Genomic DNA, 143,376 nt, shown 5'->3' on the forward strand with positions numbered 1-143,376 from the left:
TCATAGTGTATGATTATGTGCAATACATGCAATGTGACTGTTTTTGATTCAAGGTTCTCTATCCTCCTGCATTCATATCAGCTTACACAGACACACACACACACTCCTGAGTTCCACAATGACATGCAATCATATTGCTGAGATCCCTTTGGTGTCCATGTGCCTGTGTAAATCAACTCTGAATGTACCTGTCTGATCAGGTTTGGTCATTCTAGTTGATTATAGATCCCATATGGGCATTGGGATCCATATACTGTCTGGGGAAAATGACTTCAAACACCAAAATGTCCAGGTTTTGGGTACAACATGCATTGCCCACAAGGAGGCGCCATAGTGAAACCGAAGAGTGTGTGTGTGTGTGTGTGTGTGTGTGTGTGTGTGTGTGTATGTGTGTGTCTGTCAGGTTGTGGTTGTTTGCCCTCTCAGAGGTCACATAAACCATAAACTGTTTAGGTGGTTGCCACTGTGTGTCTGTCTGGGAACTGATGTGGCGTCATTACTCAAAAGATATATGCACATGCACACACCAATAGTGCGCACACACGCACACAACATGTCTCTCTCTCTTTCGTCAGCCCGGAGCTATCTGGGTGGGGGTCTCCCCTGTGGCCCTATAGGGCCACCTATACTATATGGTAGTGACAGTGAACCCAACAGGACTTCCCTGACCCAGATCCCTCAAGGGTCACACTCCTGTTCGCCTGTTCTCCCGAGCTTCCGCTCCATGTTAGGAGAAATCTGACTAAGCACTTCTTGGCAAACTCTATTCTCAAGTTCAAGTTTGTTTATTCGTTATATAAACATGATAGACACTGAGTATACCAAACATTAGGAACACCTTCCTAATAGTGATGTCCTTCGGGTGGTGGACCATTCTTGATACACACAGGAAACTGTTGAGCTTGAAAACCCCAGCAGCCATGCAGTTCTTGACACAAACCGGGCAGCCTGGCACCTACTACCATACCCCATTCAAAGGTACTTAAATATTTCGTCTTGCCCACTCACCCTCTAAATATGCCCCAGGAAAAAGATTGTGCACAATTCCCCAGCACATATCCGTCTTAATTTGTTGAGTGCCTTCCTACCTCTCTCTCTCTCTCTCTCTCTCTCTCTCTCTCTCTGTAATGCCTCTGTCCACATCTGGGTATATGGAGATGGGTATCCCAAGGAGACACTCATATAGAACAGTCCCACCTGTGTTGCAAAACTTTCCCAAAATTCCCTGCTTTTCCAGAAATCCTGGTTCCAGGTTTCCTGCTTATTCCCTCCTGATTCCAGGCATCCTCCAACTGGGATTTTGGGAAAACCAGGGAGTTCATTGGATGTTCCCAGAATTTTGCAACGCTAGTCCCACCTGCTGTTGCTCTATCCTGGGAAAACTCCACCAAGCCTGGTCTTCATTTCCCAGTTTCCCTCCTCTGAGACTGGGGAATCACAAGTCACTGAGGCTGGGCTGGGCTGGGAGTGGGACTTGGGCGTCAACTCAGTTCCCAGGGACAGAAAGTCACAGCTGTTAACTTTGACCCTGCTATAGGGCACTCCCTGAGTAAAAAGCTGACCGACTGACTGCTATACTGTTCTTTCATTCACATTGTGGATTTCTCCCAATTCAATGAATTATAGTGCTGTGGTGAAAGAGTCAAACCATTGTATACAGTATACATCACTCAGAAGGATAACAGTGTCTACCACTCTTGTATACACACCAAACACCCCAGAGTATGTGATAAGTGAGATGTGTAAGATGGGGGGGGGGGGGGATCATCTATCCTGGTTATCTCTCCTCATTCAAAACAAAACTACCTACGTATTTATCTGGTTGTCTATCACTCTGGTTTTAACAACAGAAATGTGTGATGATTCCACAGCTCCACTACAAGTTACTGCCCACTGGGCAAGAACTGGTTGAATCAATGTTGTTTCCACCTCATTTCAACCAAAAATGTCAATGTGATGACATTGAATCAATGTGGAAAACTGATCAACGTAAGGGAATTTCTTCTTTTTTTTCACCCAACTTTTAACCAAAATCCAATGTGATGGTGAATTTGTTTGTTGATTTCACATTGAACTCACATTAGTTGACAACTCAACCGAATGTAAGTAAAAACAATAGACGTTGAACTGACGTCTGTGCCCAGTAGTTATATTCCTCATCATCGGGTGTGAGAGCTGTTCTTTGAACTAATAACAGAGCTGTACCATTATCATGGATGGAGATGGAAGGTCATCTTTTCCTCTAGGTGTGAGTAGCATGGCCTATGAGTTGTACATGCACAGTGAATTGTGTATGTACACTGGCCCCTCAGAGTGCGGCCCCTGTCTGGTCTTACACCAGACATGATGAGGTTATCATTGCACCACTCCAAATATGAGCAGAATGTCTGAAAGGGATCCTCCTCCTTCATTCCTGCAGTCGTGTAAACGCACCATCACCATCACACGTCTAGACAGATAAGGTGTGTTTGTGTCTACTGGCAGAGGAGGGTTCTAATCTACTCACCCTTACCCACTGTAAAGACTCGCCGCTGTGATGGGTCAGAAGCACCAACTCACTCTAACTCACTCTAACTTGGGTGGTAAAAATGAGCTCTGAGAATACTGCATAGATTGGAAGTCGATGACGTGCTTTCCTTCCTTATGAAGTGTTTTGAGCAATTGAAAAAGCAAAATATCTGGTTCATTATCGTGATTCATTCATTATCTTGGAAAATAAATGGATGATGAGAATTTGTAGAGGCTGAAGGTAAACAATCAGACTTCAGTGCGAGGGAGGACTGGCATGTTGTCATATCTCTCCTGCACATGTCTCAATAATGAACTATCATGTTCATTCCTTCATCAAAAATCACTAAGTATCATACCCTATCACTTATAATTACACATCTGCTGTATTAATTAATCTTCACGCAAAGGGATTCAGAGTAAATGAGTAATTTCCAAGAGTGTGCAAAGCTGTCATCAAGGCAAAGGGTGGAATTTTTTGAAGAATCTGAAATACAAAATACATTTTGATTTGTTTAACACTTTTTTGGTTACTACATGATTCTATATGTGTCATTTCATAGTTTTGATGTCTTCACTATTATTTTACAATGTAGAAAATAGTTTTTTTTAATATAAAATAAAAACCTGTAATGAGTAGATGTGTCCAAACTTTTGACTGGTACTGTAAATGGGGAGAAAGTGTTCGTGAGAGAGAGGAGAGAGAGAGAGAGAGAGAGAGAGAGAGAGAGAGAGAGAGAGGGGGGGGGGGGCGGAGGAGGAGGAGGAGGGGGGTCTGGGGCAAGACATAACATTATGGGACACTGGAACGCTTTGATAAGCACTTTAGTGAAAGTAACCTAATTGAATTTCACGAATCACCTTTAGATTAGGCTATGTCCAAGCGCTGCAATATAGTATTTTACAAAAAGTCAGTCCTACTCTGACTGCTCTTCACGGGCAGCGATAGTCATCCAAGGGTCGCTCAATCTGTTCTCAATCGCGTCATTTCTACAGTGGTCGATAATACGCGCATCTCTTTACCTTGACTCAGGACTGTCAATGCCGACAGCCACTCAGATTCAGTGAATTTATTTTGTAAAAATTTGACTGCAAAAAATGAACACTTTTTCCTTCAAGATGCACATTCTCGTCGGCGTCTCGCAGATTTTGGCAACTCTTATGTTCCACTTGGCACCTACTCAGGTAAAGTAGTATGACTGTTTTATAGCCTGTCATTATCAAGGGACAACAGCGAACATGTGTTGTGTAAATGGTCAATACATTTTGTAATGTTGTGATGATATCATTCGGCTTTAGTTCTTGATAAACAATGGTTCAGCCTCCTTGAAAACCTCTGTACTCAGAAACAAATGATGATAGGCTATAAATCTTCCTATTAGTTTTAATATAGCAAGTAACACTTTATTAATTTTGTCCTTTATTGTATGCAATGTTCCAAACTGGACTCTCTGTGAAAGGTGAGTTCGTAACTGCTTCACATGTCTGTGTCTCCAATTTCTTCTCTGGCCCCAAAATGTGACTCCCATTTACGATTTTACGTGAAAAAGTAATGAGAGTCACATTTAGAGCAATTTTTTTCTAATACTGTAACTCACTTTTTGTCATCACGCCTCACTTTTACAGTGAGTTCAACATTAGGGAGATAATAAAATATAGTTAATCCTCTTCTAGCGGATATTGACCCCCTAATACTGAAGTGGCATCAAGATAAATAATGGATAACTATCAGGGTATTACAGTAGTTAGTCTACAAACGCATTAGCAACACATTCAACAGACACTGAGTGGCGACCGTCTGCAATTGGGCTGTTGAGGTTTTCTGGGAAATGTAGTTTATACCGACGTAATAGTTTATACAGGGATGCTTTGTGCTGTTTATCTTGACAGCGTGTTGCTAATTAGTCATGCGAGCAGATATTTACGGCAGCATAAGTCACAGAAACAGATATCCGTCTGCAGCTGCTGGCTAGACCACCTGGGACGGAGCAGAAAAGTCACAAAAAGATGGACGATATTTACTTTTCTAAACGCTGCAGTCTGAAAGTGAGAACAGCTAGGAACGTACACACATATTTGGTGCAATATCTTTGTGGCACCAAACGTACAGTCGCTATGGGCAGGGCGCACCAAATAATGCAGTAATGATGAGTTAATGTTGCAGCTGGGAATGTAAGACCGAATGAGTGTGTTGGGGATCGATAGTGAAAGCAAATCATGATATTGTCACTGGAGAGATAGAGACCCGTCGATCACACGGTGGAATGGGAGGGCGTCCTAAATAAGAGGGTAAAGATGTATAAAATGTGTTCTTTATTACATGTAAAGTGTAACTCTCATACACAATGGAAGCACTGTGGTGTTGCAGGCAGGGAGAGATGGAGGAACATGGGTTGGTTCTTAGGGACGTAACGGTAATAGTCTCATTACGCAGACGCTTCCTTTTCCTGTAGCAACGCCTGACCAGTATTGAGACTTGGGATGTAGCTCAACAATCAAAAGTGGCATCCTCTCCTCCTCTCCTTGTGGAACAGCAGGACTGGTGACACTTTCAGCTGACCAGTGTTTTCAGATCAGTACAGATAAACGAGAGGAGATGTGGACCCCACATTAATGCGATGCACTCGGCAGGGTGTGCAGTGTCATTGTCTGCGAAGTGTACTATGGTCCAAAATAGGGGAGAGTTGTCAAACTTTTAGTTTTTGTTTGGGGAGGGTTGTGTGTTTTTTTTATTGGGCACGGGAGGGTAGTGCGTTTTTCCCCTGGTTTACATTCTCTCTTTTGCAGGTTTTACTTTATCATTTCTTCCATCCTAGCCTAATTTCCTCATCTGCTTACATGCACCTCCCCTATATCATGGTGTTTTGGTACTTACCTTATGCCCACCGCTTTTCCGCCTCGAACTTTTACTATACCACAGGTCAATATAGTCTACCAGTCTAACTGTTTACCCTGGCCTCTATCCACCATTCATAGGGATTATAGTGGGAGGTGGAGGACAGGTGCGTCATTGCGCATGAAAGAACAGTGAAGACATGAGACATGCAGCTCAAAAAGGTACCCCATTGATATTGTTTAGGGACAATACAATTATCCTAGCAGCCTACAACCCCACAATGCAATGAATACTTGCATTATTGTTTTCAAGTGAGTACAAAATTCTACTCTAGGCTGCAGTGAAAATGTCATTTGAAACAAAAGCGCAATATCCCTGTGATTTAAATGTTTCATTCCATTTGGATCAGTGGGTGGGTCTACTCTCAACAGTTTATACGATCTAGAAAGGCACAATAGCTGGCCAGCCTGGCTGTGTTTTTTACTTCTGATACTGACATACGCTGTCTGTTGCAGATCATCATTCTCCCAAGTCGTCCTATAATAACGTGGCCACATATGGTTCTGACAGGCCCAGTTATTCAGGAAAGCTTAAAGCGCCCCTCTGCCTCCTCTCCAATCCGAGCAGCTATACCTCAAAAACATAATTCCAGCATCCTCAAAATGGCTTGACATCCAGTTTTAAAGCGAGTAAAGTCGTAGCATATAAAATGATCATGACAGCTGTGATGGAAACAGGAAGCTTCGGTACAGTTTTATGAATGCCAACAGATAATTTGATCGCTAGAGATGGTGGGATCTTTTTGCGTCGATAAAAGTTTTTATGCGAGAAATGGCGGTGGAGAACGCCTTTATGCGAACATATCGATATCACAACCATCATATTGAATTCAACTTGGAGTCACGCGTGATGACATGGTGAGTGTTCCTCCCACTTTGTAACCATGCATTTTATTAGGCTACAGATGAAGTAAATTATGATGAACTTCACAGGGTGGTGAAAGTGCACGGTGATGAGCTTCATGCTCCTTTCAATAAATATCGAGGGTCTTATTCTGGTGACATGATGATCAATGCTTGGATGCTATTTGACAAATAAAAATAATATCACACCTTTGACCATAATAATCTCATCATGTAGTAAACTATACCTGCACTGTATCTGCAAGCTGTTGGCTAGAGCACACGAGCCAATACCAGAGTGGGCACATTTGCTATACCTATGCAACATTTTTAGCGACAAAACCATCAGTAGGCCTTGAGTTAAAAATTAGATGGAAACCCATTTAACTTGTATTTTTTATTTGGTGCATGGAAATTTAACCTTAAAAGTCTTTTTTTTGTACACTACGTATTTACGCACAGACTTTTATCCGCAACAAGTCAATTTGATGGAAACACAACTCTGATGGGAAAGTGTGCATAATGTTTTTATGCAGATTTTAGAATATTTGCATGAAACTCTGTCGCCAATTGGATGGAAACCTAGCTATAGACACCCTAAAGCAGGGGTGTCAAACCTCCTTTTCCTGTGGGTCACATTTGGTCGAGGTCGGGAGGGCTGCACTGAAAATTGGTTATATTTCCTTGCAGTCAAAATGTGCAAAAAATTGTAATCTATCTAGTGTTTTTTCAATTTTAGATTCTCCCTGACTGTCTAGTGATTATTAGCGAGCTGGACAGTCAAGAATATCATTTCTACACAGTTTCGATTTGCTTTTAGTCCTTTTAAAGTATATTGAGTTCATCCCCCCCTCCCCAAAAAATTGTTTTTGTTTCAATTGTATTTTATTTTATAGCCTATTTTTAAAAAAATACTCAAATCACCCACCGGCTGGATTAGACCCCCCCCCCCCCCCCACGTGCCGTATGTTTGACACCCCTGCTCTAAAGACTCTGGCAAGCGCACTAGTCCAGTGTCACTTTGATTATACCTGCACATCATTGTTCACCAGCAGACCCAAACATCTAAAGAATAAGCTACAGACCAGCCAAAACAAGCTTGTAAGAATTGTAATACTCATCTGAATGTCGAGCATTTTTTGTCTGTGTCTCTGTAAAGTGTCTGTGTCTCTGTAATGTGTCTGTATCTCTGTAAAGTGTCTGTGTCTCTGTAATGTGTCTGTATCTACGTAATGTGTCTGTGTCTCTGTAATGTGTCTGTATCTACGTAATGTGTCTGTGTCTCTGTAATGTGTCTGTATCTACGTAATGTGTCTGTATCTCTGTAATGTGTCTGTGTCTCTGTAATGTGTCTGTATCTATGTAATGTGTCTGTATCTACGTAATGTGTCTGTATCTCCTGTAAAGTGTCTGTGTCTCTGTAATGTGTCTGTATCTACGTAATGTGTCTGTGTCTCTGTAATGTGTCTGTATCTACGTAATGTGTCTGTGTCTCTGTAATGTGTCTGTGTCTCTGTAATGTGTCTGTATCTACGTAATGTGTCTGTATCTACATAATGTGTCTGTATCTATGTAATGTGTCTGTGTCTCTGTAAAGTGTCTGTATCTACGTAATGTGTCTGTATCTACGTAATGTGTCTGTGTCTCTGTAAAGTGTCTGTATCTACGTAATGTGTCTGTGTCTCTGTAATGTGTCTGTATCTCTGTAATGTGTCTGTATCTACATAATGTGTCTGTGTCTCTGTAATGTGTCTGTATCTACATAATGTGTCTGTGTCTCTGTAATGTGTCTGTATCTACATAATGTGTCTGTGTCTCTGTAATGTGTCTGTATCTACGTAATGTGTATGTATCTCTGTAATGTGTCTGTATCTACATAATGTGTCTGTGTCTCTGTAATGTGTCTGTATCTCTGTAATGTGTCTGTATCTACGTAATGTGTCTGTATCTATGTAATGTGTCTGTATCTACGTAATGTGTCTGTGTCTCTGTAATGTGTCTGTATCTCTGTAATGTGTCTGTGTCTCTGTAATGTGTCTGTATCTACGTAATGTGTCTGTATCTCTGTAATGTGTCTGTATCTACGTAATGTGTCTGTATCTACGTAATGTGTCTGTATCTACGTAATGTGTCTGTGTCTCTGTAATGTGTCTGTATCTACGTAATGTGTCTGTGTCTCTGTAATGTGTCTGTATCTACATAATGTGTCTGTATCTACGTAATGTGTCTGTATCTACGTAATGTGTCTGTGTCTCTGTAATGTGTCTGTATCTGCGTAATGTGTCTGTGTCTCTGTAATGTGTCTGTATCTACATAATGTGTCTGTATCTATGGAATGTGTCTGTGTCTCTGTAATGTGTCTGTATCTACGTAATGTGTCTGTATCTCTGTAATGTGTCTGTATCTACATAATGTGTCTGTGTCTCTGTAATGTGTCTGTATCTACGTAATGTGTCTGTATCTACGTAATGTGTCTGTGTCTCTGTAAAGTGTCTGTATCTACGTAATGTGTCTGTGTCTATGTAATGTGTCTGTATCTACGTAATGTGTCTGTGTCTCTGTAAAGTGTCTGTATCTACGTAATGTGTCTGTGTCTCTGTAAAGTGTCTGTATCTACGTAATGTGTCTGTATCTACGTAATGTGTCTGTGTCTCTGTAAAGTGTCTGTATCTATGTAATGTGTCTGTGTCTCTGTAATGTGTCTGTATCTCTGTAATGTGTCTGTATCTACGTAATGTGTCTGTATCTATGTAATGTGTCTGTATCTATGTAATGTGTCTGTATCTATGTAATGTGTCTGTATCTACGTAATGTGTCTGTATCTACGTAATGTGTCTGTATCTCTGTAAAGTGTCTGTATCTACGTAATGTGTCTGTATCTACGTAATGTGTCTGTATCTACGTAATGTGTCTGTATCTATGTAATGTGTCTGTATCTCTGTAATGTGTCTGTATCTCTGTAATGTGTCTGTATCTACGTAATTGTATATGTATTTATGTAAAAAATAGGGACACCAATGGAAATAAGTCTCTGACCTTATTGAGCAATCTTGATGATTTTCCTAAATCGTTGTACTGTGTGTATATATACTGAACACAAATATAAATGAATCAATCAATCAAATTTACATCAGCTGATGTTACAAAGTGCTGTACAGAAACCCAGCCTAAAACCCCAAACAGCAAGCAATGCAGGTGTATAAGCACGGTGGCTAGGAAAAACTCCCTAGAAAGGCAGGAACCTAGGTAGAAACCTAGATAGGAACCAGGCTCTGAGGGGTGGCCAATCCTCTTCTGGCTGTGCCGGGTGGAGATTATAACAGAACATGGCCAAGATGTTCACATGTTCATAGATGACCAGCAGGGTCAAATAATAATAATCACAGTGATTGTCGGGGGTGCAACAGGTCAGCACCTCAGGAGTAAATGTCATAGCCGATCATTGAGAGTTTCTCTACCGGTCTGGGACAGGTAGCATGTCCGGTGAACCGGTCAGGTTTCCATAGCCGCAGGCAGAACAGTTGAAACTGGAGCAGCAGCATGGCCAGGTGGATTGGGGACAGCAAGGAGTCATCAGGCCAGGTAGTCCTGAGGCATGGTCCTAGGGCTCAGGTCCTCTGAGAGAGAGAGAAAGAAAGAAAGAGAGAAAAAGAGAGAGCGAATTAGAGAGAGCATACTTAAATTCACACAGGACACCGGATAAGACAGGAAAACACAGACACAGACAGATATAACAGACTGACCCTATCCCCCCGACACATAAACTACTGCAGCATAAATACTGGAGGCTGAGACAGGAGGGGTCGGGAGACACTGGTAATGCAACATGCAACAATTTCAAAGATTTTACAGTTCATAGAAGGAAATCAGTCAATTTAAATAAATTAATTAGGCCCTAATCTATGGATTTCACATGACTAGGCAGTGGTGCAGCCATGGGTGGGCAAAGGCCCACTCATTTGGGAGCCAGGTCCAGCCAATCAGAATGAGTTTTTCCCCACAAAAGGGATTTATTACAGACAGAAATACTCCTCAGCATCCCCCCTCCCCCTCCACAGATGATCCTGCAGGTGAAGAAGCTGGATGTGGAGGTCCTGGGCTGGCGTGGTTACACGTACTCTGCGGTTGTGCAGCCGGTTGGATGTACTGCCAAATTCTATAAAAACCTTGTTGGAGGCTGCTTATGGTAGAGAAATGAACATTACATTATCTGGAAACAGCTCTGTTGGAAATTCCTGCAGTCAGCATGCCAATTGCACACTTTCTCAAAACTTGAGACATCTGTGGCATTATGTTGTGTGACAAAACTGCACATTTTAGAGTGTCCTTTTACTGTCCCCAGCATAAGGTGCACCTGTGTAATGATCATGCTGTTTAATCAGCTTCTTGATGTGCCACACCTTTCAGGTGGAGGGATTATCTTGGCAAAGGAGAAATGCTCACTAACAGGGATGTAAACACATTTGTGCAAAACATTTGAGAGGAATAATATTTTTGTGCGTATGGAATATTTCTGGGATCTTTTTATTTCAGCTCTTGAAAAATGGGACCAACACTTTACATGTTGCGTTTATATTTTTGTTCAGTATCTGTATGACACATAAAATCAATAATTCAATCAATCCAAACTGTGCAGCAGCCATTTGATGAATGGGAAGAGACATCTGTTACTAAACCATGTAGGGAGGGATGTATTTTCTGTTTGTCGAGATTGACATAGTCTATTTATTATGGTGTTGAAAACGCAAAACATGATATTGAAGAGCCCAAAGTCAGTATGCTCTGTTTATTGGTTGTGTGGTGCATTGTTATCAAAAACCATTTGGTGGAAAATGTGTAGCATATATTTTATATAATTGTAAATATGGCATCGAAATGTTGAAAATCTGATTTCCCCCTAACTAATCATTGTCTGCATCTGGCTCTGATCGTATTGTCACGAAACAGGCAGGGAGAGTGAGCTCGTCCGTGGTGGTTGGCAAACCCTTAAACTTCTGGCCCGTAGCCCTACGTGGCATCTACTGTGCCACAAAAGCATGCTGAAGTGGCAAAGTCGAAATCCACGTTTATAAACACAGGGTCACTACAGTTATGGTTATTTGTGGTCGTAAATTTTTTTTGAGTTCATTCTAGGGTGCGCAATTCATTTTGAATTTAGATACGAACGGAGAAAGCTGAGAGCAGTGCTCCCTTTCTGTCAGACTTAGCGACCGTTCTCTCTGCATGGTGTTTTGGGAAACGCATGTTACATCACTCGTAAACCAGGCCCGGGACTTTCCACTCTTCTACCTAAATCACTACAAAACCTGACCGCCGCCTCCATCTCACTTCAGGGGGTTGTGTGTGATAAAATAACCAGCTGAAACCCGTAGAGAGAAACTAACTCTTTGTGTCAACAGGATACATGTAATGGAGGCCAGTTAAAAAGGAGCTAATGTTGAGATTTATTAGAGCCACTGAAACCAGCCCAGATGGGGCCACTGGATCCAGAGATACAAACTGACATTTATAAAATACAAATTATGAGAGAGAGAGAGAGAGAGAGAGATGAGAAAAGAGAGAGAGAAAGGACAGGAAGAAATAGAGTGAGGAGGAGGAGAGAGAGGGAAAGAGAGACCCCGTGAGGTCAAGGATGGCTAGCAGAATACTGTGAGAACTCAAACTGTGTCTCTCCCATTGTCTCTGTGAGCTGCCTGTTCACTGTCTGGACTTGTATTTGTGTTTGTTTGTGTTCATAGTTCCTGACCGGAGACATGTCTCTCACTGTGTCCAAACAAAGACTTACAGCAGAGACATCCTGGGAAGCCTATTTGTACTTGTGCGTTAGTGGTCAGTGGGAAGAGACTAATGGTCATGTATCGTTGGCTATGGTTGGTTATGCGGCGTCACTATGGCGACAGAGATGGATGGCTGCAGTTTTGCCACATCACTGCTTCTTGTTGCTGCTGAGTGACAACACTCAGGTTTTCAGCAGCACTGTAACACCGAGGAAAATGTGTCTCCTTATAGACAGACATTCTCATTGCATGGCCTAAGGTTTGTTGAAACCATGGCGTCCTTCCATCAACCCGGCTGACGCAACCAACGTGAGCTTGTGTCAGCAAGACTATCCTTTCCATGGCTTCAAGTTCACAAAACAGCTTGAGTATTAACACAATGTAACAGTTTATTAAAACAGCAGGGGTATCATTCTGCATTGGAACTTTGGGTTTATCCAAACCATGGCTTCACCGGAACTGTCAACTCTCATCGGAACTCAAAAAGCCCCAGAGTGGGTGGAATCAGTAAGTGAAAATAAGGAGAGAAAAACTTTGGTCCTGAGGAGAAAGATCGCTCTCTCTCTATTACTGGAGATGATCCTGCTATCCTACAGTATCCCACTGCACTGCTTTAGTCTGGATATAAGTCTATGGTCTGGACTCTGAGGCCCTGTAAGATTATTATGTCTTCCCCCTCTGCCTTGGTTGAGCTGAAAATAGGCTATAACAGAACATCTCGCTTGCTCACAGCTGTAGCATTCTCTCTCTACCACAAGAGTACACTCATCAGCTGCCCAATAAATATGTTCAGAGTCCAAGTTGTCTGTGACTGACTTGAGTGGGCGTCAACTGTCGCTATGTACTGGCTATGTTGTTCACAGTGACGTCTCACCTGTGATCATTTCCTTCTATCTGAAATATAACGTAGCATTTTGTCCCCCTTCTTTTTATTCCAGACTTCTCACTCCCCAGTGGAACCACACTCTAGAGGTAAGTGCCTCTCTTGTTCCTTAAATGAAGTAACTGTATTATTATTTTATAACATTGTTCGGTTACTGAGACGTTGAATACATTGGTCAGCTGTCAATCAACCTGGGTCTGAGTGATAGTTCATTGGTCAACTCTTGTTGCAGTGATGCTGTTCCAGCGGGGTTTTGGGGCGGAGTTTGTGTCGTTCGATGGAGCGATTGGTGGAGGTGGAGCAGGAGTACCCTGGAGGGGTGGAATACATGTTTTAGCCCTGCCTGCGTGCCCCTGTGGCGATGCGCTGGTTGCTGTGGAGACGAGAACCTGGAGTGCCACCCCACCCTCACACGTAACGTCACCATGCAGGTGGGGGTCACTTTGTGTCAGGAGGCCACAGATTGCCTTGGGCTACCCTCTTCCAACCTTAAAGAGATAAATATGTTCCGGTAAAACACCCAATGCCGGTCCACACCTTTGCGTGCATGCACAGAAAGAGCTATACATATCTTCTTCACCCACCTCAATGCATGTGTTTGTGTTTTCCTCTGTGTGTTTGTATGTGTAACAGTTGATGAGGATAACTCCGACTGAGAGGACAGGGCAGGGCAGTACGTGGAGCTGACGTTTGTGGAGCATCAGACCTGTGAGTGCAGGTAATAAAGCCTAATATCATCTGCCATGTAATGCTATCTAAGTCATTCAAAATATGAACAGCCCTTTCACCCAGGCACATTCTCTTAAAAACGGGGTTGTATTCACTGGGAACGAGACGGAAGCAATCAGGCCGAAACGGGAAGGGACTACCCTGACCGTATCGAATAAGAAATGCTTGGTTTCATTTTCCGTTGCCAAACGTTTTGCTATGGTGCGCGCTAATGAATATGAATGAACCTTGATGAGACTCATAACACCGGTCCTCTTGTTTTTAGGCACCGGAAGATGCATTTGAATGAGAGGTGAGGAAATAAATGATTACTTCTATGGTTACAGATCTGTATATTGGGTAGCACTTTATTTTACAGTACAGTAATAGTGAAATGGTAATCGCATAGTAACTACCTAAAAATTACGTGTTTGTTCCTGTGGATTTGTTAACTCAAGTACCACTCATTTCCCTCCTTTTCAGCAGTCCCAGAGTCAGGATCCATCCCAGGAGGAGGAAGCACAGGAAAAGATCCAAAGACTGTGGCAAGTAAGTGTCACTAGACTGCCCTCAGCTGGTGATGGGAAGTCTTACACACACACAGAGAAATACACACCAGAGAGAGACAGCGAGAAAGAAGAGAGAGAGAGAAACTTAATTGCCTACGCATAATACTGATAACTCACGCCGCGGTGGTGGGTTCGAGGGTGGGAGCTGAACTACGCAGCGACCCAGACCTCCCACTGTCGAAGACAACACACACTCCCATTCATATATGTATATATTTTTTGTAATGTACGTAATCTGTAATGTACGTCTTGTATTGTAAATGTTTTGTATGCATTGGCCATACATACTGCTTGAATTTCATGCCAATAAAGCAACCTTGAATTGAGAGAGTGAGACAGAGAAAGAGAGAAGGAAGAGAGAGAGAGAGAGAGAAAGAAAAGAGGAATAGAGAAGAGGAATAGAGAAGTGCTTTTAACAGTGTGAGCATAGCATCAGATGATGGAGCATTTACTCTGCCTGTTTCTTTGCAGGTGTCAGAACCCACACAGCTAGGTGGATACTTGGATCCCCGTCCTTCCAGTCCGCTGTCCAATCACCACTCAGCTGTGGAATGAAGACAGCATAGGGGGAAACCAGACACCTACTTGTTTACCCCCCAGATACAAAAATTCCTCAACTCATTGTCCATGAAAATACACTAACCCCAAACTGCAATTTATACCAGAGTAATAACAACTTTAGTTTTCTGATACTGGATACCCAATATCAGCCTTGAGAATACTTTTACGCGTTTACATGGATGATATTCCACTGTAATAGCAGATACAGTAGCTCCACCTCATGGACATAGAGGAGCTGGACAGAGGGATGGCAGGACAGGAGATAAGCAATTGCCAAGGGACAAGGGATTAAGCCACACTTTACAGGCAGTGTTCTTGAAAAGCAGTAGGCCAATAAATGGATTTAGCTTCAATCTGGTATGGAACAACAACGAAGAAGGCTAAAACAGATGCAGAATGGGTGTGGACTGAACTAGGGAGAGAACGGACACCTACACAGTATACCTCTCCCTATGATGATCATATTACAGTACAGAATGGTCTGAACTGAAGAGTGCATGATCAAAGGGAGGGATGAACATACTGTAGGTTATATCAAGACCTATAATGTTTATATCTCTAACTTCCATCAGACAGAAAAGAATAACAAATCCATATGGATTCCACTGTATTATATATGAAAATGAAATATATTAAAATGTAAATACGTTTATAGCGATCACTGTATCAGAAATGGCATCTGGGAATTACATTTTGAGTTGTTTATGTTAGAATTACATATTTGTCTTGGGAATGTGCTGTGTTCATTTACTGAGTGTCATGATGTGTCTGACTTGACTCTCTTGGAAAGGAGAATATATTTAGATTTTCCTCATGTGGGTTGTTTCGATTGTGTGTGTGTGTGTGTGTGTCCTGATGCCCCCCCTGAGAACTAGTATGTAATGTAACAGCACACTATGGTCTCACATCACGGATTCCCCATACAGGTGAAATGCCAGGTTTCCACTCGTTACCACAAACACAAAGTCAAAATTAGCTATATTGTGAAAATTCATGAAAACAAAAATGTGCTTTTTGGTCAGGGTTAGTCATAAGGTTAGGGTTAGGCATAAGGTTAGCAGTGCGGTTAGGTCCATGGTTACATTTCTAACAAATTGTAGAAATGGGCGGGGTTTGGGCCTTTGTAGCTGTGGTAACTAGTGACGGCCGAAATACCGGTACTGTGCAACCTAAGATGTTTATAACTAAACCAAGATAGACCACAGCCTGTCGTTTCCAACGGGAACAAATTTGTCATAGTGGACAGAAGAAGCAAGGATGTGGGCAGAGCCAATAACGAGCTAGCGAGATCATATTGGCTCGTTCTAGAATATATCTGCATATTTCCGTTAGGGAACGCCTCCTTTGTAAATTCTCCTTTGCACTCCTTTTAAACAACGCAATTTGTATAAACGTTGTTGTTTTTTTAAACAAAGGGTAAAGTCTACTAAACTTAGTCCACTCTGTTCATAGCAGATTTTAGTTTTGGAAACAGAAAACTGTATTGGGATCAAATGTTTCATCGATGAGAACATTTGCAGAAGGTCAGCCAAAATCCATCTCGTTCCTTCTTCTCCCACCGCCAGCCGGAAGGGCTTCCTCTCACTACCGTATTTGGAAAGGCCAAGCGGATGCTTCACATTTATACATCCGGTGAAATATATGTGTCATTGTTCTGTGGTACAACTCCCATAGTTTAATGTTGAACACAATGTCGTCAAATGGCATACGGGTGAAATATAGTAGTGGGTGGGCTAGACAGCACAAAAAAATACTTAGAATACGACGATACGCCCATATACTTCTAAATATGGATTGGTGAGGTACAAAGACTCTAGACTAGACTATCGTGTCCCATCCGGTTTCACTGCCGGGAGAACATTGTTGATCATTTGGAACATTAGCTACTCACTCACTCCCTGTGGTGTTGCTGCACCGTCTCGATCAAGAAAAATCACATCGGATTCTCCTGGAATTCCTCGCTGCATGTGCGCTAGCTGGCAGGAGTGTACCAGAAGTCTAGTCCCGCGTACATGTGTGCTTTACCTTGCCGACTAACGTTACACACTCACACCAGACCGACAGACTGTGGCGGAGACTGCGAGCGGACGACAGACCACAAGTTAGGGTTGGGCAAGGACACGAAGTTGGCTACATTTGTATTGTTTCAATGATGTCTATGCATTGTTCTGTATTGTAATCGTTGCTAGCTAATACGTCCAAAGGAAAGATGTGACTAGATACGTTGCATTCAGACATGCTAACGTAGTTGGTATAGCTAGCTAGTGGTCTGTAACAATCAAGTAGCCAACGTTAGTTAGCTAACTTCAAAAGCCAGAAATTGGAGTAGCTAGCTGTTATGCTAAAACTGCAGCTAGCTACTGAACTATAATCCTAGCAGGAGGGACACAGAAACGGCTAGATTCTAACAGAATAGAAAGAGTATTGCGCCCCTACAACACGGAAGGAGTTGCAATAGATATGTAATAACTAACCATATAATAATGCAGATTTTTTTGGGGGGTGCATCCCAGGTTTCCTATCCATTCTACTACACTGATGTGGGTGTAGTAGTCTGAGTGACTGACAAGACCATTGAAAAGAAACAGAGACGAGATGATTAGTACCAAGAGGAAAGCAGAAGGGCAATCTAGGACCATGGGCAAACTACGAACTGTGAAGTCTGGAAGCTCCAGAACAGACTCGGAGAGAGACTCTGGCTTCTCAGGTTAGTCCCTCACTGAGTCCCTTCGTTCTGATGTCTTTACTACCATCTTCATCATCTTTAGCTTCGAAAGGTGCTTTCTACTATACTTTCCTTTGTTGATTCCCAACTGTCTTCCCCCACATTATCATTGAAGTTGTCTCTATTTTTCTGGTCCCGAAAACACTGAATCGATCTTCTCCTCCTTCCCTCCACAGATGCCAGCACCATAGACCTGACAGATTCTGAGGACTCATCTCGCACTGTGTCCAAGAGAGAGGCTCAGCGCCCTGCATCGGGGTCTCACCCCTCACAGCTAGCTGTGGTGGGGGGGTCCTACTCCAACATGTCCCCCATTATCATGAAAAATGTCCTCCTAAAACAGGTATGTTAGAAATGTCCCTCTAAACCATCAGTGAAGTTGTAGCTATTCATGATTTCTTGGAGTGTCTGATTTTATTTGTATTACTTTGATGGTTCATTTAAAAATATATATATATATTTTCCAGGATGTAAGAACATTCTGTCTTTGCATTTTCCACCTTCTTTTATCCTAGTCATGGATTATTAATCTGTGTATTGGGACTGATTTCTATGTAGCCTTCTATAATACTTAAAGTATTGTTCATGGGCTAGTCTGTATTGTGATTGACTGTGTCCTCTGTCTTGAGCCTTGTGATACTCTCTTATACTATTGCTCATGAACTAATCTTTCTGTTTTGTGTCTGTGTCTCTCTCTCTCTCTCTCTCTCTCTCTCTCTCTCACTCTCTCTCTCTCTCTCTCTCTCTCTCTCTCTCTCTCCAGCCCAGGAACAACCCTCCCTCTCAGAAGCCATGGGGGTTCAGCCCAGCTGTGGAGATGGTCCAGCAGCCTCAGGTGGTCTTCGTCCAGCCTGTTGTCTCCCCTGTGGTCTCCCACTGCACCACACCCAACCCTAAGGAGGCCTCCTCCAAACGCCGGCGCCCCAAGAAGTATCTTCCCATCCTCAGGTCCTACCCGAAGATCGCCCCTCACCCTGGAGACAGTTCGAGTTCCTCTGGGAGAGAAAGCTCTTGTTATTTCCCCTCTTCTTCCCCCTCGGCCTCCAGCCACGGGGAACACCATCACAATCACAGAAACAAACATCAGAGGTACCAGTCTAGTAGTTCTAGCTGTGGTTCTTCTGGTTCCAGCACTCCCAGTCTCCCCTCTCAATCTAGCTCCCTGTCCCCCTCTCCCCAGCATAGGCTCACCCCCTCCCTCACAGACTCCAGTGCTTGCAGCAGCCCTGCAAGATCCTCTCTCGCCGTCAGTAGATCAGAGTTCTCCCCAGCCCCGTCCCCTGCCTTAACCGTAACCCCTTCAGACACCCTCACCTCTGAGGTCCCTGAGAAAACCAAGACCCTCTCCCTCCCACAACCCACCGTTGCCACAACCAACGACAACTGCTGCCACGATGACGGCAACCACGACGACAATGGCGATGACCATGACATAAAGCGCAAGCGTTTCTGCAACACGTACAACATCCTGTCCAAGTCTGGCCTGCTGGAGATCACCCTGAGTACCAAGGACCTGATTCGTCAGAACCGCAGGACCCAGGTAGACCTGGACCGGCTCAAGGAGCACACCAACCTCTTCCTGCAGGCCCTGCAGACCGGAGATACCAGCATCTGGAGCAAGCTGCAGACCAGCCTCCAGGAAGAGCAGGAAGAGAAAGGCAGTGGGCAGCAGAGCAGCTTAAAGGCTGATACAGATTAGATTTGAACTAAGTAAAAGCAGGGTTTCATCTGTTAGACTGGGTAGAGACTGAGTTGAGGTGGGGGAGGCTGAGGCAGCTAGACTGACAGTAATATGCCCACAATGATCACATAGACATATACTCTGACCTACATACTAGCAGTAGTCTCTCCTAGCAGTATATATATATATATATATATATATACTATAGCCTGCCTGCCTTACCCCAGGCCAGGTTGGATGGGAGGCTTCTGTACAATATGAAATCACTCTATTCCCCATAAACTGCACTACTGTGACTCTAGTGCACTACTTTGATTCTAGTGAAAGTCTACACACCCCTTGCACAGTCTTCACAGTTTGCTGCCTTAAAATTAAATCAATTTTCTTTCCCTACCGATCTACTCCACATTTTCATATTGAAAGTAGAGAAAGTAGACTGGGAGACCCATGGGGCGGCGCACAATTGGCTCAGCATCGTCCAGATTATGGGACGGTTTGGCTGGCAGGGGTATCCTTGTCCGATGGGGCACTAGCGACGCCGGACGCAGACACGGTAGCCGGGTGTACGGTGTTTCCTCCAACACATTGGTGTGGCTGGCTTCCGGGTTAAGTGGGCATTGTGTCAAGAAGCAGTGGTTGGGTTGTGTTTCGGAGGATGCACGGCTCTCAACCTTCGCCTCTCCCGACTCAGTACGGGAGTTGCAGCGATGAGACAAGACTGTAACTACCAATTGAATACCTCGAAATTGGGGAGAAAAAGAGATTAAAATTAAGAAGAAGAAAAAAAGAAAACCATTCTGGTGTTTCTTCGACATTAACTTTTGTTTATTGTCCCGTGGGAAAAATAAAACTTCCAAGCGTAGGTTATCAGAAAACTGCGGCGGGTTTCCCTTTAACTTTTTACCTGAGCTTTGCTCCTTAGTCCCTGTCCTTAGTCCCTTCCCTTTAACTTTTTACCTGAGCTTTGCTCCCTAGTCCCTGTCGGTGACAAGCATACCCATAACATGATGCTGCCAAAAAGTTTATTTATATATTTATTTGCTGTGTTGTCTTGCAGTATTGTTCAACGTCCTTGTTGCAAACAGAAAGGATGATTTGAAGTGTATTTATAACACAGGCTTCATTCTTTTCAATTTGTCATAAAGACAAGTAATGTGGAGTGAATGCAAATGTTGTTGATCTTCTGTATTTTCAAGTATTGTGGTGGCAGCATCATGTTATGAGTGTGCTTGTCATGCTGGGTATCTCTGAGATAAGCCATAGGGGGCTGTTTTACTGAAAGCTGTAAGTGTCCACCAACTGACACTTTAACCAGTTATAGTTATGACTTGAAATGGGGCATGCTGAGTAAAATAGGCCTATTTTGAGGAAAGCTTGCGTGGTATGGTTAGTGAGAGTGCTAGAATGGGTACCTGAACTGAACCCAACAAACAAACAAAATTCAAATGTATGGTCTAAATTTAAAATGAAGATCTTTAACGATATGTTTTACAATAAATAGCCAGTAGGTTTCCACTGTAAAATGTCTAAGAATGGAAAGCAGGCAACATAGAATACTTTTTTCCTTTGTGAATTCATGGACTTCTGGACAAGGAAAGACAGTGATTTACCTAAAGACTCCTTCAGGACTCCAGTGAGGATTCTGTTCATCAAATAATTTTTTTAAACAACAAAGACTGATGTAAGAAAATGTTCAAGGCCTTATCAAAAAGCTGAACTTTATTTAAAACCTTGTATTGTATTTGCATGGGAAGTTACTCCCAAGTAAGACTAAGTTGGCACAATTTATCATGAGGTTTAAGTTATTTTTAAACCTGCGATTGTGTTTTTGTAATAGACCAAGCATCATATCTTCCTGTCCTATGTTACTTTCATGGCCTTATTTAGACAATTGATTATGTGGTGTTCAATTACTTTATGTATTTTTTCAAATAAGGAGTTCTCCATTAGAAGACAGACTGTCAGATGTCCAGTAGCCCTTAGTGACATATCTTGTTATTTAGTCCTGCAAAGCATTGGAGTGCCTCGAAGTTGTTACAAATGCAAAGAAGGTGATATAATTTGTGTTTTACAGCCTAAAATGCAAATAACAGTAGATGTTATCTTCAGTGTAAGTAGTAATAGGCCTCAGGGAAGCCATTTTAAAACTTGAGCTTCCTGAATTTCTCATCTATAAGAACTGCATAACACCTGTATGTGCTTGTTACCACAGTTCAAATAGGTAAAAACTGTAAAAGTTTGTCTTATATTTAAATGTTGGCAGCTGTTTTTCTATCGTTGTTATCCTGCCTCCTCATCGCAAGGATATGAATGAAATGTAATTATATTTATATTTATATTATAAGCTCAATGTTTCAATAGCACAGCAGTAGTAGCTTGTGGTTGATAACAAAATTAGAAAATTGTATTTATTTATTTCACCTTTATTTAACCAGGTAGGCAAGTTGAGAACAAGTTCTCATTTACAATTGCGACCTGGCCAAGATAAAGCAAAGCAGTTCGACAACATACAAAAACACAGAGTTACACATGGAGTAAAACAACATACAATCAATGATGCAGTAGAAAAATAAATTAAAAAAAATAAAAAAATAAGACTATATACAATGTGAGCAAATGATGTGAGATAAGGGAGGTAAAGGCAAAAAAATGCCATGGTGGCAAAGTAAATAAAGTATAGCAAGAAAAACACTGGAATGGTAGATTTGTAGTTTGAAGAAAGTTCAGAGATAAAATATAAATAATATGGTGCAAAGGAGCAAAATAAATAAAATAAATAAATACAGTAGGGGAAGAGGTAGTAGTTTGGGCTAAATTATAGATGGGCTATGTACAGGTGCAGTGATCTGTGAGCTGCTCTGACAGCTGGTGCTTAAAGCTAGTGAGGGAGATAAGTGTTTCCAGTTTCAGAGATTTTTGTAGTTCGTTCCAGTCATTGGCAGCAGAGAACTGGAAGGAGAGACGACCAAAGGAGGAGTTGGCTTTAGGGGTGACCAGAGAGATATACCTGCTGGAGCGCGTGCTACAGGTGGGTGCTGCTATGGTGACCAGTGAGCGGAGATAAGGGGGGACTTTACCTAGCAGGGTCTTGTAGATGACCTGGAGCCAATGTGTTTGGCGACGATTATGAAGCGAAGGCCAGCCAACGAGAGCGTACAGGTCGCAGTGGTGGGTAGTATATGGGGCTTTGGTGACAAAACGGATGGCACTGTGATAGACTGCATCCAGCTTGTTGAGTAGGGTATTGGAAGCTATTTTGTAAATGACATCGCCGAAGTCGAGGATTGGTAGGATGGTCAGTTTTACGAGGGTATGTTTGGCAGCATGAGTGAAGGATGCTTTTTTGCGAAATAGGAAGCCAATTCGAGATTTCACTTTGGATTGGAGATGATTGATGTGAGTCTGGAAGGAGAGTTTACAGTCTAACCAGACACCTAGGTATTTGTAGTTGTCCACAAATTCTAAGTTAGAACCGTCCAGAGAAGTGATGCTGGACAGGCGGGCAGGTGCAGGCAGCGATCGGTTGAAGAGCATGCATTTAGTTTTACTTGTGTTTAGGAGCAGTTGGAGACCACGGAAGGAGAGTTGAATGGCATTGAAGCTCGTCTGGAGGGTTGTTAACACAGTGTCCAAAGAAGGGCCAGAAGTGTACAGAATGGTGTCGTCTGCGTAGAGGTGGATCAGAGATTCACCAGCAGCAAGAGCGACATCATTTATGTATACAGAGAAAAGAGTTGGCCCAAGAATTGAACCCTGTGGTACCCCCATAGAGACTGCCAGAGGTCCAGACAGAATAATGCTTAACAGATTCTGTACCAATGTTTTGTATTACTATTCTTTATTTAAATTATAACATTTGTAAAAGCTGCAGAAAAATAAATTGATCATGATGTTGACTTCCTAAAACACATTTTTTTTTGCAGCTATGCAAATCACGATCCTTAAATTGAATGATGGTTAGTAAAATGCAGTATCTGTGTTTGTGTTGTTTTTTGTTCATTTTTTTAGAAGATACATTGCTTGCTTAATAAACGTTATTTCCAAGAACATGGTCTCTGTCTGTGGTGATGAAGCACGATAATATCTAAGTCAATATAATTGAGCAGAGAAGATGGATGAGATCACACACACTAGGATGACTGACAATAGTAAAGGTGGTCACAGGTCAGGTGACTGAAAGGAATGGAGGCGACTGAGGCAGGAATTCCTTTAACCACAAAGTAGTATGTTCACTGGGCAGTTTGTCTGTGCTGTATTACAAAGGAAACAGAATAACATGTATCCAACCAAATTCATAATCACAAAAGTCAAATCATAAGAATCATTCTCATTAACATAATTAGGTCATTCTGCAATTCAGATCAATAGGAATCATGATTGAGCCATTTAGGATCATAACCATTTAATCATAATCATGAGAATGATAATGCAAATAAATCGAACCAGTTATCAATTATTCAATCAGTAATCTCAATCAGTTTGATATCAGGATTTATCAATTCAGCAAATAACAATTACGTTTCAAATTTCATCCTTCCAGGTTTGTCTTCATACGTACATGTCATTTCGTTACATTTTAACCACATGTCAATGGCATAATTGGCCTGTGATGATCTGTAGGGCCGTGATCATTGTCCATTGTCATTGTAAATAAGAATTTGTTCTTAACTGACTTGAAACGCAATAGGTTTGAAGCGTGCGCTCCGCGGCCATTTCCACCTGACCTAATTAAAACGCACTGGGCCAGCTGCGCAAGTGGCCATAAACTAAAGGGCGATTCCACCAACTCCATGGACCTTTTCTACACACTCTGTCAACACTACAAGCATGGTACAAGAGGGGAAAGTCCATATTTACATACGAAGGCTGTACTTCTTGCAAAAAGTAATTTACATGTATTTTAGAGCTGACCCAGACAGTAGAAAGGTTAAAAACTGTATTCTGCCTTTGTTGAGATAAAAGTAAAAATGGAGAGTAGTCGAGTGTAGCCTCTTCCTCTCTGTTTTTATACATTTAACTAATCAGGGTGGCATCGGAAAGACTGCCTTAGTTCCTACCCTGTCACACATACTGTATGATCAGTAAATGAATACACATCAAATTCATTGCTTTGACAAGACTGACATAGACTTCAGAGACGGAACTAAAATGTCCAATAAACATTAAACCTTTTATTATAAGCTACAGTTAACTTCTTCCTTGCAGTGGGCTGTACACCGATCGTAGATAAGATATGTATTGTCGACAGCCTTCCTTCGAAATTACGCTACATTATCCTACCTCTATCATCTTTACCTGCAGCTGAGTTGCTCGCCGGGCGCGGTGGCATGTGCCTGTAATCCAAGTCACTGGGAGGCTGAGGTTGGTGGATCAAGTGAGCTGAGGAGCTCTGGGCTGCAGCACGCTACGTCGAACGGGTGTCCACGCTAAGTTCGGTATCGACATGGTGATCCTGGGGGAGCCCGGGACCACCAGGTTGTCTAAGGAGGGGTGCACCGGCCCAGGTCGGAAACGAAGCAGGTCAAATCCCCGGTGCTGTCCAGTAGTGGGATAATACCTGTGAGTAGATGCTGCAGTGCAGCCTTGGCAAGACATCGTGACCTAACCTTTTTGATTCATTTAGTTGTATTTGTTAAAAAATAAGTAATTCGTGGTGGCAGCTGCTGCGATACAAATAATCGAGCATCCCACAAAAATAGTAAAAAAGAAAGCAGACGAACAAATTGAACAGGTACTTTTCTCCTGAACATTACATTTTGAATTATACTGACTCCTACTGGCGAAGGGAGTGATAGTACAGTATTTAGAACAGCTCGTCGAAAAGCAGGCTTTTTATTTTTATTTTATTTTTTATTTTTAATGTTTTTTATTCAAAATACAGATCAACAATTTACATTCTTACATCATACAAAACAGAATGCAGGTATTAACAAGAAAATACTAAAACAAACTAAAAATATAAAAAAAGAAACAATTCTAGTGCAATTGGTAATCACTCTGAAAAAATCTTATTGTAATGATTAAGGAAAATTGTATTCTTGTTATTATTCACTAGGGTAAATGTTTTAATAAAAATAGTTACAGTCAATAAAAAAATGTGTAATTTTGGTATAGAATTTTAAAATGTTTGTTTATGTATAAAGTATTTGGCAACAAGAATAAAAAAAAATTCACAATCATTTCAATGGTCTTGTTATCATTGCAATAGTAACATATTATATCTTTCATGTCAAAAACATGGGTAGTGTTCATAATGGTAAATAAGTATTTTGCAAGGTTTTCCCAAAATTCTGCACAAATTTGCATTAAATGACAAGTGAGACAGATTCTCATCTTCTTTTTGACAAAAAAACGCAGATATCATCAATAGCCACTAAATTTGAATATCATAGAATTACATGGATATATCTTATGTAAAATTTTAAAGTGCACTTTCTTAACTTTGTTTGGTATACAATATTTGTAAGGCCTTTACCAGGAATAAGCATGTTCTAGAAAAATGTTCCTCTTGGTGTAAGTTGGTTTTGTGAATGAAGAATTTGTCTTATATATTTATTACAACAAGATTTCTCAAGCCCACGCCTTCCAAACTGAGTTCTGGATAAACTTTGTGATCATTACCAAAGCTAAGATGAGTTTTCATTAGTGTAGTTAGACCACTGGGAATGGCTTTGACCACAGAAATAAACTCTCTGAAAGGTATTGGAAACTCTTTCAATGTTATAAATTGTTCATATGTGAGAATATTACTCTTGATGTCGAAAACATCAAGAACAAAGTCAATATTCCTCTCATGCCAGCTGGGGTAGAACAATGACTTATTCCTTACAGTTATGTCTGAATTATTCCACAAAAGAGCTTTATGTGGGGAAAAATTGTGCAGGAAACATATTTTCCAGGCCATTAAAGCTTGTTGGTGAATCCTAGCCATATATATAATTACATTTCAGTAAAAATTGAAGACCTCCCAACTTATTAAACACATTATTTGGAATGAAATACCATATTGAATCAATATTGATCAAACATCTTTTCAACCAGTTGATCTTGAAAGTGTTATTTATGTCAACAAAATCCAACACTTCCAGACCTCCTTCAGGTCTTTTATTAGAAAGGACTGACTTTTTAAGTTTGTGAGACTTATTTTTCCAGATGAAGTCAAGAAATGTCTTATTGATCTCTTTACAAGTAGCAGGATTTACACATAAAGATAATGAGGGGTACACAAAACAAGACAGTCCCTCTGCCTTGGACAGAAGTACTCTCCCAAGTATAGAAAGATCTCTTTGTAGCCAATTATTAAATCTATTTTTGGTTTTCTTAATTTTAGGAGAGAAATTCAAATGTTGTCTAAGTGTTTTTTTGACAGATGTATTCCTAAATATTTAACACAGTCCTTTACAGGAATATTTTCTATTTCTTTATCACCAGAGTCAAATAAACATAAGATTTCACATTTACAAACATTCCGTTTTAATCCTGATGCAATAGAAAATGCAGTTATAGTATTAAGGGCGACCTGGTCTTTGTCTCTTAAAAAAGAGTAGTATCATCAGCCAGTTGGGAAATTTTGTTAAAAATGTTTAAGCCATACAAATTTGCATTATTCAGAATATCTAGAGATAGAAGTTCCACAACCAAAATGAATAAAAATGGCAAAATTGGGCATCTTCTGTTGATACTGAATCTTTTGGAAGTATTAAGGTTTAGTAACACAGAACTATTTATATCTTTGTAAAACAAGCGAATTACTTTGATCAAATTTTCACAGAATCCAAAAAGTTTAAGTGACCTAAAGAGAAATTCATGTTCAATTGTGTCAAAGGCTTTACAGAAAGTCCAAAAATAAGACAACCGCATCTGAGTCAATTACATCTGAATAATCTAGAAGGTCCAAGACTAAACGAATGGTAGAGCTTATGTGACGGCCCTTCATAAATCCTGTTTGAGTCTCATTTATAATGGTATCTATTCCTTTCTTTAATATTTTGGCATAAACCAGAGCAATCAATTTGTAATCAATATTTAATAAAGTAATTGGTCTCCAATTGTCAATGAGAGAAGGGTCTTTATTGGGCTTCGGAATCAATGAAACAAGGCCCTGTTTCATAGTGGAGACCATTTCACCATTTTTAATGGAATCTTGAAACATTAAAAATCGGGTCTTCTAGTAACTCCCCAAACTGTCTATAGAATTCAACTGACAGGCCATCAGGGCCAGGAGATTTCCCTTTTTTCATTGAATTCAGAGCCTCTCTAATTTCTTCAATTGACACAGGTGAATCGCAAACTGAGTGGAAATCATCCTCAATTACAGGGACATAATAATAATTCTGAATGTTGCAAATGTAGCTTTCACAACCATCTTCCTGAAATTGAGAGCTGTAAAGGTTTTCATAAAAGGAATTGAGAAATTATGATATTGTAATGGGATCTTTGCATAAACATCGTTCATTTTGAGTGCAGTTATAGATTTTCTTATGTAGTTTCTCTTTTCAAGTGCAAAAAAGTAACTAGTGTTTCTTTCCCAGTCCATTTTGCTCTTGACCTTACAAAGGCACACTTTGCCAGATCCGTGTAAAGCTGTTCTAATTCTAGTTGTAAAGACTTCAATACACACTACTCTTCTTCAGATAGATTATCTTTCTTTAGAAAACTGTCGAGCTTGCTCATCATCTCTTTTTCTCTAAAGTTCTTTAAGTGCATCAGCTCTTTGGCCCGTTTAATGGCTACCACTCTGACTTTATATTTGAAAAATTCCCATCTACTTCCATGACCCAAGTCTTTTCTTGCAAAAATATCTTTAGCTAACGATTTGATGTTTTCAATGAGAGTAGTATCTTTAAGAAGTGTGTTGTTTAATTTCCAATATCCTCGAGTACCTTTGGATTTTTTAGTAGCTTGTAAACTCAGAGAAATCAAGTGATGATTAGAAAAGGAGCCAACTGATGATCTACATCTATAACAAATTGTAACAAAAAGGGGGAAATTAGGAATAAATCTATATTCTAGATTTACGTGACATAGTTTTTGTTGGTCCAGGTATAACCCTTTGCATCCGGATTAAAATAACGCCACGCATCCTCAACACAGAGATCCTTGCATAAAGTAGTGATAATATTGCTATTTTGAGGGCTTTGACTCGTTCTAGGAGGAAAACGATCAGCAGGTGCATCGGGTGTTTCATTAAAATCCCCTGAAATAATTTAAAAAGCCTCTGCTCGAAAAGCAGAAGAAAGAAAGAAAGAAAGGGAAGGGGAGGCGTGACGACTAGATTTTGGAGGTTTGGCAACGCGAGACTACAGCTGACCACACAGCAACCAGCAGATATCAACTGCCGTTTCCAAAACTGAAATGCGGAAGTACCAGTTTTGTCTCTCAAGAAGTGCCGTAGAATTGGGTTGGCTGGTACATTTATTTGATGTACAATTAAGAAAACAAGGTAAAACGTTTACATTAATCTTTAGTAATTCATGTTTTGTCTTAGTGTTTTGATTATAGTGTAGATGTGCGACGTAGATTGACTGTTGAGAAGCTTTGTTTTGGCATAAGAAGCTAGCAAGCTATTAACTGCAATGTTAACAAACTCACCGGCTAACGTTAAAATAGCCACAGTTTTCGATACACTTAATTTTTTTAAGCTGCAATGGGAATGGAAAAAATTCCGTACAGTGTGAAGAGAGCCAGAAACTGCTTAGCCAATAGAAATCCCAGATCACGGTTGTAGGCGATGATTGCTAGCTGCTCATGCGCAGTTTTACGTCATCGTGTCTAACGGTCGTCTCGTGCGGAATTTCCAAGTGCAGGCTGTTAAATCAAAGGCACTCCTTCGATATAGTGTTTTTTTTGACGAAAAGGAAAACTTGTCAGTTTGTCACTTTCAGGAAGGTGGAGTAATGATATGTTGAAATACTTAAAACATTATCTCGAATCTAGGTTGTTCCTTTAGATTTCGAGAAAATGACCAACTAAGGAATTTTTTTTTTTTTACTTCTCACGTTTCTCAACTCTCCAAACCTCGGCCTGGTCTGTTTGGTCTGTTTCGCAAGCGTTCCCGGAAGTCTCGCGATGTTGCGTCTCTGTGTTTAGAAACTCTGTGGATTTAGTGTTGACCAGTAAGTAACACAACGGTAATCTATCATAATTGGTAACATAGCTATATTCTGTTTGGAGAAACAGTAGCTGCTGTGCTGGTGGTGGTGGTAGCTTGCTATGCAGCCAACCAACATTATTGATGTTGCATTAGCTAAACATAGAGACTGTGCTAGTTAGCCGGCTAACTAGTTAGCTTTCAAAGATTATGCAAAGCTTGTTGTGATTCATAGTGAGTTTACGTACAAACAGCTCAGTTAACTAATAGACGTTGTATCCAGCACGCACCTTTGTTGAGATGTTGGTTGCTAGTTTCAACAAGTCATTCAACCAAAGAGGTTTATATAATCTATTTAGGTTTATGACGACTTCATGAATGGAAAGCATTGGAAACTGATGAAACCGAGATGATCATTCTCACCCCAACCCTAATAGGACATCTCACTTAAAAGCTCATTTTGGGGGTAAGTAATGGACAGTAAAGTACAATTAGTTTGTGTAAGGATGAAAATTCCTCCTCAGTTTAATGCATAGTTTGATTTATCCCAACAGATCTCTCAAGGCGTAATCCATGCTGTCAGATGAGCTTGACTCCAAACCTGAGGTAACAACACACTATTCACCTGCCAACGTGAATGCATGGCTGTATTTATTTGGAGTCTTCCATTTGCACTTATAGATCCACCCTTAGCTACAAAACAGTTTGATAGATTCTCTCTGCCTCACTTCCCCCTCTGCTTCTGCAGCTGCTGGTTCAGTTTGTCCAGAACGCATCCATACCTCTGGGGCAGGGTCTGGAGGACTCGGAGCCCAAACACGTCTGCCTTCCCCTGCTGGCTCCCACAGACAGCTCCCTGTGCACACAGCTGGGTCTGACAGGTCAGACAGATAGCATGAGACAGCTATCGAAGAGAATGACTGACTCATCATAGACAATCTACCATAAAAAGACCTTGTGTTTTTCGTATTATATACTCCCACTTGGACTAAATCTCTCTATGAACCTGCTCTATCATTGGTCCTCAGGCAACTAACCAGTCCACTAATGTAATCTGTTACTTTATTCCTCAGAGGGTGGTCTCAGCCATGTGTCAGCAAGGTCTCCGTCCCGTTCAGAGTTTGGGATTGCAGAGCGGAGCCCCATGGTGGTGCACCACCACCCCCGCAGCCCTCACATGCCCCCCAGCCCCCCTCCCGTCCTCCATGACCTGCAACGGTCAGAGAGCACCTCCTATGTCCTACTGAACCTCGCCAAAGGTATGGAGACGCAGGCCCCAGGCATAAAAAAAACCCCACTTCTATCACCATATTTCTATATAGACAGCCCCCTTTTCTTCCAGGGCATGCCTGCATGTGGTGCTGTAAGGTGAACATGAGATGTTGATACTCTTTGAAGAGGTAGGGTTTCAGACATTGTTGGGTATGGGCATGGACTCTGCTGTCTTAGCATCATGGGGAAGCTGGTTCCACCATTGGGGTGCCAAGACAGAAAAGAGCTTTGACTGTGCTAAGTGGGAGCTGACCTAAGTACTTGGACAAATTTCACTTATAGTGTATTAAAGTAGTCAAATGTAGTATTTGGTCCCATATTTCTAATGCAATTATTACATCAGGCTTGCGACTCTACACACTTGTTGGATGCATTTACATCTTATTTTGGTTGTGTTTCAGATTATGTTTTGTCCAATAGGAAGTGACTGGTGAATAATGTTTCGTGTCATTTTGGAGTCACTTTTATTATAGAAGATGTTTGTGAACACTTCTACATAAATGTGGATGTCACTATGATTGTGGGATAATCATGATGAATGATGTAGCCTAGAGGTTGAGTGTTGGGCCCGTAACCAAAAAGTCTCTGGTTTAAATCTGTAACAGATTTAAATCTGTAAATCTGTGACTTTCTCACTCATCATCATCTACTCACATAGAAAGAGAATTACTCCAGTCATCATTCATTTCCTATGTGAAATGTCAGAATAATATTAGAGAAGGATTTATTTCAGCTTTTCTTTCATCACATTCCCAGTGGGTCAGAAGTTTATATACACTCAATTTGTATTTGGTAGCATTGCCTTTAAATTGGGTCAAATGTTTTGGGTAGCCTTCCACAAGCTTCCCACAATAAGTTGGGTGAATTTTGGTCCATTCCTCCTGACAGAGTGGGTGTAACTGAGTCAGGTTTGTAGGCCTCCTTGCTCACACACGCTTTTTCAGTTCTGCCCACAAATTGTCTATAGGATTGAGGTCACGGCTTTGTGATGGCCACTCCAATACCTTGACTTTGTTGTCCTTAAGCCATTTTTCCACAACTTTGGAAGTATGCTTGGGGTCATTGTCCATTTGGAAGACCCATTTGCGACCAAGCTTTAACTTCCTGACTGATGTCTTGAGATGATGCTTCAATATATCCACATAATTTTCTATCCTCATGATGCCATCTATTTTGTGAAGTGTACCAGTCCCTCCTGCAGCAAAGCACCCCCATAACATGATGCTGCCACTCCCGTGCTTCACGGTTGGGATGGTGTTCTTCGGGTTACAAGCCTCCCCCTTTTTCCTCTAAACATAACGATGGTCATTATGGCCAAACAGTTCTATTTTTGTTTCATCAGACCAGAGGACATTTCTCCAAAACGTACGATGTTTGTCCCCATGTGCAGTTGCAAACCGTAGTCTGGCTTTTTTATGGCGGTTTTGGAGCAGTGGCTTCTTCCTTGCTGAGCGGCCTTTCAGGTTATGTCGATATAGGACTTGTTTTACTGTGGGTATAGATACTTTTGTACCTGTTTCCTCCAGCATCTTCACAAGGTCCTTTGCTGTTGTTCTGGGATTGATTTGCACTTTTCACACCAAAGTAAGTTAATCTCTAGGAGACCGAACGCGTCTCCTTCCTGAGCAGTATGACGGCTGCGTGGTCCCATGGTGTTTATACTTGCGTACTATTGTTGCCACAGATGAACGTGGTACCTTCAGGCGTTTGGAAATTGCTCCCTATGATGAACCAGACTTGTGGATGTCTACAATTGTATTTCTGAGGTCTTGGCTGATTTTCTTTTGATTTTCCCATGATGTCAAGCAAAGAGGCACTGAGTTTGAAGGTAAGCCTTGAAATACATCCACAGGTACACCTCCAATTGACTCAAATGATGTCAATTAGCCTATCAGAAGCTTCTTAAGCCATGATATCATTTTCTGGAATTTTCCAAGCTGTTTAAAGGCACAGTCAACTTAGTGTATGCAATCTTCTGACCCACTGGAATTGTGATACAGTGAATTATAAGTGAAATAATCTCTGTAAACAATTGTTGGAAAAATGACTTGTGTCATGCACAAAGTAGATGTCCTAACCGACTTGCCAAAACTATAGTTTGTTAACAAGAAATTTGTGGAGTGGTTGAGAAATCAAAATCAAATCAAATCAAATTTATTTATATAGCCCTTCGTACATCAGCTGATATTCTCAAAGTGCTGTACAGAAACCCAGCCTAAAACCCCAAACAGCAAGCAAAGCATGTGAAAGAAGCACGGTGGCTAGGAAAAACTCCCTAGGAAAAACTCCCTAGAAAGGCCAAAAACCTAGGAAGAAACCTAGAGAGGAACCAGGCTATGAGGGGTGGCCAGTCCTCCTCTGGCTGTGCAGGGTGGTTATTATAACAGAACATGGTCAAAATGTTAAAATGTTCATAAATGACCAGCATGGTCAAATAATAATAATCATAGTAGTTGTCGAGGGTGCAACAAGCACGTCCGGTGAACAGGTCAGGGTTCCATAGCCGCAGGCAGAACAGTTGAAACTGGAGCAGCAGCACGGCCAGGTGGACTGGGGACAGCAAGGAGTCATCATACCAGGTAGTCCTGAGGCATGGTCCTAGGGCTCAGGTCCTCCGAGAGAAAGACAGAAAGAGAGAATTAGAGAGAGCATATTTAAATACACACAGGACACCGGATAAGACAAGAGAAATACTCCAGATGTAACAGACTGACCCTAGCCCCCCGACACATAAACTACTGCAGCATAAATACTGGAGGCTGAGACAGGAGGGATCAGAAGACACTGTGGCCCCATCCGATGATACCCCCGGACAGGGCCAAACAGGCAGGATATAACCCCACCCACTTTGCCAAAGCACAGCCCCCACACCACTAGAGGGATGTCTCCAGCCACCAACTTACCGTCCTAAGACAAGGCCAAGTATAGCCCACAACGATCTCCGCCATGGCACAACCCAAGGGGGGGGCGCCAACCCAGACAGGAAGACCACGTCAGTGACTCAACCCACTCAAGTGACGCACCCCTCCCATGGACGGCATGGAAGAACATCAGTAGGCCAGTGACTCAGCCCCTGTAAAAGGGTTAGAGGCAGAGAATCCCAGTGGAAAGAGGGGAACCGGCAAGGCAGAGACAGCAAGGGCGGTTCGTTGCTCCAGCCTTTCCGTTCACCTTCACACTCCTGGGCCAGACTATACTTAATCATAGGACCTACTGAAGAGATAAGTCTTCAGTAAAGACTTAAAGGTTGAGACTGAGTCTGCGTCTCTCACATTGGTAGGCAGACCATTCCATAAGAATGGAGCTCTATAGGAGAAAGCCCTACCTCCAGCCGTTTGCTTAGAAATTCTAGGGACAATTAGGAGGCCTGCGTCTTGTGACCGTAGCGTACGTGTAGGTATGTACGGCAGGACCAAATCGGAAAGATGGGTAGGAGCAAGCCCATGTAATGCTTTGTAGGTTAGCAGTGAAACCTTGAAATCAGCCCTTGCCTTAACAGGAAGCCAGTGTAGGGAGGCTAGCACTGGAGTAATATGATCACATTTTTTGGTTCTAGTCAGGATTCTAGCAGCCGTATTTAGCACTAACTGAAGTTTATTTAGTGCTTTATCCGGGTAGCCGGAAAGTAGAGCATTGCAGTAGTCCAGCCTAGAAGTAACAAGAAATGAGTTTTAATGACTCCAACCTAAGTGTATGTAAACTTCCAACTTCAATTGTACATGTAAACAGGGTTGAAAAGTGACTGGAAGCTGGAATATATAAACACTTATGGCAATATATACATTTAAACAAGAGTAATAGTGACCAGTATCAGTATTTAGATAACCCAAAACTAACTGCAAATGCATCCAACGAGTTTGTAGAGTCACAAGCTTGATGTAGTCATTGTGTGCTAGGAGTATGGGACAAATGCTAAACTTTTGATTACATTACATGGCCAAAAGTATGTGGACATAGTCGAACATCGCATTCCAAAATCATGGGCACTAATATGGAGTTGGTCCCCCCCACTTTGCTTCCCTAACAGCCTCCATTCTTCTGGGAAGGCTTTCCACTAGATGTTGGAATGTTGCTGCAGGGACCTGCTTCCATTCAGCCACAAGAGCATTAGTGAGGTCGGGCACTGATGTTGGGCGATTAGGCCTGGCTCGCAGTCGAAGTTCCAATTCATCCCTAATGTGGTTGAGGTCAGGGCTCTGTGCAGGCCAGTCAAGTTCTTCCAAACCGAGGGCCATACAGCGCCTGACTGCATCAAATCTGAGAAGAGAAACTTGTTAGCTATGTTAAGTGAGGCAGCATTTGCCGCGCTCCCTGAGCTTGTCTACAAAAACCAACGAGTCCATTCAGATTTAACAGCCTACCTGATGGTTGCTCATTGTAGCCTACTGTCTGCTCATTTGTATTTAGCTAACTTTTAATTCCTTAATTTTAATTCCATTTTGCATTGCATCTCTCACTTTATTTACTGCACATGGGTCTTCTTTGACTGTAGTGGCGCTTTGATAGGCTGACAAAAACACCTGGCTACACACATGAAGGCTACCGGTATGTTTTTTATTTATTTATAGGGCACATGTCATAATAACTACATTCAAAGGTTTGTTTTATTAAATTAAGAATTTCAGATGTCATGGTATATCCTTGTATGTAACAATGTCACATGGATATTTTAATTTCATTTAGACAATGCCTTTCATTGTTAAAATAGGCCTATACTACAACAACAACAAAATGAATTCACACAAGTAATCGAATAGTAACGTCCGTTTGGGTATTAGAATAACCGTGGCCATCCCTAGTTTTGAAATGCTGTATTTAACTGTTATCTGTACTGTGGTGTGACAAAGCAGCTTTGAAATGTCATGCAAATGCACTGACAAGTGTTATCTCATCTCTGGATGCTCTCTTTGCCATGCTCTGTCTCTGTCTGGCAAATGATCACAATTATTCTCTTATGACCTTGTTTTGTTTACATTGTAGGACTGAGATAACGTGACAAGGACACTTCATCATGCCCTGACAAACTCTCTCTCCCCCTCCACCCTCCCTCTCCGCCCTCCATCCCTCCCCTCCCTCCCTCTTCTCCCAGGTCTAGCAGCCTCCTCTGAGCCCCTAATCTTCTCAGCAGATGGTGCAGAGGAGGAGGAAGAAGAGGTGATCTCGTCCGGGGACTGTGGCGTGGATGGCACTGCCCCCTGGTACCTGCGGGTACAGGAGCTGGCGCACGACAGCCTCATCGCAGCCACGCGGGCACAGCTGGCTAAAGATGCCAAGGCTAGCCAGGACGCCAGGGCTGGGAATGGCACCAACAGTAATGTCACTTCTTCTTTTGAAGGGTTTTTATGGTGGTGGGTTGACTTTAATGATGGTTTACTGTAGGGCTGTCCCTGACAACAACAAAAAATTATTGGTCGGCCAAGAGTTGTCCTGTTCTTTCGACCATTAGATTGGTTGAAATGTTTAAACTTGTTTTTCCATATATAGACACACCCTATCTGTTTGAATAAAACCAGCTACATATGTCTGATTCAATAATTAAGACACACAAATGGCCCAGGAAAGAGCCCGATGGTCACACTGTGTTAACAAAAATGACAGTGAGTGCCCATGTGACTGGCGCACGTTGTCTCGCTCTCCTCCCTGCTGCATCGAAAAGGCACCACAGCAAGTGTTTATTGCGCTGTCCCTGCTGAAGCTGCAACATCATTACAGCCATTTAGGTTCTTACTTGTTTCTGACTGTCAAGCATCTCCTATTCCCTCAACGCTTGCTCTCTTTACATGAAACATGTAAGAAGCGCATGCATGTAACTAATAGGGCCTGACCAATATCCTATCATAATCACATCAATATACTGGTTATAACAAACTCCGAACACGGTAATGTCGACAGCAAAATGGATACGGAAGATGTGAAAAGAAACTCAGCGGGCGAATGTTTACTGGTTGCTCAGGAGGGAAAGGATAGGTTAGATGTGTGGAATACATTTGACTTGGTTGCGGAAGCTACTGGAGATCCAGAATAAAGAGGGTATAGGAGGAAGCGTTGCCAGTGTGCCAAAAAGTTGCTGTAAGATTACAATTTAATTTTTTTCTGAGCATTTTTGGAACAGTGTAAACAACATTCAGTAAATAAATGGACCATAGAGTCTGTTCTAACGAAAAACAAGACATTTAAAGCCATTATTACAGCAGACGAAAAACAGTTACATGCCTTCGTGAATTGCAGTTTATTTATTGTTTAGGCTAATTATTCAAAGCTCCCTTTGTTATTTAACTTTAAAACTAAAATGCTTGATTGCATTTCAAAGCATGAATGTCTCATATGCTGTGTGATGGCATGAATTAATAAATGATTTGTTGATACAGTAGCCCATTAATTAAAATATACAGTAGGCCTAAGTAGGTTAGGGTATTAAGCCAAAATAGGAAGCTTTCTTAGGCCTATCAAATCACATTTATTTATATAGCCCTTCTTACATCAGCTGATATCTCAAAGTGCTGTACAGAAACCCAGCTTAAAACCCCAAACAGCAAGCAATGCAGGTGTAGAAGCACGGTGGCTAGGAAAAACTCCCTAGAAAGGCCAAAACCTAGAGAGGAACCAGGCTATGAGGGGTAGCCAGTCCTCTTCTGGCTGTGCCGGGTGGAGATTATAACAGAACATGGCCAAGATGTTCAAATGTTCATAAATGACCAGCAGGGTCAAATAATAATAATCACAGTAGTTGTCGAGGGTGCCACAGGTCAGCACCTCAGGAGTAAATGTCAGTTGGCTTTTCATAGCCGATCATTGAGAGTATCTCTACCGCTCCTGCTGTCTCTAGAGAGTTGAAAACAGCAGGTCTGGGACAGGTAGCACGTCCGGTGAACAGGTCAGGGTTCCATAGCTGCAGGCAGAACAGTTGGAACTGGAGCAGCAGCACGGCCAGGTGAACTGGGGACAGCAAGGAGTCATCAAGCCAGGTAGTCCTGAGGCATGGTCCTAGGGCTCAGGTCCTCCGAGAGAAAGAAAGAAAGGGAGAATAAGAGAGAGCATATTTAAATTCACACAGGACACTGGAAAAGACAAGATAAATACTCCAGATGTGACAGACTGACCCTAGCGCCCCGACACATAAACTACTGCAGCATAAATACTGAAGGCTGAGACAGGAGGGGTCAGGAGACACTGTGGCCCCATCCGATGAAATCCCCGGACAGGGCCAAAAGGTAGGATATAACCCCACCCACTTTGCCAAAGCACAGCCTCCACACCACTGGAGGGATATCTCCAACCACCAACATACCATCCCGGGACAAGGCCGAGTATAGCCCACAAAGATCTCCGCCACGGCACAATGACTCAACCCACTCAAGTGACGCACCCCTCCCATGGACGGCATGGAAGAACACCAGTAAGCCAGTGACTCAGCCCCCGTAATAGGGGTAGAGGCAGAGAATCCCAGTGGAAAGAGGGGAAACCGGCCAGGCAGAGACAGCAAGGGCGGTTCGTTGCTCCAGCCTTTCCGTTCACCTTCACACCCCTGGGCCAGACTACAGTTAATCATAGGACCTACTGAAGAGATGTGTCTTCAGTAAAGACTTAAAGGTTGAGACTGAGTCTGCGTCTCACATGGGTAGGCAGACTATTCCATAAAAATGGAGTTCTATAGGAGAAAGCCCTGCCTCCAGCTGTTTGCTTAGAAATTCTCGATAGTGGTTATACAAGGCTACGATACTAAGCCTATTAATGATAACGACGTTACTTATTATAATGATAATCATAATAATAATTGTAATAAGAAGGAGATCTAGAAAAAGGAAGGTATAGGAGCGAGATCTGCGTGTATATTGTGTATGACAAACAGGTGCTGTTAGATTACAATAATACTTTTCTGGTTGTTTGGAACAGTGTAAACAACACAAAGTAGTTTTTTTCTCCCCCAATTTCATGATATCCAATTGGTATTTTTTTACAGCCTTGTCCCATTGCTGCATCTCCCGTTGGACTCGGGAGAGGTGAAGGTCGAGAGCCATGCGTCCTCCGGGAACATGACCCCGCCAAGTCGAACTGCTTCTTGACACACTGCCCGCTTAACCCGGAAGCCAGCCGCACCAATGTGTCGGAGGAAACGCCATACAGCTGGCGAGCGAAGTCAGCTTGCATACGCCCGGCCGCCACATGGAGTCACTAGAGCGCGATGGGACAAGGACATCCCAGCCGGCCAAACCCTCCCCTAACCGGACGACGCTGGGCCAATTGTGCGCCGCATCTAATCATCCCCAGCTTACAATTGGCTCATCCATCCCCCTCCTCTCCCCTGAAACTATTCCACAGGTCGTTGCTGTAAATGAGAATGTGTTCTCAGTCAACTTACCTGGTAAAATAACTGTATTTTTTTTTTTTTTTAAATGGGTGTCACGGCCAGCTATGACACGGCCCAGGATCTAACCCTGATCTGTAGTGACTCCTCTAGCACTGCAATACAGTGCCTTAGACCGCTGCACCACTCGGGAGGCCCCATACCAGTCTGTTATAACGAAAAGAATGTGGCTTGGTGCTCAATAGGTTATTAAAAAATCACTCAGAGGCAACTGAAGCAAGATCCTTCTTATTTCTGAAGATATACAGTACCAATGAAAAGTTTGGACACACCTACTCATTCCAGGGTTTTTCTTTATTTTTACTATTTTCTGCATGGTAGAATAACAGTGAAGACATCAACACTATGAAATAACACATATGGAATCATGTAGTAACCAAAAAAGTGTTAAACAAATCAAAACATGTTTTATATTTGAGATTCTTCAAAGGAGCCACCCTTTGACTTAATAACAGCTTTGCACACTCTTGGCATTGTTTTAACCAGCTTCATGAGGTAGTCACCTGGAATGCATTTCAATTAAGAGGTGTGTCTTGTTAATTTGTGGAATGTCTTTCCTTCTTAATGCATTTGAGCCAATAGTTGTGCTGTGACAAGGTAGGGGTGGAATACAGAAGATAGTGCTATTTGGTAAAAGACGAAGTCCATATTATGGCAAGAACGGCTCAAATAAGCAAAGAGAAATGACATGTCAGTCAATCCGGAAAATTTCAAGAACTTTAAAAGTTTCTTCAAGTGCAGTCGCAAAAAACATCAAGCGCTATGATGAAACTGGCTCTCATGAGGACTGCCACAGGAAAGGAAGACCCAGAGTTACCTCTGCTGCAGAGGATACGTTCGTTAGAGTTACCAGCCTCAGAAATTGTAGCCCAAATAAATGCTTCACATAGTTCAATTAACAGACATCTCAACATCAACTGTTCAGAGGAAACTGCATGAATCAGGCACTTCATGGTCGAATTGCTGCAAATAAACCACTACTCAAGGACACTAATAATAAGATACTTGCTTGGGCCAAGAAACATAAGCAATGGATATTAGACCGGTTGAAATCTGTCCTTTGGTCCTAGTCCAAATGTAAGATATTTAGTTCCAACTGCCTTGTCTTTGTGAGACGCAGCGTAGGTGAACAAATGATCTCCGCATGTGTGGTTCCCACCGTGAAGCATGGAGGTGTGATGGTGTGGGGGTGCTTTGCTGGTAACACTGTCAGTGATTTATTTAGAATCCAAGGCACACTTAATCAGCATGGCTACCACAACATTCTGCAGCAATACGCCATCCCATCTGGTTGGCGCTTAGTGGTACTATCATTTGTTTTTCAACAGGACAATGACCCAACACACCTCCATGCTGTGTAATGGCTATTTGACCAAGAAGGAGAGTGATGGAGTGCTGCATCAGATAACTTGACCTCCACAGTCACCTGACTTCAACCCAATTGAGACTGTTTGGGATGAGTTGGACCGCAGAGTGGAGGAAAAGCAGCCAACAAGTGCTCAGCATATGTGGGAACTCTTTCAAAACTGTTGGAAAAGCATTCCAGGTGAAGTTGGTTGAGAGAATGCCAATAATGTGCAAAGCTGTCATCCAGGCAAAGGGTGGCTACCTTGAAGAATCTAAAATATAAAATGCAGTTGAAGTCGGAAGTTTACATACACCTTAGCCAAATACATTTAAACTCAGTTTTTCACAATTCCTGATATTTAATCCTAGTAAACATTCCCTGTCTTAGATCAGTTAGGATCACCACTTTATTTTAAGAATGTGAAATGGCAGAATAATAGTGTAGAGTGATTTATTTCAGCTTTTATTTCTTTCATCACATTCCCAGTGGGTCAGAAGTTTACATGCACTCAATTAGTATTTGGTAGCATTGCCTTTAAGTTGTTTAACTTGGATCAAATGTTTTGGGTAGCCTTCCACAAGCTTCCTACAATAAGTTGGGTGAATTTTGGCCCATTCCTCCTGACAGAGCTGGTGTAACTGTGTCAAGTTTGTAGGCCTCCTTGCTCACACACGCTTTTTCAGCTCTGCCCACAAATTTTCTATAGGATTGAGGTCAAGGCTTTGTGATGGCCACTCCAATCCCTTGACTTTGTTGTCCTTAAGCCATTTTGCCATAACTTTGGAAGTATGCTTGGGGTCAATGTCCATTGGGAAGACCCATTTGCGACCAAGCTTTAACTTCTTGACTGATGTCTTGAGATGTTGCTTCAATATATCCACATAATTTTCCATCCTCATGATGCCATTTATTTTCTGAAGTGCACCAGTCCCTCCTGCATCAAAGCACCCCCACAACATGATGCTGCCACCCCCGTGCTTCACGGTTGGGATGGTGTTCTTCGGCTTGCAAGCCTCCCCCTTTTTACTCCAAAGATAACGATGGTCATTATGGCCAAACAGTTCTATTTTTCTTTCATCGGACCAGAGGACATTTCTCCTAAAAGTACGATATTTTTCCCCATGTGCTGTTGCAAACTGTAGTCTGGCTTTTTTTTATGACGGTTTTGGAGCAGTGGCTTCTTCCTTGCTGAGCGGCCTTTCAGGTTATGTCGATAGGACTAATTTTACTGTGGCTATAGATACTTTTGCACCCGTTTCCTCCAGCATCTTCACAAGGTCCTTTGCTGTTGTTCTGGGATTGATTTGCACTTCTCACACCAAAGTGCATTCATCTCTAGGAGACAGAACGCTTCTCTTTCCTGAGCGGTATGACGGCTGTGTGGTCCCATGGTGTTTATACTTGCGTACTATTGTTTGTACAGATGAACATGGTAACTTCAGGCGTTTTGGAAATTACTCCCAAGGATGAACCAGACTTGTGGAGGTCTTGGCTGATTTCTTTTGATTTTCCCATGATGTCAAGCAAAGAGGCACTGAGTTTGAAGGTAGGCCTTGAAATACATCCACAGGTACACCTCCAATTGACTCAAATGATGTCAATTAGCCTATCAGAAGCTTCTAAAGCATTGACATCCTTTTCTGGAATTTTCCAAGCTGTTTAAAGGCACAGTCAATTTCGTGTATGTGATCTTCTGACCCACTGGAATTGTGATACAGTGAATTATAAGTGAAATAATCTGTCTGTAAACAATTGTTGGAAAAAAGGCTTGTGTCATGCACAAAGTAGATGTCCTATTCGACTTGCCTAAACTATAGTTTGTTAACAAGAAATTTGTGGAATGGTTGAAAAACAAGTTTTAATGACTCCAACCTAAGTGTATGTAAACTTCCGACTTCAACTATATATTTTGATTTGTTTAACGCTTTGTTTTAGTTACTACATGATTCCATATGTTATTTCATATTTTTGATGTCTTCACTATAGTTCTACAATGTAGAAAATTGGTACAAAATAAAGAATTCTCACGGGACTAGTATTACTAGAGAAAGTTGTTTACGTAATTATTACCCCAGAATGTTCGTTTTTCCGGAGGATGACTCAGACAGGATTATCTTTTTTCCAAACTGCCCCGTTATTATTTTTTTCCAATAAATTGACAGTTGTGATTAAGCCTGGAGGTTTTAACTTGGCGTGATGATAGTTCAACACCTCCAGGCGGTAATAGGACCACACTGATAACTCCAACTTGGTTCACAAGTTTCTAAACCATACCAAACCAGCTTTGATATAGTGTCTCCATAATTTTTGAATTGACAAAATGTGATCAAAATCATTAGGATATTTTAGCATTCTGCAGTAAACGTCCTAAATGCCCCCCGCCTTCAAATGTGAGCTAAACAGTGCACTTGCACTTGAGATGCGTTTTAAGGCTATGGATGTGAAAGTGAACTACAAACGTTTAGGTCAGTTACATTAAATATCCGCAATATTTGTTACTAATGCATTTGGCAATATTCAAAGCACAAAACATATGAACAACAGCATTCACTGTAAACATTGATACATGGAGGCCCTTCATATATAGGCTATGCGCAGCACTTTGTTAAATTTATCGAATCACTTATTGTTTTCTTCTCAAACCTTGTGCAACCCCTGTCGAACAGACATTTCTCTCAAAACACAGAGATGTCGATTCGCACCGGACTTGTATTATCGCCAAAAAACAGTAGGTTATTCTGGCTGGAGTTGTTACTCTCTTGCCATGTACAAATTACTGACATGGCAGATTCGTACAGGACTAAAATGACAGATGTGGTGTTTTGTGCTTGTACACGTAATTACATTCCCCTCCCCAGTAAAACTAATCCAGTCCCAATAGGGCTTAAAGGAAAGGGCCGTTTCTGCTGCTGCTGCCTCCGCCGCATTGTTCTCAATCCCAATATGCTGGTTAATTTTGCTGTTATGCACATAGCAACACGGGGAAAGGCACCAATTCTACAGTGCACTGAAGATTGTTTCAGAACCGCGGACAGCGACCATATCCAACGAGGGAGAAAGCGCAGTTGTTATAAAATGATATTACAGTGCACCATTATTTTTTCCTAATATAACCAACCATATACAATTTCAGTATCACATTTTAGAGTGATGGGCTGTGCCATCTCTGTGGCTTCCGCAATTGATTAGTCCACGAGACAGGTGTGAATCAGAGTTGTCTTGTGCACCATGAAAAAAATTAAATTGGGACTGCTCGACTAAAGAAACCTCGGTAGACCAACAGCCTGTTAACCAAACAATCGACCTGTTGACTAAATGGGGTCAGCCCTAGTTTACTGTCACCAACTGGCCACTGAAGAGCAAGTGTTATAGCTGATACTGATACTTTAGCTGATACTGGGTATTTGGTATGTATTAGGATCCCCATTAGCCGCTGCAAAAGCAGCAGCTACTCTTCCTATGCACTATAATGCACAGGAAGACATCAGTATATGGTATCACATCCCATTTCTGCTTTTGTTGTCTAGGTGACCACCTGCCCAGCTTCCTATCGGAGGGGGCGAAGAGAGAACAACCGGCGAGGCCCAATCGTACGCTATCGTCTAAACAGATGCTCCGCTGCTCCTTTGAGGGCTGCTACAGAACCTTCACCTGGCCTGCTCACCTCAAATACCACCTCAAAACACACAGGTATACACACACGCACACATCATATTCTCCATATTCTCAAATATCACCTCAAATGTTCATATACGTCTGTGTTCGTGTGTGTGTCAGGAACGACCGCACGTTCCGGTGTGGGGCAGAGGGCTGTGGGAAGAGTTTCTACGTGCTGCAGCGTCTGCAGGTCCACATGAGAACTCACAATGGCGACAAGCCCTTCATCTGCAAGGAGAAAAACTGTGGCAAGAAGTTCACCACCGCAGGAAACCTCAAGAACCACAAACGCACACACACAGGTGGGGACAGTCAGAAACACACACACACACACACACACACACACACACACACACACACACACACACACACACACACACACACACAGGTACACAGCGCTAGAGCTCAAGTGCACATACACAGGAAGGACATCTCTTTTAGTCTGCTCTGTATCCAGTAGTAGGGCATTGAAGTAAACTAAATGTGTATTATGTGTTTTCAGTGCTGTTTTCAGTGCTGTGGGAGGATATGTGATAAGTTTGTTTGTGTGGGAGAGAATGGTATAATGCTTGGTCTGAGAAAAAAAAGTGTAATCATTGTATTTGTATTTATTAGGGATCCCCATTAGCTGCTGCCTTGGCAGCAGCTACTCTTCCTGGGGCCCAGCAAAATTAAGGCAGTTTATACGATTTAAAAAACATTACAATACATTCACAGTTTTCACAACACACTCCACCACTACCACATATGTACAGTACTAAATTCATGTGTGTGTATAGTGCGTATGTTATCGTGTGTGTATGCATGTGTCTGCCTATATTTGTGTTGCTTCACAGTCCCCGCTGTTCCATAAGGTGTTTTTTCTGTTTTTTAAATCTAATTTTTCTGCTTGCGTCAGTTACTTGATGTGGAATAGAGTTCCATGTAGTCATGGCTCTATGTAGTACTGTGCGCCTCCCATAGTCTGTTCTGGACTTTGGGGACTATTTTTTTCCAGAAGTTTACTAAGGGTTGGTAACAGCCTGATTGGTCGGCTATTTGAGCCAGTAAAGGGGGCTTTACTATTATTGGGTAGTAGAAGGACTTTCGCTTCCCTCCAGGCCTGAGGTCACACACTATCTAGTTGGCTTAATTTGAAGATGTGTCAAATAGGAGTGGCAATATCGTCTGCTATTATCCTCAGTAATTTTCCATCCAGATTGTCAGACCCCGGTGGCTTGTCAATGTTGCTAGACAACATTTTTTTTCACCTCTTCCACACTGACTTTACGGAATTCAAAAGTACAATTCTTGTTTTTCATAATTTGGTCTGATATACTTGGATGTGTAGTGTCAGCATTTGTTGCTGGCATGTCATCCCTAAGTTTTCTAATCTTGCCAATGAAAAAAATAATTAAAGTAGTTGGAAATATCAGTTGGTTTTGTGATGAATGAGCCCTCTGTTTCAATGAAAGATGGAGCTGAGTTGGCTTTTTTTCCCCAAAAATGTATCTATTGTTCCCCAAAGCTTTTTATTATCGTTCTTTATATAATTGATCTTTGTTTCATAGTATATTTTATTTGTATTTTTGTTTAGTTACATGATTTCTTAATTTGCAGTACGTTTGCCAATCAGTTGGGCTGCCAGACTTATTTGCCAGACCGTTTGCCTCATCCCTCTCAACCAGGCAATTTTTCAATTCCTCATCAATCCAAGGGGATTTAACAGTTTTTAGTCATTTTCTTAATGGGTGCATGCTTATTAGTGATTGGAATAAGTAATTTCATGTGTCAAGTGCAGCTTCTGGTTGCTCCTCATTACACACCACAGACCAGCAAATATTCTTTACATCATCAACATATGAATCACTACAAAAGTTATTGTATGACCTCTTTATACACTATATTAGGCCCAGTCTTTGGAGCTTTGGTTTTCCTAGATATGGCTATTATATTGTGATCACTACATCCTATGGATTTGGATACTGCTTCAAAGCAAATATCTGCAGCGTTAGTAAAGATGTGATCAATACAAGTGGATGATTTCATTCCTGTGCTGTTTGTTACTACCCTGGTAGGTTGACTGATAACCTGAATCGGGTTGCAGGCACTGGTTACAGTTTGAAGCTTTTTCTTGAGTGGGCAGCTTGATGATAGCTAGTCAATATTTAAATCACCCAGAAAATATACTTCTCTGTTGATATCACATACATTATCAAGCATTTCACACACATTACCCAGATTCTGACTGTTAGCACTTGGTGGTCTATAGCAGCTTCCCACAAGAATGGGCTTTAGGTGAGGCAGATGAACCTGTAGCCATAATACTTAAACAGTATTTAACATTAGATCGTCTCTAAGCTTTACAGGAATGTGGTTCCTGTACTGCAAAACCGCCCCTTTTCGGTAAATGTTATAACCATGTATTGCTACCACTGAATCATCAAAGGTATTATCTAAGTGAGTTTCAGAGATAGTCAGAATATGAATGTCATCTGTAACAAGCAAGTTATTGACTTCATGGACCTTGCTTCTAAGGCTGCATGTGTTAATATGCGCTATTTTTTAGCACTTCTGAGTTGCTTGATTGTCTTTAATGCTTTACTGGGAAGCTTATCAGAAGTAGACTTACTCATGTTATTTACATTGGACCTGAGTGCAGGGTGAGCTGCACAAAGTGGTCTTCCTACTAGGGCACACTGCCTCAGTGCTAACAGTGTATGTTGTCTACAGGTGAGAAGCCTTAAAAGGGGGGGGGGGGGTGTGTGTGTGTGTGTGTGTGTGTGTGTGTGTGTGTGTGTGTGTGTGTGGGTGAGTGAAACGTGATCATTAATTGGTGTGTGTGTTGTCTGCAGGGGAGAAGCCCTTCTTGTGTGAAGCAGATGGTTGTGGTCGGTCCTTCGCTGAGTACTCCAGTCTACGCAAACATATGCTCGTACACTCAGGTGAGAACAACACGCCAGTTTCAGCTTTTCATTCTATATATAGTGAAATTACAACAGTTAGCTTCGTTTATCTATGTCAACTGAATATGTGGAAATCGAGTTCCTACTGTTTACGAACACACAACTTTAGCTTCAGTGTGTGTCACTGGTTGTCTCTCATGACACCCTAATTCCCTATATAGTGCACTCCTTTTGACCAGAGCCTTATGGCCTTATGTGCAAAGGTAGTGCACTGAATGGAGTTCCATTTAAGATGCAACCACTGACTGATGTGTTACTGTGTCTATCGTGTTCCAGGAGAAAAACCCCACCAGTGTGGGATCTGTGGGAAGACGTTCTCTCAGAGCGGTAGCAGGAACGTTCACATGAGGAAGAGACATGGAGAGGAGGCTCTGGGGAACGAGGGCAGAGAAACGGGTAACACACACGAACTAGGACAGTGGTCGCCAAGCCTGGTTACGAGCGTTCTTTCTTCCAGTTCCAACCCAGCACAAACACACCTAATTCAGCCGCAGCCTTGGAGTGTGTGTGTGTGTGCGCGCGTGTGGAACCAGCCCGTTGTTTTCCATCTGGAATGTTCGATATGACACACAAACATACCTGTAATGTACAGTATGTCCCCTGTGTATTATTGACAGGTGAGGCTTTGACACACAGCAGTTTACTGGAGGCTGACGGGTCGCCCGGCGACACCATGGTCACCATGACTACAGGGGTTGATCCAATTAACGTCCACCATGCCATGCTGCGAGCCCAAGGTAAACACACTCACACACCTTGTCATACAATCCGTCACAAATGCAAAACCCTAATACTCTTTAACAGTTAGCGACGCTGTTATATTCTTGTCCAAAACCAGGGGAACAGCCTATGACTATGTTAGTTATTTAATGCCTTCCCTCCTCTTCCTTTCCGCCTTCTTTCTAGGCTCGGCAGACTCGGTGGTTGTTCTCTCTCAACCCCATGACCTGGTCACCATGACAACGGCAAGCCACACATACCCAGAGGATGTGGTGGCCCTGTTGTAGTCGAGTCTGTTGGGCAAATCTCAGGCATTTGAGGCAAAGCTCTCTGTACATAGATGCATCCTTCACTTTTAGCCCTGTAGATATCTGTAATTAGCTACTAAGGGTTTTATTTTGAGAAAGACAGTATGAAATGTTCTAGAACTGTACAGACTTTTTCTGTAGTTTATAAATACAACGAATTATCAGGTGACTTTCCAAAGAAATAAGACAGATATACAAATCATGAGTTTTATTAAAAGAAAGTACATGTATAGCTACCTGGATTTGTCATTGTGAATCGTACTAAATCAATTGTGTAAGCTCACCTGAGAGCAGATAAGGTTAACATGCAGTGATATTCCTTTTGTAAAACAATATTAAGGCTGGTGCTTTTAGCTTAATTCACATAAATTAATCAAGTCAATAGCTGACATAAGACTATTTGAAAATGACATTAAATATGCTCCACAGCAATGTACTCCGTCCATTAATAGAAAGGAAACTTTGAAATCAGTTCCAAACTCACAAGCTGCTATTGGAACTAAGGCACAATAAGATTTGATGTACAGAGGGCTGCATGTAGAACAATTGAACACACTATTTTTGCAAAGCACACTCATACCAGTTTATTTTTTAATGAAAATAAAGATCACACCCAAGTGATATTAAACAGATGGTCAAAATATCCATCTTTATACAGTAACACAACTCAGTGGCGTTTCAGTCATCGACAGCCCCCAGTGCTTTAATAGAGATGTAAATAGCAGCTAGTAGCAGCTAGTCCCATGAAAACAACAGACCTACTGAAGTATAGTACCAACCATTTAGGTGTTGGGTAACAAAATAGTTGTAATGTTATCTCAGAAATGTCAAATCTTGATAGTCAAATAGTAAGTCAGATGCAAGGCATATTTTTAAGACATTACAAGGCAGGAACAAAGGCTGTTAAGTTTAAAACAACAAGAATTCCTTAGTCCATTTATTTTTGAGCACCATCTAATCCAGTGGTTTCCCCTCCTGCCCACCCAGATCTGTGGCTCCTTGTCTATCTGTAGATCTTTAGGTTCTGGAAGTGGTTGAACGTGGCACCTAAAGCCCAGCTCGTCTCCACGTTGTTGACTTTCTTAGTCAGCTAGGGAAGAGAGACAACACACAAAATCACTCAACATGCCTTTTTGTATTTATTTAAATAAAATAAAAAAAATTGAACTGATCCTGTCTTTTAAAAAGTGTTGTTTTGCTTTACTGACTTGTCAAAAAGGACTATTGTGCATTACGGCTTTACTGTCTCACCTGCAGTACAGTGTTCTCCTTGAAGCCAAAGCCGTCTTTGAGCAGACAGGTGATGTAGGTCATGTCCATACACAGGAAGGGGCTGATCAGATGGTACTTAGACATCTTGTTACACACTGGAATAAAAAACACATCAGTTTCCAGATCAGTGCAGTAAAGGAAAGAGGAGAGGAAGACACTTTCAACCAATGAGACTTCTCCAGCACACAGCGCAGTAAGTCTGATATGGGTATAATACATTGCCATGCACAGCATGTCTGAAGTGCACTGGGCAGAGAAGCAAGTCTCCCACTAAATAGTAATGATAAATCCATTGCTATGCATATCATGATTCAGGCTTATCTGGTTCTCACCCTCTTTAGCTCTCTTCTTGAAGTCCCTGACCTCCAGCATTCCTCCTTGGGTCCTGTCTGAAAGAGAGGAGCGATGGGTGTCGTTAACCTTTCCATCAGAAAGAAACACTTATCACACTATCATTCATAATGACAGCAGAGCTACACAGTACATCTCCATCATACTAACAATTGGGCCTGCAACCTTTCATCTCACTCACTGATGAGTCGAGAACCAAGGACACCACTGTAATAACTCCACATCTATAACGCACCACTGAGTCCAGTGTTTCCCCTACAGTTGAAGTTGGAAGTTTACATACACCTTAGCCAAATACATTTAAACTCAATTTTTCACAATTCCTGACATTTAATCCTAGTAAACATCCCCTGCCTTAGATCAGTTAGGATCACCACTTTATTTTAAGAATGAAATGGCAGAATAATAGTAGAGAAGGATTTATTTCGGCTTATATTTCTTTCATCACATTCCCAGTGGGTCAGAAGTTTACAACACTCAATTTGTATTTGGTAGCATTGCCTTTAAATTGGGTCAAATGTTTTGGGTAGCCTTCCACAAGCTTCCCACAATAAGTTGGGTGAATTTTGGCCCATTCCTCCTGACCGAGCGGGTGGAACTGCGTCAAGTTTGTAGGCCTCCTTGCTCACACGCTTTTTCAGCTCTGCCCACAAATTTTCTATAGGATTGAGGTCAGGGCTTTGTGATGGCCACTCCAATACCTTGACTTTGTTGTCCTTAAGCCATTTTGCCACAACTTTGGAAGTATGCTTGGGGTCATTGTCCATTGGGAAGACCCATTTGCGACCAAGCTTTAACTTCTTGACTGATGTCTTGAGATGTTGCTTCAATATATACACGTAATTTTCCATCCTCATGATGCCATCTATTTTGTGAAGCGCACCAGTCCCTCCTGCAGCAAAGCACCCCCACAACATGATGCTGCCACCCCCGTGCTTCACGGTTGGGATGGTGTTCTTCGGCTTGCAAGCCTCCCCCTTTTTACTCCAAAAGATAATGGTCATTTTGGCCAAACAGTTCTATTTCTCTTTCATCGGACCAGAGGACATTTCTCCAAAAAGTACAATCTTTGTTCCCATGTGCAGTTGCAAACTGTAGTCTGGCTTTTTTTATGACGGTTTTGGAGCAGTGGCTTCTTCCTTGCTGAGCGGCCTTTCAGGTTATGTTGATAGGACTAATTTTACTGTGGATATAGATACTTTTGTGCTTGTTTCCTCCAGCATCTTCACAAGGTCCTTTGCTGTTGTTCTGGGATTGATTTGCACTTTTCGCACCAAAGTACGTTCATCTCTAGGAGACAGAATGCGTCTCCTTCCTGAGCGGTATGACGGCTGCGTGGTCCCATGGTGTTTATACTTGCGTACTATTGTTTGTACAGATGAACGTGGTACCTTCAGACGTTTGGAAATTGCTCCCAAGGATGAACCAGACTTGTGGAGGTCTTGGCTGATTTCTTTTGATTTTCCCATGATGTCAAGCAAAGAGACACTGAGTTTGAAGGTAGGGAATACATCCACAGGTACACCTCCAATTGACTCAAATGATGTCAATTAGCCTATCAGAAGCTTCTAAAGCCATGACATCATTTTCTGGAATTTTCCAAGCTGTTTAAAGGCACAGTCAACTTAGTGTTTTGTAAACTTCTGACCCACTGGAATTGTGATACAGTGAATTATAAATGAAATAATCTGTCTGTAAACAATTGTTGGAAAAGTTACTTGTGTCATGCACAAAGTAGATGTCCTAACTGACTTGCCAAAACTATAGTTTGTTAACAAGAAATTTGTGGAGTGGTTGAAAAACGAGTTTTAATGACTCCAACCTAAGTGTATGTAAACTTCTGACTTCAACTGTAAATGTATTTAGCGGCAGCACGCTGTTGCAAAATGGTTGCCACCAATGCAAAAAATATATATTCGGGGATGGTAAAATATTTTAAGTGTAAACTTAAACTACTAAAACCAGAAAGTATGTAGAAAATATAATGCCGCAATATATTTTTAAATATGATCACTTTTCAAACTGAAATTTGTCTCTCAGCCTCATGACAAAACCTGTAGAATTGCAGGAAACGAGCTTTTAAAACTGTAAAATGTACTCTGCCCAATGGCAAAATGTGTAGAATTGCAGGAAATTTGCCCTAAAATCATGCATTGGCCCCACCCACTACCATGTACCCCCAACCCGCTAACTTTTCCACCGCTGCTGAAAGAAATCCTAGGGGAAACACTGGAGTCAATCACCTCAGCAATGAGTAATTTTTCCCTGTCGAGAGGGAGGAGGTGAATAAATCTAATTCTAGCAGTGAGTAATTATACTAACTGTGTGTGTGTGTGTGTGTCCTCTCTCACTGAAAAGTCCACTGCTCGCTTGAAGTATTGTGTGTAAGTCATAGTGTCTGCGTTTCCTCTCACCAATAAGGCCTGCATCCACGGCTCGGTCAAAGTAATAGGAGAAAGCGTAGAACACACTGGTGTCTTTCAACTCATAGGGCTGGTGAACTATTCCCTTTACCACCTTCAGCACTTCCTGGTAACACAGCTTGTATCCCACATAACCTGGGACAGAAACAGGATACTATTATGACCTTTCCAATCAATCAATGAAATGCATGTGTATAGCACTTTTCACACACATTTGTGACAAACTGCTCAACAGCAACCGAGACCTAATATCCCGATGAGCAAACTCAGGTAAACCCTACCACCCTGCATAGAGGACACGTTGAGAGGTACCTCAGCATGCTATGTTTTGTGTTACCATCCAAAGAACTGTTCCAAGGCTGATCTACTATGGCACATATTTCACTGTACTTCTAGCAGATATAGTGAGTTGGCTGACTCTCACCATCAGGTATCCCACTGACTATGTAGGTGAGTCCTCCAAAGCTCCACTCCTCTCTGAACTTCTTAGGCAGGCAGGAGCTTTTGAACACTCTCCACTCTAACCCTGGAGTGTAAAGTGAGAAAATAATGTATGGGGGTCTATGAATAACATGGCAAAGTAAACATTTGATACATGTTCTGAAACCTATATTGTCTAAATGGAGATAACATGCTGATGATGATATGTAAAATATGTAATCCCTGTACCTTCTGCCCCCAGTGCTCCTAGGGCTGCCAGTCTAGCTGCCATCAGTCCATTACCCAGGTAGCTGTCAATTAAATCAATCAATCTTACTTGGGTAGCAGTTTTACAAATACCTACCTTACGGATTTGTTACGAAGAAATATTACTGTTTATACTTGCTGCATCAGTGGATATAGATTGTATACCTGTGAGTGTAGAGTTCATATGTCGAGTTTAACATGTCAATTCTGGCAATGTAGTCATCAGGAGAACTTCCAATGGTTTTCTGCACAGGAAAAATAAATCAATAAATGTTATTACCATTCCAATAAAAACTGTATCAACACAATACAGAAACACAATATTGAAAATGAATCAACTTGTACAAATGGACACTAACCTTGGATTTAGGAAGAAAAGTGATTTGAGTCGATCCTCCCCCCAGATCCAGAATCCCCACTGTCTTCCTGGTCTCAGCATACAGGTGACCTAAAATAACATGCTTCACATTTCAACCAACTTTATTGACAAGTTCCCTCTGAAGACGGTGGGAGTCAGCTGTCTGATTTATGTGTATATACAAGTAACTGCCAAAATAAATGAAACACCAACATAAAGCATCTTAATAGTGCATTGGGCCCCCACAAGCCAGAACAGCTTCAATGCACCTTGTCATAGATTCTACAAGTGTCTGGAACTCTATTGGAGGGATGCGACACCATTCTTCCACAAGAAATTCCATCATTTAGTGTTTTGTTGGTGATGGAAAACGTCTCAGGCGCCGCTCCAGAATCTCCCATAAGTGTTCAATTGGGTTGAGAACTGGTGGCTGATAATGCCATGGCATATTGTTTACTCGTGCCCTGTGGATGGGGGCATTGTCATCCTATGGTGGCATAACCATGGTAGCAAAAATAATGGCCTGCCCAGAATTGTTATACATTACCCTAAGCATGATGGGATGATAATTGCTTAACTCAGGAACCACACCTGTGTGGAAGCACCTGTTTTCAAAATACGTACTTTGTATCCCTCTTTTACTGTGTTTCCATTATTTTGGCAGTTACCTGTTTATAGCTGACCCTACAACCTGATAATAGAATAGCCTAAACAAAATTGTTTGAAAAGTGACAATAATGCATTACAATATGTACTATGACAAAAAGTTACAAGCCTCACCTGTCAAAAAGTTCACAGTAACCCACGCCAAGATTCCTACAAGAACAAAAAACTATCATTCAAGTGAGGTAAAGACTGATCTGACAGTGCAGTTAACTCATCACTTGTTTGACATGCATAAGCATTAGTTTGACATTAGTTTGTGTAAGTGGGCTATCATTTGAGACAAAATGCTGACAAATCAATTACACCACACAAGGTTCGGTAAACCACTAAATCCATTCACCACATAATTACACCTTTTTGAGGTGTAACCAAGGCAGACTCTAACAACAACAACAACAACAACCCTCTTTTTCTACAGCGTCATCATAACGGATCGGGGTAAGAAAGTGTACAGCAAGCTGTCGAAGGAGAACAGTGACTGATGCCACCAAGAGGCGAGCACTGCTGAAGCCTGCCTCCGGACTGCTGATGAATAGGTCTGACTGGAGGTTTGACTACGGGTTATGGGTAGACGAGACTTTACCTTCATTTGTACCATTCATTATGCTGACGCTATCGTCTGGCACGAAGAAGGGAGATTCATCAAAAACATCCTGCACCTGTGGGGTGGAGTGGGAAGACGGAGAGATGACTGCAGAAAGGGTGAATGCAGTGTCAACACCTATGGCAGTGCCATACCTGATTTAATAGTGCTCCAGCCCTATCAGATCTAGGAGTGCCCTAGGTCCCACCCATACCTGTTCCAGCAGAGCCTGGGCTTTCTCTGAGGGCAGCAGCCTGAGTCCTGCTGTGGCTTTCAAGACCAGCGGGGTTCTCTTCCATTCCAGCCGGGGGACGGTTTTCTTAGCCACTTTCAGAAGCTGCCTCACTGTATACCCACCCTGGGGAGAGAATGTGGTATTGGAGAATGATGATTATGATGTGCATTTTAGGGACTCAAGCCATTTCAAGTGTTTTTGAAATATTTGAATACCACTTGCTGCATCGGGCAATTACAACCACTGCTGTCTCACCATTTCAGGCGTGTCTGCATATGCTGACAGACCAGGCTTGATGGAATGGAACATCTCATTATCCAACACTGGTAACTCCTCTGTCAGACAAAAGATACACATGAACGATCCGTCAACAGAAGAAAAAAAAACATACAATTGAGACGACAAAATCCACTTGGAGCAATAAGCATTTAATTTACAATTTGCAAACATGAACGATGTTTTATGAAGATGTGCATTTAGTGTTATGTTTATTGATGAGCATTTAATAATATACCAATTCAATTTTGCTTGAAGTAAATGGGAAATGTAATACCACAACATTGCGCAGAGTAACACATCAGGGAGCATCTTAACACCTCCTCTCTCCAGTAGAGTTTTAGCATAACTCACCAGGGTCTTTCTGTATGAAGGTATAGACGTGGATGCGTGTGCCAGTGCTGCCAGCGTCAAACATTACCCCATAGAAGATCCGGCTGGAGTTGGCTGGTCGGCTGAGGCTGGGGAGGAGGTTACCCAGGCTGGCGGAGAAGTCCAGGACAGAAGCCTTGGGCTGGGCATGGGTCAGCCCTGTCAGAACCCACACAACCAGAACCAGTGACAGGACCACCGCAGGTAGGAGAGAAGCCTGGGGAGACATCTCTGGGGAAGGAGTAGGAGATGAGTGTCCCTCTGATGGGTACAAGGCCAGGAGGATTAGGCTAAAACTGAGGGACTGAAGGGTATCTTAGTCAACTCAATAGGAGTGGACCACTGAGGCAGTCATGCAGAGGAACGTTTAGTTTAGCCAACAGCACGCTAGATAATTGACACTGCTCCTGAGTCGACCTAACTGGATAGAAGACACAAGGTCCCAACTAGAAGCAACAACCAACAGAAGAGCCCCAAAGCAATAGCATACAGTTATATGCACCTTGACCACACCCTAACTAGCCATTCACCAATCAGAAGGGAGCCTTCTGGAGGATGACGTTGACACTTCCACCAAGCAGGATTGTTAGACAAATGTACAGTACTCCCCTTACAACTGTTTCGCCCGAGTGGCGCAGCGGTCTAAGGCACTGCATCTCAGTGCTAGAGGCGTCACTACAGACCCTGGTTTGATTCCATGCTGTATCACAACCCGCCGTGATTGGGAGTCCCATAGGGCGGTGCACAATTTGCCCTGCGTCGTCAGGGTTAGGGTTTGGCCGGGGTAGGCCGCCATCGTAAATAAAAATGTGTTCTTAACTGACTTGCCTAGTTAAATAAAGGTTAAATAAATACAAATAAAATAAAAAGAACCAACTATCATATGTGTGACAAATCCTATAGACTATTGGGAGAAATTCAGATGCTCTCTCTCCTGTCCATGCAGTCCACCGGGTTTGAAGGTCTTCAAAACCATCTGGCCACGTATACTCAAAAAACGGTCCCGCTACAGCCAGAAGAGGACTGGTAGGCCCTCTGAGCCTGGTTCCTCTGTAGGTTTCTTCCTAGATTCCTGCTTTCTAGGGATTTTTTTCTAGACACTTTGCTTCGGTCTCTGCATTGCTTCCTCTATGGGGTTTTAGGCTGGGTATCTGTAAAGCACTTTTTGACAACTGCTGATGTAAAAAGGGCTTTATAAAATACATTTGATTGATTGACCTTGTTTAAATGTTTACAGGAATATTTGTTATTGGTTTTTAAATAGTGAATAAACATGTTATAACCACATGTTATATAGGCTAACCCCATGGAAAACCTACAGTATTGCAAGTGAAACCACAACGCTGCAGCTGTCAAGAATATAAACAGTTCTGTATTGATCCTGTTAAAAAACAAGGCTGTTAAAAGGCTACTCTGTTCAAATTCCCAGTGCAGTACTGTCAAATTCCCAAGACTATGATAGCTAGCTGCTAGCCATCGTTCACCAGAGGGCTTCCTCTTAGGTTCTCAGTTGATGCATTGAAGACTGCATGGGATTGTGTACAATAGTCCTTTGTCTACACTTTAATAATGCTTGTTTCCAATGCGATTTTGGAAACCTTTGGAAGTTTACTTTACTATAACCCAGAAAGATTTTTCATTAAACAAATTGTTGAATTACTACACACACCTGTATAGCGTTAGGGTTCCCACATGTCCATGTTACAGCGCTTGTTCACCCGAAGACAGAGCTTCTCCAAACACCTGTGTGTAATGAAAGGACGCCCGAAGTGTTGTAACTGAACTAAAACAGAGTACACTAGTGTATATTTTGCATTTGTGAAATTATTTTTGATGTGTTATGAAAGTAGATCTTATGTTTCTAGAACCATATCGGAATTGAGAATCAATTCATGTTTAGAGGGAGTACTTGGCTGTTTTGCTGCCAGAGCCAGTTTACCTCTGAAAATGTAATGGTCCTGACCTGTCGACTCGCCTACATTTCTTTAATTAACATTCTTGTGCTAGCTAGCTAGCTAACTTACACTGCATGCAAATAAAGAAACGATAGCTGCTACCTATATAGTGGCATGTTGTGTAAATAAATGCTGGGAATAAAATAGGCACAAACGTTTATATTTAGCTCATTTCTGACTGCAGTTGACCCATGCCGTTGCACAATTTACCAATTGACAGCTAACGTGCTAGCTAACTGGCTAACTTCTCCCGAAGAAACCACAAAATGTATTGCAAATAAAACAAATGATATACAATTCTTCTCGGGCAATACAGGTAGTCACAGCCATAAAACGACATATCTAGCTAGCTAATGATTTTACCATTCATGTCAACATCCACCTGCTATCAAACTAGCTAGCTTATTTGACAGCTAAACTGGAGGGCAAACCTACGTCATCTATTGACGCTGCAAAACAACTTTGCCACACACACACACACACACACACACACACACACACACACACACACACACACACACACACACACACACACACACACACACACACACTTGTGAAGTTTCCTTTAAAATTATTCATAAATATTATCCTGCCAACCACTATATGAAGAAATTTAAGGAAAACATCAACTCTAATTGCTCCTTTTGTAATGACCACCCAGAAACAGTGTTGCATCTTTTTGGCATTGTATTCACGTAAGAAAACTGTGGAAAGACGTCAGTAGATTTATAATTGAACACATTTATGAAGATCTTACACTATTGTGGAGAGATGTACTGCTTGGATTCTTTACCTACGATAGAATTAAGCTGAAACATTTTTATTTAATTAATTTCATTATTCTTTTGGCCAAATTTCATATTCACAAATGTAAATTTACAAACAAAACACCACATTTTCTTACCTTACAAAAGTAAATTGAACTGTATTTTAAGACAATTAAATACTCTACTAACAAAAAGCTGTTAGAATTATAAGTGTATGTATGTCCCTTAAGGTCCTTGTGTAATGTGATATTGTACCCCCAAGCCCAATTGTCCTTTGTATATTATTTATATATACTCGTGTTCCCGCATGTACTTTCTGTATTGATTTGTTGTTCATTAAAAAAAAATATATATATATATATATATATATATTTTGGTTCCCAGGCTGCAAAACAACTGGGAACTCAAAGAAAAAAAAGCAGGTAAAATCATGACATTGGTGATCTTCAGGTCGGAAAGTTAGAGCTCTAGAAAGATGCCAGAATTTCCCTCTTGGAATTCCGAGTTGGTTGACCGTTCAAAACAATTTTTCCCAGTCGGAGCTCCCCCCCCCCCCCAGTTGGTTTGAACGCAGCATCTGTCAAACCACTGATCAAAGAAAACTGAAAATTCTCATGTAGATAGTTGTTTTCCATACATTAAGGTAATCTTGCTGACAATGTAAATAAAGACCATAAAGGTTAATCCCGAAAGAATGAACATGCTGAGGAAACGAAACAATCAACCCACAATACCAATTTTCAGCATGTTCAATGCAGTCAAGGGAAACTCACTGTAATTAGTTTTGTGCCAGCACAGCAGAAGCATATTTATATTGTTGGGATTTTGCAACAAGTCCCATGGTCTGTCTGTCAAAACATAGGAATTTCTTAAGCAGCAAAACACCAGTTTTACTGCTTAAAGTTTGAAACTCTGCCGCTTTACTGTTCACAATGTCTACGTGAAAGGGTTTTCACAAACAAAATAACCACCGGACAGCAGATTTAGGATTGCTAGGAAAAATCTCTGGGCCCTGGTCAGGACTCCGCTATTGATGAATAGAAAAGCAAGCTCTGTAGCCAAAAAACACATTGTAAACCCCATGGTAATCTGACTACCTAGTGTTGTCAAATGTTTATGATAAACATTTACATCCATGTCCAATTCTGTACTTTAACAACAGCAAAGCCTTGTCAAAGCTTGTTTACGAAGTTCCGTTTATGTAAGTTGCAAACATCCATATAACCTACCAGTCGCGTGTGTTATTCTGTGGCCTAAAGAACATATAATCAGGAACTTCAGGCACCACAAAGCTTAACGACTCATCAAAGGGTGGCTCTCTAAAAGGTGTCTGACTCGCAAATACCAGCATTTACAACTTCTCAACAAAACATGTTTTCCCCAGATTCATGCTTGAGAGAGCAATATTTAGTTATAGTTGCAATATATAGAGCTCATTGATGAGGCATAGGAAGAAGTGTCTTCAGCAGCAGTATTCAATGGAAATCTTTATGCCATGTAAAACAGGGTGCATCATTGCATAATTTTGTTTATTTTTTACCTTTATTTAACTTGGCAGGAGGCAGAACAAATTCTTATTTACAATGACGGCCTACCCGGGCCAAACCCTAACGACGCTGGGCCAATTGTGCACCGCCCTATGGGACTCCCAATCACGGCCAGTTGTTTATTTTATTTCACCTTTATTTAACCAGGTAGGCTAGTTGAGAACAAGTTCTCATTTACAATTGCGACCTGGCCAAGATAAAGCAAAGCAGTTCGACACATACAACAACAAAGAGTTACACATGGAGTAAAACAAACATACAGTCAATAATACAGTAGAAAAATAAGTCTATATACAATGTGAGCAAATGAGGTGAGATAAGGGAGGTAAAGGCAAGAAAGGCCATGGTGGCAAAGTAAATACAATATAGCAAGTAAAACACTGGAATGGTAGATTTGTAGTGGAAGAAAGTGCAAAGTAGAAATAGAAATAATGGGGTGCAAAGGAGCAAAATAAATAAATACAGTAGGGGAAGAGGTAGTTGTATGGGCTAAATTATAGATGGGCTATGTACAGGTGCAGTGATCTGTGAGCTGCTCTGACAGCTGGTGCTTAAAGCTAGTGAGGGAGATAAGTGTTTCCAGTTTCAGAGAAATTTGTAGTTCGTTCCAGTCATTGGCAGCAGAGAACTGGAAGGAGAGACGGCCAAAGGAGGAATTGGCTTTGGGAGTGACCAGAGAGATATACCTGCTGGAGCGCATGCTATGGGTGGGGGCTGCTATGGTGACCAGTGAGCGGAGATAAGGGGGGACTTTACCTAGCAGGGTCTTGTAGATGACCTGGAGCCAGTGGGTTTGGCGACGAGTATGAAGCGAGGGCCAGCTAACGAGAGCGTACAGGTCGCAGTGGTGGGTAGTATATGGGGCTTTGGTGACAAAACGGATGGCACTGTGATAGACTGCATCCAGTTTATTGAGTAGGGTATTGGAGGCTATTTTGTAAATGACGTCGCCGAAGTCGAGGATCGGTAGGATGGTCAGTTTTACGAGGGTATGTTTGGCAGCATGAGTGAAGGATGCTTTGTTGCGAAATAGGAAGCCAATTCTAGATTTAACTTTGGATTGGAGATGTTTGATGTGAGTCTGGAAGGAGAGCTTACAGTCTAACCAGACACCTAGGTATTTGTAGTTGTCCACATATTCTAAGTCAGAACCGTCCAGAGTAGTGATGCTGGACGGGCAGGTAGGTGCAGGCAGCGATCGGTTGAAGAGCATGCATTTAGTTTTACTTGTATTTAAAAGCAGTTGGAGGCCACGGAAGGAGAGTTGTATGGCATTGAAGCTCGTCTGCAGTGTCCAAAGAAGGGCCAGAAGTATACAGAATGGTGTCGTCTGCGTAGAGGTGGATCAGAGACTCAACAGCAGCAAGAGTGACATTGATGTATACAGAGAAAAGAGTTGGCCCAAGAATTTAACCCTGTGGCACCCCCATAGAGACTACCAGAGGCCCGGACAACAGGCCATCCGATTTGACACATTGAACTCTATCAGAGAAGTAGTTGGTGAACCAGGCGAGGCAATCATTTGAGAAGCCAAGGCTATTGAGTCTGCCAATGAGGATGTGGTGATTGACAGAGTCGAAAGCCTTGGCCAGGTCAACGAATACGGCAGCATAGTATTGTTTCTTATCGATGGCGGTTACGATATCGTTTAGGACCTTGAGCATGGCTGAGGTGCACCCATGACCAGCTCTGAAACCAGATTGCGTAGCAGAGAAGGTGCGGTGGGATTCGAAATGGTCGGTAATCTGTTTGTTGACTTGGCTTTCGAAGACCTTAGAAAGGCAGGGTAGGATAGATATAGGTCTGTAGCAGTTTGGGTCAAGAGTGTCCCCTCCTTTGAAGAGGGGGATGACAGCAGCTGCTTTCCAATCTTTTGGAATCTCAGACGACACGAAAGAGAGGTTGAACAGGCTAGTAATAGGGGTTGCAACAATTTCGGCAGATAATTTTAGAAAGAAAGGGTCCAGATTGTCTAGCCCGGCTGATTTGTAGGGGTCCAGATTTTGCAGCTCTTTCAGAACATCAGCTGACTGGATTTGGGAGAAGGAGAAATGGGGAAGGCTTGGGCGAGTAGCTGTGGGGGGTGCAGTGCTGTTGACCGCGGTAGGGGTAGCCAGGTGGAAAGCATGGCCAGCCGTAGAAAAATGCTTATTGAAATTCTCAATTATAGTGGATTTATCAGAGGTGACAGAGTTTCCTATCCTCAGTGCAGTGGGCAGCTGGGAGGAGGTGTTCTTATTCTCCATGTACTTTACAGTGTCCCAGAACTTTTTTATGTTTGTGTTGCAGGAAGCACATTTCTGCTTGAAAAAGCTAGCCTTGGCTTTTCTAACTGCCTGTGTATATTGGTTTCTAACTTCCCTGAAAAGTTGCATATCACAGGGGCTGTTCGTTGTCAGGTCTGGAGAGACCCAAGGGCTATATCTGTTCCTGGTTCTACATTTCTTGAATGGGGCATGCTTATTTAAGATGGTGAGGAAGGCATTTTTTTTAAATACAGCCTGGAATCGAACCAGGGTCTGTAATGACACCTGTAGCACAGAGATGCAGAGCCTTAGACCGCTGCGCCATTTGGGAGCAGAGGTCTAGGCACTAACATCCCAAATTGGATTATTCTAATGTATACTCACTGAAATACTAACAGAGACCGGTCAGCACAAAATACATTTGTAGAAACAATAATTTGCCCAGAGTGTCACTAACCAGGTTTCCATTAAACCTTTTTATGTGAATAATTCATATTTCGGATAAAAAACATGATGGAAACAGCAAAATGACAGTAAACTTTCCAAATGTCGACAAAACAAAATACACTAGTTAAGGTGGTATGTTTTTGTATCTGTACAATTAGTTATATTAGAAATGCTGGTGGAAACATCTTTATGCGCAAATATTAATATAATAACCATCATATCGCAGTAAACTTGGAATAACGTGATATGTTGTGTGGTCCTTCCACTACCACTCAAAAAAGCATGCTGTTTACAGTAGAGGCGCAGCCAGGGATAGGCCTACCCCCCCCAAAAAATCCCAGAAATGATTCAATATAAATTGTGTTTTATTTTATTACATTTTTAAAAGAAACGCATGTGAGATGTATTTTCTATGGGTAATTGTATAATAATGTAACAAAGAAATAGTCAGCAACAATCAAAACTGGCTTCCATTTAAAGCTGGTGGTTCCTTTTAACGAGTCTTCAATATTCCCAGTTAAGAAGTTTTAGGTTGTAGTTATTATAGGACTATTTCTCTCTATACCATTTGTATTTCATAGACCTTTTGACTATTGGATGTTCTTATAGGCACTATAGTATTGCCAGCCTAATCTCGGGAGTTGATAGATTTGAAGTCATAAGCAGAGCTGTGCTTCAAGCCTTGCGAAAAACTGCTGGCAAACGCAGGAAAGTGCTGTTTGAATGAATGCTTACGAGCCTGCTGGTGCCTACCACTGCTCAGACTGCTCTATCAAATATAAAAATCATAGACTTAATTTTAATATAATAAAACACACAAATACGAGCCGTAGGTCATTAATATGGTCAAATCCGAAAACTATAATTTCGAAAACAAAACATGTATTCTTTCAGTGAAATACGGAACCGGTCCTATTTTATCGAACGGGTGGCAACCCTAAGTCTAAATATTGCTGTTACATTGCACAACTTTCAATATTGTGTCATAATTATGTAAAATTCTGGCAAATTAATTACGGTCTTTGTTAGGAAGAAATTGTCTTCACACAGTTCACAACGAGCCAGGCGGCCCAAACTGCTGCATATAACCTGACTCTGCTTGCACTGAACGCAAGAGAAGTGTCAATTTCAGGCACCGCATTGATTATATGCAACGCAGGACAAGCTAGTTAAACTAGTAATATCATCAACCATGTGTAGTTAACTAGTGATTATGTTAAGATAAATGTATCTTATTAAAAAAAACTGTCTAACGCTAGCTAGCAACTTACCATGGCTCCTTGCTGCCAGCACTCGCGTAACAGGTGGTCAGTCTGCCACGCAGTCTCCTGGTCGATTGCAAATATAATTTGTGTCCAAAAATGACAATTACCGATTGTTATGAAAATTTGAAATCGGCCCTAATTAATCGGCCGACCTCTACTTATGATACGTCTACTAAAGGTAAGGTACCGTTTTATAATACTACTGCCCGCCGTGGTATAAATTGTAACATCCAATTTAAGGCTTGTTTGCCCATCGAGATTAAAGTGTCTGAAGAGGAGTTTGTTGGCAAATTGGCAACTGTTCTAAAGTTAGTCTTATTTGAATATGATGGGATAGGTAATTATTTGTATATGTAACGAGGTTGCGCTAAGTACTATGCACTAGTATAAAACGATTGTATTACGAAATAATATACGGTGCACGTCGCAAAATAAATTATGTAGAAAAAAAATGCCTATCAAAAAAAATACAAAAAAATGGCTACAGATGAAATAAATCAAGTTCACATGGTAGCTGGAAGGGTACGGTGATGAGATTGATGCTCCTTTCGAATAAATATGCAGATTCTGGTGACATGATGATCGATGCTTGGCTGCAGTTTATTTTTTGTCAATCTCACTCCTTTGTCCATAATAATCTGATGTCGGCTATATCCGCACTGCGAGCTGTTGGCTAGAGCGCACGTGCCAAGACCGGAGTGGGCACATTCGCTATATAATGCAACATTTGATGTGACGACAACCATCAGAGTTAAATACGATTGAAACCAATTTACAGTGCATTTTTTTAATTCGGTACATGGGAAACTGCAAAAGTTTTTATAGGCACCTCGTCATAACCCACAGCCTTTAAATCGGCAACAAGTCAACGTGATGGAAACATCTCTGGTGAGAATTCACATTGTATGCAGATTTGAGAATATTTGCATGAATCTATCGCCAATTGGATGGAAACCTAGCTAGTGTCTCCGTTTCACAGATTGGGAACACTAATGCCCACAAGGGACTGGGTGAAGCTCTTTATCTATGGTGTCCCGCTGTCCCTCTCCTAATAGTTAGGATGCAAGCGGAGTAAGATCTTAAAAATAAATCAAATATTTAAGATGTAACCTTTAACTAGGCAAGTCAGTTAAGAACAAATTCTTATTTATAATGACGACCTTTCAGGGAACAGTAGCCAACAGAGTTTTACCTGGTCAGCTCGGGGATTCGATCCAGCAACCTTTCGGTTACTGGCCCAACGCTCTAACCACTAGACTACCTGCCGTCGGCCTTCTCACCCATTGCATTCCACCTAGTCCATCCTAATGTGACTCCCAGGGTCAGCATATGACTAGTGTTTGAACAGAGGATTTCTTGCTACAGTAACAGTACATTTCAGATTAAAATATGTCATCACCCTACAGGAAGCAATTTCAGTAACAGGGTCAAACTCAAATACAAAAACGTTTCTCATATAGTACACTGTATAAAACATATTCCATGACTGCAATAGACTTATCAGTTGTTCGTAGCCCTTGGCTGCTAACCCCTTCTGAACGTTAACGCACGTCAGTATGTAGAACGTTGTGCCAGGTAGAGAACACCACATGAACAAGTGTACATTCCGTTTAGCGTCCCATGGTCGGCATGGTAACGGCCGGGCTCTTCGTGGTGGCGTCTTCGGCCTTCCACTGTGACGTAACAGTCTTGATCTGAGTGTAGAACTGGATGCCCTGTAGAGAGACAACACAGAGGAGCAGACAGTCAACACTAGAAAATGTCCACCTCATACTGTATAGTTGACTGCAGAAACTATTCATTAGGACCAATATGGTTATATGATACAAATCGAAGGGTGAGAAACAGTTGTGGGCTTGTGCTGGTTGTAGCGAGCTAACCTGTTTGCCATAGAAGTTGGTGTCGCCCCTGAAGGAACCTCTGGAGCCGGTGAAGGAGAACATGGGAAGGGGGACTGGGATGGGCACGTTCACGCCAATCTAAAATGAGAAAACGCACACACAGTAGGGTTGAATATTTCCTCCGAAAAAGATGTCAGACAGCTTGTTGGCCCTTATCTCTCCTCTTGCTCCTGGCTATAGGGGAAATTTGGGAAGGTTGTTTTTACTTTATGATAACCCGTTTGTGGCGACTCAGATTATCCCCAAAATAAATCAGATAAACTAATAGTAGCCCTAGGCCAGCGGAGATTCAGCACCATAGATGTCGCAGTTGATTGCAAATCTAACCAGTTGGCCCACAGTGCGCTTGCTTTTGTTAGCGTAACATCATGAAACAATGTTGCAAATGTCCATTTCCTCAAGCGCTTTTGTGGACACAGTGCATCAGACGTTTTGTGATTAGCAACAGTTTATATGGTGTCACACGTTAGTTTGGAGATTTGAATGTGAGCTGGAGATTGAACGTTATCCACCATAACTGCGTCGAGAGGTTGTGTGTAGCCTGCACAGATGGCTTCTATACATTTTAATTGCTTACTATGCTGTAGCCTAAGGGCCTAATATCTGCTAATTTGCCCTTCTTTCTCAGCATATCCTCTCACCAGTTGTGATTAGGGCTGTGACGGTCTTGAAATTAAAGTCACGGTAATTGGCCAGGGGGGATTTGCGCATATCAGACAAAAGAAAACGTGGCTTTTCTCTGAAACTTCACTATTACACTTCGTTATCATCAGTAGCATTATTATTCATGTTCTCTAAATATTAGTCTAGTATACAAATTAAGACGTTTCAGATTGGCAAGGAATCACAACCCCCCCCCCCCAAAAAAACCAATTCCGAATTTGACGCACTGAACCAGTTACACCAAGTCCGATTCATTTTTTCCCCTCCACTTCTCTAAACAATTTCACATAACGTCACAAATACTGCTGCGTTCATTCTCTGTGGCAATATGTTGTTCAAAGCCGCTAAAGAGGATGCAGTTGGGGCAGCAGGTAGCCTAGTGGTTAGTGTTGGACTTGTAACCGTGCAAGATCGAATCCCCGAGCTGACAAGGTAAAAATCTGTTGCTCTGCCCCTGAACAAGGCAGCTAACCCACTGTTCCTAGGCCGTCATTGTAAATAAGAATTTGTTCTTAACTGACTTGCCTAGTTAAATAAAGGTTAACAAAAAAAAAGAGGATGCAGGAATGAGGGGGGAAAAAATATATACCAATGGAAAAATACACAACTGAAAATATTAGTATGCTCTGGAGCAGGTTGACAAAGGATCCGTCTGTACTTTGCTCTGTTCATCTTTCCCTCAATCCTGACTAGTCTCCCAGTCCCTGCCGCTGAAAAACAGCCCCACAGCATGATGTTGCCACCACCATGCTTGAAAGTAGAGATGGTTCCAGACGTGGCGCTTGGCATTCAGGCCAAAGAGTTCATTCTTGGTTTCAGACCAAAGAACATTGTTTTTCATGGTCAGAGTCCTTTAGGTGGCTTTTGGCAAACTCCAAGCGTGTTGTCATGTGCCTTTTACTGAGGAGTGGCTTCCATCTGGCCACTCTACCATAAATGCCTGCTTGGTCGACTGCTGCAGAGGTGGTTGTCCTTCTGGAAGGGTCCCCCATTTCCACAGAGGAACTCTGGAGCGCCATCAGAGTGACCATCGGATTCTTGGTAACCTCCCTGACCAAGGCCCTTCTCCCCCACAATTGCTCAGTTTGACCTGGCAGCCAGCTCTAGGAAAAGTCTTGGTGGTTCCAAACTTCTTCCATTTAAGAATGATGAGGCCACTAAGTTCTTGGGGACCTTCAATGCTGCAGAAATGTTTTGGTACCATTCCCCAGTTCTGTGCCGACACAATCCTATCTCGGAGCTCTACGGACAATGCCTTTGACCTCATGGCTTGGTTTTTGCTCTGACGTGCACTGTCAACTGTGGGACCTTATATAGATAGACAGGTGTGCCTTTCCAAATCATGTCCAATCAATTGCATTTACCACAGGTGGACTCCAATAAGTAGAAACATCAAGGATGATCAATGGAAACAGGATGCACCCGAGTTCAATTGAGTCTCATAGCAAAGGGTCTGAATACTTACGTAAATAATTTTTAATACATTTGCAAAATATTCTAAACCTTTTTTCGCTTTGTCATGATGGGTATTGTGTGTAGATTGAGGGGGAAAAACATTTATTTAACACATTTTAGAATAAGGCATAACAAAATGTGGAAAAAGTAAAGGGGACTCAATACTTTACCGAATGCACTGTATATATGGAAGTAGTTTAGTGCCTAAAAAAAGGGTTAAATGTGCCAACAACAAACTACAGCTCTTTCTCTCTCATATCGGACAGACACTTCAAAAATAAACTTACGATATTTCCCATCTAGTACCGGGTCAGATCTACCTTTGCCTCCAGAACAGCCTGAATTCTCAGGGGCATTGATTCTACAAGTCGGAAACGTTCCACAGGTATGTTGGTCCATGCTGACGCGATACATTGCCGCCACTAGCCTGGGTCCATTGACTCATGCCAAATCCTAACTGCCATCAGCATGACGTGGCAGGAACTGGGATTCGTCGGACCAGGCCGTTTTTCCCTCTCCTTAAGTGTCCAGTGTTGGTGATCGCATGCACACTGGAGCCGCTTCTTTTTTAGCTGATAGGAGTGGAACACGGTGTGGTCGTCTGCTGCAATAGCCCATCCATGACAAGGATCGATGTGTTGTGAGATGCCGGTCTGTGCCGTTATGTCTGTTTGTGCCCGCCTGTTAGCTTGCACGATTCAAGCCATTCTCCTTCAACAAGCTGTTTTTGCCCTCAGGACTGCCGCTGACTGACCGGATGTTTTGTTTGTCGCACCATTCTCAGGAAACCCTTGACCCCGAAGATCATACCGTGCTCAAAGTAAATGTATTTTTATTGAATATATAAAAAAATAAAAAAATCTGTCATCTAACAGACTCCCATCCAGAGTGACACAGAAGCAACCAGGGTCAACGCCCTGCTCAAGGACACGTCGACAGATCTCTCAGAAGATCAAAAAACGGGGACCCGAACCAGCAACCCATCAGCCACCGGCCCAAACTCCCAAAATGGAGTGATCCATTTTCATGAATGGGGTGGTGTACCTAATAAATAAAGAGAATCAGCAAACTCACACACACCCCCCCATAAATGGACTTGTCAATCAAAGCCACCAGTGTATGTCAGACAAGAGCAAATACGTCACCTTTCCTTAAAACATATGAAACTTTTTTTTTTTTTTTTTTTTAAACCTTAGCCTACTTTCAGAAAGCCTATAAGATAATGAATTGATAAGGAAAGTATGAAGGGGACAGCAACGCGATAGTATGAAGATGAAATTGACAATTATTAAAATGGAAACAAATACACACATGTCCATAGCCTATTTATCACTGTTGATTAGTCTATAAATTAAGAAAAGATTCCATATCAAATTATACCATGCCAGGTTGGATAGGATTGGCGCATTGTCTATTTGACAACACTAGAGCATTATAGGCCTCAGAGCCAGAACAACCTTGTCGACTGCTGTTGAACAATTTAATGAAGTCAGACACATCCAACCTTAATTATAATAATTTGTACACTGAAAATTGACCACAACTTCCCCCAAAAAGAGATTGTATTTGAAAATACCAAATGTCATGGTATAATTTGATATCTTGATTACATTGAGACACAATCACATCTTTTAATTCTTTGGAATACTGGGGAGAAGATTTCCTAAAAAAGGTATTTTTTTTTTTTAGCTGAATTCCTGGTGATTTTAGTATTTTTACCAAAAACGAAATTCCTAAACTTTGGGGAGGCCAAATATTTTCCTTAAAATGAAATTAAAAAAACGACCCCTGGTATAGGTATGGACATCATTTTTGACCATTGATCTGATGTAGCCTAGCCTATAGGCCTACTTGCTGTTTGCAATGGCATAGTACTGTAGGAGAACCAATCACACACAGCGCATTGAATTTATGGCAATTTTGTTTAAGTAAATAGGCCTACAGTAGGCTAAAACAGCACACACACAGATGAACCTGCAGACAAGGCTGTAGAGAAGCCAGATTTAGACATTGCATATCATTTAATAGTAAGTTTTACGTTACACTGTTCATAAAAATGACTTATTATAATTGACTGGTTTCTCACCATTATTTATCTCAGTAACCTGGTTCCTGCTAGAAAACCCTAACACACACAACTATAGAGCCCAACGTTAACCTACAAATTACACCTTCAACGACCCATGACAAAGACTTGCATACACAACAAAAATAGTGCGGTAAACAATAGATGACCCCGTGTGGCTCAGTTGGTAGAGCGTGGTACTTGCAACGCCAGGGTTGTTCGATTCCCACGGGGGACCAGTACGAATTAAAAATGTATGCACTCACTACTCTGGATAAGAGCGTCTGCTAAATAACTAAAATGTAATTAAAGTTGCATTAAATTATCCTCAGAGTTACCTCAAGCTATGAATCACTGCATAGTCACCCATCTATCTAGAAATGAAGTTAAATGGGAAACTACTTGTGCTGTTGCACGCCAATCACACAAGTCTTACTTCCCCAAGCACCTACCGGAAGTCTCAACTATGGCTCACCTGTCCGACATCCACCTCGTGTGTGTACTTGCGGGCGGTGGCGCCATTGGTGGTGAAGATGGCGGTTCCGTTGCCGTACTGGTTGTTGTTGACCAGGGAGATGGCTTCATCCAGAGTGTCAGCCTCCAGAACCACCAGCACCGGCCCAAAGATCTCCTCCGTGTAGCACTTCATCGCTGGCTGGGGAGTGGAGAAAAAGCCTGAGATCAGTTTTCCTCGTCATGTCTTTAGAGAGCCATCTATAACTTGTCAGAAATGTCCAGATCAACTAGCCCATGTCAGCAAATTTTTTATTATTTTTTTAATCTAGGTTTTGTAGCCCTAGATTGTCGTGTTGGGTCCTGAGAATATGAAATACTTATTTAGGGAGCGAGAGGAATGTATAACGTTTACATTCTGTCCAGATATGTTGCTAGCCGTCAGGGATCCTATGGGAGGAAAAAAATACAGTCTGGTTCGAGTCAACATAACAGCTGTGAGTTGGAGAGGAGTGAGCACTTTGAGGCAGAGGTCAGTTGAAGTGAGGAAGAACAGATATCACTAAGGTTCTGTCAAGCAACAGAGATGCATTAGCTGTTCAGATGTGTAGGAGACTCTGCATAGGAGAAAGGGTTAAATATCAGTGCTTGTGTGAATATGTCTTGTCTTATGCAGCTGTATGACCCAATGGGGGTATAAACTTGGTTTGAGCTTTATTAAGCGTCCATGAAATTTTACAAGGTTAATTTAGAACCTAACACTGGTATGTCAACTTTGTATACATTTGTTTTTACTTATGTCAAAGTGTAATTTCCACTGTACCAAGGTTCAACGTTGTTCTGAGATACTCCATTGATGCATGACCCTTCCAAGTGTAGTGGAGATGGTTCACCAAAATGTACATGATCTATGAAATACAGTAACCTGTATAGTTTGTAGATGTGGAAACCTAGGGTTTAGCTAAGCGTGCTAACAATCAAAACTTAAATGACACAATTCTTGCAAACTTAATGTTATGTAAACTCGGCAAAAAAGAAACGTCCCTTTCATGTCCCTGTCTTTCAAAGATAATTCGTAAAAATCCAAATAACTTCACAGATCTTCATTGTAAAGGGTTTAAACACTGTTTCCCATGCTTGTTCAATGAACCACAAACCATTAATGAACATGCACCTGTGGAACGGTCGTTCAGACACTAACAGCTTAGACGGTAGGCAATTTAGTGTCCTAAGTTCTCATAACTGTGACCTTAGGACACTAAAGAGGCCTTTCTACTGACTCTGAAAAACACCAAAAGAAAGATCCCTGCTCATCTACGTGAACCTGCCTTAGGCATGCTGCAAGGAGGCATGTGGACTGCAGATGTGGCCAGGGCAATAAATTGCAATGTCCGTACTGTGAGACTCCTAACACAGCGCTACAGGGAGACAGGACGGACAGCTGATCATCCTCACAGTGGCAGACCACGTGTAACACCTGCACAGGATCAGTACATCACACCTGCGGGACAGGTACAGGATGGCAACAACAACTGCCTAAGTTACACCAAGAACACACAATCCTTGAAATACATCCACAGGTACACCTCCAATAGGCTAATTGACATAATTTGAGTCAATTGGAGGTGTACCTGTGGATGTCTTGCAAGGCCTACCTTCAAACTCAGTGCCTCTTTGCTTGACATTCATGGGAAAATCAAAAGAAAATCAGCCAAGACGTCAGAAAATAATTGCAGACCTAAGGAGCAATTTCCAAACGCCTGAAGGTACCACTTTCATCTGTACAAACAATAGTACGCAAGTATAAACCCCATGGGACCACACAGCCGTCATACCGCATTCTGTCTCCTAGAGATTAACGTACTTTTGTGCGAAAAGTGCAAATCAATCCCACAACAGCAAAGGACCTTGTGATGATGCTGGAGGAAACGGGTACAAAAGTATCTATATCCACAGTAAAATGAGTCCTATATCGACATAACCTGAAAGGCCACTCAGCAAGGAAGAAGCCACTGCTCCAAAACCGCCATAAAAAAATGCCAGACTACAGTTTGCAACTGCACATAGGGACAAAGATCGTCCTCTGGTCTGATGAAACAAAAATAGAACTGTTTGGCCATAATGACCATCAATATGTTTGAAGGAAAAAGGGGGAGGCTTGCAAGACAAAGAACACCATCCCAACCGTGAAGCACGGGGGTGGCAGCATCATGTTCTGGGGGTGCTTTGCTGCAGGAGGGACTGGTGCACTTCACAAAATAGATGGCATCATGAGGTTGGAAAATTATGTGGATATTGAAGCAACATCTCAAGACATCAGTCAGGAAGTTAAAGCTTTGGTCGCAAATGGGTCTTCCAAATGGACAATGACCCCAAGCATACTTCCAAAGTTGTGGCAAAATGGCTTAAGGACAGCAAAGTCAAGGTATTGAAGTGGCCATCACAAAGCCCTGACCTCAATCCTATAGAACATTTGTGGGCAGAACTGAAAAAGCGTGTGCGAGCAAGGAGACCTACAAACCTGACTCATTTACACCAGCTCTGTCAGGAGGAATGGACTAAAATCACCCAACATATTGCGGGAAGTTTGTGGAAGGCTAACCAAAATGTTTGACCCAAGTTAAACAATTTAAAGGCAATGCTACCAAATACTAATTGAGTGTATTGTAACTTCTGACCCACTGGGAATGTGATGAAAGAAATAAAAGCTGAAATAAATCACTCTAGTATTATTCTGACATTTCACATTCTTAAAGTGGTGATCCTAACTGACCTAAGACAGGACTAAATGTCAGGAATTGTGAAACTGAGTTTAAATGTATTTGGCGTATAAACTTCCGACTGGTGTATAAACTTCCGACTTCAACTGTGTGTGTATATGTATATACATACACACAGGGATGTGAAATGATGTAGACAATTACATTGATGGAAGCTACAATCTATCCGCAAATTAAAGCTGATCCACCCCCTAAAATATAAAAAAATATTATATATATAAAAAATAAAAAAACTGTAAATCACTCAGCTGACCTGGGTTCAAAGCCAAACCCCCCCCTTACCGTAACATTGCCGATGATGGTGGGGCCTACAAAGTTGCCATTCTCGTATCCTTTGACGTGGACATTGCGTCCATCCAGCAGCAGCGTAGCTCCCTCGTCCACGCCGCTCTGGATCAACATTTCAACACGGGCCCTGGCTTCAGGGGAGATCAGAGGACCCACGTCGGCACCCGGCTGGTCACCTAAATACACACAGAGAGGAAAAAAAACACACAATTAGAACTCTATTCTATGACATACACAATGCGGACTGGCGCTGGTGGTCATATTGGATGTACTATTTGAAATGTTTAATTAAAATCAATGATCTCACACACAAGGGGAAAACATTTTGATTTGTAAGAAGTTTTGCTGAGGAAAAAAATAAATAAAATAAAAGTCATAAATCCACACAGGGTATTGAGTCCCTTTAGGTAAAAGAGTGAAAGGTACAGTGCCTTGCAAAAGTATTCACCCCCTTGGCATTTTTCCTATTTAGTTGCCTTACATCCTGGAATTAAAATAGATTTTTTGTGGGTTTGTATTATTTGATTTACGCAATATGCCTACCACTTTGAAGATGCAACATTTTTTCTTGTGAAACAAACAAGATAAGACAAAAAAAACAGAACTTGTGTGCATAACTATTCACCCCCCCAAAGTCAATACTTTGTAGAGCCACCTTTTGCAGAAATTAGAGCTGCAAGTCTCTTGGAATATGTCTCTATAAGCTTAGCACATCCAGCCACTGGGATTTTTTCCCATTCTTCAAGGCAAAACTGCTCCAGCTCCTTCAAGTTGGATGGGTTCCTGCTGGTGTACAGCAATCTTTAAGTCATACCACACTCTCAATTGGATTGAGGTCTGGTCTTTGACTAGGCCATTCCAAGACATGTAAATGTTTCCCCTTAAACCACCCAAGTGTTGCTTTAGCAGTATGCTTAGGGTCATTGTCCTGCTGGAAGGTGAACCTCCGTCCCAGTCTCAAATCTAAGGAAGACAAACAAGTTTCCCTCAAGCATTTCCCTGTATTTAGCGCCATCCATCATTCCTTCAATTCTGACCAGTTTCCCAGTCCCTGCCAATGAAAAACATCCCCACAGCATGATGCTGCCACCGCCATGCTTCACTGTGGGGATGGTGTTCTCGGGATGATGGGAGGTGTTGGGTTTGTGCCAGAAATAGCGTCTTCCTTGATGGCCAAAAAGCCCCATTTTAGTCTCATCTCACCAGAGTACCTTCTTCCATATGTTTGGGGAGTCTCCCACATGCCTTTTGGCGAACAACAAATGTGTTTGCTTATTTTTTTCTTTAAGCAATGGCTTTTTTTCTGGCCACTCTTCCGTAAAGCCCAGCTCTGTGGAGTGTACGGCTTAAAGCGGTCCTATGGACAGATACTCCAATCTCCGCTGTGGAGCTTTGCAGCTCCTTCAGGGTTATCATTGGTCACCCAGTTGCCTCTGATTAATGGCCTCCTTGCCTGGTCTGTTAGTTTTGGTGGGCGGCCCTCTCTTGGCAGGTTTGTTGTGGTGCCATATTCTTTAAATGTTTTAATAATGGATTTAATGGTGCTCTGTAGGATGTTCAAAGTTTCAGATTTTTTATAACCCAACCCTGATCTGTACCTCTCCACAACTTTGTCCCTGACCTGTTTGGAGAGCTCCTTGGCCTTCATGGTGCCACTTGCTTAGTGGTGTTGCAGACTCTGGGGCCTTTCAGAACAGGTATGCATGTATGCATGTATACACATACTGCGATCATGTGACACTTAGATTGCACACAGGTGGACTTTATTTAACTAATTATGTGACTTCTGAAGGTAATTGGTTGCACCAGATCTTATTTTAGGGGCTTCATAGCAAAGGGGGTGAATACATATTCACGCACCACTTTTCCGTTATTATGAAAACATTTTTTAAAGAAGTAATTGTTTTTCATTTCACTTCATAAATTGACTATTTTGTGTATGTCCATTACATGAAATCCAAATAAAAATCAATTTAAATTACAGGTTGTAATGCAACAAAAAAGGAAAAACGCCAAGGGGGTGAATACTTTTGCAAGGCACTGTACCTGCATTGACGCGCAGGGCTTTGGAGCGCTCCACCAGCTCTGGGAGCCATTCACGAGCCTCGCCTACGAGAATGGCGGTTGAGAGAGCCATACAACGCTGTCCTGCAGCGCCGAAGGCCGCGCCCACCAGCTGGTTCAGAGTGTTCTCCTTGTTTGCGTCAGGCATCACCACACCGTGGTTCTTAGCTCCCTACGAGGCAGAATACAAGGGTTGGTAGGTTTACTGCCATGCGTTTTCGGAATGTGCAAAGACATAGACCTAAGCAATAAGAAACTCAAGGAACTTTAGCCATCTACTGGTTCAGGATTGATAAAATGGTAGAACTATTCATCTTGCAGTATGGTTAAGGGCACTGTAGACAATTTAAGGCAGACATATTTCCCTAAGCGTCTAAGGGTTCCCTTAATTCGTTTTGTCCCCAATTGACCCTATTCATAGACCCTATTCGGTCATCATATTTACCATGTTGGACTGCACTCTCTTGCCATTCTTGGATCCTCTCTCGTAGATGTACTCTCCTGCCTGGTTGGAGCCCACGAAGCTGATGGCCTTGATGGCAGGGTGGTCACAGATGAAGTTCACAGCTACGGAAAGAGGTCAAAGGTCATATTATTTCACTCCTCAACATGGCACTGTGAGGGCACAAGATGGCAGTGTAATCACCTTGGTAATTAAACCTGCAACAAAACAAACAGTGTTTCCTATATGGACTGCTACCCCCTACGGCACTTAAACACATTTACCAACACACACATTAGGCAAAGCGTTTACTTAACATAGTGCTGGGTCTACAGGACATTCAAAATCTACCAATATACCTCAGGCACTAACTAGCACACATGATCAGCATAGCCTGGTTTTTCCCTTACATCCTGGGAAACAGGACACACTTCAATAGCATGTTTTATAAAGACTCATCACACACACACCGCCTGGTCTTACCAGCGTGCTGTCCATGGATGATGTTCAGGGTCCCGTCGGGAATCCCTGCGTCCTGCAGCAGCTTGGCCAGCAGCATGGTGCATCCTGGGACGCGCTCGGAGGGCTTCATCAGGTAGGTGTTTCCACACACCATACCCATGGGGAACATCCACAGAGGGATCATGGCAGGGAAGTTGAAGGGGGCAATACCAGCACACACCCCGATGGGCAGGCGGTAGGTGTAGGTATCCATGTCTTTGGTGATGGAGGGCAGGGTCTCTCCCAGCATCAGGGAGGTGATGCTGCAGGCGTGCTCTGCCACCTCTAGGGGGCAAAGAGACGGTGAGTAAAGCCAGGAAGCAGAAGGTCAAACAGCATATGTGGAGGTAGAGATAAGAGTAGCAAAGAAAGACATACAAGTGGTTGGCAGAGGGTCAAATACTTGGTGCAAGGAGATAACGATTGCAGAACAGAGACTTAAATACAGACTACAGAGACAAGTTGTTGTAGTATCTCCCCGTTTCAATCAGTTCAAACATTTTCTCCGTTTCCCATGCCTACTTAGCATGACTGGTCAACCTACGCAATCCTCTGAAGACGTCTCCCTCCGCGTCAGCCAGAGTCTTGCCCTGCTCCAGGGTGATCAGCCTGGCCAGCTCTTTCTGAAAACACAGATGAAAATAAATAAATTAACCAACATTCATGTTTTAGGCCCCGATTGCTGCAAAGAAACATGTTTGTAGCTTGTTCTTTGGATCACGATTTTCAATATAGCTCAAAAGGCATTATATTGAACAAAATATTGGGAACCATTCCTATGGAGGCCCGTTTTCAGTCCAGGGTCTTTCCTTACAATGTTTTCCTTGATGAGCTGCTGGTATCGGAGGAAGATCTGCTGGCGGGTGAGGATGGAGGTCTCGGCCCAGGAGGCGTAGGCCCTGGAGCAGGACTCTACTGCAGCTAACATCTCTGTCTGGGTGGCTTTGGGCACGCGACCCACCACCTCGTTAGTGGCCTGAGGTAGGGAGAGAAGGACAATAGATAAATCATCACGTCATTGTGAACAGAGACACACTACATAAGGGGCCTGTCCAGGAGGGTGTAACGTAAAAATGGATTGTGTACAGGTATAACGTTATATCATGACATGTAGAATAGGCAGTTGAGTCAGATAGCGCTTCATTAGTCTTTAGTGAGACTGAATGCTAGAGGGGGACTTTTCTGTCTTTACCAAGGTTTTTAGCATTATGAATAATACATAAATCATTTTTAGGCTAACATTTAAATGAAATTATTTGTAGGGAAGAGATTTATGGTCTTCTGGGTGTGTAGCTGATTCTGCATTCAACAGCAGTATATAGTTGCCTTGCCAAAAGCAAGTTTCCCTGAAGTAGATGCAGAGTTATAGTGAGTGTTAGTGCATAAACATGTCAAGTCAGTTGGCTGTAAAGAATAGGCTTCCATTACTACATTTTGCAAATCATACAGATTAAATATGACACCCTCGACATTTTCAACTTCCGACCCGACCGGTTTATACATTGTGTACACCTGTTGTGGTATGTGTGTAAGCATTGACACTTACAGGGTTGTGAATGTCCAGCCATTCTGAGGTGTTGGACTCTACAAACTTGCCGTCAATGAACAGCTTGGTGGTGGGCTGCAAGAAGACGGGAAATGACAACCTCACAATGGACATGTCAAACATATCTGTGCATGTGTAGATTGCATGAGCATACATTTTAATACAAGTCTTAGATAGCAAACTACAGTATACATACGACCACTCATAAATCTAGTTATTATACGATTGCAAGATGTTAACTCACCACTGATGATGATGATGATGATGATGAATAACACATGAGACCCATCTGAAGTTTAGCCTGAAGAGAGGACACACGAGGATCCATTTTCAACGTTACGTTTCCATTGGCCAGCTAGCTAAGATCCAAAACCCTACCTTTCTGCTAGCTAACTAGTTAGCTAAGCTAACTAACTGTGACATTGAAGCTAGCTAGTTGACTCGTTCAACCTGTTAATCATGCATTGGCCGCATGCTACAGAATATAGCTAACGTTACATGTTGCAATGCCAAAAAGGAAATAATCGTACATGACTGCTTAGACTTTTTTTTTCAAACGTGTGGCGATACTTAGCTAACTAGCTACCATGCTACTATGCTAGCCAATCAAGTATAAAACAATGCATTTAGCTAGAAAAGCTGCACGGGGAATGTGGTTGACCTTTTTGCTCCATAACGATCTCGCTAGAAACCCTGCCATGGTAGAAGAGACTGTGATTGCTTTCAGCCCAAAGTACAGACACCTCTCGCCACTGATAAGGTTAGCTATCTAGCAGTTAGTTATACGTTCATGAAATCAAACAGACTGAGAACGTCGAAAACGCAAAAGCTACACCTTTCATTTGATCTTTCAATGAGACAGAAACGTTAGGCCACCTTGATGAATGCAGCAGATACTTTATTCATCTGTGAAATGGGAACGCGCAACATGTGAGGGACAAACGCTTGGAAGAGAACCAATCATTTGGCGAAAACAAAAACACTCCCCAAAATGTATGAAGCGGATTGGCTGGCCTTTCATGATCCGGACCAGACGTCGTTGACATTGGGCAAATTTACACGGTCCGGTATTCCGGTTGAGTGGATTTCACGTAAGGACCAATGGAATGGTCTAAAATGTATAAACTCTAAGTACCCAGGGCACCGAGCCATGCAAAATAATTTACCCTTGCAATTAGTGCCCGCCCCAGCTCTGTTACATGTCTTTCATTGGTGCAAAATTGAGTCCATCATTTTACCTTACGCATTTTTTTCTTATCCAACAGAGCCATCAGGAAGCATTTTAACCTATTTCTATACCTAACATGTTATATTTAGGCGTGAGCAAAGTCATTTGACCCAATGGAAAACTGTGACTGAGCTACGTTGGCTTCTTTCCTTACAGCTAGGTTGAAGATGACATAAACTCTTTCAACCTAGCTTGACATGTGACCGTTTCTATGATACCACGCACACACACACAAACACACAGGCAACATGGCGTTCCTTCACTGGAGTTGTCAGGCCTTGACAAAATGCATAGGATCCTTAGGATATCCACATTATACAGTGAGTGAACTATCACCTTGTTTTATGAAGTTACTCATTTCTTTACAATGCCAAATAACTTTTCCATTTTGATAGCCTAACATTAGTGTACAGCGGTCCACTTTGCTGATGGCGACTAGTCAACGACTCTGTCTTTATCCAACCCAGGCCTGTTTCACCGAGAACCTCATCACAGGTAAAAAGCTTATTTATGTAAATTGCCATTATCTGTCAAGATTAGGAATCACAGACTTTGAGGATATGATGGTAAAAGGAAATGAAGCCGAGAAGCTTTCAGATTCTAAGCCTGCATTGGATCCTTATAGCAATTTCAGTAGAGTGATGTTGATTGAAAAGGTCTGAATGTAAAGTAGAAATAGGCTAGACTACAGTAATCTCTGCATTAAGGCACCAAAATGTCCTGGAAGCGCCACCATGAATGTATGCAGGATTGTTCCAACCCAAATAAGAAAACATTGGGCAATCTTCCCATCTCAGTGGTAGGCTAATTATTCAAGATGGGTCGCACAACATGATATATCATACACAGCCAGCAGACAATCAGATTCAGCACTGAGAATAATTCATATTTCATAGGCCAACTAACGAGGGTAGCATCTAAACTGGACCCTGAGTTTATATTTCTAATGTCATCATTTATAGCCTTTTATTAAGTTAGGGTTATCCCTACATTTCAAGCACACCTGAACATTCCTGTAAATAGAAGGGTGCAACCTACTGAACATTTCAGATAGAAATACTATGAATAGAGCTGCCATTTTTTCCTCACTCTGTACATTTCAGAGGGACATGTCTATTCTAAAATACAATACATTTCTATCTGAAGATTCTACAACGTACCCTACTGAATATGACCCTTAGATCTAGCCTATGGTTTGGCTCAGCTCCTCCCTGTACCCCCCCCCCCCCCCCCCCCCCCCCATCTCTGCCTATGTGCGTGAGCTGCTGGGGATTTTAGAGCCGATGTGGAGCCACAGCATCGCAGATCAACTGTTCAGCTGTCAGGTTGTTTCGGTCATGATTGCCCTGAACCGTTTACCAGAGGGGGTGTCTGGGGTGGGCGGGGTCGGCAATGATCTTTCCTGCACGCCTCGATGGAGGGCAGGTGGCAGCCGATGACCCTCTCCGCAGACCGGACAATGCGTTGCAGTTTGCCCTTGGAGGGAGGAGTGGTTTAGTTGTGAATGATGAAGCAATAATGTTCCAATCAATTACAGATGTTGATGTTGACATTGATTGTAACGACAAGGCGCTTTGTGATTAAATTGGTGTTCTGGAGTGTGTGTTAATGTTTTTCTGATTATTTCATTTGTAATATCATAGTGATTGAGGAGTAACACCTGGTTCAGTGCAGGGCTTAGGACTATGACCCTGTAGTTATTATACTACCACGTGTGCCAATAGGGTCCAGACCTCCTGGCATAGTATGCAAAACAGATACATATCCTTAGCCAAGGGCCCAAGACTATGTTCCACTTATTCTCGTTTTCTTTCTAAAATCTTCTACTCCGCTAGCCAGCACTTCGCCGAACCAGGCTTGCGTTTCTTCCACCTCCAGATTTACCACTTATTCGTGGTCCAATAGAGTATGAAGGTTTGATTGGAGAATATTAATACTCCATTGGTCCGTGAACAAGTGGAACACAGTTGCCTTGTCACAATGTCCTTTATTGATTAACTAGGTAATGAAAGATACAACAACAGGATGTCATTTTCTGCATTCTAAAGAATATATTAGACAGACGAAAACTGCAAAGGCTCCTGGAATCACCATAGATTCCTTCATTCCAACACCTTGGGCATACATTGTCTCTATTGATCTGAACCCTGCCTGTATACAGTGGCTGAATGAGGCTATATATTGATTCGCAGTAGAACTCCTTAGTGCAGTGCTGTAGTAGATGAAACCCAACACCTTGTGAATTATGAGGAGCTGGGCTAAGAGGCAGGAAAGGTTTTGTTTTGAGGACAAAAACAATGAGTCCGATGATATTTCCTGTTAAGAGAATGCATTTAGAGATCACACATGGGCTTTGTCAACGTGAAGAAGTGCAGAATAAGATCAGAAGATGACATGACCTACGATGTATCATCCCAGGTCATCTTCAGGCACGTCACAATACCGTGTAAGCCTGCGGGGCTAGAAACCGAGACATTAGCTCAGGTAGCTAACACAAGTATTTAGGTCTCAAGCAAAGGTTGTGATTCACCGAACCACCTCCGTTACATAACCACAGCAGCAGTAGCCTTTGGCTAGCCCTGTGCTTTAGCCTGGGGAGTGGGTGCCAGAGACAGGGCAGAGAGTGCCAAGATGGTTACAGCCAACCTGTCATTTTCTTGTGACCTTAATGAATGCAGAAGTAGTCATGTTGCTACCCAGCTACCTGGGTATCTCTTGAAAGCTTTTGAAATTAGCATATATATATATATATATATATATATGGTCATTTTTCAGTTTGCCAATAGATCATACACATTTTAAGGCTATTATTTCACCACATGTTCAATAGCCTATACATTTTTGGTTATTTGTGTGCTTACTTGTTTGCAGAGGTGCCTGCAGCAGGTCAATTCTTAAATTGTGTTTGTATGTCACTGTATCAAATCATTGAGCTTAATGATTGCTCATTTACATTTACATTTAAGTCATTTAGCAGACGCTCTCATAAATGTGTTAAGCTCATAATCATTGTGATGATAAATGAATAACAGCATGGTGATTAATACAGTATTTCCACATAGCCTACTATAGGGACACTGCATTGTCAGATGTGAAGCTGAGTTCATACAGCCTACTAATTTAAAGAATCAGTATACAGGTGCAAGATTGTGCTGGGAGGCATTGCAACTGTCTGTCTGTGGATGAATGCACAAATGGCCCTAGTGCTGGGGGGCGCCCTCGATTACCATTCCAAGCACAGCAGTGCACCTCTGGTCACCCGCGAAATTGAGCTGGCTCGCTGGCGGGGAAAGGTTGATAGTATAGTCCACGACTTGTGTAACGCCCGGACCGGAGGACAGAGGGGATCTAGCGGGGTGTCAGTCTGACTAGGTTGCTTTGAGCCCGCATGTCACCGGCGGACCTTCTACGCGATCCGAATGCAGCACCAGCAGTCAGTAGACAGCGCCGTATCGCTACAAAGGCGTTTTCTCTGCTATTAAACGGTTCATGCCGTCCGAGTGCGCAGAGGCAATCCTCTGTGGTGTAGCTGGAAAGCTGTAGACTCAAAGCGATAGCGGGACCTCATCCGCCTGCAGTTTTCTTTTAGATAGCCAACATCCAGTGAGCATTTCCCACGTAGATACACCGGGGGAAGTAAGTAAGGCGTTGGAATGTTGCTTTCTATGGTCATGGATTTCTTGAAGGGCATCGCTGGTTTCGAAGGCCATTCTCACAGACTATATTAGGATCCAGCGCACATTTTTTGGGAGACCTGAGTCGGCTCAAGGAACCACCATTTACATTACATAGAATTCTGTCAAAATGTTTTGGCGCTCATAACAGCATTTGCGGAAGAATTTACGTGGTAGGCCTACTACCCCAGATTGAACAGGGCTGATGCTCCGTCTTCAAGGTAAACTTTAAGCAATATTTTTTTATAGCATTAAATGCATCGCATTGCTGTTGAACTCTTTTGGTTAATCGGCTTTGAAGAAATTGCATGGGGAGCAGCAGTACGGTTTTTACTGCAATTAGGCTCACATCCTCATTGCCTCTCTCACGGCGGGGTATCTGAAAAGGTGAGGAATCTCCAAAAGACAGCTGTCATGCGCCTAGATCTTTGAAAAGCTAGGCTATAACACCGCAAGGTCAAAAAAATCCTTCAGATGATAAGCAAAGCGGTCAGATTACATAATTGTATTTATGCATGTATTGCATGCAGAGTATTATTATTTTTTTTGTCCAGTTGAAACCGAAAATCATGTAATGTACCAATTATCGTCTTGTCCACTTACAGATGCATGGTGGATCACATCAGATTGAATTAAGATGTGAAATGACTGCACTTGTGCTCAGACATTATATGAGTTCTTGTCAGTCCAACCGAAATAACTTGCAGAGTGGTAAGAGAGAATGAAATGTGACCACAAACAAAACATTAGCCGTAAACAGCCCTTGCTGGAATGCAAATGAGGCATCAGGTATTCACTTTTTATCTTGTTGTAGTCTATTGCCTATAATAAAACAGCCTGGGTTGAGTAGCCCAGTGAAAGGCTGGACGAGGTACAGTTCAGTACAGATGTATGATGATACAGGTCTCTGCAATGTGAATATGTGGCCCTAATGACTTATAAACGTGTTTCATCTTTTTATGTCGGGTGTTGGTTATCATCTATTCTATTATTCATGGTAGCCTGAGGCACCATTGTAACTGCCACACCAAAGCACCCTGTAGGCCTGATTATAATGCTGCTGTTTGCTGACTGCTCGAAAGTCTACAACGCTCTCTGATCACAACATTCAATATCACGCCGAAACATTCATCGTGGCGTAGCCTTTTCATTGAAGGCAATGCTTATGTCTTTCACTGACATGATTCATAGTCTAAAAAGAGAGAGGTGTGTAGTTAGTATAGATCCTTCCACCACCAACGCATCCAAGGAGCTGTGGCTTGGGCTACAGTAGAGTGAGCACATCGACCTAATTTACATTGCTTACCTCACAGTAGCTTTGCTGAACGCACAACATATTCTGTAAGAAAGGGGGGGGGGGGGGGGGGAGGGACAAACAGTGGGCCTATTGATTATTCGGCTCATAGGATTGGATGTATTTGCCAGGAGAAACAATCTATTCCCTCGAAAAGGTGAAAAACAACAGATGCATTTTTGGATCTACACGCCAAAGGGAAAAGGAGGGTTCACACCAAAAAAGAAGACTCTAAAAGCACTGAAGACAATTGTATTGATAGAGAGGGGCCTGTTCACTCAGCTTGCTAAGACGCCCCTCTTCATTCTGAAACGGAACTAGTGCCACCTCAGACCTCACAGTTCTTTGGGATCTCAACTGGAGAACGGAGCTGGCAGCTCATTACATCCACGGTTTAGGTCGCCTCAGCCATGTGACCTACGGTACCCATCTAACATCGATGGGAAGAAAATGAAAGGATTGAAGCATTATTTTATGCCTCTGTGTAGATCGATCTGACGGTGTGTGTGAGTGAGAGAGGAAGAGAGAGCGAGAGAGCGATAGAGAGAGAGCTATAAGATCAGTTGGATTCAGTCACCCCATTCATTAGGCAACGCTAAATGTAATTGACCTTTTCCTCTATAATTCAGACCTCATCAAAGTACGACCCCAATGGCAAACAAACCACCAGATATTATTTATGGACCTGCCGTAGCAGCACTAGAATCCAACAGGCCAATGAAATCTGTGGGACAATAGTACTGACTCAACGCAGGATTAGGTTGTCTGAGAATGAACCTTTAAATACATGCCATCCCAAAGTGAGGTTTTGGTGTTGCCATGGTATCAAGGATGTCACCCTAGACCTAGCACATCGCGTTGGCAGACACTGATGTAAATTGGTATTCCAACAAACACACACTCTCTGTCTCACACACCCACACATACTCTCGCTCTGACTCGCTCTCGCATGTGCGCGCACACACACACACACACACGCACGCACGCGTACACACACACACATAGGCTGATGGTGTGTTCAGGACATACTTAAACCATTCAACACCAATTTGCCAGTTTAATTAAGGAATGTTTTTAATCAAACACTAACTCATTTCATGTGGTGAACAATTCCCTCCTGGTCAACAAATCAGAGTGTTTATATCAGCATGAGGGTATCTGTAATGCTACCAAGCCCCTAATGTGTTTCTCCTTATAAAATATGAAACATCAGTTTCATACCACAACCTCAATACATGTACTGAAGCATTTAGCTTCCGATGGAGAATGCAGTATCTAGCTGTGTCTCTGCAGTACCTAGGTGAGACAGTGCCACTACGCAGAAGTTCCGTCTGTAGGCACGACAAGCATTAGTTTCCTCTCTCTCTCTCTCTCTCTCACTCTCTCTCACTCTCACTCTCACTCTCACTCTCTCTCACTCTCACTCTCACTCTCACTCTCACTCTCACTCTCACTCTCACTCTCACTCTCACTCTCACTCTCACTCTCACTCTCACTCTCACTCTCTCTCTCACTCTCTCTCTCACTCTCACTCTCTCCCCCCCTCCCTCGGTTCCAAGCCCAAAGCCCAGCAGCAATGTGATGATGCAGTAGAGGCTTTCTCTATATGAGGCCCAGCATACGTTAGACCATCTGAAAACAGATCCCTCATGACCCAACTGGCCCAGCTGCCTGCCTGCTGCAGAAGTGTGTGTTTATGTGTGTGTGTGAGAGAGAGAGAGTGTGTGTTTGTAGGATGCTGTATAAGGCTTTTCTGGATGATCGCTGCCCCAGGGAGAGCATAGATATCCTCCGCTAAAACAGTAGTATGCCTCTGCTGCTGCCATTTCGCTTGAGTGTCACTGTAAAGGTTGATGTCTACCAAGCCGCTTTCTATTAGGAAAAATCCACCCGTGTGCATATGTGTGTGTGTGTCTGAAAGTGTTCTCTATATTATCTATATTATCTAAGGTTTGACATTCTAAGGTTGCGTAAAGCATTGATTAAATCATTGATTGATTATCTAGTTATTTGTTCATCTAGGGGATGAATGTGACCTGCTATGCAAATTGCTGTGTAGAAACCCCACCGTAATTAAATGCAAATAAGGGAGACAGGCGCCGACATGTATTTCCTGCTGCTCATCATGTCTTGGCGATGGGGTTGTACTTTTGTCCTCACAAAACGAATTTCGCAGTGATAACCGTCTCAACCATTCTCTTCACGTTTGGCTGAGTTATCACCGGCGAAAAAAGCCCCATCTCTACGGAGTGAATCAATATTGCGTCTCCATTGCCATTTGAGTCGGGAAGGAGCAGGTCCTCTCTGCCTCATTGCACATCCAGAGGCTGTGCCATCCAGAGCAAAGCAGAAGGTTGGTTGAGACGCACGCATAAACACACACTCACACGCATACTAACTCGCTATCTGTCTTTCACACACAGAAAAGCACACACACCTACACACATGCAAACCCACCTACACACGCAACCACTATCACAAAAACCGACAAACACCTAACCCCTCAACACACACACACACACACACATACACACACACACCCACAGCCACACACCACAAGCCGTCTTTCCTCAGTTTGGGTCACGATCTGGCGGTCGTTTGCTGTGCTTAAGGAGTGTCATAACTTGTCCATTTAACAATTACACCACAGCCCATTTGTCATCGACTTACTTCGGCCCTCACTGCTAGGCCTACTACTCAACTCTCACCAGCACCAGCCACCCAAGCAGTCAACATAGGACAGAGAGTCAACACATTTCTATAACTGTTACTCAGTCGTGTAAAACGCCCTATAAAACAAGGGCATAAACCTGTTCTCCAAGAAAAGTGGGATTTTTATGTAGCGTGGCGTTCATTGAAATGTCAGACCAGGGAGACAGTGTGTGCTCTGCTCTCCCTAAAATGATACCACTGTGTTCCCGTTTTTATTGTCGGCCGCACACTCTTAGGCGGCAACCTTTTTCCTTTAGTCGTCAGGCTGGGATGTGTTTTACAGCTGTCAGATGACAGGTGTTGTCACTATGTTCCCACCAGGCCTCAGTCTCCGTTAGCGTTGCAACAGAACGTTCCCCCATGGCAGTTTGTCACTCATGTTCCATCTGCAGAATTCTTTATTCCCTGACACATTCTGAGCATTTCGAGACATTCTTTAAATTCCTCAAACTATTTTGACAGTTAAGGTTATTGTTTTACAGATTCTATATCAAAAGCTGCAGGTGGAAAAATCTTTTGAAGGTGTACAGAGAGCTTCCAGGCTTTTAGTCAGCTAAAAACGCATTTATACTGACACATTATTTAAGACACAGAGATATAACCTCAGTTATTTAAAACATTTTTTATTCAACCAGGCGAGTCAGTTAAGAATCAATTCTTATTTACAATGACAGCTTACCAGGGAACAGTAGATTAACTGTCTTGTTCAGGGGTAGAACAACATATTTTTACCTTTGTCAGCACAGGGATTCAATCCAGCAATCTTACGGTTACTGGCCCAACGCTCTAACCACTAGGCTACCTGCCACCCGAGGACCAAAGAAAAACCAATGATGATAAAAACAGATATCACATTCTGTGTCTAAAGGCTTCGAGTTGTGCTGTTGTTGTGAGATCTTTAGGCGTTGGACATTGCACCTTCCTCCCATAATCAAAAACCATGAGACGCATGGTAGATTCATCATGGTAGATTCATGTTTACTGTACACGTAGCCAAGAAGAAGGAGTTATATAAGTCATTATGAGCAGTATTTCACGTGTCGTTAGGCAAACTCTCTCTGCACTCCAGCTGCAGTATCCCCCGCTACTCACTAGACTACCTGCAGAGGTCTTTTTCTAAGGTCTCGGGATTCAGAATAGAATACTTGTCTCTGGCATTGTTTTTGTCTGGGTGTATGATTGTTTTGTTCCGTTTTGTCTGAACCCCAGGAAGAGTAGCTCTGGATAAAGTAACAGCTAATGGAAATCCAAATACAATTCTGTCTCTCTCGTCTCTACTTCGTTGTTTTTGTGTGGGTGCATATGATTGCTTTGTTTTGCGATTTGTGTGGACCCCAGGATCCAGGAAGTGTAGCTGTACCCAAATGAACAAATACAATCTTTTCTCTCCAGTCTCTACTTCAGCGTACGCAGCCATCCTATCAGGAGAAAAAAAAACGGACCTTAGATCAGTCTGGTGAAACTTAATCCAACTGCATGTAATTAAAATCCTTTCTATGTTGTCTCATATTTAGGCGGAAATTACCTTAGATCAGTGTCTTGGGGTTATTTCTATCCAACTCCATGTAGGATATTACAATTCTTTCTCTCTCTTATCTGGCCAGGTGTGTTAGCCTGACTGGAAAGCCTGATGGAGACCCTGCTAGTTTACCTGATGGTCCTTGGCATGGCTGTAAAGGCCCACAAGGTCCAGTTGTGCCCAAAACGCTGTGTCTGCCAAATGCTCAACCCCAACCTGGCAACCCTCTGCGACAAGAAGGGCCTCCTCTTCGTCCCGCCAAACATCGACCGGCACACCGTCGAGATGCGTCTGGGCGACAACTTCGTCACGAGCATCAAACAGCGGGACTTTGCCAACATGACCAAGCTTCAGGACCTGACGTTGTCTCGGAACACCATCGGTTCCATCTCGCCTCACGCCTTTAAAGATCTGGAGAACCTCAGGGCCTTGCACTTGGACAGCAACCGTCTGACGAGGCTCACCAACGACACCTTCAGCGGGATGTCCAAACTTCACCATCTCATTCTTAACAACAACCAACTGATTCATATCCACATTGGGGCCTTCAATGATCTCACGGCTCTAGAGGAGTTAGATCTGTCCTACAACAACTTAGAAAGCACCCCCTGGGTGGCTATCCAGAGAATGACCAGCCTCCACACCCTGGGCTTGGACCACAACATGCTTAGCTACATCCCTATAGGAACCTTCTCCGGCCTGCAGAAGCTCAAACGGCTTGACGTCACCTCCAACAAGCTCCAGAAGCTTCCGCCAGACCCTGTGTTCCAGCGGGCTGGGGTTCTGGCCACGTCAGGAAGCATGGGTCCGTCGTCATTCGCGTTGAGTTTTGGGGGGAACCCACTGAGGTGTAACTGTGAGCTGCTATGGCTGAGGAGGCTAAGGCGGGAGGATGATCTGGAGACGTGTGCGGCTCCGCAGCACCTGGCTGGACGGTACTTCTGGACCGTGTCTGAAGAAGAGTTCCTCTGTGAGCCGCCTCTCATCACCAGACACTCCCAGGTAAGGCTGAGATGATAATAAGATCATTTGTCAATACTACTGCAATAATCCAGTGATAACAGAAGCATTACAACTGTTTTTGTCATGCTATTTGACACTGACAAAAAGTAACTATCATGTATATCACTGAACACACTTTGTTAACATGATAATTCATGAAATATTGATCATCATGTCATCCCTTTCCAGAATAAACACATTTATTGCAATAATTGTCAAACATCGATAATCATGCTGTTGCTAACCACGATAACTGTTTTAATCACGATAATTCAATACCTATCACGGTAATATCGTTAACCCTACCACCATCTAACCGCCTCCAGGAGCTGCGAGCACTGGAGGGTCAGAGTGTAGCTCTGCGCTGTAAGGCCAGGGGCGACCCGGACCCCATCATCCACTGGATTGCGCCAGACGGCCGGCTCATGTCCAGTTCCTCCCGGGCTGTGGTGCACAGTGACGGGACTCTGGACATCCTCATCACCACTGTGAAGGACTCAGGTGGGTGTCATTGAAACGTCTGTTGTGGTAGACTATGCTGAGTGTTTCTGTTTGTATGTTCTGGTTTTTCACTAGGCCCTGAGGTCAGATTTTTCAGACAAATTTAATCTGAATCAAAATGATCCTACGATGAACTCTGTTCTCACATTACATTTAGTTCTCCCTTTTATTTTAAAGGAAACAGAAAAGCTAATAAATGTTCATAGAGTTGTCAATGTTAAAGTTTCAACATTGAAAAACAATTATCCATACGCCCATACGCCAATATTTCACACATTACCAGGCAAATCATTTATTTATATATTTACAGCAATGCTGGCCTATAGAGTCCATTGGGAAACCCAAATACTGAACCGTCCAATGATGGGATTTATAAATAATTGATCTGTGCTCTCGAAAAGGACTGATCTCTATAATATATAAACAACTTTTTTAATCTGAACAACCGTTTAACTTGAGCAGAATATGGAAAAATATGACTTTGGCATCCTGTAACCGAACCATAAACGTATACATTTTAAGTTTGTTTACACACTGTATTTAACAGCAACTGTTCATTGTGTCCCCTAAATCAGCTAGGCACATTCCTCCGTATGATGTGGGAGTGCCCTGCAGTTAAATGCTTCTGCGGAAAAGTCACGAAATTCATTTTGAATTGCATGAATGTAAATATTCAATGCTTTGCATCTATTAAGTTACTTAACGATGATAGCTCCTTGAATCTCTCAATCAATCAAAGACGATTACTGCTGCTGCAAAAAAAGATGTTGGCTCTTAGATTGCAATCACCTCACTCTCTTCCAATTCATAAGTAAGTACAGTTACTATTAGAAGCTATAACATTAGAATTAACGACAGCGAGAATGAATGGTGCTAGTCAAGGAACAATTGAGTCCTGGACAAAATACTTGACTCTGTAAAGAATAATCTTGGCTAAAGCCCAACACATCTATCTATCTCTCTATCTCTCTCTCTATAGAAAGTTTGGACACACCGACTCATTCAAGGGTTTTTCTTTATTTTTACTATTTTCATTGTAGAATAATACTGAATACATCAAAACAATGAAATAACACATGGAATCATGTAGTAACCAAAAAAAGGGATAAACATCAAAATATATTTAAGATTATTTAAAGTAGCCACCCTTTGCCTTAATGACAGCGTTGCACACTCTTGGCATTCTCTCAACCAGCTTCATGAGGTAGTCACCTGGAATGCTTTTCCAACAGTCTTAAAGGAGTTCCCACATATGCTGAGCACTTGTTGCCTGCTTTTCCTTCACATGATTTATGGTAGTGGGGGTAAGGGGTGGGGCCGGTTGGATGGAGACATGTTGGCTGGGTGGGGTTGGGGAATGGGATGGGAGGTTGGGCTGGAGGCCTACTTATTTTTTTGTTTTGCTTTTCCTGTTTATACGGAATTTATTATCACTTAAACGCTGTAAATCAAATCAAATTGTATTTGTCCCATACACGTGTTTAGCAGATGTTATTGCGGCTGTAGCAAAATGCTTGTGTTTCTTGCTCCAACAGTGCAGTAATATATAACAAGTATTATCTAACAATACACATAATCTAAAGTAAAGGAATGAGCAATGTCAGAGCGGCATAGTCTAAGATACAGTAGAATAGGACAGAATACAGTATATACAGTTGAAGTCGGAAGTTTACATAGACCTTTGCCAAATACAGTGCCTTGCGAAAGTATTCGGCCCCCTTGAACTTTTCGACCTTTTGCCACATTTCAGGCTTCAAACATAAAGATATAAAACTAATTGTTTGTGAAGAATCAACAACAAGTGGGACACAATTATAAAGTGGAACGAAATTTATTGGATATTTCAAACTTTTTTAACAAATAAAAAACTGAAAAATTGGCCGTGCAAAATTATTGATGCGTTGGTATTGGTGGTAGTTGTTGTCCTTAAGCCATTTTTCCACAACTTTGGAAGTATGCTTGGGGTTGTCCATTTGGAAGACCCATTTGCGACCTAGCTTTAACTTCTTGACTGATGTCTTGAGATGTTGCTTCAATATATCCACATAATTTTCCATCCTCATGGTGCCATCTATTTTGTGAAGTGCACCAGTCCCTCCTGCAGCAAAGCACCCCCACAACATGATGCTGCCACCCCCCGTGCTTCACGGTTGGGATGGTGTTCTTCGTCTTGCAAGCCTCCCCCTTTTCCTTTCAAACATATTGATGGTCATTATGGCCAAACAGTTGTATTTTTGTTTCATCAGACCAGAGGACATTTCTCCAAAAAGTACGATCTTTGTCCCCATGTGCAGTTGCAAACCGTAGTCTGGCTTTTTTATGGCGGTTTTGTCTTCTTCCTTCTTTCTTGGCTTCTTCCTTGCTGAGCGGCCTTTCCGGTTATGTCGATATAGGACTTGTTTTACTGTGGATATAGATACTTTTGTACCTGTTTTCTCCAGCATCTTCACAAGGTCCTTTGCTGTTGTTCTGGGATTGATTTGCACTTTTCGCACCAAAGTACGTTCATCTCTAGGAGACAGAACGTGTCTCCTTCCTGAGCGGTATGACGGCTGCATGGTCCCATGGTGTTTATACTTGCGTACTATTGTTTGTACAGATGAACGTGGTACCTTCAGGCGTTTGGAAATTGCTCCCAAGGATGAACCAGACTTGTGGAGGTGTACAATTTTTTTTTTTGAGGTCTTGGCTGATTTCTTTTGATTTTTCCCATGATGTCAAGCAAAGAGGCTCTGAGTTTGAAGGTAGGCCTTGAAATACATCCACAGGTACACCTCCAATTGACTCAAATTATGTCAATTAGCCTATCAGAAACTTCTAAAGCCATGACATCATTTTCTGGAATTTTCCAAGCTGTTTAAAGGCACAGTCACCTTAGTGTATGTAAACTTCTGACCCACTGGAATTGTGATACAGTGAATTATAATTGATATAATCTGTCTGTAAACAATTGTTGGACAAAGGACTTGTGTCATGCACAAAGTAGATGTCCTAACTAACTTGCCAGAACTATAGTTTGTTAACAAGAAATTTGTGGAGTGGTTGAAAAATGAGTTTTAATGACTCCAACCTAAGTGTATGTAAACTTCTGACTTCAACTGTATATTTGAGATAAGTATTTTGTAAAAATATGTAAACATGTAAACATTATGTTTTTCTTACTGGGTTTATTTCTTCTTTTGAGTAGCAGCCTACAGGTACATGTTTTAATAAACATATAATTTAACATGGATAATGTACCTTTAACCCCCCTAACAAAAAATACAAATTTGGTAAAAAAAACAAAAGTACGTTCTCAATCGCTCCATCAGGCTCCTTCACCTGTGTTGCTTCCAACCCGGCCGGGGAGGCTCAACAAACTGTGGACCTGGTGATCGTCAAACTCCCACACATCACCAACGGTACTGTGAAGAAGGAACCGAACCCAGGTTCTTCTGATATCGCCACGGTATTGAGGACGGGTGGTGGTGGGGAAGGCGGAGGCATGGTGCCACTGGGAAACACGAAGACGAGCCAGGAGAAGAAGGTGGTGATCACTGAGGCAACGTCTACCTCCGTCATGGTCAGGTTCAACTTCCAGAGGAGTATACCGGGCATCCGAATGTTCCAGATCCAGTACAACGGAACCTACGATGACTCTCTGGTTTACAGGTGAGCCTTGGCTTATGTAGGGACTGTTTCTTGATGATTGATATTGATGCCTCATTTCGACTCTCAGAACCGAATGAGAACTAACAAGAACTAGGCACAATGGTCTGTTGTAGTATTCCTGATGGTGTTGAGGGGTGTTTATGTTGTTGAAAAATGTATTCAAATGTCAAATATGCAAATTTTCATTGTTTGACAGGCTGTTACTCTAACCGCATGAAGTAATTAATTTACTGACATTCTTGTTCAGTGACATACAAAGTCACCTTGGTACAGTGTGTTGCAGTACGTACACAGTACAGGGTCATTCCAGCAATTAGGTGCCTTCTGAATAACTTGGAGACATTTTTTACATTCTGTCATGTTCAACTTAATAAAAAAAACATGTTTTCCCATCTCTTAAATAAGAAAAATGACTATAGTAAGTGCCTATTAAGTGCCAAATAAAGTAACAGTGTTCATGACTTTATCTTAAATTCTCCATAATCTCCTTGTGACAGGGGGATTGGAAGCTTGTTGTGTGTAACAGGGAGTGGCAATTGAATGCAAACTTCACAAAAAATATTACATAGACAGACAAAAAATGTTTTACTATCTATGGGTAACAGGGTTGACGTGTTCTGCTCAACTCGCTCCGTTTTCCACCACAAAAAGTCCAGGAAATGGCCAAAAAGAGTAGAACCAGCTCACCTGCTTTTACACTATGATTTGACTATTAGATGTTCAATGTTTCTTTTGAAAATAATTCAGTTCATGACCTTAAAATGAGGGACATATTTATAGAATTTTCCATGTAGTCTATATTAAAGGGCACTTCATTTAAAGGGCTTTTAAAATTCTAGATTTGTGCTTTCTTCCTAAAATATCAAAGGGACGCAAAAGGCACTCATTTCGTGGAACGACCCAACACAAAACATGTACACTACATGACCAAAAGTATGTAGACACCTGCTCGTCGAACATCTCATTCCAAAATCATGTTGCTCCTAGACATTTCCACTTCACAATAACAGCACTTACAGTTGACCAGGGCAGCTCTAGTAGGGCAGACTTGTTGGAAAGGTGGCATCCTATGATGGTGCAACGTTGAAAGTCACTGAGCTGTTCAGTAAGGCCATTCTACTGCCAATGTTTGTCTATGGAGATTGAATGGCTGTGAGCTCGATTTTATACACCTGTCAGCAACGGGTGTGGCTGAAATAACCGAATCCACTCATTTGAAGGGGTGACCACATACGCTATGAAATAAAGATAAATGACATAAAGAATTATAGTAAAAAGATTTGGAGCTTTGGGGAAAAAAGGCAAAATCAGCTCCATCATTAATTCATCACAAAACAACTAATATTGCCAACTACTTTAATGATTTTTTTCATTGGCAAGATTAGCAATCTTAGGCATGACATTCCAGCAACAAACGCTGACACTACGCATCCAGGTATAGCTGACCAAGTTATGAAAGACAAGTATTGTAATTTAGAATTCCGTAAAGTGAGTGTGGAAGAGGTGAAAAAATTATTGTTGTCTATCAACAATGAAAAGCCTCCATGGTCTGACAACTTGGATGTAAAATTACTGAGGATAATAGCAGACGATATAGCCTCTCCTATTTGCCATATCTTCAATTTAAGCTTACTATAAAGTGTGCCCCCAGGCCTGGAGGGAAGCAAAAGTAATTTCGCTACCTAAGAATAGTAAAGCCCCCTTTACGGGCTCAAATAGCCAGCCAATCACCCTGTTATCAACCCTTAGTAAACTTTTGGGAAAAAATTTTTTTTTGACCAGATACAATGCTATTTTACAGAAAACCTATTGACAACAGACTTTCAGCAAGCTTATAGGGAAGAACACTCAACAAGCACAGCACTTACACAAGCGACTGATGATTGGCTGAGAGAAATTGATGATAAAAAGACTGTGGGGGCTGTTTTGTTAGACTTGAGTGCAGCTTTTGACATTATCGATCATAGTCTGCTGCTGGAAAAACGTATGTGTTATGGCTTTACACCCCATGCTATACTGTGGATAAAGAGTTACCTGTCTAACAGAACACAGAGGTTGTTCTTTAACGGAAGCCTTTCCAACATAATCCAGGTAGAATCAGGAATTCCCCAGGGCAGCTGTCTAGGCCCCTTACCTTTTTCAATCTTTACAAACGACATGGCACTGGCTTTGAGTAAAGCCAATGTGTCTATGTATGCGGATGACTCAACACTATACATCTACTACAGCGACTGAAATGACTGCAACACTTAAGAAAGAGCTGCAGTTAGTTTCAGGGTGGGTGGCAAGGAATACGTTAGTCCTAAATATTTATAAAACTAAAAGCATTGTGTTTGGGACAAATCATTCACTAAACCCTAAACCACAACTAAATGTTGTAATAAATAATGTGGAAATTGAGCAAGTTGAGGTGACTAAACTGCTTGGAGTAACCCTAGATTGTGAACTGTCATGGTCAAAACATATTGATACAACAGTACCTTAGATGGGGAGAAGTCTGTCCATAATAAAGCGGTGCTCTGCCTTCTTAACAACACTATCAACAAGGCAGGTCCTACAGGTCCTAGTTTGGTCGCACCTGGACTACTGTTCAGTCGTGTGGTCAGGTGCCATAAAAAGGGACTTATGAAAGTTGCAATTGGCTCGGAACAAGACAGCACGGCTGGCCCTTGGATGTACACAGAGAGCTAACATTAATAATATGCATGTCAATCTCTCCTGGCTCAAAGTGGAGGAGAGATTGACTTCATCACTACTTGTATTTAGGAGAGGTATTGGCATGTTGAATGCACCGAGCTGTCTGTTTAAACTACTGTCACACAGCTCAGACACCCATGCATACCCCACAAGACATGCCACAAGAGGTCTCTTCACAGTCCCAACGTCCAGAACAGACTATGGGAGGTGCACAGTACTACATAGAGCCATGACTACATGGAACTCTATTCCACATCAAGTAACTGATGCAAGCAGTAAAATTAGATTTAAAAAACGGATAAAAATACACCTTATGGAGCAGCGGGCACTGTGAAGCAACACATACACCTGCATACACACACACACACACACACACACTAACATACGCACTATACACACACGTACACATGGAGTTTGTACTGTAGATATGTGGAAGTGGTTAAGTAGGGGCCTGAGGGCACACAGAGTGTTGTGATATCTGTGAATGTATTGTAATGTTTTTAAAATGGTATAAATTGCCTTAATTTTACTGGACCCCAGGCTAGTAGCTGCTGCCTTGGCGGGTCCATAATAAATACAAATACTTTTGTATATATAGTATACCTAATCAACAGAATCAAAATAAAATGTCAGCACTGAGTTGTAAGGAGAAGCCGAGATGAAAGAGAAAGCAGAATGTTACAAAAAGCTTCTGAAGATCTTTCAGGCCCCTTCTGAGAACTGAGTGTACACAATGTTCTTTCATCCGGCAACTCTTTCATTCCATATTTGGAGCTTATCTTCATGATGCAATATGACGTGACCATTTAGAACACACTTTTATTCAAAGTGACTTACAGTCAACAAATACTGTACATACAGCATATTGATTGTATGAGATCCATTTGGGAATAAAAATTCCACAGCTCTGGTCTTTCAAGCACACAGCACCATGATCCAACAACCGAGCCATTGGATCTATTGTGACTTTCTCTTCTGAGAGATGGGTGTGCATACAATCTTTCATCTTTAATGCCTCCGACTTCTCAGTGGGTGTTTTTGTGTCTCAGGGGGTTGGGTAAAAATGACACATTTGGACAATAAAATATTATTTTTCATCTTTTACCCCTTTCACTGCACATTAGCAATTCTACTTTCTTTTTTTAACCGTTGGAATCCCTGCGACTGTTACTCGTCCACCCATGACAATGCTGTTCATAGCATTCTCTCATCTCTTACCATTTTCAGGCCATAGCCCTGTGCTCTTTGTTATTGCAATATAATGTACAGTATAATTGGTCTACAGTTGGTCTAGTATGCTCTCACCTCTTTCATTCCACACTAACCGTCTCTCTTTCTGTATTTTCAGAATGATCCCTTCGAGTAGTAAGAGTATCCTGGTGAACAACCTGGCGGCCGGTACACAGTACGACCTGTGTGTGCTGGCCATCTACGATGACCTGGTGACCTCCCTGACTGCCACACGAGTGGTGGGGTGTGTCCGCTTCACCACCGAGCCACAGTACCTCCGCTGCCACTTCATGCAGTCCCAGTTCCTGGGAGGGACCATCGTGGTCATCATCGGAGGGATCATCGTGGCGTCCGTCTTAGCTTTCATCATCTTCCTCATCGTGAGGTACCGAGTGTGTAACCAAGGCGATGAGGATAAGGTAGGAGTATTGAGTAGTACTCTTTTCTTTGGGGCTATTGTCTCTGGATTATTTGTATTGTACAGATGTGATGATGAATATTGAGGTCATTTCTCCCTGGGGATTAATAAAATCTCTCTCAATCTCTTTCATAAGGCTTTGGAGATGGGTGAGATCCCATCTCTGAGCAGTGATGGTCAGTTGCAGGGCTGTGGCGTCCCCAAGGCCATGTCCAAATCTCTGTCCAAGCAGATCCTCCAGCCAGAGAAACCAGAGAAGGAGGACAAGGAGTCTCTGAGGTTGGCCCTTTCTCCTCGTAAACCGGTCAAGCAGCAGCAACCCCCAGCCCCAACCACCACATCTACCAAGCCCTCCATCCCCGACTGCACTGTCTCTACCTCCGCAGCCAGCCACTCCTGGCACCCTGCCTCCCCGGTCACCCTGAGGCAAAAACGGGCCGATATCACTGCCACCGGGGATCTGAAACCCGGAGAAGCCCGCCGAGCCGAAGGCCAGACAGATGTGGAGTTAGAGAACACAAACCGCAATAACTCGTCGGAAGCTAAAATGGCTGCCGCCTTGGCCGTACCTGTTCCTGCCCGTTCCACAAAATGGACGCCGGTCGCTAGGCGGCCGCGCCCCCCTGGAGCCTCCTCCCACCATTACATGACGGTACCAGCAGGGGGTGTGAGGGTGAACCGGCGGCACTCGCTGAACGTGGACTCGTACAAGGAGCGCTGCTACGTCAGCCTGGTACAGCAGCAGCCAAAACCTGGCGGGAGTTTGTGCTCCAAACGCAGTCTGTCCATGAGCGGAGAAATGCCCACGTTGGAGAGTGCAATGGCAAACATACGCAGAGGCAGAGACAAGCTGTCCCGATCTGAGTGGCTTCTCGAAAGCACTCTATGATCTGGATTTTACTGGCTTATCGGTTCTTTGTTTTACTGGATTGGATTTGTGACCCGTCGTGGAGCATACAGTAACTTTATGCCTTGTCTTTTATCTACAAGACCCATAGATTCCTCTTGTATTTCTGAAGACAAGGCAGCAAAACAGGGTTTTAAAAGCCAAATGTTTCACATTTGTTTTTCTACCTAAAAAGCAAATATCCTCTCAAAGTCATCTGTATAGCGACTTCGGATATAACTTTGATGAAAGGCACAAAAAAATGTATAAAGCAACTTCATGTACAAAAATGTTGAGTTGTGTAACATATAGGCTAACACGATACACCCGTAAGTGTTCATATGGTACTGAATGCAGTATTCTTGGAAGTCTAGCATCATTTAGGAAGAGGGTGAAAAAGGGATGGATGATCAAGCTTGTTATAACATTGCCTGTTACTTAAAGTGATTACAATAACTGTGTAGACAATGAATGGACATATTTCTTGTCATCAGTTTTTCAGACAGTTGGTGACATGTCTTAATTAACTTGGCGGCGTTTGGAGGAATTGTGAATGTGCAGAGATGTAGAACACAATGTACCCAGGCTGTGTCCCAAATGGCACCCTATTCTCTATAGTGCAGTACTTTTTGACCATGGCTCTGGTCGAAAGTATTGCACTATATAGAGAATAGGGTGCCATTTGGGCCGCACCCCTCAGTCTAGTGACAGAGCTGGATCTTTTCATCAAGCCGCACCAGACACACAGCAGAATGCAACATTCATGGCAGCCCGTCGGTGTTGATTGAGCCTAATACTGCCCTCCGAGTTGAATCAATACATTTTTATCACGTAATTACACATAAAGACTCACGCTCATAGGATTCCTGTCGCAACTGATATGACAGTCTAAACCAACACAGACAGGATGACTGGCGCGATTCCAATACGTCAGCAGGTGGATGGGGCTCGATAAAGGATTGGTGGTCCATTTTCATGTTTTTTTACTATTATTAAGACATAATTTGTCATGTCAGGCCAAGAACCGTTGTAAATTGACTTGTTGGGTAAAGAGAAAACGAAAGCCACAAAACAGTAGGCTATATGAGAAGTCGGCTCTTGATTTTGCTGTTGTTTCTGTTTGATGTTTACCAGTATAAATAAACCAATGAGAAAAATCTATCTAATGTAGACAATACCTGTACAGTTATTGCTTGTGACATCCATTTGCCAGGTATCTACTGTAGCTTTCTTAAGTCCAATAACATGAAATGCAACACTGAGGACACAGCAGAAGTCATTTCAGTTTTAGCTCCATTTTCCAGGTACCGTCTAACACTAACCCTTCTGAAGTCTGGCAACAGAACATGCAGAGGGATACCTAGGACGTAATGTTCACAGTAGCCCACATTTTAGTAGATAGATTGCCATCGCAATCTATCTTCAATCTCGTGTCATGACTGACAAAAGAAATTATATATTTTTCTCTGGCGAGCCAGCCAGGAGAATCACCTCATCTGTAATGATTTTTAAGGTTCAATATAATCTTAAAACATTTTAATCCCCCCCTCCTTCTCACTGAGAGTAGAAAGAACGGTAAACCTCGGACAGATCTCTGCTCTCAGCTCCTGTGTTTGTTCAAAGGCAACGGGAAGCAAATTATGAAAAGAGGCCATGCTAGTCACCTGGGACTCCCCCTTTCCCTCTCCCTCCCCCTACCCGCCTGCATATCTACACTCCTAGTCAGAGAGAGCCTCGTGACGAGGATACCAGTCAGAGAGAGAGAGCGAGAAAGAGGGGGGGTGGAGAGAGAGAGAGAGAGAACCCTCTGCAGAGGTTAAAGACTCCAGCCTCGGTCGGTCAGTAGGAATCATGGCACCATGGGCCTCGCAGTCAGAGAAACAAATCTGCAATCACAGTAATGTTTCAGATCGTGGAGAGTGGGGTCCATTTCACTTCAATCATACGATCAGTATTTGTATCTGCTGTTAGACAGTATGCACTCTGACTCCGCGGTTTTTGACGCTGGATAGATTCTTTCCTGTGGTCTGACTGACTCCATCGCCGAATTAGAGCTGCACCTTGAGAAAGAGATATACCCCATTACCTTCGCTCTGAAACTCTGGTAAAATAGAGTTGAGTATTAAACAGTAGGCTTGTTAAGATGTGCTGCGCATATGTCAGACATATTAATTCATGTCATCCAAACAGACCAGGCCTTTTAATCATTATTTCTCTCTCATTATGCATGATTAAAAATGTGTAGTGGAGGAGCCAGGTCCGGACGTCCCCTCAGTCTCTTGAGGGTGCCAGAGGTGTGTGATAATAATACAAGAGTTTCTGGAGGGAGAGAGAGAGGGAGAGAGAGAGAGAGAGAGAGGAGGGAAAAGAGAACAAGAGAGGAGGAAAGGGAAAATGAGAGGAAGAGGTGAAGAAAGAGGGATGCTTGAGAAAGGGGGAGAGTGGGGAGGTAAAGAAAGCGAGGGAGAGGCCAGAAAGAGAATAACAGAGAAAAGAGCATCTGTCTAAGTCAGCCATGCAGCCGACAGCTTCTCAGCATTCACTGCACCTCTGCAGGAGTGAGGTGGGGGGTTAGGAGGGCTGGGAGGGGTCACAGGAGGCTGCTGAGGGGAGAAGGCTCATAATAATGGACGGAACGGAGCAAATGGAATGGCATCAAACACCTGGAAACCGTGTGTTTGATGTATTTGATTCCATTCCACTGATTCCGCTCCAGTCATTACCACGAGCCTGTTCTCCCCAATTAAGTTCCCACCAACCTCCTGTGGTGGAAATGGACCAATGCCGAGTGAAGTGTGCCCCGCGGCCAAATACAGAACGACACGTTTCCCCTCAAACACTGCGGGGTTCTGCCTGACTTCTAACACCCCTTCTGCCCTGCTGCTGCCCCCTGCCAACTCCTGCCCCCTGCCAACTCCTGCCCTCCACCATCCTTCCACTCCTGCATGTTTCTGGAACTACTCCCACCACCTCCCTCCGGCCCTCCTCCCTTGTTAACCCGCACCTGCCCCTGCTCCCTGCTCCTGCACCCTCTCCTCCCCTCCATCCTTCCTTGATCCACTACAGGGCTCTTCTTCTTCACTGGGCACCGCCCTGCCATCAAATCCTCACCTGCAATGCCCGTTAGACCCAATCGCTGTCCCGGTGAAAGACTCACCCGCCAATCATGTGTCACTGGCCCTGCCAGTCTGTCAGAGTCAGTCAACCAGCCAATCACCTCTCAGTAGGGGTTTGAACAGTCAATCATAGATCACTGGGCTTTAACAAACTGTCAGAGCAAGAGGCAGGCCGGCCAATTACTTCTCAGTGGGGGAACTGATCCACCAATTATTTTTCACATGTTCATCATACCGGTTACATTAACTACCTGCTGGTACAGGTGATGGCATCGGCATGCTCTATTTTTTCGCTGTACATGTGTTTCTCCGAATTGGTTCACAACCGCTAACTTTCCGAAAGAAATCTACTGGAACGATTACTGACGCTACAATTATCTTTTGCTAATTGGGACAGGGAGAGTAGCTACCCCACCAGGCCACTGATGGCAACAATTTGTGTCCAATTGCATGGTTTAAAGTGATCTTTGAGTCTGTGTCAGTGTGAAGGGTCTATTACGATCACAGTGAGAGAGAGAGGATGATAGAGATGTTTAACTGTTGATGACAGGGGTGCTAAAAATGTTGCATTACATTGTTTTGTAAACACTCGGCAGCCCTTCATAGAGCAGGCAAAATCACCTGTCAGACATATGTGAAACATTGAAGAAGAGGAAGAGTAGTTTATTGTCCATTTGTAGGGATGTAATTGTGTCTTTTAATCTTCTTGAAGCAGGAATCCTTAATGGTGAAACAAGGAACACCGTTTTTCCACCTCTGACATCATAGCATGTGCGATAAAAGAGCACAATATGTAGGTTACTTTTTTTCAACTTAAAAAAACTAAACATTTATTTATTCAGGGGAACCAGTTGAGACCAGGCTCCCAATTACATTGGTGTCCTGAGGACAACAATACAACAAATTCAAAATGATCAATAAAAATTAAATAATCTACAAATTACAGAATCAACACTACAGCTTCAACCACCACAAATTCAATCCAAACCGTTGCAGTTCTCATGAAATTCATTCAACGTTAAGGTCATAAACTGACATAGAGGCACCAGTCAAGATGTTGGGAGTTTTGTAGTCTATTCTAAAAATGGGGGGCACTAAAACTGAAGGGGGATTTACTGGTACATATTAGTTGAACCTCGAGAGTTAACCATCCCTGTGAACGGGTTTGGTGTCATGTTTTTACATTTTAACAGTGAAGTTATGATCTATTTCTAGAAAAGAAGGCTAGCCTACTTTAAATCTGAGCTTCTTAAACTCATCCATATATTTTTTAAACGTAAAATTCTTGTAAATCCAATAGCCCAGATATTTATTGGCGAGAACCTGATTGATGAAAGAATCATCCAATGCATAAATGTGTAAGCCATCTGAAATATTTCGATGAGAATTATAAAACGGCATACATTTAGTTTTTCCTGCATTAAGTACCGATTTTAAATCAACGAGGACTTTCTTCAAGGTGACAAAATCAGACTGCAGCTACAACATAGCCTACTGTAATTTTACCATGCTGCGCAACACTCCTCAGCTTAGTAACAAAAACAATAACAAAGGTGGTGGAGCGCAGTTTCCACCTACTGCGGATTCCATCTTTGAACAACCCCTGAGATACAAACATACACACGCCTACATACAAACCACGTTTTCCTGTTTGTATACTGCCATAAGCAACAGGAAACCGCTCATCCAGAGGCGACGCTCCTAGTGGCCGGGGACTTTAATGCAGGGAAACTTAAATCCGTTTTACCTCATTTCTACCAGCATGTTAAATGTGCAGCCAGGGAAAAAACTCTAGATCACCTTTACTCCACACACAGAGACGCGTACAAAGCTCTCCCTCACCCTCCATTTGGCAAATCTGACCATAATTCTCTCCTTTTGATTCCTGCTTACAAGCAAAAATTAAAGCAGGAATCACCAGTGACTCGGTCAATAAAAAAGTGGTCAGATGAAGCAGATGCTAAGCTACAGGACTGTTTTGCTAGCACAGACTGGAATATGTTCCGGGATTCTTCCGATGGCATTGAGGAATACACCACATCAGTCACTGGCTTCATCAATAAGTGCATCAATGACATCGTCCCCACAGTGACTGTGTGTACATACCCCAACCAGAAGCCATGGATTACAGGCAACATCTGCACTGAGCTAAAGGGTAGAGCTTCCGCTTCGAAGGAGCGGGATCCTAACCCGGAAGCTTATAAATAATCCCGCTATGCCCTCCAATGAACCATGAAACAGGCAAAGCGTCAATACAGGACTAAGATGGAATCGTACTACACCGGCTCCGATGCTCGTCGGATGTGGCAGGGCTTGCAAACTATTATAGACTACAAGGGGAAGCACAGTCAATAGCTGCCCAGTGACACAAGCCTACCAGACAAGCTAAATGACTTCTATGCTCGCTTCGAGTCAAGTAACACTGAAACATTCATGAGAGCATCAGCTGTTCCGGACGACTGTGTGATCACACTTTCCACAGCCAATGTGATTAAGCCCTTTAAACCAGTCAACAATCACAAGGCCGCAGGGCCAGACGGATTACCAGGACGTGTACTCCGAGCATGCGCTGACCAACTGGCAAGTGTCTTCACTGACATTTTCAACCTCTCCCTGTCTAAGTCTGTAATACCAACATGTTTCAAGCAGACCACCATAGTGTTCTTGGGCACAGGGACTAAGGTAACCAGCCTAAATGACTACCGACCCATAGCACTCACGTCTGTAGCCATGAAGTGCTTTGACAGGCTGGTCATGGCTCACATCAACACCATTATCCCAGGAACCCTAGACCCACTCCAATTTGCATACCACCCCAACAGATCCACAGATGATGCAACCTCTTTTGCACGCCACACTGCCCTTTTACACTTGGACAAAAGGAACACCTATGTGAGAATGCTATTCATTGACCACGGCTCAGCGTTCAACACCATAGTGCCCTCAAAGCTCATCACTAAGGACCCTGGGACTAAACACCTCCCTCTTCCACTGGATCCTGGACTTCCTGACGGGCCGCCCGCAGGTGGTAAGGGTAGGTAACAACACATCCGCCACGCTGATCCTCAACACAGGGGCCCCTCAGGGGTGTGTACTTAGTCCCCTCCAGTACTCCCTGTTCACTCATGACTGCCTGGCCAGACACGACTCCAACACCATCATTAAGTTTGCCCATGACACAACAGTTGTACGCCTGATCACCGACAACGATGAGACAGCCTATAGGGAGGAGGTCAGAGACCTGGCCGTGTGGTGCCAGGACAACAACCTCTCCCTCAACGTGATCAAGACTAAGGAGATGATTGTGGACTACAGGAAAAGGAGGGCCGAGCACGCCTCCATTCTCATCGACGGGGCTGTAGCGGAGCAAGTTGAGCTCTTCAAGTACCTTGGTGTCCACATCAACAACAAACTAACATGGTCCAAGACAGTCGTGAAGAGGGCACGACAAAACCTATTCCCCCTCAGGAGACTGAAAAGATTTGGCATGGGTCCTCAGATCCTCAAAAGGTTCTACAGCTGCACCATCGAGAGCATCCTGACGGGTTGCGTCACTGCCTGGTATGCAAATGCTCAGCCTCCGACCGCAAGGAACTACACAGGGTAGTGCGTACGGCCCAGTACATCACTGGGGCCAAGCTTCCTGCCATCCAGGACCTCTATACCAGTCGGTGTCAGAGGAAGGCCCTAGAAATTGTCAAAGACTCCAGCCACCCTAGTCATAGACTGTTCTCTCTGCTACCGCACGGCAAGCGGTACCGGAACGCCAAGTCTAGGTCCAAGAGGCTTCTAAACAGCTTCTACCCCCAAGCCATAAGATTTCTGAACATCTAATCAAATGGCTACCCAGACTATTTGCATTGCCCCCGCCCCTCTTTTACATTGCTGCTACTCTCTGTTATTATCTATGCATAGTCACTTTAATAACTCTACCTATATGTACATATTACCACAATTACTTCGACTAACCGGTGCCCCCGCACATTGTATATAGCCTCGCTATTGTTATTTTACTGCTGCTCTTTAATTATTTGTTACTTTTATTTCTTCTTTTTTTGTAGGTCTTTTTCTTTAAACTGCATTGTTGGTTAAGGGCTTGAATGTAAGTGTTTCACTGTAAGGGGTACACCTGTTGTATTCGGCGAATGTGACAAATAAAATTAGATTTCACTTAATTTGATGATACAGTCTCATATTTTCCTTAAAAGTATTAAGCCTGAGGCAAGACAGATAACATCACTGAACCACCAGAGATCTGTCTTGCAGAAGGACATGGAGTGTGTGTGTGTGCGTGTGTGTGTGTGTGTGTGACATGCACACAGTGTAATACTATACATGCAAAGACAATTCCTGGAGAGTATGCATTATTAAGAGCAGAAAATTGGTCCAGAATGAACGTTTCCCATTATTAGTCAATGTGATGACTGTTTCGGGGAAGCTCCTGTAGTCTGCCTGCGCTGGGAGTGGGGAGGGAGAGATGGATAATTGAAATGGTCAAATCAAAACGAAAGCCTTCCTCCCAGTGGGCATACGATGTGATAAAGACGTCTTTCACTGGTTGAAATCTGGCAGGGACATCTTATAATCAGATCACAACCAGATTAAGACGTCATTTCATGACTTGTTTTTGACATGAAAAATACGTCTTATTTTGGTTGATATCTGGTTTTTGGTTGAAATCTGATTGAACTACAGACCAGTTATCTAAATGCTACTCAATTAATAGACACCAATCTATACTGAACAAAAATATAAATGCAACATGCAACAATTTAAAAAATTCTACTGAGTTACACTTCATATAAGGTACTCAGTCCATTGAAACAAAATCACTAGGCCCTAATCTATGGATTTCACATGACTGGAAATACAGATATGCATCTGTTGGTCATAGATACCTTAAATAAAAGGTAGGGGTGTGGATCAGAAAACCAGTCAGTATCTGGTGTGACCACCATTTTCCTCATGCAGCGCGATACATTTATTTCGTATTGAGAGAGTTGATCAGGCTGTTGATTGTGGCCTGTGGAATGGTGTCCGACTCCTCTTCAATGGCTGAGTGAAGTTTCTGGATATTGGCAAGAAATGGACATGCTGTCATACCCATCAATCCAGAGCATCCCAAACATGCTCAATAGTTGACATGTCTGGTGAGTATGCAGGCCATGGAAGAACTGGGACATTTTCAGCTTCCAGGAATTGTGTGCAGATCCTTGTGACATGGGGCTATCCATTATCATGCTGAATCATGAGGTGATGGCGACAGTTGCACAGCATCTCTGTGCATTCAAATTGCCATTGATAAAATGCAATCATGCTCGTTGCCCATAGCTGATGCCTGCCAATACCATAACCCCACTGCCACCATGGGGCACTCTGTTCGCAATGTTCACATCTGCAAACCTCTCGCCCACACGACACCATACATGTGGTCTGTGGTTGTGAGGCCAGTTGGACTTCCCAATTCTCTAAAACGACGTTGGAGGCGGCTTATGGCAGAGAAATAAACATAAAATTCTCTGGCAACAGCTCTGGTGGACATTCCTGCAGTCAGCAATTATTACAATTGGACTAATGTTATTTTTCAGCATGATTCAGCTTAGCACACTTGGCAAACAACAGCTGTCAGAGCGCACCAAAGCGGGTTAGGGTCTCATGGCATACTATACCCAGTCAACATGCTGGACTCGGGCCTATTCCGTTTGAAACTCGGGGGACTCCGCATGGACTTGGACTCGAGGGGCTTCTTGCGGGCCGAGCTTTTCGAGTCCGGCAAAATCACATTACGCTGAGCTCCGGCTAATGGTACTCGGGCAGAGTCCACTTCAGCTTATCCGGCCCAATCAACTTTTTCAGGAGTAGGGCCATGTGGGGTTTTTGTTTATTAGGTGATCAAATAAAACTTTATTTGTCACATGCGGCGAAAACAACAAGTGTAGACCTTACCGTGAAATGCTTACTTACAAGCCCTTAACCAATAGCACAGTTCAAGAAGAGTTAAAGACAATATTTACCAAATAAACTGAAGTAAAATATATTCTTAACATAACAATAATGAGCAATATACATGGGGTACCGGTACCGAGTCAGTGCGCGGGAGTTCAGGTTAGAGGTTCATTGGTACCTGTAGGTAGGGGTGAAGTGACTATGTATAAATAAACAGCGAGTAGCAGCAGTGTACAAAAAAATGGAGGGGGGTCAAAACTATAGTTTGTTAACAAGAAATTTGTGGAGTGGTTGAAAAACGAGTTTTAATGACTCCAACTGTCACGATCGTCGTACAGAGCGGACCAAGGCACAGCGTGAGTTGAGTTCCACATACTTTTAATTCACAGTGAAACAACAAAAACATCAAAACATCCAACGAACGTGAAGTACAGCGCGCACATAGGCACTAACTGAAACAATATCCTACAAAGCAGGTGGGAGAAAGGGCTTCCTAAATATGATCCCCAATTAGAGGCAACGATTACCAGCTGTGACCTACAACACCATAGAGAACCAAAGGCTCTCTATGGTCAGGGCGTGAGAGTATCCCCCCCCCCCAAAGGTGCGGACTCCGGCCGCTAAACCTGAAACCAAATGGGGAGGGTGGGGGGGGGGGTGACTAGTGTCGGTGGCGGCTCCGGTGTGGGTCGCCGACCCCGGATCCGGCCATGGCGCCGGGCTGAACGCCGTGCCTGGACTGGGCATCGGCGCAGAGGAAGGCTCCGGCCTTGGAGCGGTACTGGATGCCATGCCTGGACTGGGCACCGGCGCAGAAGAGGGCTCCAGCCATGGAGCTGGGTTGGCCGCCGTGCCTGGACTGGGCACCAGCGCAGAGGAAGGCTCCGGCCTTGGAGCGGGACTGGACGCCGTGCCTGGACTGGGCATCGGCGCAGAGGAAGGCTCCTGCCATGGACCGGGATTGGACACCATGCCTGGACTGGGCACCTGCACAGAGGAAGACTCCGGCCTTGGAGTGGGACTGGACACCATGCCTGGACTGGGCATCGGCGCAGGTTGCACCGGACTGATGACATGCTCCTCAGGTCGAGTGCATGGAGCCGGCACAGGACGTTCCGGGCTGGAGAGGTGCACTGGAGGCCTGGTGCGTGGAGCCGGCACAGGTGGCACCGGACTGGTGACACGCACTTCAGGGTGAGTGCGGGGAGCGGGCACAGGACGTACCGGACTGGGGAGACGCACTGGAGGCTTGATGCGTGGAGCCGGCACAGGTGGCACCGGACTGGTGACGCACACTTCAGGGCGAGTGCGGGGAGCTGGTACAGGACGTACCAGACTGGGGAGGCGCACTGGAGGCCTGATGCGTGAAACCAGCACAGACTTCACCAGACTGCTGACAGGCTCTTCAGGTCCAATGTTGAGCAGAACACACTTGACCAACATCTCTCTCCTCTCTCTCCCAACTTCTCCATCGCCTCCCTGACGGTCTCTGGCTCTTCAGGGTGAGTCCGGGGAGCTGGCACAGATGGCACCGGACTGGTGTCACGCTCTTCAGCACGCCTGCGCTGCAGCATACTCCTCGCCAAAGTCATTCTCCGATATCCCTCCTCACACTGCTCCATCGACTCCCAGGTGGGCTCTGGCTCTCTCCTTGGCTCGGCCGACCACCCCTCGTGCCCCCCCTAAAAAAAATAATCTTGGGGTTTCTGTGACCACTGTCCCCGGCGTCGTCGCTGTCCTTCCTGAGTCCTCTGCGACTCCCGCCAAGGAAGGGTCTCGTGTCCTCCCATGATCTCTTCCCAGGTCTAACTCACTTTTCCCTCCGTTGCACGCTGCTTGGTCCTTGTGTGGTGGGATATTCTGTCACGATTGTTGGGATAGACGAACCAAGGCACAGCGTGAATCGAGTTCCACATCTTTTATTAGTGAAACTTAAACGAAACAATAAACAAACAACTACCGTGAAGTAACAGAGCGCACATCAGCACTCAACAAAACAATATCCCACAACCCAAGTGGGAACAATGGAGAACTTAAGTATGATCCCCAATTAGAGACAACGAACATCAGCTGCCTCTAATTGGGAACCATACCAAGAGCACCAACATAGAAATGAAAAGACTAGAACACCCCCTAGTCATGCCCTGACCTACAGAACCAAGGGCTCGCTATGATCAGGACATGACACCAACCTAGGTGTATGTAAACTTACGACTTCAACTGTACGTTATCAATTTTATTTTCCAATGATTGCATGTTAGCAAGTTGTAACAATGTGCGCTGAGTGGGGAAGCAAGTTCACGGTGTGAGTGTTTTAATAAATAAACACAACAAAATACAAAAATAAGAAACACGAACGCACAGAACTGACACAAGAACAGAAACAATGACGCCTGGGGAAGGAACCAAAGGGAGTGACATATATAGGGAAGGTAATCAGGGAAGTGATGGAGTCCAGGTGCGCATAACGATTTATCAAGTGTGCGCCATAATGAGCAGCCTGGTGACCTAGAGGACAGAAAGGGAGCACACATGACACAAGTAGAATTGATGGCAGTGGGAGTTTACTCGCTCGCCTGTGGATTCTCAAAAGGCAGCCTGATCTGCTTCCTCTTTTCCTCCGTCTTTTCTTCATACAAATGATGGGGATCTGGGCCTGTTCTCATGAGAGCAGTTTATCTTTCTCGTCAGACTCGTTAAAAGAAAAAGCTTCTTCCAATTCATGGTGAGTAATCCCAGTTCTGATGTCCAGAAGTTATTTTCAGTCATAAGAGACGGTAGCAGCATCATTACGTACAAAATCAGTAAAAAAAATAAGTTACAAACAACGCAAAAAAAAAAACGAACAAAGTAGCACAATTGGTTACGGGCATGTAAAACGTAGCCATCCTCTTCGGCGCCATCTTAGAAATACCCATTTAAAAAAAACTAAGAATTGGGATATTTCACCTCCAAGTCATCGAATTTGCTACGCCAAAGATAACATTTGTGACAGTCTCTGCGGTCCTATAGCTATCAGAGATGGTCCCGATTTTAGAGAATCTCAGAATATATAAATGCTTTTGCTTTTACTACAGGTTATGGCAGTGTTTTTCGTAGCTGAAGTCCACCCAATTGAAAACTGCACATTCACTTCCATAACATTTGTTCTAGGTTACCAGCATGTAAGATAAACATACACAATAATACAGGATACCCTTATAAAAATTCACTGCTGTTAAAAGGCAGTACAACTGCAGTACAATTAAATAATGGTTGTTTAATTAATATCTGGTAACTTGCTGTGTGTTTTGGCTTCTAATGGTAAACTTTTGTTGATGTTAATTCCCCTTTTCATTGTGTTGCACATTTTCTTCTGTTCACTGAATGCAATTTTGAAGTTCTGTTATGACTAACTACATTTGTTTTCAGAATTTAACAAATAAAACCTAGGTCTATGTCTTTTATTGCAATATCCTAATCCACCAGGATTTACAAAACCCTATTTTTCTCCCATTTATTTCCGTTAATTTTTTTTAAATGAATGCACTGAATTTACCTGAAAACATGAAAATTATATTTTCCTACGCAATTAATGTAATGTGTGCAGTAATTTTATTTTAATTTCAGTTACTAAATAAGGAGGTAGGCATATCAGTTCCAACTTGGATTGGAATCTGTGCCTCGCACAGCAATAGATCTCTGCATGCAGCCTGCTTGCAAGCATCAACATTCCATTCAACCGGTTGGGACAGAGCGCCTGGTAGGCTACACAACAATGTTGCTGGGAAACGATAGTTTCTCGAAATTTGCACAAAAAAATCCAAAAGATTTGACTCCTATGTGGTAGTCCCTGTTCTCCTGCATTCTTGTTTTATTTTTGAAAGTAAAGCGGCGGTTTATTGGGGAGAAGAACTTCAAAGAAAGTTTTGCTAGTTAGCTAATTTTAATGTTAGCTAGCTGATGCTAGCTCTCTGGCTAATTCTCCATGGACGTGGTACATTTTCATTTTTACCTGTTGTAGTTAGCTAGCTAACGTTTTCACATTTAAAATATCTGTTTAGTTAATATCAGTAAATGTGTGTATGTGTGGGTGTTCTCTCTCTCTCTGTGTGTGTGAGGGAGAGAGCTGATGATCACAATAACTTTAGAAAACATTGTCATGTTAATGTTGTCATGCTAGCTCTGTGTGTGTGTTCTGTGTGAGAGAAAGAGATTGTTGAGGAGTGTGTGTGTGAACAAGAGACATTTTAAGCTAGCCAAATTCTTGAAATGTTTATGGATGTGAAACGGATCCTTGCATTTTTGTGTATTTTGCCTTTGACAATAATATACATTTTGCCTATCCTTGCTCCCCCTCAACACTAATTCTGACATTACAACTCTCAACTGCCTTTTTCAATTCTTGATTCTTTTTTTTTTATGGAATCTTCTAGCTTGGATGGGAGAATGGAGGAGGGAACAAAGTGAAGGAGTACAGAAGTTATTCAGCCGGCTGACTAAGAAATGTAAATGTAGAACCCTTTTGGTTTCAGGTAGATCCCTTTTGGGTACCATTTAGAACCCTCTATGGAAAAGATTCTACATGGTACCCAAAAGGGTTCTAACTGGAACCAAAAAGAGTTCTACCTGGAACCAAAAAGGCTTCTCCTATGGGGACAGCTGAAGAACCCTTTTGGAACCCTTTTTTCTTAGGGAGTAGTGTAAGCAGATCCAATTGAAATAGCACTGCTTCGAATAATATGTTTGTAAAGCAAATAAAATCCTATTTTAACTCTCCTTTTTTTCCCCCGGTGCAAAACCCTTGTGTCCTGATTCAACACACACCTCCCTTGGTGAGTCATGTAAAGTTTCTCACATTTCTGTCTAGCTCTTTCTCCTTCACGCTCACTCAAACATGCACACAGTTGAAGAGGAAGAGATGTGCCAATTACACCTATTTCGAACAATGTTTGTTGCAAGAATGATATGACAGGTATTTAACTGTCACTTTACAAATACTTACATTTTTGCATTTACCTTTCTTGGGGGAACCTCTGTCTGGCACAATGTCCTCAGGATTTATGGAGCAGTGTGTTTATAAAAAGTTATTTGAAAATTACCACATGTATTAGGATTAAGCAAGACTTTACCATTTAGAGATGAGTTAAAACATTCCATTATCAAACTACTGTCTAATTTTGGAAGCCTCTTTCTTAAAATGTTTCAGATTGATAACCAATTAATTAATGTCCTGCTTCAATATAAAAGGGACAGATGAGCAAGCATGCCTTTTCTACCAGTCCTGTTGTAACGTAGAGGCTGGGAGTCGAGAAGCAGGTGGTAAGTTTAATATAACAAGAAAAATGGAACAATACAATGTAGGAGTAGCGTCAAACCATGAACAACAGAAAACAGTACTGCCTGGGGAAAGAACCTAAGGGAGTGACAGATAAAGGGGAGGTAATGGAGTGCCTAATGAATGCTGGAGGGGAAGAGCAGGAGTAGATGTGACAGTACACCCCCCCCCCCCCCCCCCCCCCCGACACATGGCTCCAGCCGCAGGATGACGCCGGCCAGAGGGACGGCCCAGAAGACGAGGAGCGGGCCTGTCCGGGTGGTGAAGATGGAAATCACGGATGATCACGGACGGTCCTCCACCGAAACCCAACACCGCTACTCTGAGCCGTACCCCTCCCAGTCCACCAGGTACTAGAGCCGACTCCCACAACGTTGGGAGTCCAATAGGGATCTGACGGCATAGGCGGGAGCACCCTCGACATCCATGGGAGGCGGAGGGGTGTCGTGGGGACAGCATCAGCCAGGGGACCAGAAAGAAAGAAGGCGAGATGCAGTAGTGACTGGGAAGCTGTAACCTATACGTCACCTCGTTGACCCTCCGGAGAACCTTGAACGGCCCCACAAACCGGGGGCTCAGCTTCTTGCAGAGCAGGTGCAGTGGGAGGTTCCTGGTAGAGAGCCAGACACGATCCCCTGGATGGAACACGGGTGTCTCACTGCGGTGGCAGTCTGCCTGCTCCTTCTGACGGTGGACGGCGAGCCTCGCTCCACACCTCTTCTGCGCGCCTGAACCACTCATCAACCACAGGAGCTTCAGTCTGGCCCGGGGTCCACAGAGCCAGAGCCAGCTGAAAACCCAGAACACACTGGAACTGAGTCAGCCCGGCGAGAGCAGTAAAGAGACCAGAGAGAGGGATGAAACGACAGGATTTAGAAAATATATCCACAACCACCAAAATAGTGGTGAAACCGTCAGAAGGGAGATCTGACAAAGTCAATGGATAGATGAGATCAGGGATGCTGAGGCATGGGAAAGGGAAGGAGTTTCCCTGCTGGAGCGTTCCGGGGGATTTGGTTTGAGTACATACGGAACAGGAGTTGACATCTCAGAGATAGATTGGGTAGTGCGAGAAATACCTGGATGTCCAGCGATGACAGCTGTGTGCGCCCATGTCAGCAGCTGATCCCCTATCCCAGTGGGAATTTAGATGCGCTCAGGAGGACAATTAGTGGGTGCGGGCTCACTCTCCAGAGCCTGGCAGATTTCCACATCTATGTCCTAGATTACAGGGGCTATGACTCGAGGAAGCGATTATAGGTTCATTCTGGACAGGACCCTTTTCCAAATCGTCGAGACGGGACAGGGCATCAGCTTTGTTTTTGTTTTTTTACCTGGGCAATAGGTCAGTGTGAAGTCAAATCTTGTGAAGAAAAGGGCCCACCTTGCTTGGCGCGGATTCAGCCTCCTTGCTGTCAGTATGTACTCCAGGTTCCAATGGTCTGTGAGGATGACGAATGGGTCCTTGGAGCCCTCCAGCCAGTGTCTCCACTCCTCTAATGCCAACTTCACCGCCAGGAGCTCTCGATCACTGACCTCGTAATTCCTCTCTGCAGGGGTTGGTTTCGTAGAGTAATTTGCACAGGGATACAATTTCTGTAGATTACCTTGTCATTGAGACAGAACTGCCCACACGCCCACCTCTGAAGCACCCACCTCAACCACAAAGGATATCGTGGGATCTGGGTGTTTGAGCAATGGGGCGGAGGTGAAACGTCCCTTGTGTAGACAGAAGGCTGGATTCCACACCAACCTACGGGGACCACCTTTGAGGAGAGAGGAGCAGCGATGGTGCTGAAGTTTCTGATGAAACGACGGTAGAAGTTAGCAAAACCCCAAAAACATTGTAACCCCTTTATGGTGGTTGGGACTGGCCCTGACCTGACCACATTTACCTTCTTTACATCCATCTTCACTCCTTGTGGGCTGATTTGGTAGTCTAGGAAGGAGACAACCTCTTGATGAAACTGGCACCTCTCAGCCTTGACAAGCAGGTGGTTAGCCAGGAGGTGTTCCAGGACTACTCGGACGTGAGTGATTTGATCCTCCAAGGTAGCCGAGTAGACCTGGATGTCATCGATATACACGACCACGTGGCGTCCGAGCATGTCCTGGAACACCTCCTTGACAAATTCCTGGAATACTGATGGAGCATTGGCTAAGCCAAATGGCATCATCAAGTACTCGTAGTGGCCAGACATCATGCTAAAAGCTGTCTTCCATTCATCCCCTTCCCGGATGCAGATGAGATTGTATGCACTCTGCAGGTCCAGTTCGAAGATAACTCTGAACCGAGCCATGAACCCTTCATACGAATCCAGCTCCTCCTCTCCTCTCTCCCAGACCGCCATGGCCCATTCCAACGCCCGCCCAGTCAGCAGAGAAATAACCGTGGCAACAGTGGTAGGCCTGATCACCGACAACGACGAGACAGCCTATATGGAGGAGGTCAGAGATCTGGCCGTGTGGTGCCAGGACAACAACCTTTCCCTCAACGTGATCAAGACAAAGGAGATGATTGTGGACTACAGGAAAAAGAGGACCGAGCACACCCCCATTCTCATCGACAGGGCTGCTGTGGAGCAGGTTGAGAGTTTCAAGTTCCTTGGTGTTCACATCAACAACAAACTAACATGGTCCAAGCACACCAAGGCAGTCGTGAAGAGGGCACATCAAAACCTTTTACCCCTCAGGAGACTGAAAAGATTTGGCATGGGTCCTCAGATCCTCAAAAGGTTCTACAGCTGCACCATCAAGTGCATCCTGACTGGTTGCATCACTGCCTAGTAAGGCAACTGCTCAGCCTCCGACCGCAAGGCACTACAGAGGGTAGTGCGAACGGCCCAGTACATCACTGGGGCGAAGCTTCCTGCCATCCAGGACCTCTATACCAGTCGGTGTCAGAAGAAGGCCCTAAAAATTGTCAAGACTCCAGCCACCATAATTATAGACTGTTCTCTCTGCTACCGCACGGCAAGCGGTACCAGAGCGCCAAGTCTAGATCCAAGAGGCTTCTAAACAGCTTCTACCCCCAAGCCATAAGATTTCTGAATATCTAATCAAATGGCTACCCAGACTATTTGCCTTGCCCCCCCCTTTACACCACTGCTACTCTCTGTTGTCATCTATGCATAGTCACTTTAATAACTCTACCTACATGTACATACTACCTCAACTAACCAGTGCTCCCCGCACATTGACTCTGTATCGGTACCCCCCTGTATATAGTCTCGCTATTGTTATTTCACTGCTGCTCTTTAATTACTTGTTACTTTTATCTCATTCTTATCTGTATTTTTTTTAAACTGCATTTTTGGTTAAGGGCTCGTAAGTAAGCATTTCACTGTAAGGTCTACTACACCTGTTGTATTCGGAGCATGTGACTAATAAAATTTGATTGGATGTCTGTCTCAAACACTTTCTCCCAGACTCTGTCTCTCCTCTCTTTGTCTCTTCTTCTCTTTCTCACTTTTTCTCATTATGCTTTCTCTCCTGTCTCGCTATCATTGTACGACCCCCCCCCCCCATGTTATTTATGCTCTCTTCTTCCCTCACTCTGTATCTCCTTCTCTCCCAGTTCCTCATCTGCTCTGGGGGGGATGGGTAAAGAGGCTGGCAGCAGTTTACACCAGACAAGCCAGACACCATTAGGAACCATTTTCTGCCCATTTGCCTGATAGCTGGTATCGCTTATGGAGGTTATTTTCTCTGTCTCCCTCCTAAGCACCTGTAGTGATGGATTCCTCATTGATTAGCCGGTGATAGAGAAATGTGAATAGGAGCTACCTAATGGGCTAGCAGACTGCCAGTCAGTCAGAGTCAGCTCTATAACTATCAGCTCCTGGCGAAGGGAGAGGGGAGACTAATCCTCTAAGAAGCCCTTTCATTCTCAGTGACTTGCTAAGACAAAGCTTATGCTAATCTTGTTATCACTGCAGATTTCCGGTAATGGAGGATAGAGACTGCTAGGGGAGTCAGGGACCATTTCTCTTTGTTCAAACACAACTCAGTCAGAGAGGCCCCTGCAGTCAGTGATGCAGAGTTAGATGAAGTTGACCCTAGATGCTGATCTGAGGCCAGTGTTGCATTTTTTGCTTCACTAATGGTTAAGGTTAGGTTTGAGGGAAGGTAAGCTGATCCTAGATCTATGCCTATGGGCAATGTCAAAATAGGTCTATCCTCTGCAAACTGCTGATCGTATGTAGTATATGAAGACGGGTCATTTAACAACAAATCACTACATGGATGTCATGCCTCTTGGTTTATCCCGCGATTACAAATACAGTAAACTATTTATTAACACCATAGCTCCACCTGCTCAATTAGGGGTTGCTTATATTTGTCTTGATTCACTGCTTGTTCAAGTGATTTTAACCTGTACAAGTGTGAGATGGAAATGTGTTTCTTGCATATCCCAACTTCCCCCTGAGACACATCAGCCATTATCGACAGTGACCCTGGAGTATTTAGGGTTAAGTGCCTTGCTCATTTCGACAGATGTTAACACCTTGCTGGCTCAGGGATTCGAACAAGCAACCTTTGATATCTGATGCTTCCTCTACGACCGTGCATAGTAAATTGAGATATCAAACCATTCTCAAACAATGCCCCATTGGGCAGAATGTCATATTACACTAACTTGTCGAAATAAACTGCAAATTGGAGACAAATGAATTGATCAGTCGAATAGTAATACAATAATTTGTTTGATCAGTTGTCACTGGTTTAGGTTTGTGGCACCGTGCCCCAGGTGGGAATTCATGTGTTTAGGGAAAAAATGTCAGCTAGCTCATCAGAAACAAGGCTTTTAGGGTATTTTGATCGAAACGTGACCATGTTTTCTGTGTAAAACCAGCTACAGTATACAGCCGTTCCTATTGCAATTCAGTGCTTTTGAGACCGCTGACTTGAAATGTAGATGCAATAGCTATGCTCTTTTGAAGAGGAGTGCACGCGGCACATTTGGTAACTGGGTGGAATGAGGACGAGACTTGATAAGGATTATAAAGTAGAAGTAATCAAATAAAAGGTTGACATGTTTGTGATGTGCATTGCATTTGAAAGCTTTGCATTTACATCAAAAGACAGAGGGAGGTGATGAGAAAAACACTTTGATCCTTATGAGGAACATTTTGGCTAAATTGTCACATAGACACCTAGGCTAAAATATGACATTTCAATGTTTCAAAGCTACACAATGGTAGGCCTAATGGTATTTTTTTCTCAGCGAACCTGTCTACCCTGTTCCTGATGCAGAGTAACGTATTCTGGGGCTCAGCTCGCCCCACGACTACTGCTGCAGTCCTGGAATTCAGATAATTTTTCAACGTTCACTCAGCCTCTCACGTCTCTGTTACCTTGGCAACATATTTCTGCATGAAAATAGCATCTGAGAGAAGCGAGCTGTTCCCACCGCAAAGAAACACAACCACAACATTTATATGTGTCAGTGTCAAGAGCATCAATGATCCTCACAGAGAGACACTTCAACCGCTGTTATCACTGCAGCAATTGGACAGGCATAGGTGAACCGCTTCATGCATGTCATTTGTGATAGGCTATTTAGCTTGCCCCTAGCGAAAGGCCCGGTAAGTGACTACATGTACAAATTTTAAAGCGAAAGTGTTGCACTATGTGGGGAAAATGATGTAATTTGAGAATTAGCCTAATCTGTAACCAAATGTATGGAATGGAAATTGATATTTGCCACACTAGCACATGCATGCACTCATAAGGGTGGCAGGGTAGCCTAGTGGTTAGAGCGTTGGACTAGTAACTGAAAGGTTGCAAGTTCAAATCCCTGAGCTGAAAAGGTACAAATCTGTCGTTCTGCCCCTGAACAGGTAGTTAACCCACTGTTCCTAGGCCGTCATTGAAAATAAGAATTTGTTCTTAACTGACTTGCCTAGTTAAATAAAGGTAAAAAGATAAGGCAGAGTACAGAGCAGTTTGAGGATCAGGAACATCATTAATAAATCAGAAAAGGGCTCAGGGTTGAATCCTGGTGGATTTCCTACTTAAAATTTGCTGGGGAGGATTTAGTGCTGTATGTTTTGCTTATACTTCCTTCCCAGTTAGGATTGATTTTGATAGGTAACCATTCCATATACACTACCGATCAAAAGTTTGGGGTCACCTAGAAATGTCCTTGTTTTCGAAAGAAAAGGACATTTTTGTCCATTAAAATGACATAAAATGTATCAGAAATACAGTGTAGACATTGTTAATGTTGTAAATGACTATTGTAGCTGGAAACGGCAGATTCTTTTAAAATGGAATATCTACATAGGTGTACAGAGGCCCATTATCAGCAAACATCACTCCTGTGTTCCAACGGCACGGTGTGTTAGCTAATCCAAGTTTATCATTTTAAAAGGCTAGTTGATCATTAGAATACCCTTTTGCAATTATGTTAGCAGAGCTGAAAACTGTTGGTTTGATTAAAGAAGCAATAAAACTGGCCTTCTTTAGACTAGTTGAGTATCTGGAGCATCAGCATTGATGGGTTTGATTACAGGCTCAAAATGGGCCAGAAACAAACCCCTTTCTTCTGAAACGCGTCAGTCTATTCTTGTTCTGAGATATGAAGGCTATCCATTCGAGAAATTGCCAAGAAACTGAATATCTCCTACAACGCTGTGTACTACTCCCTTCACAGAACAGCGCAAACTGGCTCTAACCAGAATAAAAAGAGTGGGAGGCCCCGGTTCACAACTGAGCAAGAGGACAAGTACATTAGAGTGTCTAGTTTGAGAAACAGACGCCTCACAAGTCCTCAACTGGCAGCTTCATTAAATAGTACCCGCAAAACACCAGTCTCAATGTCAACAGTGAAGAGGCGACTCCGAGATGCTGGCCTTCTAGGCAATGTAATGTCCAACTGTTAGATGCGGTGAAGGCCAGAATATTTGGCATGGCAACAACAATCTAGAAGAGTTGTCTGAAGCAGAGAGTGACAGAATGGTATCCAGGCTAACCTTCCACCAATACATCATAAAAACAAGAAGTCTCTTCAACATGGGAGAGAAGCGCTTAATGAAATAAGCATCTGAGAGAGCAGGTGTTGGAGGCTTGACAGACTTTAGCTGCATAACAAGTAGCACGCTTTAACATCCCCTGCCTTTGTCAATCAAACGGCCAATCGCCTGAATAAATGCTCCCTAAACAAGCAAAATGCTTGGGCGCCCATGTCGTCATGCCTGAGCAAGATTTACAATTATAGGCCTACTAGTACAAACAAACAAAACCACACACACACACACACACACACACACAGGTTGGAGTAACACAGTTGCTTTAAACACCAGTCAGAAAGTTGCATCCCACGCGCCATCTTCAGATTCAATGGAATGGATAGACAGGTTGTGAATATTAACTAGGTGTCAGAGGTGCGCCTGTGAGTTCTCTGCAATGTTTAAGAAGCTGACAACACATCAAGAATGCACTTGAATTGAAATTATGTATTTCTTTAGGAGGTATAATTAAATAAGTAGCCTACTTTCCCTTTTATATGTCAGTGATCTTTGAAATAATTGTATTATCGCTTCAGTTCAGTTAAAAAATCCACTGTAGACACAAGGTGAATTTGGGAGAGAGAAGGGGAGAGACAAAAGAAAATAAACCAAAATATCTTATGTTGTTGTTGAATGCAAATGCTGTTCTGTCTGTAAGCCATGATCCAGATTTATTAAAAAAGGGTATTTTCTTTTAAGCATTGACCAGATGCCAGCCTTTGTATCAGAGCTTATAGACTTGTGCTGCACAGATATAGCCCAGCCAGGCACCATTTCTCAAATCCAGACCTCTAGGTCAGAACAGAAGAAGGCGTACTGCCCTCTTATCATGGACTGATTCAGCGCTCGGACACCAGGTGAGAGAAATCTTGCTAGTCAGTGATATGAATCAATTATATTAGGTTTCACACCTTAAGTACTGAATTCAAAATAAAATTTGCCATAAACATGAAAAATAAAGTTGAAAATGTAAAAATAATAGAGGAAAGGTTAAATTATAGATTGTTGAAATAAATTAAATTAATTGAGAGCAAAATTAGTAGAATTTTAAACAAAAATTATATCAAAAGCAAACCAAAAAACTTGCAAGCAAATTATTTAAAAGCTAGAGCAAATTATTTGAAAACGAATGCAGAAATTGTTCAGTTAAACTTTTCCAACAACCCTATTGAATCCATTTTGCAGTTACATATATAGATATTTTCCTTCGCCATCTGTTTCTTCGCTTACAGTGCCATTTCTTTCAATTGCAAGATTTGGCACAGTTTTTCCATGAATGTGGGATTTAAAGGGAAGCGTGGATAATGCGTCTCCATTGGTCCACTAGGGAGTAAAGAAAACCATTAGTAATACCTACACTGGCTCGGATTTGGCGATCATTGTCGCGCAGGTTTGCCATGTCTAGCAAAAACGTATAGGCCAATGACCTCAGAAAACCCGCCCACAAGGCGTGAAAACTAGGCTAAAAATGTTTTTCGCAGCAAGAGAGGGGTTGCCACATTTATCCAATAAACCCTTGTCCCATAGTGTTATTGAGCAAATTAAGAAGGAACATGAGTCATTTTTAATGATGTAGGCAAAATACATTTTTCCATCAAAATAATAATTATTGCGAGTTTAACAATATGTTGCAAGAGAAGAGAAATCACCCTTATTAAAATCTTCAGACCATTTTCCATCAAGCTAAGACCCAGATGCAGACACGGGAGGTGGATAGTACCAGTCTCTGAGTTTATTATAGTACAAGTGGCAGGCAAAAGGTAAGTCAAGGCAGGCAAAGATAATCCAAATCAGGGTCAGGGAGGTACAGGACGGCAGGCAAGGTCAGGACAGGCAGAAAGGTCAGAACTAGGAAAACTAGAGCACGGGAACACACTTGTAGGACTTGACAAGACGAATTGGCAACAGACAAACAGAAAACGCAGGTATTAATACACAGGGGATAAGGACAGGAAATGGGAGACACCTGGTGGGGGGTGGAGACAAGCACAAAGACAGGTGAAACAGATCAGGGTGTGACAACGGATAAGGGCTGTTCTTAGAACATGGCTGTTCTTAGGACATAAGCCTTAGCCGTGGTATATTGGCCATATACCACAAGCCCCTGAGGTGCCCTATTGCTATTATAAATGCGTTACCAATGTAATTAGAACAGTAAAAAGTATGTTTTCATTCCTGTGGTACACATCTGATATACCATGGCTTTCAACCAATCAGCATTCAGGGCTCAATTGTAATTATAAACTGGGTGGTTCGTGCCCTGAATTCTGATTTTCTGAAAGCTGTGGTATATCCCGGGTAAGACAAATCATTTATTTTTACTGCTCTAATTACGTTGATAACCAGTTAATAACAGCAATAAGGCACCTCAGGGGTTTGTGGTATATTGCCAATATAGCATGGCTAAGGGCTGTATCCAGGCACTCCAGGCCATGTACCACACTCCCTCTGGCCTTCTTGCTGAAATAAATCCAGTTTGCGCTTGTGCATAACTACAGATAAATCTGACAGGTGAGTTTGAGTGATGAAAGTTGGACAGAGGATCTCGAAATCTTTGTCGAAGAAACACTTGACCAAACTTAAAAACAACAACATTTGGCTATTGTTTGGCAGAAACAGCAGTGGTTCAAACTGTAGAACCCAGTTCCTACATTTGAATATAAAAATGGATTTTATCAAACAAACCTATGCTACATTTTATCTCTGGGACCCTCAGGATGACAAATCAGAGCAAGATTACTGAATGTAAGTACATTATTTACCTTCAGAGGTGAATGTATCAAACCAGTTGCCGTGATAAAAGTTTTTTGTTGTTGTGCACTCTCCTCAAACAATAGCATGGTATTTTTTCACTGTAATAGCTACTGTAAATTGGACAGTGCAGTTAGATGAACAAGCATTTAAGCTTTCTACACATATAAGACACCTCTATATCCTGGACAGTTGGCTGTTACTTGCAACGTCATTCTAGTCACATTAGCGCACGTCAGCAACAACCTTCCCGGTATAGGGACACCGATCCTGTAGAAGATTTATAGGCTATTTATTAAATCCATTTGCCAGCTCCAGGTAAGCTACACAAGTGGCACAAATTGATTTGCAATGACTCCAGTGATATGATTTCCATATATTTATTGTATCAAATGGTGGGCTACAGTACACTGCAATGGCACAGAAATAGCCTACTTGATGGCCAACAGATGCAAATGTCACCTATCATTCTCCACATTTAATGTCATTTTCATTGTGGACTTTTCCCATAACACAAGCATGCAAGGGAGTTTCATAACTTCCATTTCAAATGTCCACTTGTGCAGCGCTCCAGACCCTATAACTGAGCAGTGGCGATTTTAGCATGTAAATATTGATGGGGCAAAAAAAAAATGTAAGTGGGATCCCTGCCAGCAAAGCCACAACAGAACACTAAACAATACATTAATTGCACTATAACAGTGACAAACGGTGCCCACAAACTGTTAGGGCCTACACGAAGCTGTCCCAACAGCAGTCCCAACATTTTGGGACCACTGCTACACCTGGCTATCAGCGGAGCCTTGTCTGGCAGTTCATTCAGCCTCATTTACTGCCTTTTAAAAAAAACATAGCTGATATGGCTAACTTGCTTAAACAAATGTCGTTTCTAATGACAATTGAGATGTACAAACTATGTCATAAGGGGACGGCAAGTGGATAAGAGGCAATCCGTAATTTCGATTAAGACATTAGTGAGCAAGCTAGGACGGATGTAGTCAATATAACTATTGGTTTAGCACTTTTGAAATGTACAGCGACAGAATTCAGAACATGGGCCATTCTTACAGTGTTCTCTTTTTACACCAAGTCGGAATCGGAGGATAAATAAAGGGGGCATATAAGCAGACAATGAAAGCTCTTACAATATTCGATGATTACATTTCTCTAAAACAGGTTATAGGCTACATTTGCACCACCAAGTCAGAACAGTAGGCGAAATTAAGAGGGGTAAGTAGACCAAATTATTAGGGTGAGGCACATGGGCTATAAATTCTCAGACAACCCAAAGATTCCTTGATGCCCTTCCAGACTGCCTCTGCCTACCCAAGGACGTCAGAGGACAAAAATCAGTTAACCACCTAACCGAGGAACTCAATTTAACCTTGCGCAATACCCTAGATGCAGTTGCACCCCTAAAAACTAAAAACATCTGTCATAAGAAACTAGCTCCCTGGTATACAGAAAATACACGAGCTCTGAAGCAAGCTTCCAGAAAATTGGAACGGAAATGGCGCCACACCAAACTGGAAGTCTTCCGACTAGCTTGGAAAGACAGTACCGTGCAGTATCGAAGAGCCCTTACTGCTGCTCGATCATCCTATTTTTCCAACTTAATTGAGGAAAATAAGAACAATCCGAAATTTCTTTTTGATACTGTCGCAAAGCTAACTAAAAAGCAGCCTTCGCAAATGGAGGATGGCTTTCACTTCAGCAGTAATAAATTTATGAACTTCTTTGAGGAAAAGATCATGATCATTAGAAAGCAAATTACAGACTCCTCTTTAAATCTGGGTATTCCTCCAAAGCTCCATTGTCCTGAGTCTGCACAACTCTGCCAGGACCTAGGATCAAGGGAGATACTAAAGTGTTTTAGTACTATATCTCTTGACGCAATGATGAAAATAATCATGGCCTCCAAACCCTCAAGCTGCATACTGGACCCTATTCCAACTAAACTACTGAAAGAGCTGCTTCCTGTGCTTGGCCCTCCTATGTTGAACATAATAAACGGCTCTCTATCCACCGGATGTGTACCAAGCTCACTAAAAGTGGCAGTAATAAAGCCTCTCTTGAAAAAGCCGAATCTTGATCCAGAAATTATAAAAAACTATCGGCCTATATCGAATCTTCCATTCCTCTCCAAAATTTTAGAAAAAGCTGTTGCACAGCAACTGACTGCCTTCCTGAAGACAAACAATGTATACGAAACGCTTCAGTCTGGTTTTAGACCCCATCATAGCACTGAGACTGCACTTGTGAAGGTGGTAAATGACCTTTTAATGACGTCAGACCGAGGCTCTGCATCTGTCCTCGTGCTCCTAGATCTTAGTGCCGCTTTTGATACCATCGATCACCACATTCTTTTGGAGAGATTGGAAACCCAAATTGGTCTACATGGACAAGTTCTGGCCTGGTTTAGATCTTATCTGTCGGAAAGATATCAGTTTGTCTCTGTGAATGGTTTGTCCTCTGACAAATCAATTGTAAATTTCGGTGTTCCTCAAGGTTCCGTTTTAGGACCACTATTGTTTTCACTATATATTTTACCTCTTGGGGATGTCATTCGAAAACATAATGTTAAATTTCACTGCTATGCAGACGACACACAGCTGTACATTTCAATGAAACATGGTGAAGCCCCAAAATTGCCCTCGCTAGAAGCCTGTGTTTCAGACATAAAGAAGTGGATGGCTGCAAACTTTCTACTTTTAAACTCGGACAAAACAGAGATGCTTGTTCTAGGTCCCAAGAAACAAAGAGATCTTCTGTTGAATCTGACAATTAATCTGGATGGTTGTACAGTCGTCTCAAATAAAACTGTGAAGGACCTCGGCGTTACTCTGGACCCTGATCTCTCTTTTGAAGAACATATCAAGACTGTTTCAAGGATAGCTTTTTTCCATCTACGTAACATTGCAAAAATCAGAAATTTTCTGTCCAAAAATGACGCAGAAAAATTAATCCATGCTTTTGTTACTTCTAGGCTGGACTACTGCAATGCTCTACTTTCCGGCTACCCGGATAAAGCACTAAATAAACTTCAGTTAGTGCTAAATACGGCTGCTAGAATCCTGACTAGAACCAAAAAATTTGATCATATTACTCCAGTGTTAGCCTCCCTACACTGGCTTCCTGTTAAGGCAAGGGCTGATTTCAAGGTTTTACTGCTAACCTACAAAGCATTACATGGGCTTGCTCCTACCTATCTTTCCGATTTGGTCCTGCCGTACATACCTACACGTACGCTACGGTCACAAGACGCAGGCCTCCTAATTGTCCCTAGAATTTCTAAGCAAACGGCTGGAGGTAGGGCTTTCTCCTATAGAGCTCCATTTTTATGGAATGGTCTGCCTACCAATGTGAGAGACGCAGACTCAGTCTCAACCTTTAAGTCTTTACTGAAGACTTATCTCTTCAGTAGGTCCTATGATTAAGTATAGTCTGGCCCAGGAGTGTGAAGGTGAACGGAAAGGCTGGAGCAACGAACCGCCCTTGCTGTCTCTGCCTTGCCGGTTCCCCTCTTTCCACTGGGATTCTCTGCCTCTAACCCTTTTACAGAGGCTGAGTCACTGGCCTACTGGTGTTCTTCCATGCCGTCCATGGGAGGGGTGCGTCACTTGAGTGGGTTGAGTCACTGACGTGGTCTTCCTGTCTGGGTTGGCGCCCCCCCCCCCCCCCCCCCCTTGGGTTGTGCCATGGCGGAGATCGTTGTGGGCTATACTCGGCCTTGTCTTAGGACGGTAAGTTGGTGGTTGGAGACATCCCTCTAGTGGTGTGGGGGCTGTGCTTTGGCAAAGTGGGTGGGGTTATATCCTGCCTGTTTGGCCCTGTCCGGGGGTATCATCGGATGGGGCCACAGTGTCTTCTGATCCCTCCTGTCTCAGCCTCCAGTATTTATGCTGCAGTAGTTTATGTGTCGGGGGGCTAGGGTCAGTCTGTTACATCTGGAGTATTTCTCTTGTCTTATCCGGTGTCCTGTGTGTATTTAAATATGCTCTCTCTAATTCTCTCTTTCTCTCTTTCTGTCTTTCTCTCGGAGGACCTGAGCCCTAGGACCATGCCTCAGGACTACCTGGTATGATGACTCCTTGCTGTCCCCAGTCCACCTGGCCGTGCTGCTGCTCCAGTTTCAACTGTTCTGCCTGCGGCTATGGAACCCTGACCTGTTCACCGGACGTGCTTGTTGCACCCTCGACAACTACTATGATTATTATTATTTGACCATGCTGGTCATTTATGAACATTTTAACATTTTAACATTTTGACCATGTTCTGTTATAATATCCACCCTGCACAGCCAGAAGAGGACTGGCCACCCCTCATAGCCTGGTTCCTCTCTAGGTTTCTTCCTAGGTTTTTGGCCTTTCTAGGGAGTTTTTCCTAGGGAGTTTTTCCTAGCCACCGTGCTTCTTTCACATGCTTTGCTTGCTGTTTGGGGTTTTAGGCTGGGTTTCTGTACAGCACTTTGAGAATATCAGCTGATGTACGAAGGGCTATATAAAAATAAATTTGATTTGAAATTTGATACTAACATCTTACTACACAACATACACTTAATATTACTTTCTTAGCTACAGTATACATATCTCCCTGGCATATTACATAATTTAGTCAGCAGCATACAATACATTTTTGGACTAACCTTGTTGTGCTTTGCTCACTTGAAAAGGAAGGTGGCGCGGCGGTCGTTCGTGGGCAAATTTTGTCATCAAAGTCTGGCATTCTCTGGATTTATGGTACTTTCAAAACAACTGGGAACTCTGAAAAAAACAAGGTCGAATCATGATGACGTCATTGATCTTCAGGTCGTAGCTCTAGAAAGAGGTCGGATTTACAATTCCGAGTTGGATGACCGTTCAAAACATATTTTCCCAGTCGGAGCTTGTTTATTCCCGAGTGGCTCCCGAGTGGCTCCTGAGTGGTGCAGCGGTCTAAGCCACTACATCTCAGTGCTAGAGGCTTCACTATAGACCCTGGTTTGATTCCAGGCTGTATCACAACTGGCCGTGATTGGGAGTCTCATAGGGTGGCGTACAATTGGCCCAGCGTCATCCGGGTTAGGGTTTTGCCGGGGTAGGTCGTCATTGTAAATAAGAATTTGTTCTTAACTGACTTGCCTACTTAAATAAAGGTTAAATAAAAAATGTAAAAATCCCGACTTCCCAGTTGTCTTGAGCTCACTGAAGACAAGGTTTCGCAGTTCCGAGTTAACAGTTGTTTTGAGCACAGCACAAATCATGCTTCATTGACAGCATGGCCAATGTTGAATGTTTATCATTTTAAACTTGGAAAAGAGCCCATTAATCCCAGATTTGGGACCACACAGTCACTCCACGGAATAGCAGGCTAGTGATTGCTTTGTAATGCTTGCAGAGTTAGCCACTGTCACTGATTCCTTCCAAACCACTCATTGTTGAATTTGCGATTTCCAACTTGTTGTGTAATGTTTATGTCCAATGGCCGATGAGCACCGATACGTTTTATCTATAATTTCCCTTAATTATTTATCTTCATATGATAAGGATTAAAAACGATTTGCCAGTAGATTGTCGACTTGATTCATGATGATGACTGCTGGCTAAGATTTTGAAAGTATGATGTTGACATGATCAGTCCAATCAAAGCTACTGTACATATAACATGATTTGACATCATCTTATCTGTGGCCAATGATCTTGAGCCTTCTTGGATGGGCACTTCTAATGTAACTCTATGGCAGCACCCAAGGGGATAGAATTTTCTAGCTCTACCCTTAGACTTGGCGGTGACATAGCGTCCCCATGAGTGACAGAACACTGAGCCAATCACGGCGCAACACTCCATATTTTCTGCTGGCTTGCCCCACCACCACAGAAAGCACTGAGCTAGGCTGAAACACCTGCATTTTGGAGCTGCCTTACTCAAGAAAACAAAAAAGAGACCATGTTTGTATGAGGCTTCATTAACTCAATTATATATATTTTTGTTACATTGTTGGCAATGTGACACGTATTAACGCAAAAATAGCATGCAAAACAGGCAAGGCCCAAAAAAATGATATTTTTTTGTTGCTAAAAATGTGGGGCTCAAATGAGTAAAACACTTCGCTTGATACTGTTATCCATAAGCAAAGTCGACATTAGAATGCAGTTTACTAAAACCACCTATGAGCTAATTTTTCTAAAGAGATTTTGTATGCCTAAAGTCGTTTTCAAATTATCAGTTCTAGCGTTAATAGGTTTTATGGAAAAGGGGTGTCTCCATAATAACCAATCTAACGCCTCGATCACACCGACAGTGTCTTTGTATTTTGGTACAGCAGTAGTACATTATTTTCCAATGGAACGCTGCATTTGCCTTGCAGCAGCATTGCATTGCAGAGGCAATTGCAGTGCTTTCTGTGTGGTGCATACATTGGATTCATGGAACGTATTGTAATGACCCGGCTGGGTCATAAAGGAAAAAGAGACGGACTCTAGGTGTGCAGGTCAGAACACAGGTTTATTCCTAAACTGGGCTATTGTTCAGGCCACAGCCCACGCCGCTAAATGCCGAATGTACACAACTATACCAAGTCTAATTAATGTTTACTCCCATAGGAACAGAGCAAGGCCCCGAACAGAAAGAGAGAGAAGATGAGACAGTAATCCCTATTTATCATTTCCAAATCCCGCGGGATTACCCATCATACCCCCCCAACCTTTCCCTCTGTCCTGACATATTTAACCCCTGCTAGTAGCCATGAGAACCATAACACACCCACAAACACAGAACACAATACCGGGTCGTTACAGTATGATACAGCCCGCTAGGGTAACCCCCCTCCCTGAAATTCACATTAAAACCACAAGATGTCACCAAATTATTTCCCCAACACTTTCCCTGGCTGTCACTGCTCTTGCTCAACAAAAGATGTCCTCGGTGTCGTCATAACTTTTAGAGATATTTCAACAAAAACGATTTTGTGGTAGATTTATCACATTTTTTTAAACATTTTTCAAAAGTTGTAGATACATTCCAATGAAGTTAGATCTATAATAGTTTTGTAAATATACAAGTAGGAAAGCCTTAAGATAAATAATCCACTTGTTAGAGAGAGAAATAGTAGTAATATGTTGGATGAGTTTGTAGCAACTTCACTAGCAGTAAATGCACGCCAGCTAGCTAGTTAGCATAAGCTGCTAGCTAGGAACCTTACTACCAGATTGTCTGAGCTAAAATATATTAAAAAGAAAACATAACTTAATTGCAGCTGTAAATGTTTCCACTAGTGACTGATAGCTTTACAGTTAATGTTACTTTATAGCCTTTTAGCTATTTTACACAGCATTTTATGTAATATAGCTAGCTATGTTTTTAAGAGAGCTTTTTAATTGGCATCTCTCGCCCTGTTTTCAGTCACAGGTGGGGACTGGAATCAGGTGTGAGCATTGCAGGAGGTGGGCTCATGAGTTGTGCTCCAATTTTACTGGGGGATAGCTTTTTTTGTGACCTGTGTAGAAATTAGAGTTGTGCAATAGAAGCGCATAAGATAGTTGCTACATCAATGTTACACTGGGTTAATTAGTGAAGTTATTGTTATGTCATTTTAAAAACTGCTGGGATTTTAAATCTTGCATTATTCAAGTAATATTTAGTGCAGTTGTACATAATGGATTGTATGGAAAAGGAACAACAAAGAAAGAACAAAGAAAATGTATGTGCAAGTGAGTTAAAAGAGGGACTTTACATCAAATCTCCTCATAGTGCAGATATTAATGGTGACGTGCAACAACATTTCCACCCCACATTTTATTTAAATAATTACAATAAGACAACTAGACACAATTGGGTGAAACCCAATGCCATAATCTTCTACCGGGATAACTGACATGGGCCCTTTTTCTAAAAACAACATTTCATAAAATAACAAAAAAGTGTAAACTGTAGCCATTTATTTCCCTTTAAAGTTAATTCGCCTAAGCATGACCTTCATCCAAATACAATTTTTTTGCCCCAAACGTTGCTTTTTTTGCGTCAGCAACCAGACATTGTTCTTAGGGGTGGCTAGTTACCCTGTAGTACCCTATGCTTCAAACTGTATGTGTAGAAGGCTTGGCAGAAATGGTAGCAGAAGGTGAATGTTGACATTTTGTTGTTCACATATCCAGATAATGCTGCATACCATTTTGCGCCATAACACTATCGGTGTGATCGAGGCATAAATAGCCTAGCTAAAACTAGTAAAAAGTTGTCACGACATTCACACATGCTGCTCTGTCTCCGTGACTCAGCAGCCTCAACTGCAGCACTCTCTCATGCCTTAATCACACCTACAGAGTCATTGCACAAAATGGTACGCAGCATCATCTGGATATGTGTGCAACAAAAGTTCAACTTCTGCTACCGTTTCTGTCAAGCCTATGCATACCAGTTTGAAGCATACGTTCGAAAAATCCGATGGTGCGCACCACACCAAACGCACTGCCTCTGCAACACAATGCTGCAAGGCAAACGCAGCGTTCAATTTGAAATGAATGTACTTCTGGTATACCAAAATGCAACGACCCTGTCGGTGTGATCCCACACCCCTCCGACCCTCCCCCTCCCCACCATTCACTCACTCCCCCTCCCCACCATTCACTCACTCCTCCTCCCCACCATTCACTCACTCACTCAGTAACAGCCTGCTCATTGCCTGATAGTCAGCAGCAGCAGGTCACAGTGAAATATACAGTACCGGTCTAAAGTTTGGACACACCTACTCATTCAAAGTTTTTTTAAATTTTTTTATTGTCGAATAATAGTGAAGACATCAAAACTATGAAATGACACATATGGAATCATTTAGTAACCAAAAAAGTGTTAAACAAATCAAAATATATTTTATAGCCACCCTTTGCCTTGATGACAGCTTTGCACACTCTTGGCATTCTATCAACCAGCTTCATGAGGTAGTCACCTGGAATGCATTTCAATTAACAGGTGTGCCTTGTTAAAAGTTCATTTGTGGAATTTCTTTCCATCTTAATGCGTTTGAGCCAATAAGTTGTGTTGTGACAAGGTAGGGTTGGTATACAGAAGACAGCCCTATTTGGTAAACGACCAAGTCCATATCATGGCAAGAACAGCTCATATAAGCAAAGATTAATGACAGTCCATCATTACTTTAAGACATAAAGGTCAGTCAATCCGGAAAATGTCAAGAACTTTGAAAGTTTCTTCAAGTGCAGTCGCAAAAACCATCAAGCGCTATGAGGAAACTGGCTCTCATGAGGACCGCCACAGGAAAGGAAGACCCAGAGTTACCTCTGCTGCAGAGGATAAGATCATTAGAGTTACCAGCCTCAGAAATTGCAGCACAAATAAATTCTTCAGAGTTCAAGTAACTGACACATCTCAACATCAACTGTTCAGAGGAGACTGTGTGAATCAGGCCTTCATGGTCGAATTGCTGCAAAGAAACCACTAAAGGACACCAATAAGAAGAAGAGACTTGCTTGGGCCAAGAAACACAAGCAATGGACATTAGACTGGTGGAAATCTGTCCTTTGGTCTGATGAGTCCAAATTTGAGATTTTTGGTTCCAACTGTCGTGTCTTTGTGAGACGCAGAGTTGGTGAATGGATGATCTCTGCATGTGTGGTTCCCACTGTGAAGCATGGAGGAGGAGGTGTGATGGTGTGGGGTTCTTTGCTGATGATACTGTCTGTGATTTCTTAACACACTTAACCAGCATGGCTACAACAGCATTCTGCAGCGATACTCCATCCCATCTGGTTGGCGCTTAGTGGGACTATCATTTGTTTTTCAACAGGACAATGACCCAACACACCTCCAGGCTGTGTAAGGGCTATTTGAACAAGGAGGGTGATTTAGTGCTGCATCAGATGACCTGGCCTCCAGTCACCTGACCTCAACCCAATTGAGATGGTTTGGGATGAGTTGGACTGCAGAGTGAAGGAAAAGCAGCCAACAAGTGCTCAGCATATGTAGGAACACTTTCAAGACTGTTGGAAAAGCATTCCAGGTGAAGCTGGTTGAGAGAATGGCAAGAGTGTGCAAAGCTGTCATCAAGGCAAAGGGTGGCTACTTTGAAGAATATAAAATATATTTTGATTTGTTTAACACTTATTTTGGTTACTACATGATTTCATATATGTTATTTCATAGTTGTGATGTCTTCACTATTTTTCTTCAATGTAGAAAATAGTAAAAATAAAGAAAAACCCTTGAATCAGTAGGTGTGTCCAAACTTTTGACTGGTACTGTATATTTTCTTTTAAGACAATTGTCATGGCAGCCGCCATACAATTTAGAAATAGCCCAAAAACCCTCCACCCGCAACCAATACATTTTCACCAACGACGTCTGGGAAAATGTGAACATACAGTAGAAACACTGCTGTCGCAGCAGGAGTTTCAGCCATTCTTCATACCTCAGTGGTTTCAGCACCACTGATGTAATCCTTTAAGATGGATACGCGACTGCAGCTGAGACGCTTACTATATGGTGGAAATGTCATCTTCCGTGGCTCAAAAACAGATCTTGCTCCCAATTAGTTTTCTTTAGAGGCACAGAGTAGGGTAGATAACTTGGCAATTTAGTATTCAACCAAAAAACATTATGTCGCTCTCTTAGATACATTATGGGTGCGTTTGTAAATTCACTCTGGCTATCTACTCAGATTTCAGAGCACTCTCGTCTGTGTGCCAGAGCGCAGAATAACTGATGAATTAAAGAACGCACAACACCCGATGAATATGGCCAGTGTCAGTAAACTGCAAAAAAGCGTAATTAAATTGTGGCCAACAGCATAATTACAGTCCCCTGTGCTCTAGAGTACATGAAAACAGCCTAACCAGCTCTGCTAGGGCGAGTAAAATGGTCAGAGTGAGGTTCTCTCTCATTTGTGTCTGGAAGTAGCTAGCCAGCTTCAACCAGTTAGCTTCGCTGCTTGATTGCACTTGTGAGGTGAGAACGCTTGGATCAACCCTACTCCTCGGCCAGAGCGTCCAGTGCCGAGTGCGCTCTGAACACTCATTTATAAATGCCCAGCACTCCAGAGTGAATTTACCATATTCATTGATTATGTGTGTACAATAGCTTTGGTCCAGTTTTTCACAAGAACTCATTAAATTGTTGCTCGTGGTTGTAGTAAATTATCCTCTAATTACACAATTTGCTTTTGTTTACATTGTGAACTAAGCAAGAGTTTCTGCGAGATAGCTTCTTGACTTCATTAAATCTTAGTACAATAACCAGTGGTGTATAGTCATCAACTTTATCTCTCATTATTTCAATTCACAAGATAGAATGAATGCGATTATTGAGCTTGGACGCTGCCATTGGACGTGATGCAACGCAAGCGCAACACAGGCAGTATAGCAGCGTTCATTGATTTCAAAGGAAGAATTTACTCTGGCAATGCCGGACGCCCGATGGTTATAGTGTAACAGGGCTGTAAAACTGCTAGACTGCACCCTGCAGAGAAGAGTAAAAACATCCCCTGAACTTGTGAATAGTCTGTTTTGATGCATTTTCTCAACTTCACCACAGAGTGTCAGTAGAACTGACTACAGTCAGACTTGATCATTGATGAGGCCAAGAGTTCCTGGAAGCAGGATCAGCAGAATGCTGAGGTATGTGGAAAAACCTGCAGCTCATGCAGAACAGGACAGAACTCCTGCCTTTGTATTAACAACCATGGCTCGGTTCCAAATAGGCCCCTAGCACCTACCTACCCGGCTAAGCCTTCACCTGGGCACTTCATGTATATTGAACGAAAACATAAAAGCAACATGCAACAATTTTAAAGATTTGACTGAGTTACAGTTCATATAGGGAAATCAGTCAATTGAAATACATTCACTAGGTCCTAATGAATGGATTTCACATAACTGTGAATACAGATACGGTATGCATCTGTTGGTCACATACCTTAAGAAAAAGGTCAGGCTGTGGATCAGAAAAACAGTCAGTATCTGGTGTGACCACCATTTGCCTCATGCAGCGCGGCCTTTGCATAGAGTTGATCAGATTGCTAATTGTGGCCTGTGGAATGTTGTCCCACTCCTCTTCAATGGCTGTGCGAAGTTGCTGGATATTGGCGGGAACTGGAACACGCTGTTGTTCACATCAATCCAGGGCATCCCAAAAATGCTCAATGGGTGACATGTCTGGTGAGTATGCAGGCCATGGAAGAACTGGGACATTTTCAGCTTCCAGGAATTGTGTACATCTCCTTGCAACATGGGGCCGTTGGACGTACTGCCAAATTCTCTAAAACGACATTGGAGGCGGCTTATGGTAGAGAAATGAACATTCAATTCTCTGGCAACAGCTCTGGTGGACATTCCTTCAGTCAGCATGCAAATTGCACGCTTCCACAACACTTGAGACATCTGTAGCATTGTATTGTGTGACAAAACTGCACATTCTAGAGTGGCCTTTTATTGTCCCCAGCACAATGATCATGCTGTTTAATCAGCTTCCTGATATGCCACACCTGTCGGGTGGATGGATTATCTTGACAAAGGAGAAATGCTCACTAACAGGGATGAAATACACATTTGTGCACCAAATTTGAGAGAAATAAGCTTTTTGTGCGTATGGAACATTTCTGGGATGTTTTATTTAAACTCATGAAACATGGGACCAACACTTTACATGTTGTGTTTATATTTCTGTTCAGTATGTAAAAGGATAGCTCAGGTAGCCTATAGGTGAGTAATCTTTCTCACCAGTATTGACAAGCAATAAACTATTGCCGAATCTCATATTGACCCTTAAAGGAATAATCCACTCAAAAACAATATTTTGGTATTTTTGGGGGACTATTCATAGTCCCAAAATGTTTTAAATGTCAGCAATCAAGTTTTCAAGATATAGGACTTTCAAAAACCAAATGTAACTTGCCTTGATACGTTTTGCATCATATATTATTTAATTTAGAAGAATCTCAAAGACGCTTTAAAACAAAAACCAGAATTAAGTAATTGATCATTTATGGGCTGCATGGTAAGATATTAGACTCAGCCTGTCTCAACTCCACTATCTGAGCACAGTCCTCTACCTCAAAGTCCCTGGCTCGTCAGCATGCCCCGATGAAGCTGGTTTGAACGAGGGGGATGGTGGTCACCTCCAGTAGGAGGGAAAGACCGGAGGACAGATCCGAAGCCATTGATCAAGGCACCCCATCCCTAGCCGCTCTCTGTAGAGTCTGTGGCACCAACCTGGGTGACGCCAGGTGTCGCTTGGGCGCCAGAAGCTCATTGCACATCAGTAACAGGAAAAGTTTAATAACCATTTGAGATATCAGCGGCTCAATTTCCACAAGCCTCCAGCCACTTCTTATTTCAAATAAAAATACTGGGCACCAACGTCAGTTCAACGTCTAGTTTTGATTTACATTTGGTTGAGTTGTCAACTAATGTGAATTCACAGCTTTTCAACTTTCAACCTAAAATTGGGTTTAAAGTTGGGTGGAAAAAATATCCAGGTTTCCACTTTGATTCAACGGCTTCACATAGATTTCTTTAGGGTTGAAATAACATGGAAACATTGATTCCACAAGTTTTTGCCCAGTGGGTAGTAATTATCCTTTCAGTTGTTTCAGCAAACCAACTGGCTTGTTGGTCTTCAAACTCCATGGATCGATATAACCAACACTTAATCAGATTACAAAATATAGAGTAGATACAAAAATAAGAAACTAAAATACCACTAAATCACAATTTGCTTTTTGAAAGTCCTATATGTTAAAAACTTGATTGCTGACATGCAAAACATTTTGGGACTATTATCAGCAGTGGACTAATGAAAAAAATACCTAAATATAGTTGGAAGTGGAATGGGATTATTCCTTCGATCCCTATGCACTTGTGGAGATCTGAGGTGCTAGTATTATGGCAATAGCACCACCTTGCCCCTTGATAGGCTAGGTGGACGTTTCACCATATTGCTTACACCAATAAATCAGATCTCCAGAAGTGCATAGGGGTCAATTTAGGATTGAGCCCATGTCTCCAGTATTATGCAAGCAATATGTTTTTCACCACACTTATGAGAAACACTCCGGGCTCACATCAGGGGATCTATTCACTAGGAAACAAACAAGGAGGGACCTACCTGAATTTGCCCCCCCCCTAAAAAAATTAAAACTTGTTTTAATTGCAAATGCAACATTTTGGACTAATGATTACACCCCAGGCCTAGAAAAGGATTTGGGATGACCGTTTTATTGTGGGCCATTGAAATACATGGGTGTAAATATCAACAAAGAAAGTTCATGGTTGACGGACGCCTGTACATTACATTCTAACAAAGAAACTGATGGTCACGCTGGCGATTTCATTTGATGTGTTTCAGTATTCCAACAGAGACAGGCTCGCAGCGAATCAACGGTAGGGACACGTTTCTCTGCAAGGGGACAATCCATAAAAAAAAGAAAGCAACTCATGACTAAAAGTTAAATTGGTTAACACTTTAAATCACACCTCTATCAAGGTCTCACATTTCAATACAGCCATACAATACAAGTATACAAGATTATTTAATGGTTAGAAGGAATACAACCAAAAGTAGGGATGAATATGCAAACCAAAACTTTTTACAGAAAATACTATTTGAAGCGATGTGATGGTACAGTAAGTCTTGTCTGAGGGACTATCATATGGTAAGCGGATCTCAATAATAATCACAAATTGTCTTACTGAACATATCCCAAAATAAGTGTACAATATGCACACTTGGAGAAATAGAAAATTAAAAGCTATGCAGTAGATATGAAGACCGGTCAGTGGAAAAACAAACAGATTGCTCCCTCTCTCTCTATTGCAGCTCCATTGCAGAAAGAATAGTCTCTGATGTTTGTCCATGAGTTCCATATTTCTGGCAACAACATGATGCCACTACGAAGGGAGGAGAGAGGGGGATGGGAGGGTTTATTATTTTTCAAGAGTGCCGCTGTACTTTAGTCAGCCAATCCAATAGGAGAAGAAGAGGGGGGAGAATTTCAGTACCTTTTGAATTTCTTTAGTCTTTATTCTTCTCCCCCCCCATTTATTTATTTCCTCAAAGGAAGTTGATGTGTGGTGTCATTAAGATGCTGCTGTGGGGGTGGGACTTGGGGCAGGTCGGAGGGCTCTCATTGGTTGTTTTTTGCTTTGGCGTGTGTGAGGATGTGAGACTTGAGGTTGGTTGACTGGGCAAACTTCTTATTGCAGCCGTCGAAGGGGCATACGTAGGGCCGGTCTCCGGTGTGGATACGAACGTGTGTGCGCAGGTTAAAGTCCAGCGAAAACCTCTTCCCACAGCCCTCAAAAGTACACTGCACACAGAAAGGAGACCATGGATGGACAACAAGAAACATTTATTAGGATATACGAATTAATAGTCAGTGTGTGCAGTTAAATTCAGTGCTCAACATGCATTAGTCTTTTTGTGTCAATGTCCTATCAAAATGTATGCAGACCCTCAATGCAAGTTAAGGGACTTATTTAAAATTTGTGAATAACTCTCACGGCAAAAATGTTACACTACAGTGTCAAACACAGAGTACTTGGGAGGGTTTGTCCTTTATGTGAGTGTGTGTGTCCGGGTATTGTACCTGGAAGGGTTTCTCCCCTGTGTGAACGAGTTGGTGGCGTTTGAGTTTAGAGCTCTCTACGAAGGCCTTGCCACACTCGGCACAGACGTGCACGCGAGGCCCGTGGGTGTGGAGATGCTTCCTCATCGCCGAGTTGTCCCTGAACATCTTAGTACAGCCCTGAGTGAGAGAGTTCCGTTATTGAGGCATGTAGGACGCCTTGGGGACCAAGACAACTGTCAAGTCGGGCATAGACTGAGAAAGAGACCGGGTAGGAAAGATACTGTTGGAAACAGACTACTTACTTTATGAGGGCAGGCTATCGTCCTGGGAGCGTCATCTTCTTTTATCTTCCTTGGCTTCATCCTGAGAAAACATCAGATGTGGAGGTAACTTTCATCCTATTGCATTCACGGGAAACAGAACTCAAATAATGTTGCCCATATACAAAATCCAATTAACCATGTTCAATTGCTAACCAAATAATATAAACCAGCACCCATGGAAGAGTTTCAGTATGGCTGAAACAGCCGGTTCCCTCCTTTCACTGTGTCCAGGCGCTCTGTGTCAGTGCGTGGGTTGAACTCTAGAACTTACCGCACTGGGCTCTGACCATAGGGACCCGCAGAGTTACTGAAGGGGCTAAAAACACAACATCCAAACGGGAGTCAGAAAGAGCTCATCACTCCCTTTAGGAAGGAGATTAGGCTATATACCTCCGACATCTACTACAGGAAAGCTGCCACATCAAGTGCTACCTTCAAGACTTGAGTAGCCAGGCAACATGAAGAGAATCACAAATCCTGGCATCTTGCTAAACACCACTTTACAAGGTGTGCCACAATTATTTGTGTGTGTTCATTGTACATATCCTTGACGGACAGGTGAGTTTAGACAGACAGACACTGACCTGGCGAACTCTGCCAGCTGTTTGGGGTCTGACAGGTCGATGCCAGGTATCCCTCCAGGGGGCAGCTTCTTCCCAGTCATGTATTCAGAGTAGTCCGGAGGGGAATTTTCACCAATGATCTGTTCTTCAACAACCGACTCATGGTCGATGTCTTTTTTGTCATCTAGGATACAATGCAGGGACTTAACCGAAAATAGCCTTACAAGACCGGGGTACACCATTGCAGTTTGAAAACAGTCATGTTAACAACAATACTGCAGCAATATTTCTAGACAGTGTACCTAGTCTGACTGTGTTATTACCAAAAGTAAATACAATGTATACAATCATGCATCACCTTGATCCCCCTGCACCGTCTACCAGCCAACATAATTTCTAGCCCTGATGGTAGTCGCATATTTTTAATTGTAGCCACATTATAATGGGTTTACTAGCACGCGAACGGGGGACTATAATTCTAATGTATGAATCATGCATAATCCAAATGCGGATAAACGTTGCTCATGCAATACTGGACAAGGCAAACTCTGTAGGGCCTTCGTGTTTAGGAACGTCTTACTTGTGTTGGAAACTCACTAGTTGTAACTTGTATAACATTTGTTAACAGTAACAGAGCTAAAAAAAAAAAAAAAAATATATATATATATATATATATATATTATTTTTTTTAAAGCTAGCTAACGTTAGCTGGTTATGCAGACGAAAAGTGTGTGCATCAATGCGTGGGCGTAGACTAGAAATATTACTTATTTTGGCAAACAAATATATTTGGCCAGCTATTTAAATCTAACATAAAACTCAACTGGTGCTAAATTACAGGGTTACTGACCTAGATAATCACGGCTGCAGCAAACTAATTGTCCGCATAGTCAACGTTAGCCAGCTAGCTAGTTAACCTAGTAGTAAATAGCTAGCTAGCTACGCCATCGCGGCCTACTCTCTGGAGCCAACAGCGCGCTTGCTCCCCCAACCGCCGCCATCTTCGCCCCGCCGCTCTATCGCCATTTTTTCGGGCCGCCATACTGGTTCTCGGGGAACATGGCGGCGCCCATCAACATCTAAAAACATGGCCTCCCTTCATAACAAAAACATTTCAATCTAACCGACTGGCAATTCTGCACCGAAAACAACTAAAAGTGATTCCAACCGTGGCCTGGCGAACTACCCGAGGAAATAGACTGGTGCAGAAGGACAACGCCCTGCAACAAGGCCCCTTGCACAGGCTAACGACCAAGCACGAACAATGCCGGGAGAGAGATACACTTTTCGAATTGACAGATTACATAGAACCGACCACTTACCCGAAGCCCACATTGTAACAGAGAATTCCCCCTCCAGAGTCTTTATTTGCACCTGCTTCTGTTCCCATTTTCTACCGCTTGCTTCTGCAGTACCCAAATAGCTCTTTTTCCCCGCTTTCTTGCCACTGCCGCCTCCCCCTCTCTTCATCCGACCCACCGAGCTTTTTCCGGCCACAGTCACCAGAGTCTGTTCGATGTACTCGTCTTCGACGCCGGGTGCTGGGACGGGGATGAGGATTTGATCCTCGTAACTCCCGTCCGCATGCATATCCGAATCATCCCCGCCAACAACCTCCTCTCTTGTCTGCACTAGGATCACTTCTTGATGGTGGTGGTGGTGGTGGTGGTGGATCGAATTCGGGTCGTCTGATACCAGCGGCTGAAGTGCTATCATCGGCTGGTCGTCATCATCGTCCTCGTCTTCTTCCCCGACCACCGTAGTCTCTATCGTCTCCACGGGTATCGTTTCCACTTCTATCTCGTGCAACTCCACTATTTCGGCCGGCATCTCCGAGCCGTCCGCCTCAATATACAGCGTATCGCCGGATGCCATGTTGAATTCCGCCAGCTTGCTTCTCACGCACCCTGTGCTGTGCTGTGCTCGTTTGCCCAACAAACACACCCCCTGTTCCGGTTCTCTCTCTCTCTCTCTACGATAACACAAATAGCTGTCTAACTCAATTCCGTCCCACACCACCAATTCCCGTCGCCACTATGCTCTAAAAAAAAAAAAAACATCGCGAGACTTCTGGAACAGGGTGTCTGGTGAGGGATATGTTTAGACCAAAAAAAAATAAAAAATCACATATGAATTAATAAATGAATGGCTTGCTGAATATTTTTTAGGTTGCTAAAACATCAAGGGCCACACAGACTTTGAGCAACTCACTGCTATGCATAATGCACCATAAGACTTAAATAGTTTCCGAATGCAGAAAATGACTATTTTATAGAGCGAGGTTTCCCAAACTCAGTCCTTGGGCACCCCAAAGGAGCATGTTTAGTTTGTTGCCCTAGCACTACACAGCTGATTAAAATAATCAAAGATTTATGATGAGTTGGTTATTTGAATCAGCTGTGTTATGAAAGGGCAAAAATAAAATATGCACCCAGGGGGGGCCCCAGCACCAAGTTTGGGAAACCCTGGTAGATGAGCTGCCACCTCAAATACCCACTGGTATTTGGCCCATCTAATCCTATAGATGTATTTCAAACAGTTTCATATACTCTTGAATATTACCCTACACATTCAAAGGGAAATACTGCACTTGACTTATGTTTGTTGGGTTTTCTACAAATACACCTTTACTGTAAAGTAGGTTACTCTATATACAGTAGGTTGTCTTTTACCTCTTTCTTAATCTGACCTCCAGATGGCGCTACATACATGGAAACAAAATCCAACATAATCCACATTCCAGACAGTATATTGTATTGCCTCTTGTGGTGCAGTCATGTATCTGCAATACCTTTCCTGCCTACTGACTGCAAGAGTAGGCATCTCCTTTATGCAGGGAATCATTCAACCCTATACATTACACTGCTCTAAATTGATCCCCAATTAATTCGCCCCAGGATAGTATTAGTATTAGGTCTTCCCTGTGGCTCAGTTGGTAGCACATGGTGTTCGTAACGCCAGCATTGTGTGTGCAACGCCAGGGTTGTGGGTTCGATTCCCACGGGGCCAGTACAAAAAAAATAAAAAAATGCATGAAATGAAATGTATGCATTCACTACTCTAAGTCGCTCTGGATAAGAGCGTCTGCTAAATGACCAAAATCTTATGTGTTGTTACAAAGTAAAACTGAAACGAACCGATAGACCAAATTATGTACATTGTGGCCCATAGTGTATGAATACAGAGTCTGACTAGGTGAATACTTGAGAAAGAACACTGAATCAAGCAGTTAATCAAGCACAACTAAAAAAAAAAACATACAAAACTCACAATCAGAGACCACTTCATTTATCCAAGACATTGTTCACAGTTTTATTTGAAATCATTTTTAATGTAGTGTGTGTCTTTTTCTAATTTTTAAACCAGGAAGCACTTGGTCATAAAAGTAAATAATAAAACGAACAATACTTATTCTTGCAGCCAATAAACATTTTTAACAACATCAACACAAATACTCTGGTGTATTGATGTTTTTTTGTTCATAAGATTGCAATATCCAAAGAGCAATAGTTTATATACCACCCTCCCTTTCAGGTTAAAGACCTGTTTTTAAAAATCACACACACACACACACACACACACACACACACACACACACACACACACACACACACACACACACACACACACACACACACACACACACACACACACACACACACACACACACACACACACAAAACGGTGTTGGCGAAAAGGATACAAAACTCTTCAAAAAATCTCAAGGTCAGATCATGAGAAAGAAATCCGTATGTGCTTATTATTGTATTGTAAAACAAAACCAAAAGGAAAAAAATACAATATAAAATATAAAAGGCTGACATAAAATGATGTGTAATTATTATTATCATCATCCATATCATTATCATTATTATTTAGTCATTTTTACTATTGCCATCACTAAAACTACTACTATTCATGTTCACACCATTACATCTACAATAATAAAAAGAATGGTCATAATAATGACAATGATAGTAATAATAACCCCAAACAACATTTTTTTAATCAAAACAATAAACTCCTAAAAAAAAAAACCAAGAGGTTACTTCATTGAATTGAATAAATGTTGCCTTTAAGACTGGAAAAAGAACAGCAAACATGGGGTTACCGATGGACAGATAGAAAGGAAAAAGAGAAGAGAAAAACCAAAGAAACAGAGAAAAGCAGTGAGAGTGTCCATCCATCCTATTCTTCCAAACCAAACGTAACATTCCTGGAGTGTTACAGCAACATTGTTACGTTGCTACAACATCACAACAATGTACAATAAATAAAAGGTTGTGGTTCGAGCCTTGATCCTCTCCTTGCTTCCTAACAATAGTTGGCGTGGGGACGATGGTTCCAAAAGCTGGGGTCACATGAAAGATTATGTAGTACTGATTCTGCTCAGTTCTTGTCTAATGGCTGGAAGAGAGAAGTGACACACAAGAGGAGTGTTACAGGCCATGTCATAGACATAAAAGGTGCTGTCCTGTCCTGTCAAAGCCCAACAATAGTATATTAGGATTATTAGTTT

General features: G+C 42.7%; 7 protein-coding genes and 1 non-coding gene across 28 annotated transcripts in view; 4 read left to right on the forward strand and 4 right to left on the reverse strand.

Moving 5' to 3' along the window:
• The first annotated feature begins 13,898 nt into the window (after positions 1–13,898).
• Positions 13,899–15,549, forward strand: LOC106571724 (uncharacterized). The gene is made up of 3 exons (XR_014380641.1): positions 13,899–13,927; positions 14,098–14,163; positions 14,655–15,549. It is a non-coding gene; the product is annotated as an uncharacterized LOC106571724 (transcript).
• Positions 15,550–16,383: 834 nt separating this feature from the next.
• Positions 16,384–23,197, forward strand: LOC106571573 (CLOCK-interacting pacemaker-like). 3 transcript variants are annotated; one of them, XM_014144797.3, is made up of 4 exons: positions 16,384–16,869; positions 17,258–17,451; positions 17,646–17,812; positions 18,233–23,197. In XM_014144797.3, exons 2-4 carry the CDS (start codon positions 17,340–17,342, stop codon positions 19,166–19,168), a joined length of 1,215 nt encoding a protein of 404 aa, XP_014000272.2. In that variant the 5' UTR covers positions 16,384–16,869; positions 17,258–17,339; the 3' UTR covers positions 19,169–23,197. The 3 variants fall into 3 exon arrangements, with proteins under 3 accessions (XP_014000272.2, XP_014000270.2, XP_014000271.2); XM_014144796.3 differs by having other exon boundaries at positions 16,385–16,845; XM_014144795.3 differs by having other exon boundaries at positions 16,384–17,451.
• Positions 23,198–28,545: 5,348 nt separating this feature from the next.
• znf410 (zinc finger protein 410) lies at positions 28,546–49,026 on the forward strand. Of its 2 annotated transcripts, none has more exons than NM_001173730.1 (12): positions 28,546–28,592; positions 29,600–29,706; positions 29,795–29,846; positions 29,989–30,121; positions 30,314–30,499; positions 35,602–35,823; positions 43,753–43,915; positions 44,003–44,184; positions 46,717–46,806; positions 47,104–47,223; positions 47,445–47,564; positions 47,734–49,026. In NM_001173730.1, exons 3-12 carry the CDS (start codon positions 29,814–29,816, stop codon positions 47,832–47,834), a joined length of 1,350 nt encoding a protein of 449 aa, NP_001167201.1. In that variant the 5' UTR covers positions 28,546–28,592; positions 29,600–29,706; positions 29,795–29,813; the 3' UTR covers positions 47,835–49,026. The 2 variants fall into 2 exon arrangements, with proteins under 2 accessions (NP_001167201.1, XP_014000192.3); XM_014144717.3 differs by lacking the exon at positions 28,546–28,592 and adding an exon at positions 28,913–29,265.
• Positions 48,049–63,938, reverse strand: LOC106571572 (ectonucleoside triphosphate diphosphohydrolase 5). 4 transcript variants are annotated; one of them, XM_014144789.3, is made up of 15 exons: positions 57,397–57,484; positions 56,748–56,821; positions 55,061–55,309; positions 54,686–54,765; positions 54,410–54,553; positions 54,196–54,271; positions 53,727–53,762; positions 52,948–53,036; positions 52,754–52,833; positions 52,571–52,632; positions 52,326–52,427; positions 51,893–52,036; positions 49,460–49,516; positions 49,107–49,222; positions 48,049–48,945 (listed from the first exon to the last, which is right to left on the reverse strand). In XM_014144789.3, the coding sequence occupies exons 3-15, from the start codon at positions 55,305–55,307 to the stop codon at positions 48,859–48,861; spliced, it is 1,320 nt and encodes a 439-aa protein (XP_014000264.1). In that variant the 5' UTR covers positions 55,308–55,309; positions 56,748–56,821; positions 57,397–57,484; the 3' UTR covers positions 48,049–48,858. The 4 variants fall into 4 exon arrangements, with proteins under 4 accessions (XP_014000264.1, XP_014000267.1, XP_014000265.1 ...); XM_014144792.3 differs by having other exon boundaries at positions 55,061–55,339; XM_014144790.3 differs by lacking the exon at positions 57,397–57,484 and adding an exon at positions 57,189–57,389.
• Positions 63,939–64,076: 138 nt separating this feature from the next.
• Positions 64,077–78,379, reverse strand: LOC106571571 (methylmalonate-semialdehyde/malonate-semialdehyde dehydrogenase [acylating], mitochondrial). Of its 4 annotated transcripts, none has more exons than XM_082961911.1 (12): positions 78,299–78,379; positions 77,711–77,764; positions 77,464–77,538; positions 76,732–76,893; positions 76,462–76,540; positions 75,900–76,202; positions 75,420–75,541; positions 74,957–75,146; positions 72,905–73,086; positions 69,865–70,044; positions 65,186–65,284; positions 64,077–65,020 (listed from the first exon to the last, which is right to left on the reverse strand). In XM_082961911.1, the coding sequence occupies exons 2-12, from the start codon at positions 77,750–77,752 to the stop codon at positions 64,916–64,918; spliced, it is 1,539 nt and encodes a 512-aa protein (XP_082818037.1). In that variant the 5' UTR covers positions 77,753–77,764; positions 78,299–78,379; the 3' UTR covers positions 64,077–64,915. The 4 variants fall into 4 exon arrangements, with proteins under 4 accessions (XP_082818037.1, XP_014000261.3, XP_082818036.1 ...); XM_014144786.3 differs by having other exon boundaries at positions 77,708–77,764; positions 78,299–78,377; XM_082961910.1 differs by having other exon boundaries at positions 78,125–78,346.
• A 317-nt stretch (positions 78,380–78,696) lies between these two features.
• LOC106571570 (leucine-rich repeat and fibronectin type-III domain-containing protein 5) lies at positions 78,697–99,436 on the forward strand. 5 transcript variants are annotated; one of them, XM_014144779.3, is made up of 7 exons: positions 78,697–79,011; positions 79,087–79,186; positions 87,976–88,892; positions 89,219–89,393; positions 92,705–93,044; positions 97,090–97,390; positions 97,526–99,436. In XM_014144779.3, the coding sequence occupies exons 3-7, from the start codon at positions 88,002–88,004 to the stop codon at positions 98,276–98,278; spliced, it is 2,460 nt and encodes an 819-aa protein (XP_014000254.2). In that variant the 5' UTR covers positions 78,697–79,011; positions 79,087–79,186; positions 87,976–88,001; the 3' UTR covers positions 98,279–99,436. The 5 variants fall into 5 exon arrangements, with proteins under 5 accessions (XP_014000254.2, XP_014000256.2, XP_014000257.2 ...); XM_014144781.3 differs by having other exon boundaries at positions 79,159–79,186; XM_014144782.3 differs by lacking the exon at positions 79,087–79,186.
• Positions 99,437–136,598: 37,162 nt separating this feature from the next.
• On the reverse strand, positions 136,599–140,857 carry LOC106571569 (transcriptional repressor protein YY1). 4 transcript variants are annotated; one of them, XM_014144774.3, is made up of 6 exons: positions 140,180–140,857; positions 138,879–139,041; positions 138,566–138,610; positions 138,274–138,334; positions 137,990–138,148; positions 136,599–137,710 (listed from the first exon to the last, which is right to left on the reverse strand). In XM_014144774.3, exons 1-6 carry the CDS (start codon positions 140,730–140,732, stop codon positions 137,528–137,530), a joined length of 1,164 nt encoding a protein of 387 aa, XP_014000249.2. In that variant the 5' UTR covers positions 140,733–140,857; the 3' UTR covers positions 136,599–137,527. The 4 variants fall into 4 exon arrangements, with proteins under 4 accessions (XP_014000249.2, XP_014000250.2, XP_014000251.2 ...); XM_014144775.3 differs by having other exon boundaries at positions 138,879–139,029; positions 140,180–140,855; XM_014144776.3 differs by lacking the exon at positions 138,566–138,610 and having other exon boundaries at positions 140,180–140,854.
• Positions 140,858–142,155: 1,298 nt separating this feature from the next.
• LOC106571568 (ena/VASP-like protein) overlaps positions 142,156–143,376 on the reverse strand; it is a 66,012-nt gene continuing 64,791 nt past the window's right edge. For all 5 annotated transcript variants that reach the window (XM_014144773.3, XM_014144770.3, XM_014144769.3 and 2 more), the window contains exon 13: positions 142,156–143,264. In XM_014144773.3, coding sequence (XP_014000248.1) covers positions 143,227–143,264 — 38 coding nt within the window. In that variant the 3' untranslated portion in view covers positions 142,156–143,226. The remainder of the gene's footprint in view (positions 143,265–143,376) is intronic.

Source organism: Salmo salar, chromosome 15 (genome assembly GCF_965601325.2).
Source record: "Salmo salar chromosome 15, fSalSal1, whole genome shotgun sequence".
In the NCBI taxonomy this organism is placed as follows: Eukaryota; Metazoa; Chordata; class Actinopteri; order Salmoniformes; family Salmonidae; genus Salmo; species Salmo salar.

What these genes read in the sequence shown, in the direction of transcription:
- LOC106571573 (XM_014144795.3), top strand. Translation starts at nt 17,340, where the DNA reads ATGATTAGTACCAAGAGGAAAGCAGAAGGGCAATCTAGGACCATGGGC. An exon ending in GAGAGACTCTGGCTTCTCAG is followed by an intron (nt 17,452 to 17,645) that starts GTTAGTCCCTCA and finishes TTCCCTCCACAG; the next exon opens with ATGCCAGCACCATAGACCTG. An exon ending in AAAATGTCCTCCTAAAACAG is followed by an intron (nt 17,813 to 18,232) that starts GTATGTTAGAAA and finishes CTCTCTCTCCAG; the next exon opens with CCCAGGAACAACCCTCCCTC.
- znf410 (NM_001173730.1), top strand. Translation starts at nt 29,814, where the DNA reads ATGCTGTCAGATGAGCTTGACTCCAAACCTGAG. An exon ending in TACCACCTCAAAACACACAG is followed by an intron (nt 43,916 to 44,002) that starts GTATACACACAC and finishes TGTGTGTGTCAG; the next exon opens with GAACGACCGCACGTTCCGGT. An exon ending in TGCCATGCTGCGAGCCCAAG is followed by an intron (nt 47,565 to 47,733) that starts GTAAACACACTC and finishes CCTTCTTTCTAG; the next exon opens with GCTCGGCAGACTCGGTGGTT.
- LOC106571572 (XM_014144793.3), bottom strand. Translation starts at nt 55,307, where the DNA reads ATGTCTCCCCAGGCTTCTCTCCTACCTGCGGTGGTCCTGTCACTGGTT. An exon ending in ATGCAGACACGCCTGAAATG is followed by an intron (nt 54,554 to 54,685) that starts GTGAGACAGCAG and finishes TTCTCTCCCCAG; the next exon opens with GGTGGGTATACAGTGAGGCA. An exon ending in TATGAACTCTACACTCACAG is followed by an intron (nt 52,633 to 52,753) that starts GTATACAATCTA and finishes TTTAATTGACAG; the next exon opens with CTACCTGGGTAATGGACTGA.
- LOC106571571 (XM_014144785.3), bottom strand. Translation starts at nt 78,163, where the DNA reads ATGGCAGGGTTTCTAGCGAGATCGTTATGGAGCAAAAAG. An exon ending in GATCGTTATGGAGCAAAAAG is followed by an intron (nt 77,765 to 78,124) that starts GTCAACCACATT and finishes TCCTCTCTTCAG; the next exon opens with GCTAAACTTCAGATGGGTCT. An exon ending in AGAGAGTGCAGTCCAACATG is followed by an intron (nt 75,147 to 75,419) that starts GTAAATATGATG and finishes TCTGCCTCGTAG; the next exon opens with GGAGCTAAGAACCACGGTGT.
- LOC106571570 (XM_014144779.3), top strand. Translation starts at nt 88,002, where the DNA reads ATGGAGACCCTGCTAGTTTACCTGATGGTCCTTGGCATGGCTGTAAAG. An exon ending in TCATCACCAGACACTCCCAG is followed by an intron (nt 88,893 to 89,218) that starts GTAAGGCTGAGA and finishes AACCGCCTCCAG; the next exon opens with GAGCTGCGAGCACTGGAGGG. An exon ending in CACCACTGTGAAGGACTCAG is followed by an intron (nt 89,394 to 92,704) that starts GTGGGTGTCATT and finishes TCGCTCCATCAG; the next exon opens with GCTCCTTCACCTGTGTTGCT.
- LOC106571569 (XM_014144774.3), bottom strand. Translation starts at nt 140,732, where the DNA reads ATGGCATCCGGCGATACGCTGTATATTGAGGCGGACGGCTCGGAGATG. An exon ending in TGTTACAATGTGGGCTTCGG is followed by an intron (nt 139,042 to 140,179) that starts GTAAGTGGTCGG and finishes ATTGTATCCTAG; the next exon opens with ATGACAAAAAAGACATCGAC. An exon ending in TATGGTCAGAGCCCAGTGCG is followed by an intron (nt 138,335 to 138,565) that starts GTAAGTTCTAGA and finishes ATGTTTTCTCAG; the next exon opens with GATGAAGCCAAGGAAGATAA.